The 144,179-nt window shown below is 41.9% G+C and overlaps 2 protein-coding genes across 2 annotated transcripts; one reads left to right on the top strand and one right to left on the bottom strand.

The window, feature by feature from the left end:
* Window positions 1–13,778: 13,778 nt before the first annotated feature.
* Window positions 13,779–15,152, top strand: PTF1A (pancreas associated transcription factor 1a). The gene is made up of 2 exons (XM_061181586.1): window positions 13,779–14,556; window positions 14,950–15,152. Exons 1-2 carry the CDS (start codon window positions 13,779–13,781, stop codon window positions 15,150–15,152), a joined length of 981 nt encoding a protein of 326 aa, XP_061037569.1.
* Window positions 15,153–25,133: 9,981 nt separating this feature from the next.
* On the bottom strand, window positions 25,134–140,252 carry C2H10orf67 (chromosome 2 C10orf67 homolog). Its single transcript, XM_061181585.1, has 17 exons — window positions 139,862–140,252; window positions 121,162–121,282; window positions 114,261–114,404; window positions 112,257–112,331; window positions 93,612–93,767; window positions 86,522–86,669; window positions 85,352–85,410; window positions 75,360–75,425; window positions 64,909–64,968; window positions 64,114–64,278; window positions 50,519–50,578; window positions 49,772–49,854; window positions 49,632–49,697; window positions 46,829–46,916; window positions 41,873–41,956; window positions 41,726–41,786; window positions 25,134–25,578 (listed from the first exon to the last, which is right to left on the bottom strand). Exons 1-17 carry the CDS (start codon window positions 140,023–140,025, stop codon window positions 25,487–25,489), a joined length of 1,692 nt encoding a protein of 563 aa, XP_061037568.1. The 5' UTR covers window positions 140,026–140,252; the 3' UTR covers window positions 25,134–25,486.
* Between the last annotated feature and the right edge of the window lie 3,927 nt (window positions 140,253–144,179).

Here is a 144,179-nt window from a genome sequence, read left to right as displayed (position 1 = left end):
CGTTTATATCTATATCCATATGTCTCTATCTATACATTCTAGTCGTTCTCCTTTCCATATTTATAACTCCCTTCTCTAACAGTGAAAAACCCAGTTCTCATTATTCTCAGTATATTTACTCATTCATTTACTCCTAGATCACACAGAAAGTCGTTTTAACATTGCTAACCTATACCACTGTGAACATCAAACCTACTAAATACAGTTTAGAATTTGTTTATAGTTCTTTTTACCCTGAGTCTGAAAGTATTCAGAAGTTACTTGGATCACTAATAATAATATTTTTTTAAGTAGCAGGGAAATTACAACAATAAAATGCACTATTGAACATGGAGGAGGAAAAAAAGCTTCCTCCTGGAAGTGACATGGCATTTCTACTCATCTTTTACTAACCCAAGCAAGTTACATGGCCACATCTCACCTCAAAGAAGACAGGGAAGTACAAGCTTATGACCTGCCTGGAAGAAGACAGAGGTCTGTGGCTTGTCTGTCCAGCTCCCATCACATGGGATGTCCTATGATGGAAACTTTTCAGGTTAACTCTTGTTGTAAAGCACCCAGAACGTATAATATGGTCCTTCTGCACTTTCCCTTCTTCTCTCCTCACACCTGCCCGGCTGAAGAGGAAAAGTGCCCTCTAAGCACTAGGGACCTGTAAGGTCAATGACAACATAAATCCCTCACATCACTTTAAATCAGGGCAGGGAAATGTCATAAAATGGATGATGGTTTGCAGAGCTTTGCTCCGCCCTGGGACATCTCAACACTCTTAGGAGTCTCTGCGCATTTTCCTAGCTCCATCTTGGATTTTTACAGTGGGTTTGTACTCTGCTCTGGTAGGTTCCAAGCACCTGAACAAACTACAAGGACCAGGAGCATGTGAGGAAACAGGAAGATGTTCTACCATGAGGTAAATACAGGGAAATGGGTTTTGGAGGCTGGTGATGGCTAAATAAAGGTGAGATTCTAGGTTCTTGAGGCAATCTCTGACTGTCCCCCAAATGCTTTCAAATGACTGCAATAGGCTACATTGTAAGAATTCATCCCTGTGATGGATGGCATTACCTTTCAGGGACACTAATAAAATGCCAGAGAGATGATGATCCAGTTGCTGCATGTTGCTTACACCTTAGTGGCCTCTCTCTGAGATTGATGGCCTGGAAGTAAACTGGCTTTTAACAAGGGCAAAAAGGATAATTTGGAGCACTGAGCATTCTCTGAGAACACAGGTCTTGGTGGAGCATAGATGTGGTCACCATGAGGCCACACCATGCCTGGGATGGGAACGGGGATGGAGGCAGGACCAAGAAAGGAGATGCAAAAAGGCACATTGAAATGCACTGCCCCCCGGGCTTGCTTGAGATGGAGTCTGTCGCTGGGACTCAGGTCCCTAAATCAGGGAAGATGGTGGGCTATTGCATGCCTTCTACTTTCATCAATCTATTCAGCCTCCTAGGGACATACTTCTGCCCCTCCTCTTGAGTCAGACTCACTCAAGACTCACCTAGCTCAACACTGTTCCCTTTATGAAGCTCCCGCCAACCCCTCACTCTCGTGCTGAGCCTTTAAACCTCAAAGATAGCCCTTACTACACTGGATTATAATAATCTCTCCTCTCTCTTACTACCCCAAGAATGCATTAGGCACAGAGAGTGCATCTCTGATCCCCGGCATTTAACACAGTGACTGAACATAGCTGATGCTCAAAACATCTTTCTTAAAGAGATAAATAAAGTAAGGCTTAAAACCGGGCATATTTACATTTTCTCAGTATTTCCACATTGCTTTTAACTTTGTATATAATACGAAAAGAAAAAAAGACAATTCAGCTTTAAAAAAGTGTAATCGATTGGCATTATATAGATTAGTAGTCTCCAAAGTGAACAAGATGTTCCTTCGGGCTACAGGGAAAAATTTAGAACTTCTAATATATTTTTATTCATCTTCTTAAAATTTCTTTTTGGGCATGTTTAAAAATGTATGTATGCAGTGTATTAATACACACTTATTTCTATGCAATTTTATATACATAATATACATAAATTCACCTGTAGACTGTATACTCAAAAATGGTAATGATAAGATGCATCAGACACAGCTAATCCTCCCCCCTCCTCAAACACACAGAATACTTTTCTCTCCTTATTTGATAACACCCCAAGTACTAACTGGGAGTATAGCCACCAAACGCAAGACCACATTTGTCACCTTCCCTTGTAGCTAGGTGTGGCCATGTGACAGCTCAGGCCAACTGAATATGAACAACAGTGATGTGTGCAACCTTCAGATCATGATCTTAAAAGGAAAGGAGTGTGCCCTTCCTCTTTCCTTCTTCTTGCTGGCTGGGATGCAGACATGATGGTGGGAGCTAGAGCAGCCATTTTGGACTCAAGGTTAGAAGCCATGTTTCAGAAAGATAGAGCAACAAGTTACAAGGAAGCTTGACCCTCAACCCATTTAGCCACCATATAAACTTCGGGTTGCTGGGACTTCCCTGGAGGTCCAGTGGTTAAGACTCTGCATTTCCACCGCAGGGGGCGTATGTTTGTTCCCTGGTAGGGGAACTAAGATCCCGCATGCTGAGTGGTGCAGCCAAAAAATAATAAATAAATAAATAAATAAATAAAATTTTAAACTTCGGGTTGCTTACGCTTGGACTATTACAAGAGAGACAAAAATGTTATATTATCTTTAGATATTTGTTACAGAAGCCAGAACTTTATCCAGAATAATGCAAGATGTGCAGTCAAAAAAAAAAAAACTGGAGATGATTACTTTAAAATGACTCCTTTATACAGACAATCGGGGCTCAAGGTGAAAGCTACCAATGGTAGAGAACTCTTCAGGCTTTTTTAATGCCTGTGATATCACCTCTCATTCATATCTTTTTCTTCTGTACTTTATAGACATTTAATAAAAACTTATTCAATCTTGTATACTTGAAAGTTGGTATAAGAGTAGAGCATTAATGTTCTCACCATAACAGCCACAACAAAATGGTAATTTTGTGGGGTAAAGGATGTTTTAACTAACCTTATTTTGGTAAACATTTTGCAATATATACATATATCAGATCATCACATTGAACACTTTAAACTTATATGATGTTATATGTCAGTTATATTTAATAAGCTCAGAGGGGAAAAAAGAAAAAAAAACCTTATTGATTAACCCACTGAGTATAGAGGGAAGCAGGATGAAACTAGCATTCTCTGAGTGCCTACTCTATACTTTACATACATCATTGCATTAACTTTCCACAGCAGTCCTTAAGGTAGATATTATTATTTCATCCCATGTCTATAGCCAATGAAAATAAAGCTCATCAAGTTTAAATAACTTATCCAGGAACAAACAACTGTAAGGAGTGGAGCAGATACTTGAATTTGAACTCAGATCTACGTGAGTCAAACGTCCATGCTTTTCCATCCTCTACACTTTCATATTTCAAACACTTCCTCTATCAAACTTCCAGACTCTTCCTCCTGCCTCTTCCCCTTTCTCATTTTGCTTCACATCCTTTTTACTTTACTCCCCTGCCCCCTTTCCTCTCTGCCTTCTTATCTCTTCACCTGAAGCCAAACACATGTATTTGATAATCATCTGGAACAGTATTTCTCAAACCTGACTCTGAATATATGTATGTGTTTATGTGAGTATTCACATATTTATATACACACATAGATGAATATATGTCCTTGTATATAAAGTCTCCACACTTTTCATAAAAAAACAAAGCAACAACCAATAAAAGCTTTCATGAGCCCTCACTCAGTGTCAGCTTAAATGATCATTAAAATGAAACTGCTTAAGGATAAAGAAGATGTGGTATATATACACAATGGAATATTAATCAGCCACAAAAAAATGAAATAATGCCATTTGCAGCAACATGGATGGACGTAGAGATTATCATACTAAGTGAAGTAAGCCAGACAGAGAAAGACAAATATCATGATATCGCTTACATGTGGAATCTAAAAAAAACTGATACAAATGAACTTATTTACAAAACAGAAATAGACTCACAAACATAGAAAACAAAAATATGGTTACCAAAGGGGAAAGGTGGCGGGGAGGGATAAATTACGAATTTGGGATTAACAGATACCCACTACTATATGTAAAATAGATCACCAACAAGGACCTACAGTATACAGCACAGGGAACTCTACTCAATATCTTGTAATAACCCATAATGGAAGAGAATGTCAAAAAGAATACATATATGTATATGTATAACTGAAACACTTTGCTGTACATCTAAAACTAACACAACATTGTAAATGAACTATATTTCAATAAAAATTTTTTAGAAAGGAAATTGCTGAAATATTTGCCGATATAAAGTTGGTATAAACTCTTTACGGGTGTTGTTCTTATGTAACTGCAAAACCAAACACATTAAAACTTTTCTAAATCTACAAATCAATAAGATTCAAATTAACTTTAAGGTGATACATGCTACAAATGTGTAGTAACAGCATTTGCCACTTACAAAGCTGACGTGTTGTTGGTCCCTATCCTCAGCCCACTGTGCGTCACATCCATTTCTCCGCAGGTTAAGTAAACTACTGTGATAGCTTTGTTCATCTAGCTTGTTTTGTAGTTATTTCATTTCTTGGCACGAGCAACAATATCTGTATATCTTCTTTAGGCCGAAGCAATTAAAATAGACTGGCACCACCGCAATCTTAAACACAAACGTCAACTCAGATTCAGGCTCCAAGTTCAAAGATAGGGCTAGGTTTTTGGATAGCCATCCAGGTGGACCACAATATGCTCACCCTTTGTTGTCATTGTTTTTTCAAGATTAGCATCTGAACATGGTCACAAAATTGAAAAAAAAAAGACATAATTAACTTGTGGAGCCTTCATTTAAGAAGTATGGATCCAGAAAATCGGAGGTCCACAGAAAGGAGAGGGGTCCAGTGATAGGTCGGGACCCTCACCAGGAAAATCAAACTCCTGGGTATGGAAACAGTCCCTTTGCTATGAAGAGGGAAAAGGCTATAGATACGACCCCCTGATTACAGAGGCATGGGCAGATGACAGAGCGACTGTTTCTTCTAACAAGCCTGGCTTGTTTTTCCTTGCAGGTGAGGAAAGGCGTCTGGCTTCTCTGCAGGGCTGGTGAGAATGGAGGAATGAGCGGGGAACACCAGCCCCCGCCCCGTTCCTGCACTCCAGGCCCTGGCGTGTGTCTAACTGGTGTCTCTGAGAAGGACACTGCAGAAGAGAAACAGGAGAGACGGGCCTGCGTGAACGTGCCCAGCTGAGCACTGGGGTCTTGCTCTGCCCCTTCACAGGCTTTGCTCTGGGGGCCATCCTGTGTGAATGGACCATTTTTCCATCCCCAACTCATAACCATGAGCATTAGCAAAACACCATCACCAGGCCTAATCCTAACTGCCTCCAAAAGTTGTGAGAAGAGCTGAATAGAGGTGTACTGCCTCTTCCAGTGTCAGCGGTGAATCAACCTCAGTATTTGTTGATAGATTTTTTGGATATTGGTCCACTCTAAATCCTGGAGCTCAGGTAGCGGTGGGCGAAGCCAACAAGAATGACTCCTTCCTGCTTAATAGGGCTCCCACTTGTACTGATGCTACATCCTCATCGACTCCACCCATGTTTACTGAGCACCTATGAACCCACTACTGCCAAATAAATAAATAGAATTGAACAAATAAATAAAATTGAGCAAATACTACCGTGTGCCTGACACTGGGTACGTGTTTATATTTGTTAACTCAATCCTCACAGTAACCCAACACGGCAGTATTGTTATAATTTCTTCTTGCAGGAGTAGAGGCCCAGGTAGGTTAGCTAACTTGCCCAAACGGCTGGTCAGTGGCAGAGCCACCAGAATCCAGGCAGTCAGGCTCCGGAGCCCATACTCACGACCTCTGTGCTTCCCCGCCTCTCTGAGGTGGCAGTGGAAGATGGGGTGCTACTTTCTCTGCGACAAAAATAGGCTCAAACCTCTAGCAGTGTGCAATCTGAGCGGAGTCTTGTGGTGGCAAAACCTGGGGCCTGGAGGGGTGCTGATTTCTTGGAATGTCCAAGCATGAAAACTGAATTCCAGACCTTTAGGGAACTTTTCCAAATAACTGGAGTTTCTTGACTAATAGTAGGCACTTCCCTGTTTGAACCAGCCATGGGCTGGCATAAGCTTCTTCAGGCACAGGTTAACCAGGCTGAGGAAGAGTTTTGCTCTAGGCAGGATTTTAAGGAACAAGAACAAAAATGCCACTGCAATAGCCTACATCTTCAGGACCACTGATAGGTGTGAAGGCTAAGGTATCATTGAGGCGAGGGAGAAAAAATTCCGTGGGATTCACAATCAGTGACCTGCCAAGCACGGAAGAAAGTCAGCCCACGGGCAAAACACAAAGGTGATTTCGAGAGATGAGCAAAGTACCACCTCAACTGTGAGTTCTCAGGAGTGAGCGGTGCTTAAGTGAAAATGAAATTATCTGACGGTAAAGTCCTACGACGAACCATCACGCCACTGTTCAAGCCTGTCAGTAAAGGTATAAGGAAATGGTGATGATGAGAGTCAGTCAAGTGAAAAGTGCAAGATATGAAAATAGAAATACATGGGAGGAAACAGGCCAAAATGTTAGCAGTAGTCACGTGGAGGCTGCGGAGCTGTGGACAACACAGACGATGTGGTGGCTTTAACGAGTAATTTTAAATTCCCTTTGTATTGTCAAATCCCTCTAAATTTTGTTTGCTATTGATCTCATGCAGAGAATGACACTTCATCCCATGCCATCCCATTTCAACTGCACTGTAGGCGGGACTTAGACAATTACATGAAGGCTCACTCAGGACCTGGTCCACATGCAGGGCACCCTGCGTGCCTGGTTGCCCCAGCCAGCCCTCACTGGTCCCACCTGCCAGAGGGTTCTTGCCACTTTTTGAAGATGGCACAACCTAATAATATCCAATGTTTCTGGAGGGCTTCTCCAGGGCTTATATGAAGGGATCATAAACTGCAAAAGTTTTCTTTTAAAAGAAATTCCTTATTTTTTAAAAAATCATAATTTAGGACTTCCCTGGTGGCGCACTGGTTAAGAATCTTTCTGCCAATGCAGGGGACACGGGCTCGATCCCTGGTCCGGGAAGATCCCACAAGCCGCGGAGCAACTAAGCCCATGCGCCATAACTACTGAGCCTGTGCTCTAGAGCCCGAGGGCCACAACTACTGAAGCCCGTGTGCCACAACTACTGAAGCCCGCGTGCCTAGAGCCCATGCTCTGCAACAAGAGAAGCCACCACAGTGAGAAGCCCGCGCACCGCAACGAAGAGTACCCCCCGCTGGCCGCAGCTGGAGAAAGCCCGCGCGCAGCAACAAAGACCCAACGCAGCCAAAAAAATTGTTTTTAAATAATAATAAATTTTTAAAAAGATTTTAATTTAAAAGATCATAATTTTAAAATTTTTTAAAATTCTGCATATATGTTCACATATTTCAAAAATCACAAGATCCGAAAGAGTATACAAGGAAAAATTCTTTCCATTAGCCACTCAATTTCTTCTTCAGTGAAGCTAACATCATCAGTTTCTTAAGTATCCATCGAGAGATGTTGGATGGCTGCATAAGCAAATGTGCTCACATATAGTCACTGACCTCTTTTTTAAAAACAATGCAAGTGGGAGCATACTAGCCACTCTTGCTTCTTTCTCTTTAACGATGTATCTTGGAAATCATTTCACATCGTTATATCAAAAGCATTCTCATTTTGTTATGGCAGCTGAACATTGCATTATACAAATGCACCATAATTCAATTAAGGCCCTACAGATGGTCATGAAGCCAGAAAAAACATATAGCTTTAAAGAGAAACAAACAGAAAAAAGCTCAAAGTTCCTGTTTCTATTAAATTCGGGTTTTTTCCTCTTCATTGCTCACTATGGAGGCCAAGACACAGAAGTCTGGTAATAATGACCTGCAGTGTTTACTTTACTAAAAACCAAACACCTTTTGGAATAACAAGACTGAAGGACAAAGCTCAGAAGCTTTGCTATTCATCAAAGAAAGCTTGGCATGACAGAAAATACTTATTTGGATAATTATATCAGCATTTCGGTGTTTCATCCTCCAAAGATTAATGTTTAACAACGGGAACTTCTAGAAGGAAGGAGGTGGGTGTTGGACGTTGGGATTTTCCCTGCGTTTGGTGGCAGCCACGTGCCTCCTGCCCTCATTCCCAGATGGGACATGGCCCAGCTTTTTTTTTTCAGGCTGAGTAGCTTCAGAGCAGAGAATGTCTGATGGGAAACCCTAGAAAACGATGCTGACACCCCCATCACCCTTGTGCTGGAAATCCCTTTATTTCCCCTCATGGCTCCCTGGTGCCAGCTGTGTCACTCCAGGACAGTGACTTAGCCTTTCTGAATCTTATCATTTGCAAATAATAAAAACACCTTCCCAGGTTATCTCACAGTGCTGTGTTAGCAAACGAGAGAATCCATGTAAAAATCGTATTAAATCAGCTACATCGGGCTTCCCTGGTGGCGCAGTGGTTAAGAATCTGCCTGCCAATGCAGGCGACACGGGTTCGAGCCCTGGTCTGGGAAGATCCCACATGCAGCGGGGCAACTAAGCCCATGCACCACAACTACCAATCCTGTGCTCTAGAGCCCGCATGCCTAGAGCCCGTGCTCCACAACAAGAGAAGCCACTGCAATGAGAAGCCCGCGCACTGCAATGAAGAGTAGCCCCCGCTTGCCGCAACTAGAGAAAGCCCGCGTGCAGCAATGAAGACCCAATGCAGCCAAAAATAAATAAATAAAATAAAATAAGTAAATTTATATTTTAAAAATCAGCTATGTTCAGTGTAGAGACAAAGAAGGGGCTGGAAGATCCTATGGAAGGCAAATGAGGTATGGAGTCAGCCAATCTGGTGTGTAACTCGGTCCCCTTCTCTGACGGGCCATGCCGCCCTGGGTTTATGGCCGAGACTCATCTATTCACCGGTTGAAGTAAGGAGGATGCCCTTCAGCTTTGCGGAATTATGAGAGTAAGTGATAAACATGAGTGAAAGCCCTCCAAAATGCTCATCTCCATCTTGTCTAGCCTTCGTATTATTCCTTCTACCTATCTTACAATAAATATAAGATCTCCAAATAAATATAAGAATAAATATAAGATCGTCAAACCAAATCAGGGAGCTCAAACTAGTGGAAAGGACTGTAGAAAACCAGAGAGAGGTCATCATAGCATTGGAAGAGATGGTAAGTTAATAAAGAATGAAGTAAAGAGAAGATGAAGAGAATGACAGGTAGGCGGGGCTAGTTCAAGGAAGGCTTTTGAAGTGGTGTTGAGGAGTTCGGCATTACCTAGGCCAGTTCTTTCCAGGATGGAATAAAATGTCACCTGATCAGAGTGTACTTTCTGAGTGGAAAAATCATCCATAATCTATATAGTGTGACTTTGGGGGCCAGAGAAAGTCCCATGAGCCCATATTTAGTTCTGCATCCTTTGTCTTATGCTGGGAATTGCACCATTCAGTGATTCCTTCCTCAGCACATCAGAAGGTGCTGTGGAATCTGCAGTGTGGCCAGGACTCTGGAGAGGCCAGGAAGGTGGTGTTTGGTAAACTGGGGCCAGCTTAGAACGGGGCCTGACTGACTACATTGCACATCAATGTACATACACCTTTCATGAGTGGGTGGAAGCAAGGCTAGAATCTGGTCTCAGCAGCCAGTGGAACCAGCACTGGGCTGGGGTGGACTGGGATTGATGGTAACCTGCTGTGTGACCTTAGGGAACTCACTGAACCTCTCTGGGCTTCAGAGGCCTTTTGGCATTAGCCCCATGATTCTATTTTTCAAACCCTTTCCTAAGATTGTAGGGATAAAGGGTGGGTTGATGAGGGCACTCAACTGAGAAGAAAAAGTTTTCACAGAATGGGGGAGGGAGGGGGAGGGTACAGAAAGGGGAAACAGACACAGGTGAGGACAATCCAGCCACCTGACATCACCTCTGTGCTCTTGAGTGGGGACGGGGACAGTTTGGGTCATGAAGAGTTAACATGGGCCCATTTTCAAGGTGGGAGACAGACACCAGTCACATCTGCAGGTGCCTGCTTGCAAGCACTAAGCGAGGAGCGTGGGACACTGGCAGGGAGACAACGGCACCCCGTTTCTGGGGACCTGGGGCTCCAGCAGGGAGGACATATACTGAGGGGTGTCGAACACTGTGGAGCCATATGAAGGGGGAGCAGAGGATGGAGGGCCCAGAGGCCCCACCCTTCATGGGTGTTCTCTGCCCAGAATCCATCCTGGGAAGGAGCCAGGGACCCGGGCTCCAACGCTCCAGTCATTGTTCCTAAAAGCCAGAGAAAGACTCTAGAAATGTTTGCTGGGAAAGCAATGAGCAAGTATTCAGGTCCATGCCACCCCTGGGAGGGAGAGAGAGCTGAGAGAGACAGAGAGCATGTGAGGGAAAGAGAAGGACAAACAGGCAGACGGACACAGCAAAGCTTCCTCAGTGCCCCACGGCCCTTGCCAGATGTTCCCGTGGAACCCAGAAACTTGAAGACGGCCTCAGGCTTCCGACAGCCTCAAAGGCGGCGTGGCAGGAGCCTGCTGGGCCCTGATGACAGGTGCCACTGAGCCCCTTGGAAAGACTTGAAAAAATCTCAGTGCCTCACTAGGATTTGGCCCTAAAAAGAATCAAGCACTTTGCCACTGCCTAACCTTAGGGGATGGATGTTATTTTATACTGAGGCGGGGGACAAGGTTAGGGGACGTCTCTCCTGAGGACAGAGGGTGGAGCGGAGAAGCTAGAGCTTAGCGAAGGGTGGAGGCTTTTGGCTCTGGGACCAGCCCTGTCCCTCTGCCCTGAAGTACCTGGAACCTTTTGTTTTTGTTCCTCTCCATGCTCCCCCACTGCCCTGGGGATCCAGGGCACGTGGAGGGATGGGCTGGAATGAGAGCTGGGGCCTGTAGCCTGGCAGGACAGGGCTCTGTCCCAGCCTTCTCCTCATCCGACCTGTTGCTTCCAGAGGAAGAGGGCAGCCGTCCACACTGTTGTGACCTCCAGTGACCCAGAGAAAATTTCCTTTATTAGCAGTGAAGCCTTTCTTCTTTTTAGAAGAGAAAAGAACAATCATGTCTTACTTAAGGACAGGGTGTGTATGTGTGTGTGTATGTGTGTGTGTGTGTGTGTGTAAGCATGCACGCCCGCACCAGCATCCCCGTATCAGCATCTGCACCAGCCTGCAGACAGCCAGCAATTCTCTAAGGGGAAGATAATGGTGGGGATGGGGAGGGCGAGGGCGAGGAGGGTTCTGACCGGAACATGTGACTCTCTTTTCTTTTCCTCCTACCCCAGGCTCATCCCTGCAGCCCCAGGAGCTGCCCAGAACCTTCATGCTAGCTCTGCTCAGCCTCACAGGACAGTAAGGTTTTCCGCCAGCACTGGACTTCCCCATAGCTCGCTTGGGTGCCCAAGGTAAAGTTCTGGACTCTTCCACAAACTCTTCAAGCATACAGAAGGTGATTTTCTGGGGACCCTGACTGTTAAAAATCACATTGGGTTAAAATATCCCCCAATACACACTTACTGACTCCCATTCCCCCAGCTCCTCCCCCGCCCCCGCCCCCCGCATATCCATGACGCAAACATTTTCTCAAGAGCCATCTAGAGCAGAGAAGGCCTCTTGAAGAGAGCCTGTGTAGGCTGGAATCCCAGTCTTTCCTCCACTGAATGGTTATCAATATTTTGGATAAGGGTTTGAAGTCTGGACATCTGTTACTCCTCCAAGTCCTCGGACTGATTCAAAGGCATGTTCCTACTGGGTTTTAATCTAACCAGGTGAGGGGAGGGGAGGAGGGTCTTTTAAATATAAAGAGAATTGGGTGCCCAATTCCAGCAGCTGGCTGGATCCGGGGTCTTGACCTCCTCCCCCGCAAACAGCTTCTCTCCCTTTGAGGTGAGAAAGGTCCATCTAAATACAGGAAATTGCAGCCCAGGGTTGAACACAGGGAAACCGTCCACATTTGCATCAGTTTAAGTTAATCACCTCACTAGAAAGGGCGTGAGCTAACACAGGAAAGAACTTGCTGAAAAACAGTAAGTCTTTGGGTTAAAATTCTCTGGTGTCCTTGGCCGTTCAAGGTAAGGTAATCTCTGGTCTTCTTATATATCTTTTGCCCTTAATTTTTTTGGTCTCAGAATTCAGTTAAATACAATGTAATGTCTAAAACCAAGAAGCGTGTTGAAATCGCTGTTCTAAGAGACGTGGACTTGGCTTTTGAGGGGTCTAAACACCCACTAGAAGCCTCTGGTGGGGCAAGTGTCTGAAAAAGGAAGAGGCTGACCCAGGGAGGCAGTGACTCCCGGTCTTCTGTTGAGAGAACACGCGCGGTCGGCTGCACTTCTGAACTCTCTGGAGCTTGGCTTTTAACAGAATTGCTTCGACCTTGAAAGTGTTTCTTTGTTACTTTTCAACTGAGTAATTCGTGTTGCATCGTAGTCTGTGATTGAGTGTGTTATGGGCCAGAGCACAAATGTTTTGTGTTTGGTTTAAAAAAAAATTTTTTTTTAAAGCCCGAGAAGGAAAAAAATCATTCAGGGATGGTCCTGGTTCCCAGTCAGAAAGGTGAGAGGCTCTGGTGAGAGACTCTGAAAACGGTTCCCACTCTGCCCTTTAACTTCCATGCCCTCCCTCCTGACTGCTCCAGAGCAGACGATTCAATTGACTCCTTTTGTATCCGGTTTTATTGCTCCGGACCCCTAGGGTCTCGATTTGCTTTCAGAAGAAAGGTGCCCCTCTGAGCCGCTCTCCAAGGCGGTCCCTCCAGCGTCCCCATTTCTGTCTCCGGGCGGGGAAAGGGAGGGGAGGCGAGGCGAGGCCGGCCGCGGAGCACCGGATACCGGAGTCAGGATCCCGAGCAGCGCCCCGCAGGCGCGCGCCCCTCGACCCCGAGCCGCGCCTGGAACGCCTTGCGAGCTGCATCGCTTCGCCTTCCAACCCCAGCGGCACACACGGTGCCAACTTGACCAGAGTCCTGGAAAGGTCCGGCGGCGAGACAGAGGCCGGGAATGGAACCCTCCCCGCCGGAGGCCCGCGCTCTCCCGGGATGGGGGTGGCGAAACGCACCGCCTGGACTGCCCAGGCTGCCAGCAGTTTTTGCGCCGACCCCCAAGGAGCAGCGAGCTCCGCCCGCGATCAGCTCCCGCCGTCTGGGCCGCGGACGCGCCCTTAGGAACTTTTGTGGCTGCGCGGAGGCGCCCCGCGGAAGGGCCTGGCTCTAAGCAGCGCGCGCGGGCGGGCGCCGGGGGCCGCAGGTGCCCCTGGAGCCGCGCGTCCGGCAGGTACTCGGCCGAGGAGCGGGCGGGGAGGGGCGGGAGGAGCCCCGGGCCGCGCGGGCCCCGCCTCCCCTCCGCCCCGGGAGCTCCCACCGGGCGGAAAGCCTCCCCGACCCCCTCCCCGCCGGCACCCCGCACTCGGTGATTGGCTGGCGCCGCGGGTCCCTGGCACGCGCCTGTGGATGTAGTTATAAGAATCCTCGCGTGCCAGCCCTCAGCTCCAGCCAGTCAGCACAGCCCTCCCCAGCGCAGCGCGGGCGTCGGCCAGAGCGCAGCGGCCGCGGGCTCCCCAGGGAGGCCGGGGGCAGGAAGCCGGCGGGCAGTCTTCGCCGCCTCCCGCGCCTGACCGGGAGGGTGGGGCTGCCAGACAAGCCCGAACTGCCGCAGCAAACTTCCTGAGAACACCCTCACCCCAGGCCAGCAGTCCCCCGGGCCCTCGGCGGCGCAGAGCATGGACGCGGTGCTGCTAGAGCACTTCCCCGGGGGCCTGGACGCCTTCCCGTCCCCTTACTTTGACGAGGAGGATTTCTTCACCGACCAGTCTTCTCGGGACCCTCTGGAGGACGGCGATGAGCTGCTGGCCGACGAGCAGGCCGAGGTGGAGTTCCTCAGCCACCAGCTGCACGAATACTGCTACCGCGACGGGGCGTGCCTGCTGCTGCAGCCCGCGCCCTCCGTGGCTCCGCACGCGCTCGCCCCGCCGCCCTCGGGGGGCCCCGGCGAGCCAGAGGACGGTGGCGGCGGCTACTGCTGCGAGGCGGGGGCGCCCCCCGGCGGCTTCCCCTACTCGCCCGGCTCGCCGCCCTCGTGCCTCGCCTACCCGTGCGCCGGGCCGGCCGTGCTGTCCCCCGGGGCGCGGCTGCGCGGCCTGAGCGGGGTGGCGGCGGCGGCGCGGCGGCGGCGGCGGGTGCGCTCTGAGGCCGAGTTGCAGCAGCTGCGGCAGGCGGCCAACGTGCGCGAGCGGCGGCGCATGCAGTCCATCAACGACGCCTTCGAGGGGCTGCGCTCGCACATCCCCACGCTGCCCTACGAGAAGCGCCTCTCCAAGGTGGACACGCTGCGCCTGGCCATCGGCTACATCAACTTCCTCAGCGAACTCGTGCAGGCCGACCTGCCCTTGCGCGGCGGCGGCGCGGGCGGTGGCGGGGGACCGGGCGGCGGCGGGCGCCTGGGCGGGGACAGCCCGGGCAGCCAGGTCCAGAAGGTCATCATCTGCCATCGGGGCACCCGTAAGTGCGTCCGCCTCCCAGCTGGGGGAGACGGGGACGGGCACGGGAAGGTCCCGGAGGGGCTGGGTGAACAGACCGACCAGCCGACTGACCGACAGACGGACGGACGGGCCGTGGGCACCGGCCACCTTGAGCGCGAGCTGGCGTTTCTGAGGGTTTTTTCCGCCACTTTGACCATGGCTCGGAGGGTGCGCGTCCCCGACACACTTGCATCTTCTGGGATTGCGGGGTGGAGGCGCTGGGGGCTTGAGGGGTGGAGGCAGAGGGTCGTTCTAATGGAACCTAAGACGCCTGTCTGTCCTGGCGGCCAAGAGGGGATCCTAACGGACTGGAGGGCACCGTTGGGAACAGAGTTGGACATTCACAGTCTGTTTTCTCTTCTCACCCCTTCAGGGTCCCCCTCCCCCAGCGACCCGGATTATGGCCTCCCTCCCCTCGCAGGACACTCTCTCTCTTGGACTGATGAAAAACAACTCAAAGAACAAAATATTATCCGAACAGCCAAAGTGTGGACCCCAGAGGATCCCAGAAAACTCAACAGCAAATCTTCCTTCAACAACATAGAAAACGAACCGCCCTTTGAGTTTGTGTCCTGAGAAGTCCCAGACCCGCCTGAGGATCTGATTGTGTCTCTGTGCATATTGTACATGTAAATATCTACAACGTAAATGTAATTTAAGAATCACATTTTTCTAATGGCAATCAACTGTTTGTTATTTATCTATTTATTACCCTGTCGAGTTAATGAAATAGATGATCTCTTTTAAAATATATAATTTATATAATTTATCCTGCTTTTCTAAAAATATGCAATAGTCTATGATTCCACCCAGCACCTTTGGCAGAACTCTGCGTTGTTGGAAGAACTCTGGCCAGAAAACTTCATGCTAATTTATTGCCAGATATGGTTTATTTCTAAGCAAGGTTAATAAATGCTATTTACACCTTTTTCTAAAAGTTATTTGTTTAATACATGATGGGGTGTTATTAACTTAGTTTAAAAAAAAAAAACAAACTGAACCAGAGACTCAAACGTAGCTTTTAGTTTTAGCTGAAAGGAATTGGGTTAGAGGATTAGGCCTCAGTTCTCTTGGAGGCTCTTCATCTGCATCGCCAGCGCTAAATAGGTAATATTTCGCCTGTATTTTTAGCCTACCATCCAAACACCCTATGAGGCAAAGAGGTCATAGACTATTTATTGTTCTCATTTTTCAGACGGGAAAGCTAAGGCTGGGAGACGATGTTTGACTTACCCAAGGTCACCGGCACCCTGCCTAATCATAGTGTAGAAAGTGTGTCCAGTGGCAACAGGGGGTTAGTTTCTGGGTTAGCCAAGGGAAGGGGCCTTTCTGCTTCCATGGGCTGGGGAGAAAGGCTTGGTGTTGAGCTGCCCTGTGACCCATCCCTTCTGCAGTTAACAGCCTCAGATACATGGAACTCCGATGGGGAAGACGACCATGCTGAGGCCGGAGACCCTGTCGGATGCTTCCCAGCAAAACCCAGGGTCTTTTAGGTAAGGCGAGAAGGAGGGCGCCCTCTCTGCCACTTCTGCAACTGGGTTATTTCTGAAATTCACTTGGTTTTGTCTCCAGAATCTAGTCCTCTTAAGGCAAGCAGCGTGGGGAGAAGGCGAGCCTCGGGCGGAGGGCGCAGGGTCGCCCCCTAGCGAAGGGGAGAGGCGTAAGGGCGCGGCCGGGAGAGCCCAGGAAGCTGGGTCTCGGGCTCGTCTCCGCCGCCGCTACCCAGGGCCTCCCTGGCCTTCGGGGTGCCCTCAGCTGGCGGCGGGAGTCGGGGCGCGCGGCTTTGAGCGCGAGGTCCCGCGCGCGCTCGGACGGCGCGGGCGCGGAGGGGGAGGCACCGAGCGGGGCCTTGCGCGGCCGGCGCGCACCTCCTGGCTGATCCGCAGACCCCGTGCCCCGCAGGCCCTGCGGAGGCGGGGTGTCGTTCCCCTACAGGCAGCGGCCTGGTCAGCCAAGGTACGATCGCCCCGGTACCCACGGCCCTGCCGAAGGACAATATGTCGGCAGCATGCTAATTGCTTTAACCTAGTTTCAGACCCACGGAGGGGTTCCCCGCGCGCTGCGGGTGCCATGGACGTCATCCAAAACCAATTAAAGCGAGGCCGCGAGCCCGACCCGCAGCGCGGCCTGGCCAGACGCGCGGAGATTCTGCGTCGCGAAGCTCCCAGGAGGCCCTTGGCCACGGACCCTCTCACCCTTTCCAGCCTCTGCAGCCTCTCCCGTCCCTCCCCCTAAAAGATGGAGATTTCACACTGGAGGCAGAATTTGGGGACGAGAGAAAATAATTCGATTTTGTCCTGTATTAGGGCCTCATTAAACACGAAAGTTGCTTTTGCACAAGTGCTTCTATCAGGCATGTAATCTCATTACACTCATTAGAAAGTCAAATGGTAGGCAGACTTCAACTTAATTATAAGTTATGTAAGTATTGTACCGTTTTCTTCGGCTGTGTAGACCTGCGTTTCATTTGGATTAGGGAATGTGGCAATCCGCCGTTAAAACACTACCATCATTGTGATGTGGCACCTTTTATTTTGCGTGCCACTTTTTTGTGATTCAATGCTTCAGCGACATCCTTTAGTGCGGTGCAGATGAAGCGGAAGAGCCGGGCTGAGCATGTAAAACACCAGGGTCTCTATCTTGTCACTCTTCTGTCCTGACTTGGCAAGTCCCTTTAAACACAACCTTCAAAGAGACTGACAGCTTCTTTTTATTTACTCATAATCCATTCATTCTAGTGTAGCAATTCTTAAAAAAAAAAAATGCGGCAGTAAAAGCAGAACAAACGTATCATTTCAGAGTCTCCTTTGGCAGCGGAGAGGCCAGAGCTGCGCTCTGCTCGGTGCAGGAGCGGCTCTCCCTGTGGCAGAGCCAGGCTCGAGAGCCTCTGGCCTGGGGCATCTCTAGCCAGTAAATACAGCCTGGCACTGGAAGCATCAGCGTGGGGGCAGTTTGAGTGACAGGTATTCAGCGGTCCTTCTAAGTCGACACTCTTCTTCCAACTTCAACAAAAATGCTTATGAAACTAATCCAGTAAGCCAAGCTTCTGGATGGGTGTGGAGACCCTTTGCTCAGCCCTGCTCTTCTGAACACTCGTCAGCCCCTGCCCTGAAACCTAGCCTGGGACCACGAGGAGAAAGCGTTTAAAGCCCTCCCTGGCTGCCCTTGTCCATTTAGCGTAGTAAAGAAGCTGCAAACCCAGAACGGGATGCATTTTCTGATCTCTACTGGCAAACTGGCTAAATCATTGCCCAGTGGTCCAGACTCCATTGCAAGCGCTCATGGGGGGATGGGGTACAGGAGAGGGTTTGGTAAAGCCAAGGAAGAGAGTTTGGGTGGGGGGGGCCTCCCTTCTCCCCACACCTTACCCCCTCCCACCAAGTACACATCCTCACTTCCAGCCCATCCTCCTGGTCTCCATCCCAGGTTGCTCGACCATTCTATTCTGCCTTGGTGTCAGAGTGCCTATAGCTCTAGACAATAAAAGCCCCTTCTCCCCATTCCTCTCTCTCCCCTACATTTCTGGTGGGCGTTGGGGTCAGTGTCCTCTCATTGTTGCCTTAAAAGATATTACATGTCACGAAAGGGCAGCTGTCTATTTTCAGAGACTGGGGACCAAGGCACCAAACCTCTTTGCTTTGTTTTTCATCAGGGGCTTTGTTTTTCATCAGGGGCTTTGTTTTTCATCAGGGGATTCTCACGTATGAGGTGAGGTGGGGTGGGCTGTCTCCTGAGAGGGGAGGAGAAGGGAGGCAAGAAGAGGGACCTACTTCCCCATCCTGAGCTGGGCGGCCTCTGGGATGGAGCCCCCTTGTGGAGCCTCTTCCTTCCCAGGGAGGGCACACTAAGGAGTAATGACAAGCCCTCACAAAAAGTTGAATTCTGGAGCCTATTGGTCCTGTAAGGTAGAAAAAAGTAGGTGGGAAAGAGAATGAGCTTCTCACCCCAGGCTGGGAGCAGAGCGCATAAAGAGCCTTGTTGGAACTCCTGTGAAATCGGCTGCGGGTGATTCCCAGGACTGCTCATCTGCCAGGATCAGGATTAACGCCCCTCCGTGGAGAGGGTGTGAAGCCTCTTAAATCCATAAACTCATCCCATTTCCATTAATGGGCCTTTGCGGTGGCACCGAGTACCAGCTGCGGGGTTGAACAAACACCAGTTGAGCACTCCTCTCTGGGAAGAGCCCTCGCCCTCCCTCTCTCCCTCGCCCTCCCCTCCCACTGCCTTCCAAATCCTTCTGCAGCCTGTGGGAATGGTCCTAAATAATTCCACAACCAATTGCGTTTTTGAGATCTGGAACCACTGGTAGGAAGCGATTCCCACGATGGGATGTGGGGGCTGGCCAACAGGTGTTGGGATTTGGCCCAGGGAGATGGGGAAACCCAGGGAGTGAGGGGAGGCTGCCAGAATGCAGGCTGCTCAGGGCCTCCCAGCTTTACAGGCCGTGGAAGCCGCAAACAATTGCAATGATATCTTTATTGCTAGGTTCATGTCCTGGGCTATAACATATCAATCCCTGTCGTGGTTCTCTAGGGTGCACCTGGTATTTCAAACTTGTTCTTTTTGTGCTTCTGGGTCCTGGGCTGCAGCTGCCTAAAACAAGCAAAGAGAGAGGCCCTTACAATGTCTCCAAGACGTGTTGGCATGGTTTGCCTGTCTTTAATGTACCATTAACTATTGTCTTTACACAATATGGGAACTGTAAAGCATGACATGTGTTATAATAAAACACATTTTCAATGATACACTTGGACTTGAAGCTGGGGTGCAGCAAACAAACAGGCCCAAATCTTGTTTTGTCTCCCTTGCTAAGCCTACTGGCAATTAAACCCAAGACCACTGTTTCCCCCCCTCCTGATCAGCCAATTAAATTTTATGTCTCCTAATTTTTCACATAGAAAAAAGTCTCCGTGCTGGCCCCTAAAGACATTGATTTTCTTGCTATCACCTGGCGCTCAGGCCTTAGTTCCATTTATCAAGAAGGGAAACGTCAGGCGTTACATAAAGTGACTCTGTTACCATAAGGCTCTCACCATCCTAGCCTATTGTTTTCCCTTGTTAATAACTCATTACCAGGATTTAACAAATCAACCATTACATATGTTTTGTGTCTCCATATTTTGATCCGTACGATTAAGCAGATGTTACGATTGAAAATTGAAAAGTCCAAGGCTACTCTAGTCTGAAAGAAAGAGGGCAGCCTCAAACAACGAGCTAACAATGAGATTCAGAAGATCTTCAGAAAAACATTTACCACCAATAAACAGACTCCAACCTGCTCCATTTCAACCATTGTGTGCTTTGGGGGAATAATTAAGTTTAATAGGAATAGGTCTGGAGGGTTTTCAATGCCAAGACCACAGGTGCGGGGTGGCATGATGAATGATTTGCCTGATTTTTGCCAAGCTCAAGGGCTCTTCTCTTGGACTTTCAAGCAGATAGAAAATATTGTCATTTCTTTTAATTCACAGCATTACTTTCAAGCCGAACAAAGGCCGGGGCCGGGGGGAGCCGGGGGAAGGGCTCGGCTGTAAGGAAGCGCCTTGGAGGCGGAGGTGCAGCCGAGGAGGCTGAAGCGGCGGCGGAGCGCGCTGCTGCGTTTGTGCGCAAGTGACTGTCCTGTGCCACACACAAAAGGCCTCCTTTTCCCCACCTTCTGCCGCCTTTCAGCCCTCGGGCCCACGCCGAGACGGCTCCCGGGACTCCGGGGGCCTCCTGGCCGCATCCCCAGGGCAGCTCAGCCTTTGGGAGTTCCGCCGCTGCCAAGGCAAACCTCGCCAAACTTTCCCCAAACTCGGCGGGTTGGGGAGGGACCCTGGCTGGAGGCGCGCATGCGCCCCGCCCGCTGCTCGGCGTTCCCAGGGTTCCGGAGAGCCGGGGTGGAGTCGGACCAGCATCCCCAAAGGCCCGCCTAACCCCTGCTCCCGGGGCAGTCGGGTTCGGGGGCTGTCTGTCTTCCCTCGAGGCTAGAAGTGGCTGCCCGGCGCCGGGCTCTCCGCAGTCCTGCTATCTTTGCGCATGGAAGTCTCCAAGAGGGGCTCCAGGAGGCGGCGAGCAGAGAGGGGGCTGAACGGCCTGAAGGAGGGCAGGAGATGGGACCCAAGGCTTCCTTTGGGGAGACAGGGGGTAACAACACCCCCTGGCCGGGCGGGAAGCCCTCGGTCGGCCGCCTGCAGAGGGCTCCGTGGCCCGGGGCGCAGGCTGCGGCGAGCTGGTTTTGCCTCTGGGCCGAGGCGTCAGCGCCAGCGGCGGCAGTGGCGAGGGCGCAGGTTTCTAGCCCGCTCCTGCTTTCTGGGCCCTGGGCATCTACCCTTGCTCCGCCGGGGGGGGGGGGGCGGGGGTGTCTTGGCCCTTGGGAGATCCCCGCAGCTTCACGCCAACGCTTTCCCTGGGGAGTCGGCACCAGTTCCAAACAAGCTGTTGCGCTGACATCGCTTTGGTGAGGCGCCGGCGCTTTGCTTGATGGTGGCGGGCTGTATGGAGGCCCCGAGGCCCCAGGGAAGAATTTAGGGTTCCCTGCTAGTGAGAGGCACCCCTTCCCTGCCTCTTGTGGCACGCAGTGTGCTTCACGCCTGCCTTTGTCCCGGGAAACCAAGGCATCCTGGGCACTCCTGCACTTGGCCACTCTGTGGACTTCTGTATCTCTTTGCAGTTTGGGTGGAAGGACTAGACAAAGATCTGGATTAGGGACACACCACGGGCTCCTTAAATCCTCCCTTTCCACTCCTCATTCCGCCCCCCCTGCAGCCAGATAGGAATCTTTAGTCCTCCACCCCACCCCCAAGTGCTCCTAGAGAAAACTAGTTTCTTTTGCACTCCTGTCTTAGAGGAACTGGCACCTGGGACATTCTCACCCTTAAGGTGAAGTTTCCTCAGTTATTTCTAGTTTTACGTTTTCTTTTCAGCGGTTGCACGGGATCCCCTTTAGCTCCTTTCTTGTTTGGGCCACAGGTCGTCCCCCAGACAGCTAGGTAATCACCTACCTTTAGAGTACAAACCTTTGGAATGGGATTCCTGTGAGAAGGCTAGCTAGTGGATGTTTCTAGAAGGAGTTTTATTGTGAAATCCAGTTGGGCAAGTGTTGTGAAATGGATAGCAACAGTGTGTTGGCATTTGGATTTTCAAAAGAGACGTGGACTTGAATTGGGGCGATTCTGAAAAAAATAATTATCTCCTGACCTTGGTCAGTGACATGCTAACTACAAGTAAAAGCTGTAGAAGAACCACTTCTCAGTGAAGGACTGCGGGCTGCACACACACACCCACACACACCTAACACTGGTGCAAAAATCTAAATATTGGGGTTCAACCGTTAGCATGTGTGGGAATAACAAATGTGAGACTCCTCTAAGCAACTATTTGGAAGTTTTTCTGTACTTTTGAAAACATCCTTGACGCCTCATTTCTTTGATGGCTGCTCAATAGACACCATGAGAGGCTGGCTGAGCCGTCCTTCCCCAGCCTTCCTCTTGCGTGCAGTGCTTTCATCCAGCGCTTGAATTGTGTTGTCAACGTTTAGTAGACGAAAGAGGAGGGGGCATGAGAACTGGGGGGGGGCGGGGTGTCCTTGAAAAGTCTTGGAAATCGGTATTTTTGCAGGTGTAGAATGTGCCTAATAACCATGGCTAGTGCGTGCTCCCCAATGGCGAGGGTATGACAGGGACAGCTGGCTCAGTTTTCAGCGTGAAAACACCCCCTCGGTGGACCAAACACAACGATACTGACCTTTCTGCGGGGGGAACGGAGATGTGCCTTTGACTGAACTAGACATAAAGACGTCTTGCTATGACTTTTGTTCCCCACGAAAGCAAAGAAATATTGCGTTTAATATGAGAAGTACTGTTCACAGCTTTTCTGTGCCCCTTAAGAAATATTACAGTGCTGATTTACTGGCCCTCTTCCACTGAGTTGGCCCCAAGGCCGGGGGTGGAGGGGGGGGCTACGGCGAGGCGAGGGCAGAGGAGGGGGTGGCAGAGGGAGTGCGCTAAATCGCCTGTTGCCTGTTTCCAAAGTTCTCCCTTTGCAGCAGCAAATTTATCAATCTTTTCATCTGACAATACTTTGAAATATATCATTGTCATCCAGAGTTGTTTGATAGATTATCTGCAGGCACACAGCCTTTTTCAAGGTCAAGTTGAAGATTCTTGTTTGCTGTTTAACTGGGTTGTTTAAAAACTCAGAACAATGCCTGCCTGTTAAATTTTCACTTGTTCTCATGGGGCATTCCAAAGCAAGTTTTCCTATTGACCGGATGTCAGGACATTTCATCCTCTTGAGCTTCTAAATTCAGCAACCAGGGCTTGGCAATGAAATCAACAGGAGAAGAAATGAGATTTAACCTTAGCATTTGCAGACACCAAGGAGATTGAGCCATCTTTCACATCTCCTCAAAGTGTATACTAATTTTTCTCTGCATGTCACGGGGTTGGTTATAGCCACACACATCTCTTCAACTTTCTGCCTTTATTCCAGTGGGAAGCTGCAAATACACTCCCCAAAAGTAGAAGTGCAAAGAAATTGTGGCCACTCTTGTCTTTGTCAGCGCATAACCTGTTGCTCTAAGGACATTTTATAATAAAGTCAGCCTCTAAATCGTCATGCTTTATGGACATATTTATTTATGTTTTTAATGGAGATTGGCTTCACAGTTTTCACTATATCTGTGATGATTGATTTTTTTATTCAGCCAACTTTTATTTACCTTGCGAAAATGTTCTGGACCAATGTGATAAATTACAGATATGCAAATTTCTTTGAATGGTGTTGTAAGTGTGTCTAGCTCCAGCTGAATAACGCCTTGCAAGTCAGTCTGTGCGCGCTCAGGACCCCAGGGAGCTGATCAAAGCACCCATTCTCTTTCATCCCCGGTATTCTCCTCCAAACTATTTCGATACAATATGTTTCCATGATGCACTTAATGTGCTAGGGACATAGAACTCATTACAACCTAGCTAGTTCTGCCGACCTCTTTGTTCTGAGGCAGAAAGTCAAAGAAAAAAGGAAAAGCGCTGCCAGTTGCCAGCTTTCTGAAATGCTAAAGCATGCGTCATTTTTCACCAGGTCTCGTCGTGATATCCTCAAAAGACAAACTATGAAACCGGCCTCAGCCCTTTCTGGCATTAATTACACTGCTGTCCAGCCGATCTGTTTTTCCTATTATATGCATTTCTCAGCAGGGATTTTTTTTTTTTTTGCAAGAGTAATGCAGCTGCAAGTTAAACTATGAATGCATTTTTTTATCACTATGGGAAAAATAAGTAAAAAGGCTGCAAAACATACAACTGAACTTTGTAAAGACTTCTGGTAGATAAGATCTAGGGTGGGACTTACGAGGTTTGTGCAACTTCCGTAAAACCTGAAATTGACTTAGAGCCTCAGGCATTTCCAATGTGCCCTCAGTGTTCTGTGGAGACACTCATTGTGCCATGTGAAATTCCGCTTTGGTACCCAGATAAATCTTGAAGGTGAAACTTTTCAAGGTTTCTGTGAAAATTCTGAAATGAAACAGTCTATTCTACACCCAGCCAGGAGGCTGTTTCCAAGGAATTTCTGTCCAGGATAATAGCACAGAGAATATAAATTCTATTTCATTTCCTCCGTTTCTTGTAGGGTTGATTGGTTGGTGGAAATGGCTGGCAGCCAGTTCTGGGAAAGATTCCAGACCTGACTCCGATTAACCCTCTCTGGTGAAACTCTGCTGGAAACCAACTCACCAGCAATTGCCATTAATCTACTTACTAATTAAGCCAATTCATTTCTAAAGGAGAAAAATTCCTTTCTTTAGCCAAACTGATGGGAGGAAATTTGAAAGAAGCGCCAAACTGTGTAACTGTAATTCAGCCAAGGACTGCTAAAAAAAGGTGTTGATATATAGCAGCAGATTTAAAACAAGTTTCTAGGGCAACACTCCTTTGGAGACGGTGGCATATAGTGCATAGTAGATGAAGCTCGAATAATGCTCCACCGCGCTATGCCACCCCATGTACTTGAGTTGAACACGTCTCTCTCCAATTAAATCCAGTGCCTTTTACGCACAAATAAATAGCCTCTGTAGCTTTCGTTTGCACCAGGGTATATCAGCTTTACGTGACAGCTACCACAAATATACTTCTTGAGATTTAATAAACAGCTTTAGAAATCTGCAATCCAGAGCCTACTATATTGAAACTGGGCTGCAGACTGGGCCTGACTTGTAGTCAAGGGAACAGAAAGGACCGAATTGACCACTGCGCCGGGAAGAAAGCAAACCGGTCTTTCAGGAAATGGTACCTGACATTCCGGAAAGAATAGATATGTGAATCTTCATCTTGGTCCTTACCTGGAAGCACTACTCCAAAGAGTTTCCACACTTACTAAAGAATTGTTGACAGCGTTTAAGATACGTCTGGGAGTCCCGTGCCTATGTCAGACTGGACCTCCTTAGAGGAAATTTAAAATCCCCTTCGAGGTTTCCTGGTTCGCCTTTATGGGATCAGTTGGCAGCAAATCAGTTCGACTTCGCGTTAGAGAGAGACGGAGTGGATTAGAGAGGGAATGACACAGGGTTAGTGCCTCAAACTTTTTAATTTTAATTGAAGTCCGTTCCTTCCCACCCTAAGGCGTTGGGGCACCCCGCTGAGCCCAGGAAGCGCCTGGATGGATTTGGCGGCGGCTCAGGGTCTGTGCGCCCCGCTGACCAAGCGCCAGCGAGCGGGGTTTCCTTCCGAGCTTGGAAAGGTGCGCACAGAGCGCACACTTGGCCTTCTCTTCAAGCGCGGTGCTCCAGAGCGTGTGCGACATGTGGCGAGACGGAACAGTTATGTCAGAAACGCCTTGGAGATGGTGTCCCTTGTCAGGGAGGCAGTCCTTACGCCAGGACGGGGAGGGCCCTCTTCCTGGGGTCCCGCTCTGCGCAGCCCAGTGTCCTGTGCCTACTCAGGAGCATCTGTATCGTTCACTGGGGTGTTCTGGGGCATCGACGGCTTCTCCAAAGGCTCTTCTTCCAGGGTTTCTGACAGCCTCACTAAACATGCGGAGAGATGAAGAGATGTGAAATTTGGTTTACTTCTGTACATAAACCGCTCCCCACCCATAGCTCTTTCCCTCACTTTCAGTGGCGCCTCTCAGGCCTGGCCCCGGCTGGGGGGCCTCTTCAGTAACCTCGACGAGGGGGTGAGGGCAGGTCAGTCAGGCGGCCAGATCCTCCTTGGCCTTCAAAATAGCATGTGCCCGTCAAGTTTTCCCCTGAGGTAGTTTTCCTGCTGCCCCAGACTGGAGAAATGGTCTGAGGTGCCTGTGACCAAGGCCGGTAACTGACCTTCTTCTGACTCAGGAGTTACGAGCCGTCGTAAGAGAATAAAACAAGGCAGGGGCTGTCTTGTGTTTGGGTCCTAGGATCTGACTAAGGTTTACATTTCCATTTGCGTTTTCAATCTTTCCTCCTTATGAAATAGCAAATTATGAATGAGGAGGAAAGACAATCAACTTGGCGGGGTTCTGAAGTTGGGGGGTGGGGAGGTTTGCCCTCCCTGCTCCCCCCCTCCTGCCCCAGGCTGGGCTCTCTGCTCGGTAGGGAGGGACGTTTACCTGGTGTGTAAATTGTGAGGAAAGCGTTGGGGGTCTGAGACAGCAAAGCCACAACATGGGATATGATGTTCCAGCTTTGAAGGGGAACAAAGGCCCTGAGCTAACCCCAGTGAAAGCCAGGAGCGTGGAGAAGGCAACAAAGACTTGCAGCCTGCGGTCACCGGTAGGTGTCAATGTGGACACTCACAGCCGGGGCAGTGGAAGAGGGGGACACAGAGCCAGGCTGTCATTCCAAGGCTTAACATGAACAAAGATAAAAACGCGACAAGCTCAGCTTTCAATGGTTGGGAGGTTCAAAGTGGAGTGCTAGGGAGTGTATCTGGGTCAAGTATTCTCTGAAGCAGGGCCCCTCTTTCTCTCGTCCAGTATCAGCCAGGGAAGTTCTAAGGCCCCTTTCCCAAGGTAACTTTTCTTACTAAAAGAAGGATCTTCAAAATAATGTCCGATTCTACCCACTGCCTAAGGTGAAGAAGATGGAGCTTTCAGCACTTCCGGATCCCAGAGACCCGGGTGGCTGCACATTAACTTATGAACTGGAACAGCCTACCTTAACTTTTGGGATAAAGTTCATGTACTCTTGCACGAATTTAATGAAAAGAAATAACATTTCCTTTTATGAAACTGTGCATACATGTAGATGAATCGAAGAGTAACTTAAGTTAGAAAGTATTCATCCAACAAAGAAGTTTCAGCAGTAAACCATTGAAAGAATAATGGAGACCTAGTAGAATTAAATATACCTGTGGTTTCAGATTCCCTATTAGAAATCAGCAGACAAGGCATTTACCAGCAAATGACTCCTCTAGAATCTGGGAGAGATAATTGGGAATCCTCCGCTAATGCAACTGATTAGCAAAGACCATCTTAGAGAACGAATAAGTGGAAATGAGAACAAATTATGTTTATCCTAAGAACGCGGACACATTGTGTTCCTTAAATTCTGCTACTAGAAACAAAATACAAGTTTTAAAAATTATCATATAATAAAATTCTGATTTTCTTTAGCTGAAGTAAGTCTCCTAAATAATAATTTAAAAAAAGGATGTAAATATCCTTAAAAGACTAATGACATTTCACAGGTAATGCAATTTGGAAAGAAACACTTCCATGTTTTCTTTTCCAACAATGTGCATTTTTGTAAACTGCTATAAATTGCAATTCAAAAGCACTGATCTCGCCATCCCCAATCATTTTTTATACTGATCAAATGAATGCAGATACTCCCATTTGGGAGGGGCGACATGACATTTCACTTGGCAGTTCTAAACAGGTCACAGACCTTTCACAGACCCTAAGGCAGTGGGAGGGAGCTCTTTACTAAACCGTGTAACCAAATCAAACCAATGGTTACCCCTTTTCAAAACCATTGGAATGGTTTGCACAATGCTATTCACATAGCAGCACAGAAACTGAAAGGATGGTCATCCAATGGAAATTTCTTTCCTTTTGTTTACACTTGCAGAGCTCAAAAAGTAATACTTGGAGGAAAATAATTACATTTGCTATGATAAAAGTCTTAAATACTTAACATGCATTTTGGTTGGCGTGACCCGGCATAGATATCACCATCCATTGGTACATATATATATGCACATGTATGTATGTATATGTATGTATATTTATTGGAGATGTCTCTTTGTTTGAAACCTTAGGCACAAAGACACAACATGGCTGCCCTCAAGATGACCTATTGCTTTCAAGTTGCTTGAACACATCAGAATTTCCATTGTTAAGGTTGATTAATTGAAACTGATAAGTTACCATGAATAAAGATTGTTTTTCTGTTTAATGTGGTGGGCCTGATTTGGTAAATGCCTTATTCATGTAGCTTTGCAGTGCAGCATATGGGCAAGAGTCATTCAGTATCACAAACATATACAATTTATTATGCTTGTATGGGCACAACCAAAGGCCTTTCTATTTTAATGACAAAGTTTCAATGAAAAATTCCATTTAAAGAGTCACTAGGAACATGAGGTGTGATTTTGTAATTTATTCTTAAGAGTTTCCATCTCTGAGTTTCTGTGAGTAGTTTAAAAGATATCACATTTAAATACAGTTTAAAAAAAGATGCAAACATCCAAATTACACCTTAGCGCTTGTCATTGGGAATACAGCAGAATTTATGTTAATGTTAGCAGACATAAGAAGAGAAAGCACCTTTTCATCTGATGCTACCTTGTGTGCTCTGCTAATGATAAAGTTACCTTAAACGTTTCATTGAGATGCCAGGAATAAAAGCTCACACTGCCCAGTTTACAAGAAAATGCAAAGGATGCTGGTGAATAACATGTTAACTTCCTGACATCTTTTTTCCCCCTTAATAAATGAAATCAGAAGACAATATTTAAAAATAATTTAGGGACTATCACCTGAAAATACAGTGGATTTATTAATTTTCCCACAATTTTACTACTGTTAGCTTCCTTTACTTAAAAGCTGATGTCACTTTTCAGACTACATTAAAAACTGTCATGAATATTTACCGATAAAGGTAAGTTTTAAAATTTTTTTCTAATGATGTACAGAAACGTTTTTCTCCCTTTTTCATTTTGGCTGCTCATGTAATCCCCAGAAGAATAATAACAACAACAAAAATCTACGAGAGATTTGCTAATGAACTAAAGAAATGACTGTATCAAACCATCAAAGAGATAGCTACCATATTCAGCCTTTAATGTCTTATCAAATAAATTCTCTGGTCATTCATGTCCATGAAACAGTTCAAGTTCACCCAACATTTCTCAATTAAATTAGATGGGTAATCTCAGTTCAACTCTTCGGGAGAGTAATAAACCACATTGGTCACAGTTGACCACAGCTAGTATGCGATTCATAAAGGACTGGGTGTCCATTGGAAAGCTAATCAGTGCACCATCACTTGTAAAATTCCCTCCTGCATTTTGAAGCAATAATCTGTATCTAATTTTTAAAGAAAAATTTACTCTCCTTTCACTCTTCTGAGGCCAATTTCTTTTCTGGACCTGAATAGAGATCATTGGTGAAACAGTACCAAATAGCTCTGGTATGTGTATAACAAAAACCCACCTCTTTGTAGAACATAACAAATTATGCAATGTTCACAGATGCGCTTCGCATTGTGCCTTTTGTGAGAAAATGAAGGCCCTAGTCAATTCCCCACCCCCCTCTTTATGAAAGCCTGGGCTCCCCATGCAATCTGTCCTAATCCTAGAGAAAAATCATTATACCTAATACGGAAGCTTCATAGTTATTTGAAAAGGGATTTTTCATTTGCACTTTTGGTCTTTGTAATTTATTTGCACAAGTGTGAATTTGAAGTTGCAAGCAAATTTGTTCCTATAAACAAGCAAGGAGGATTAAAATGTTAACTGCTCCTCTAGCCCACATTTGATATTTAGAGGAAACGCTGTGTTCACACAATCCCATGCTTGAATTTATAGGCTACCAAAGAAATATAGTAATTTTTCAATTACAATTTTAAAAAATTTATACACTGAAAATATTTTAAACATCGTTTCTGTATTTTGGCTTTTTATGATCTTTGTGAGGGAAGAGGCTGCTAATGGCTAATCCTGATTTTCACGAGGTAGCAGTTTCTGCAGAAATGGTGACAAATGCAGAGAGGCATTTTCAGGTTCACCTTGCCTCGTGGGACCTCTGTAAATACTGGTATTACTTTTATTGAATGTGCTAATCTTTGAGTGTCAGTCTTAGAATAGAAATTTCAAGCACTGAGAAGACTCTCTGCATCCTCAGTGCCTCGCCTAAGTCTTTGTTTATAGTAGGTGTTCACAGTTACCATATGATCCAACAATCCCACTCCTGGGCATATATCCAGACAAAATGCTACTTCAGAAAGATACATGCACCCCAGTGTTCATAGCAGCACTATTTCCAATAGCCAAGACATGGAAGCAACTTAACTGCCCATTGACAGATGAATGGATAAAGAAGCTGTGGTATATATACACAGAGGAATACTACTCAGCCATAAAAAAGAATGAAACACTGCCATTTGCAGCAACATGGATGGACCTAGAGATGATCACATTAAGTGAAGTAAGTCAGACAGAGAAAGACAAATACCATATGATATCACTTATATGTGGAATCCAAAATATGATACAAGTGAACTTATTTACAAAACAGAAACAGACTCACAGACACAGAAAACAAATTTATGGTTACCAGAGGGGAATGGGGGTGGGGAAGGGATAAATTAGGAGTTTGGGATTAGCAGATACAAACTACTATATATAAAATAGATAAACAGCAAGGTCCTACTATAAAGCACAGGGGACTATATTCAATATCCTGTAATAAATCATAATGGAAAAGAATATGAAAAAGAATATACATATGTGTAACTGAATCACTTTGCTGTATGCCAGAAACTAGCACAACGTTGTAAATCAACTGTACTTCAATTAAAAAAAGTAAAATCTAGTAGGTGCTCATAAAGTCTGTGGAATGAATGAATAAATAAATGAATGAATTAACAAAAAGAAGGTGAAACCTAGGAGGTTAAGAAGTGTGGGCCCCTCGGTATCCACGGCCTTTCCAGTTTCCTCCACATTGACCTGTCTTGGTCATGAGACTCGCTCTGACTAATGGGACAGAAGCAAATGCGGTGCCAGCAAACTTCAACAGTCCTTGTGCACTGGCGCTTGCTCTTTTTTGCTGTTCTTGAGAACCCTGACACCACCATGAAAGCAAGACTGGGTTTGCCTGATCAATGATGAGAAATATAAGATGTGGTTGCCCCTGTCAGCCCAGCAGACGGCCAGCCTAGCAGACGGCCAGCCTGAGGCCGTCGACAGCCAGCTAACTGTAGAATATGAGTGAGTCCCAGCAAGAGCAGGCACAAGACCTACCACCTAGGTGCAAGCATGTATAAAGGCACAGAAGCATGGAAGAGCATGGAAGAGTGGGGAACAGCAAGTCATTTGTTATGACTAGACTAGAGAGCTCATGTAGGGGAGAGGCAGGGATTATGCATGCTCTTATATGCTAAACTGAAGAATTTGGTTTTATCCTGAAAGCCATAGACATCTATTGAAGGATGCACAGGAATAACAAAGTGTGTAAAAGTGAATCAAAGAATAAAATCCTTAGTGACTCCAACACTTAATGCTCAGAGCGGGGACAGAACTGAGTAACCAGGAGAGACCGAGAAGGATGTTCTGAGAAGTAGGAGGAGAACAAGAGCAGGATGGTGGCTTGGAGTCAAGAGAAGATCATTTCACGAGTTAAGGGACGCTCATTAGTAACAGAATGCAAGGGGTGTGGCCCAGTGCCAGGGGACACACTGGAGGAACTGAAAACTATTTCACATGTGAAGGATTCCCTAGGGAGGAGCAGTGTCAGGGAGATGCAGAGCAGAAGGCAAGTGGAGTAATCTGGGGCTGGAGAAGGAGAGCGAGCAGGTTCCGATTTCTCTCTGGAGGGCTGACGTTAAAGGTAAGGAGGACCAGAGGGCGCTTGCTTGAAGAGGAAGGGAGGGGACGAGTAAGAAAAGAAGGCGGGGCTTCCCTGGTGGCGCAGTGGTTGAGAATCTGCCTGCCAATGCAGGGGACACGGGTTCGAGCCCTGGTCTGGGAAGATCCCACATGCCGCGGAGCAACCAAGCCCGTGAGCCACAACTACTGAGCCTGCGCGTCTGGAGCCTGTGCTCCGCAACAAGAGAGGCCGCGATCGTGAGAGGCCTGCGCATCGCGATGAAGAGTGGCCCCCGCTTGCCGCAACTAGAGAAAGCCCTCGCACAGAAACGAAGACCCAACACAGACATAAATAAATAAATAAATAAATAAATAAATTTAAAAAAAAATACTCATGCTTGGGTCCCATCCTAAGCTATAAAAAAAAAAGAAAAGAAAAGACGGCGTCGACAGGATTACAGGAGGAGAGCACTGGGATGTGGTGGGGCTCTTTAGTCAGAGGACAAATAGGGATGTTAGGTTGTTACCCAAGTTCATACAGTTATGATGTGACGCAAACGTCAGACTCAATTTTATTAAACATTTATTGATCACTTACTGAATGCCTGGGAAGTGGCAGGCACATTTATACACAAGCTTTATCACATTTGATTCCTTAAAATGACAACATACCTTGAAGTTGGAGGAAGTAGCTTTCTAATCAATCAAAGGGAGATGTCTCTGTTACTTGAGAAGTCAACGGCAGAACTCCTTACCCTATGATGTAATGCCAACTGGAAACACAAGGTCCCTGAACTCATTTGGGATGGTGGCTGTCTATCTATTGAATGTGGATGTCATGGAAATTATCAAATTGCCATCCTGCTTTTAGCTTCCTAGAGCTGCTGTAACAAAGTAATATAAACCATATAGCTTAGAACAACATGTATTTATTCTCTCACGGATCTGGAGGTTGGAAGTCTGAAATCGAAGTGTGGATAGGACCTTGCTCGCTCTCAAACTCTGGGTACAATCCTTCCTTGCCTCTTCCTAACTTCTGGTAGTGGCTGTAGATCCTTGGGGTTCCTTGGCTTACAGCTGCACCTTTCCAATCTCTGTCTCTTTCCTCACGTGGCATTCTCCCTGTGTGTCTGTGTCTCAATTTCCCTCTTCTTATAAGGACACCAGTCATATTGGATTAGGGCCCACCTCAATCCCTCATCTTAACTTGATTAAATCTGCAAAGACCCTATTTTACAAATACGGTCACATTCACAGGAACCGGGGTTAGGGTGTCAACATATCTTTTGGGAGAGGGGGGACATAATTCAACCCATAACACATCCTTTTCCAGAAACGGTAACTTATTGCCTATTTCACAGACAGAACACCGGGGGAAAGGACTTTTACTAAGGTGCAACAGAGACTTTTAAAATGTTCTTTCAAGAAATGGTAGATATTTAATACGTGCTTTTGATGTATAGGATGATAAGAAGTGGGGCCATTGTTTACAAAGGGGAAGTGTTCTTAGAACAGACTGTATACATAAGGTAGGCCTGAAATCAAATGAAGGGTCTTTGGTCTAGAAACATGAAGAAAACTGATTTGAACATATAGGAATTTTTTGGTGGGGGGAGAAGGAAGTACAATATAGCAAGTTCATGATTTATTATACTGTATGGACATGATAAATAACAATTTAAAAAGAAAAAAATCCAAAGATATACTGGGGGTCTTCCCTAGTGGCGCAGTGGTTGAGAATTTGCCTGCCAATGCAAGGAACACGGGTTCGAGCCCTGGTCTGGGAAGATCCCACATGCCGTGGAGCAACTAAGCCCGCGTGCCACAACTACTGAGCCTGTGCTCTAGAGCCCGTGCTCCACAACAAGAGAAGCCACAGCAATGAGAAGCCCGCACACCACAACAAAGAGTAGACCCTGCTCCCTGCAACTAGAGAAAGCCTGTGCGTAGCAACGAAGACCCAACACAGCCAAAAATAAATAAATAAATAAATAAAAATTTTTTTAAAACCCAAAAAACAAAGACATACTGGGATAAAATAGATAAACATTTCTCAGGTAAAGAAATGTAAAACAATGAACAAGGCTGTTATGGACTGAACTGTGTCTCCCCCAAAAGACGTTGGAGTCCTAACTGCCAGGACCTGTGAATGTGACCTTATTTGGAAATAGGGTCTTTGCAGATGATTGAGGTAAGATGAGGTTATTAGGGTGGACCCTAATCCAATATATCTTCATCCTCATAAAAAGGTGAAGTTTGGACACAGATACACACACATGGAGGGAAGACTGTGTGAAGACATGAGGAGACCACCATCTACAAGCAACGGAACACGTGAGGTTCCTGAAGCTCTGAGAGCAGCATGGACAGGTTCCCCCTCACATACCTCAGAAGGAACCAACCCTGCTGGCATCTTGATTTCAAACTTCCAGCCTCCAGAGCTGTGAAACCACAAATTTCTGTGGTTTAGCCTACCAGTTGCTGTACTTGGTTATGGCAGCCCTAGCACTCATACACAGGCTGAAACCACAGACCTGTGTAATTCCAGCTGCAGGAAGTCAGTGACAGCCAGGAATAAAGCTCCTTTTTGGTGACAGAGGCTAAATGTGCTCCATGTTGGGTGAAAGAACAAACCACTCCTCAAAGACAGAAGCATGAATGAAAGGAAATTGGGAGAAAAAAAAAAGTTTCTAACCTGGGGCTACTATGGCTTTTTAGAAAGCTCTGGGCTTAGGGAGGCTCAAAGGCAAAACTTACTTCACTCACAGGAACTGAGCCAAGCGACCTGATGGCTTAAAGGTTTCAAGACCCTATTGTCACAGCAGGACAGGCATCCCCAAACTTATACGAACTGGCTGTAGGCTGGGAGTGAGAGTGGTGGAAGTGGGTGCAGTTACCAAACTGTACTCAGGAAATACTGCATTCAGGTGGTGGGAGGGGGGAGAGAGAGAGAGAGAGAGAGGGAGGGAATGAATATGAATGAGACAGAGAAACTTGACCCTGTAAACCAAAATTCCAAAATAAATAAAGGAATGGAATGCTAGGGAAGACAACAGAAAGATAAGATATCAGGATACGAATTCACTCCAGATAAATTTAAGTTGGTGAAATAGTTTGACAAAGATTTTAAAATGTGTGTTTAGTATGCTCACAGAAATAATTGATAGTGTCCACTAAACAAATAAATTATGATGCAAAACAGGCCAGGATAAAATAAGAACTGGTGGCTCTGAAAATGAATCAATTTAAAGTCTTGGGAAATAAAAAAAGTCACTAAAATAAAACTAAAACATGGGATAAATTGGGCATAGATGAAGAGAGGATTGGAAAATTGCAAAAGGTAACATCAAGAAATCTATCCATATGCACAACAGAGAAATAAACACAAAAATTAGAAAATGTAGATTACAGGCATGAGAAGAGACTGTGAGGTGCTTCAGAAGAAAATAATGTGTAGGATGTTACCCAAGCAATATTTGAAAAGACAATGGCTGAGAAATTTCTAGAAGTAAAGAAAGATATGAATGATCCAAATTGTACTCTGAATATTGATCAACATTAAATACATTTTATAGAATGAGTACATTACAGTAAAACTACAGACCATCAAGAATAAAGACTAAACCTTAAAAGCTACATAAAGAAAACTCAAATGACCACATGGTTGACAAATCGACAACAAACTTCAAGAAGCCTGAGCAGAGGCTCAAAGGCAATGGTATAATAATGAAATATGGAGGAAAAAAAATAACTGCCAACCCAGAATATCATATCTTGCTAAACTACCCTCAAGAGGGAGATAATATTAAGACAAACAGAATTTATCATCAATAGGTCCTCACTAAACAAATTATTGAAGTAATGATACTTTTAAACATGCACATATACTAAAACATACACATACGCAATGGGTACTCAACATTTAATTCTGTGTTTTCTGAATATTTGAAATATTTCATAAAAAACAAAAAAACAGTTTCTAAATTAGTCGACGAGCCCTTCCTCAATTCATTCTTACTGATATGTAAACACAAATAATAAGATTATTTTATAGTTGTCACTCTAGCTTACATTTGTGTAGCATGTAATAGTATACAACATACTTCTTCCTATGACCTACTTTTTTTCCATGTGATCATTTCATTCAAGATAAGGAACATGCATTAAAGAATCTGAACCAGCCGGGAACAGGAAAGGCTGAGGACTGAAGCCCAGTGACACTTCTCTACACTGACATAAATATCCGCTTTTCTGATCTCAATTTATTCCCTCAAATTCCAAACTCGGGGTTCCTCCCATTGAAAGGAATATTCATATGGTATCCTTCACATGCAAAGATGTCACTCCCAGTTCACTTAAGGGTGCAACTTGATATGTCCATGAATTTGCATGAATCCATACACAATATCTTGTAACATTTTGTCATTTCTCTAACAGAACCATTCCTAAATTTAAAAATTAATACTCACTCAACACTAATTAAAACCTTTCTCAATATTTTGTTACCACCATAAAAGGCTTATATGCTTTATAATTGACTGGGCAGCAATGGGCAGCTGAGGTCTGGGATGAAATCAGTGGCCACAGGATCCAGAGAGGCTGCTGGAATCCAACTCATGGCCCAGTGACTGAATAATAACACACACCAGAAACCATCCTTGCCTCGTGCTACATGCTTTGGAGACCTCTGAGTACCAGTTTGGGGCATAATTAGGAATATGCTTAGTGGCATTTATTCAATGAAACATTGTCCACAAATACTTAAAAGCATCACTAGACTGAATTAATACAAGATAGTCCATCAGATTAATAAAGTACATTTTTAATATGTATTAGTCGTGACCTTTTTTCCTACTAAGTTGTTATGATCTTACAAATTCAGAGTACTTTGCCTGCCTACTTGTTTCAACTATTAACATTATTTTCAAAGCATGTATTATCTGTTTTCATTTTTCACATTTTTCAATTCCCTATTTGACCAATGGACAAAGCTTCAGTTGGATAGAGAACTTCAGATTAATTCTCGAATCCAGTTGGTCATCTTGGCTCTTTTCTATGCCATTGAGAATTCCCTGTATTTGGAAAGGTATGTTAAGAGACACACTGCTGATCTTCCAGGCTTTAATTTGTCATTTAATATCCTAAATCCCATGCCTCGAATAGAAAACATCTCTAGAACACAGGCATAAAGAGCAAGGAAAATTCTTAAGAAAAGGTAGCTGAGAATCAGCCCAAATCTCAAAGACACGGATGACATATATAACTTAGCAATACAACATCTGAATTACAGGTAATTGGTGACAATAAGGGAAGTAGAAAAGTTGGTGGTAGTGACATCATAAACATTAACAGACCCCTTAATACATTATATTTAGTAAATCAGGTTAGTCCTATTTTAACATTTTTAATAGCCATCAATTACATGCTAAGTGATGTTATATATTATGTATGTATGTGGTATATGTGGTAATACTGTAAAATACACATTTCAATATGAATACCTTAGTAAATTATATTAATTATAGCTGAAGTCTAGAAACAATATGTAAAACAATGCTAACACTTACGCCTAAAATGCTTTCCTTTTTATCTTTTAAATTCCAATTTCTTGTGTGATTTTTAAAATTATTTTTGTGTTTAAAACAAAACCAGGGTCAACTGAACTCCACTTTCAATTAACATTTATTTTTATAAATTGGTGGATAATACACTTAGTAAAAAAAAACACTTTTCAGGTCCAAAGTTTCAAAGGGTGAAAAAAAAGGTTTGAAAATCCTATCCAATGTATTGCGATTGTTCTACTATTCTTTAAAAGCCTTTAAAATCACTTCTTCCATGTTTCTTCCCTAAAAGTCTGAGAGAATTAACAATACAATGTAATCTAGGTTTAAATTTGAGTGTCTCCTGTGTTTCAGATATTTATGTTTGAGCTTTCTCTTACTGACAAGCCACTTAAAGGGTCACTGTTACTTTGAGGTTTTATCTATGAGATTTGTGTCTTTGGGGCTCATTAGGAACATTTTCAAAGATTACAATGTCAATAGCACCTAATTACTGGACTGTGAGAAAGGTCTTCTTAAGTACATAAAATCTGTGGCAGTGCACAGTGCACAATGGGCAGCTCAGATCCCAAATTTTATCACAGTTAAGTAGCAAACAAATTAATAATGTTACCTGGGATCTTTTGGGATAATTACTACTGTGTAAAAAAAACGGCTCTGAAATTCTGCAGATAGTATGGTACCTCATTTTTTTATTCCCTTATATTAATGAGGATTTATTTATCTCTTAAACTTTCTTTGTTGCAAGAATAACTCTCTGTTGTTCTTGCTAGAATTTTTTGGAGTAAAGCTTGCAACATAACAAAAAGTTAATTTCAATTTGCTTAGGAAAGATATATCACCTGATATAACATTGTTTTAAGTTATGTTTTATTTTGCTCTTTTCAAAATATCTACCATATGATCTGATACCAGTGACAAATTTTATATTCTTTCTTATGCGTGGTAGACAATTAGTTACTAAAGAATTAAAGGAGAGACCAGTTCTTTTAAATCACTAGCCTACTGCTGAGGACATTATAGCTCTCGTGTAGTAGATTAAAAAGCAGGTTTGCCTGACTTTATTTTGGGAACCCACGGATTATATTATCCATAGCTCAGGAGGAAAGGCAGGGATGGGGTTAGCTAGGCACTTCACCTCATTTAATCCTCATAACAAAGCTAGGAGGTGGGGTCGCCATCTCCATTTTACACAGCAGAGGGAGCTGAATGAAGTTACCCAGGGAGTGACTGGAATGAGACAGGAACCGAAGTCTGTCCACCTCCAAAGCCTTTCTGCTACATCACGTTTTCCCATTGTGTGTTGTTGAAAATGGGACCACACATTGTCATGCGTGAGTCTTGGGGCAAGTCAACATAATTGAGTGGTGACAAGCCTGGGCTCTAGGGCCACATTCTCTGGGTCTGAACCCAGCCTTATTTATAAATTAATAATCTATTTATTTGTGGTCATAAACCTGGCAGCTTACTAAACCCCTCTGAATCCAACTGTCTCCTCTAAGGCTTGAGAAAGCAAGAGTGCTGACTTCATAGGGTTTTTGTGAGAATTAGAGTTAAAACTTAAAAGGCATTTGGAATAGTACCTACACCCACTAAATGGTAGTTATCCATAATTTTCAAAAGTATCTTGTGGTATGAAAATACAACATAAGAACCTTTATCTTTGATGCAACACCAAGGATGCTGTTAACAGGGAGGATAAATATTCGTAGGGTATTTAAAATATTAATATTCTATTTACATAATTTAAAAAACAGAACTCAATACCACAGTGACTTTACAGGGTTGAATTTGGCTTCTGTCACCATATAGGTTACCCCCGTGTTATAGAAAGTAAGATTTGTCTGTAAGTCAGGTATGTACGAACTGTGTAGCTAAACACCTCTTTGAAAATGTATTTGTGAATTAGTGCTTGAAAACACTGATAACGTATTGAACTATTTCCTAGGGGCCTGAAGGGGGTTCTCCACCTTCTGAAGTACCTGAGAAGCTTGGAGTGATTTGTTTTGTGACAACAGTTTGGTCCTTTGACCATCTAGTGTGAATATTGTTCAGTCCCATAATCGTGAAAGACTGATATCTAATGAAAAAATTCATTTACTCCCCAATTAGTAAATTTGTAATTCAGTTTCCTCCTGGCATTCATGTATTGGTTTTTTTATCCATTAAAAATAGAAAATTTATTTCTAGTCAATTTTGGATTAACTGGAACCCAATTAACCAGAAACTTTTGTTAACTGGATGATTACCCCACACTGTCTTCAGAGGGGAAAACATGACATGTCAACGTTATATGAGAGGTTTTGTAGAAAGAAACGTCAGGGTTATGCCCAGAGGCTTTCAGTGTGACACTGTCACCCACACCTCTTCTGCGGTGCAGTCATATTCAGAATGATGCGCTTTGTGGCATGCTGCAAAATTATGGATCATAAAATAGCATTTACTTTCAATTTTATTAGTAAGGCAAAAAAAGGGGGCTAATGAATTTTAGGAGGGCTTTCCGTAGACAGGGTGGAAATAACTCTACACTTGGCATTTTCAGGACAGAGGAAAGGGAGTGACAGTGTTTGTTTTGACCAAAGCTGCCTTATGGCTCAGGTGGCCATCAAGGTCGGTTTGTATGACTACAAATGGACCTTTGAAAACTGGTTTGCTTGGCAGAGAAAAATCACTTTTGGATGTAAAATTCTCAACCGAATTTTTTGCTGTTAATTAAGCTCCCTAATTAAAATGTCAGGTGGAACACAGGTTCCAAATTTAACAATTTATATTTTTATGATAAATCATGAGAGTCTCTCTTCCCCTAATACCTTATGATATTTTAGAAATAACTTACTGTATGGGGTGGAATTTCCAACAACTCAACAGAGCTAGTCCCTTATTTAAATGCTGATATCTTCGGGGACTTCCCTGGCACTCCAGCACTTAGGACTCTGCACTTCCACTGCAGGGGGCCCGGGTTCTATCCCTGGTCGGGGAACTAAGATCCGCCAAGCCACGCGGTGTGGCCAAAAAAAAAAAAAAATGGTGACATCTTTAAATTGCATGCCCTAGGCTAGCAGCTGCTGCAGAGTCCAGGCTGGGTGTTACTGTCACCTAAATGCCAGTCCAGGAGGCAGCCAGCACTGTGACTGCCGAAAGATTCCTCTGCACCCAGGCAGGCACCTCTGGAAAAGATACTGCCTATACCCGTAAGCACTACAGAAAAAGCCTCTCCACTGCATGGAGGCCCAGAAGAGAGGTTCCTTTCTCAATCTAGTTTTCAAAAAGTTGATTTTAAAATTAGGGTCCAGCAGGAATAAAGATGCAGACGTAGAAAATGGACTTGAGGACATGGGGAGGGGGAAGGGTAAGCTGGGACGAAGTGAGAGAGTGGCATGGACATATATACACTACCAAATGTAAAATAGATAGCTAGTGGGAAGCAGCCACATAGCACAGGGAGATCAGCTCGGTGCTTTGTTACCACCTAGAGGGGTGGGGTAGGGAGGGTGGGAGGGAGACGCAAGAGGGAGGGGATATGGGGATATATGTATACGTATAGCTGATTCACTTTGTTATACAGCAGAAACTAACACACCATTGTAAAGCAATTATACTCCAATAAAGATGTTAAAAAAAAAAAATTAGGGTCCAGGATTTAAACTCATATCACACACTTCCTCCTTGTATAAAGATTCATTATAAAAGTCTACTTTTAAAGATTCCCAGACATGAAAAAAGAAATTACTGACACCCTTTGATTACCATCAATAATTCAAACAAATAACGTTGCATTTCGTTAATCCAACTTGTTTATTAGAGAAAAGCAAGCATGGTTGTTTCCTAAAGACTTACAGAAACATGTGGACAAAATGTACTTCCACCTCCAAAAGAGTCCAATTTGAGGCCGCACAAGGACTGATGGGAGATAAAGGATGCTATAAATAGTTGTCCTTTTCTTCTAAGTATTAAATTGGAAAAATAGGGATTTAACAGGAGCTTCAGGTTTGTTGGCAGTTTAATTTAAAAGAAACAGGGGGCTTCCCTGGTGGCGCAGTGGTTGAGAATCTGCCTGCCAATGCAGGGGACACGGGTTTGAGCCCTGGTCTGGGAAGATCCCACATGCCGCGGAGCAGCTAGGCCCGTGAGCCACAACTGCTGAGCCTGCGCGTCTGGAGCCTGTGCTCCGCAACAAGAGAGGCCATGATAGTGAGAGGCCCGCGCACCGCGATGAAGAGCGGCCCCCACTTGCCGCAACTAGAGAAAGCCCTCGCACAGAAACGAAGACCCAACACAGCCATAAATAAATAACTAAATAAAATTAAAAAAACAAAAAAAACTGTCCTCCCAGAAAACTAAAAAAAAAAAAGAAACAGGATTCCAACTGAGACAGTTCCTGGTTTTGAAGTATGACTCAATTCATTTTCAGTTAGCAGAGATCAATATTCAGAAATACATATTAACATTCTTTTATTTATCATATCTATGAATTTAATAAATTGGCTGAAAAAAGTCATGCATTCACCCAGAAACCAAACATCTCAGGACAACAAAGAAAAGCATTGTTAATCTTAATTACCCATCCTGCGTGAACCATTTCTCCAACGATAAGGATTCTTACCTCTTGGTGAGGGAGGGAGGGATATGTGATCCCTGTCTGGGTCGACATACCTGTTGTCTATCTGTAGGTAAACCAAACCGTTTCATTACTGAGGATGAATAATACTGACTGATTAAATGTTAAATAGGGAAAAAATAATCTACCTACCGAAGATGCATGATAAACACTTGCAGAAGATGTCGACGCTGTTATCAATTTCACTTTGGATTGCACAAATAAAGGTTTAACTTTCTGAAAGACACAAACGGTATGTACCGTGTTATCCAGGGGAAATAATGACCAGCTCAAATGGATGTAGAATGTTTTTCAGTCCTTAGTTAACTGAGGTATGAAAATCATGCTCCTAACTTATTTGCTCAAATATGGCTGGGGAAATCCTTTCCTTTAAACCCAAGGAATAGACCCCTTCCTAATCCAGGCTACTTTGAGAGAAAATTCAAGAAAAATGTTTTCCTTAATGTCTCTTCTGACTCTACTTCCTTTTGATTATCCCTATGCCATTTGGGATTTACTGCTTGTAACTGGTCAGGTACCACCGGGTCATCCCCAGCACCACCCAGCTCCTGGAAGCTACACAGTGATGGTCCTGATTCCCAGGAACTGAAGAGTGAAAAAACAAAAGCATCTCTTCCAGGAGTTCAGAGGCAGGAGCACACAAGCAGAATTGCCACCAACATCATATATTGCAAAGTAAATCATGACATTAAAAATGCACAGGTGAAAAGCACCAAAAGTACACCAAGCATGATTATCAAAAAGAGGTCTGAGGTCCATGGATGCACCCTGGAAATTTATGTGACGTTCTCCTTACTCAAGGCTTCTCTCTTGCTGGTTTGTATGTATGTATACACACATACATGTAAGTGTGTTTGCACGCATTTTTCTATTTCCCCACAGCCTGCTCCCACTCTGTTTTTGTTCCTCTCACCAAATAACCCATTTAAATATTTATTTGTATTTTTTATTTGAATACATTCTTGCAAAAATATGTAATTTTGTGCATGTATTTTAATTTGTGCTAGTGGTATTATGTGATATCCTATTTTGTTGATTCTAAGGCATCGCCTTCTGATAGTTTAACATCCCTAAAATTAGGAGGCATCTGACAATAGATGGAGTGTCACAGTATGATTGGCAGCACTTTTTCCCTTTTAGAGTCTTATAAAATCTTGAACCAATGTTGAGCACATCTTAGATTCAGGGTGAAAAACAGCGTATCTCGTGTGTTCCACTTCTTTCACTAAGGACTATGTACAAAGTAATTTCACTAAGTACTATGCTTTTCAGGTCCGTCCATTTTGCTACATATACATAAAATCTAGCACAGCATAGTACTACGTAGTACGCCAGGCATGTGTCGGCCCCGTTTTGCCCATCTGCTCTCCTAAGGTGGTCCAAGCCACACCATCTCTTACCAGCATCACTTCAGTAGCTTCCTAATCTGCTTCTTTCCCTGCTCCTGGCCTCCATAGCTGCCAGAGTTGTCCCTTTAAAATGTTAAGTGAGATTGTCTTACTGCTCTGCTGAAAACTCTAAAAGACTCCCAATTTTACTCAGAGTAATAGAAAAAAAATCAAAGTCCTGTTATCCCTGTAACCACATTTATTCCTGTTCTCTCTCGGTGCTCACTCTGCTCCAGCCACACTGGATGTTTCGTTGTTTCTCAAACATGCCAGGCGCACTTCTGTCTTAGAGTCTTCCGATGGTCCTTTCCCTGTGTAGAAAACTCTTCTAAATATACATATGGTTCTTTCCTCACTGCCTTCAAGTCTTTCATAAAGATGGTAAAAGAAGCCAGTGTTAAATGCATGACTGCTGAGAATTTAAGTTCCAGTGTACTCCATTGTTTCATACCGTGGGTGTAGAAGAAAATACCACCTCTCTGACAGGGCTGAAAAAGGTAAAATCCTGCTGAAGGGGTCAGAAATAGGGGCTGTGCATATCAACCTGCCTTTCAGCTGAAACGTAAAAGGGAGATTGGAGCAACACACAAGAGAATGCAGTTGATAACACTGGGTTTCAACACACCTCACCCTGTCAAGGATGAGAGAGGAGAGTAAATAAAACAGGGACTATGAAAAAACTGTAGAGTCGGTTAAACAAACAGTATCCTGAAATCAGAACCATATTCTTTAAAAAATGACCTATTATGAGATCTAGATGAAAACTTCATCAAGCTTGTTGTCTCCAACAATAGAGTATAAGAATATACGACCTCTAGAAACTACTGACAAAAGTCTCTGGAAAAGAATCGGTGGAGATAAAATGCAAACTAACATAATATTGTCAACAAAACCTATAACTTGTTTATGGATTAGACGATTCAGCACCTAAAAGGTGCCAACTGTGCCCAAACTGATCTATAGACTTAATGCACTTCTAATCAAAATCCCAATAGAATTTTTAATTTGTTTCTTATGGTTTTTTTATACTGTGAATATTGACAATCTGATTCTAAATTTTATATAGAAGTGTAAAGATCCAATAAAGCCAAGGCATTCTTGAAGAACATCAGGGCAGGAGTATTTGTTTTATCAGAAAAAGATTTATCATAAAGGTATAGATATTAAATCAGTGTCACATTGATGCGAGAATAGACAAATAGAACAGTAGGACAGAATAGACAGAAACAGACTCATACATATACGAGCCCTTACTATAATATACAACGGGTGGAATTATGTATCAGGGGAGAAGATGGACTTTTTAATAAATGGTGCTAGATCTGCTGATTATCTATATTAAAAGAAAATGAAATCAGATGTCTACCTTTCTGTACACTAATATCAATTCTAGGTGGACTAAACCTCTAAATATGAAAGGCAAAACAAGAAAAAAATTTTAAGTTTATAGAGAAGAAAATATTTTTTGTTTTTTAGGTTTTTTTAAATTATTGAAATACAGTTGACAAAATTATGTTAGTTTCAGGTGTACTACATAGTGATTTGACATTTGCATACATTAGAGAAGAATATATTTTTGATTAAAGGTTAGGTAAGGTTTTCTTAAAGACAGAAAAAAATATAAAGGCAAAAAGGAAAAGATTATTAAACTAACATTGAGATTAAGAACATTTATTTATGAAAAGATACCAAAGCCTTGTCCACAAACTGGGAGATGACATTTGCAACCCAAGCATGCTGCTTGGTACATATTTGTACTCAAATATCTGTGAATGGACAAGTGACTAGAGTATAGGGAACCAAGGGAAAATGTTAGTTTACCCAGAGTTCATTCACTCATTCACTCATCACTCTCTCCCCTCCCCTCTCTCGTCTATTTTTCTTAAATATTTGCTGTCCACTTTGATGAGTGTCTTGAGTGCATATATACGGTGTAGCTATATAGATAAGGATTCATGAGCCTGAATCCCAAATAAGCAGTGGCACACAGATGTATTCTCGACTAGATAGAGTCCATCTCCCCTCCATAGGAAGATAGATTGCATGAACATCTGAGGCAGGGCCAAGATTTTTCTCAAGAAAAAACTGGATCTATGACTATGCTTGGACTGGAATAATTTTGAGATTTTAGAAGTCTGTTTCATAAAGCCTGGACAATTCAAATTTGGACCAGAAAATTTTACCAGATAATCCTTAAAAAGCCTGCTTTTTGAGTAGCACAGCATTCTCCTGGGTCCTCCAATATTTTATTTGTCCAGCTGATTAAATATCTAAAATGAGGATTACTCCAATTAAAGTTGTAACCTTCAGTTGAGAAGAGAAAAAACCAAAAGGAGAAGAAAGAGACTATATATATTCCCATCTACGTAGACCAGTTTTGGAACATTTCAGGGGAGTCAATTATTAAAATCCTCAGCAAGGTTCATATTACTATGTAAATTTAGTTAAAAATTAGAAATAATATTATCTTGCCAATGTTCTTAAGTTCTTTGATCTCTTGCAGCAACTTGGAGTTAGAAAATTGTCTTAAAGTGAAAATCATGGAAAAAATTTTAAAAAGAAAGTGATTTTAGATTGTAAACTTCTTGAAGCAGGAAACCAAAATTTATATTTCTTGTGACTTTTTCCACAAACCTGACTTGTCCTCAGAACACTTAGCTTTGTAGCAGTTTCTCAATAGCATTTATAGTATGTTAAGTTACTGATTGTTTGCAATTTATTGATTATCTTTCTACACTGGTCATCATTTGCCTTTACAATTACAACTCCCAAGTGAAAACATTAAGTAAACAGTTTTAAAAATAGTCTATTTTATATCATATGATATCACTTATATGTGGAATCTAAAAAAATAATACAAATGAATGTATTTACAAAACAGATATAGACTCACAGACATAGAAAACAAATTTATGGTTACCAAAGGGGGAAAAGGAAAGGGATAAATTAGGAGTTTGGGATTAAACAGATACACACTAGTACATATAAAATAGATAAACAACAAGGACCTACTGTATAGCACAGGGAACTATATTCAATATCTTGTAAAAACCTATAATGGAAAAGAATCTGAAAAAGAACATATATATATTCAGTTATGTATATATATATATTTGTATGTGTATATATATGTGTGTATATATATGTGTGTGTATATATATATATAACTGAATCACTTTGCTGTACACCAGAAACTAACACAACATTGTAAATCAACTATACTTCAATTTCCAAAAAAAGTCTATTTTAGAATTGGGCTTTATCTACAGGTGACTTCTAGTGTGAAAACGAATGGCTTGGTACTAGGAACAGATTCTTCTACCTCCTTTTTCCATTTGGAAGTGACTGGATACTTGGATCTTGAGCTGTGATAGTTCCTACATTCCATCCACGCGCACAAATGGTCAGGTTGATAAATGCCTCCCGGGGGAATGAGTCCCCCTCCTCTGAAATTTTCACTTGCCTCCATTATAGCTCAACCATACTGCATGGTAACAATTTGTTTACACATCTATGTCTCACACTGGATTGAGCTCTTTGGGTTCAGACACTCTGTCTTATGCCATCAGCATTCAGCAGAGTGACTCATGTACAATCTTCAGAGCCTCTAATGTCAGGGGTTCAAAAAATGTTAACTTCAGAAAGACACGTTACAGGTATCATCAAAGAGACAAAGAGCATCTAGCCAGTATGTACTTACAACATAATTGAAGGATGTGTCAGCCAGCATTGCAAACTGACGGAACAATGTGTGCCTAGTAAACATCTCGTTCTTAAGGACGTGAAAGCTGAAATAAAAGAAGCAATGGAATTAAAATAAACAGAAATTATAGGAAAGAGCAAATCGGTATTATGTTCTTGTGATTAGAAACTAGAATGTTCAGTGTAAGAGCAAGGAGATACAAGTAAAAATTTAAAAATATTAGTATGAACTTATCACTCTTTGATTTTTAAAATTATGTATTTTCCAGCCCTGAAAAGCAAATAGGAGGGAATAGCCATACTAGATATTAACATATACCACAAAAATCATAGTATAAAAACAGTTTGGAAAGGAAAAATAAATGGAATAGAATAGGAACACTGGAACAGATTTGGGAATGTACTAGAACATAGTATGTGACCAAAGTGGCACCACAACCCAATCCGGAAACGACTAGAGTAAAGAACTAAATATGAGAGGTAAATCAAGAAGGCTTGTCTTAAAACATGGGAGAATATTTTAGTGGAGATGGAGAATGACTTTCTAAACACACCTAAGTCAAAAATTTTGATGGATAAAAATTAAGAATTTCTGTACAATAAAGGTCAGCATACACAAAGTTCATAGACTGGGAAAAGGTATTTGTAACATCTAAAATTGATAAGGAATTAAAAATAAGAATACACAAATAAATTTCACAAGCCAACAAGAAAGCAAAAGGTGAAAAGAGTTCACAAAACAGGGATGTCCTTTAGAGGGAAAACATCAGATCAAAAAAAAGCATTTGAAATTCAGTTATTACCAAATATTAGAACTCAATCCTTGTATCTCTCTCTTTTTCTCCAACACTCATTCTTAGCTGATCTCATTTAATCCATGGCTTTAAATACCATCTATACTAATGCATCCCAAATTTATGCCCCCAGCCTAAACTTTCTTCTGAACTCCAGACTCATATACTCATCACTGCCACTAGACCTCTACCCTTAAGTGACTAAAGGCACCTTAAATTTAACATATCAAAACTGATTTCCCGCCAATATGTGCTTGCTTGTTTCAGTTGAAGGCAACTCCATCTTTCCCGTTGTTTAGGTAAAATCCTTGCAGTCATCCTTGACTTCTTTCTTTCCCACCTTATCTCCAATCTTTCAATACATCCTACTTTCAAAATATATCCCCAATTTAATCATTTCTCAACAGCTCCAGGTCTCCCATCCCAGTCAAATCACCATCATGTTTTGCCTAAGAGGGGCTTGTTCTTTCTGGAGCTCTTAACTTTTCTCCCTGCTTTTCCTTTGGCTTCCCTATGGCCTTTTATCAACACAGAAGTCGTAATTCTTTTAAGACATCAGATCATTGGATCTTTCCTCAGTTCAAGACTCTCCAGTGAGGTTTTAGGGTACCAACTCATTATTCTGAATATTGATAAATAAAGGGGATCAAGCATTTATCTTGCCTTATCTTGTCTGAAACTATATTTCAGGGTACCCAGTGGGGAAAAATTTTTTTTCTTTAATAGAATTTAGCTAAGAAATGCAGAAGGAAAGATAAAATTAAGGTATCACCAATTTGCAACCCTAATGAAATCTTGGATCATGGTTTGTGATCACTGATGGATGTTAAAATTATTTGGAGAAAGGTCAATGGTGAACCTTAAAATACATGAATTAGCCTGATAACACTTGATTAAAATAATATAGCCGGACATTATGTGCCCTATGATGTGATGCATAGGAATTACATAGTTCGAGTGAAGTAGTCTTGCCTAAAATATTGAACCTGAGTCTAATCAACTCTCTGGATTTAAAGATCAGTTTGTAAGATATACAGATAGAAGAACATGTTAGATGACACCACACATACATACACACATGCACATAAACAATTAGTCAAATCCAGAATGGGGGACATTCTACATAACAAATGAGCATATTTCTCTAGCAAATCAGTGGGTTGGAAAGAACGGGGACGTAAGTGGGACCATTATAGAAAAAAAAAAAAGATTTAAAGGATATAACACCCAAATGCAGTGGTCCACCTACCGTGAATCCCGATTTAAACAAACAACTATAAAAGATTCCCTTGAGATAATCAAGGAATTTGAATATGATTTGGTCAATAAGTAGTACTAAAGGATTTATATTGCTAACTTTATTAGGTGTGGTAATAACCCAGTAGGCATGTAAAAAAGAAAATTTTCTTATCAATTAAAAACGAAGCTTCTAGTGATTTCCCATCTCAGAGCAAAACCCCAAATGTTCTACCTCACTGAGCTCTTATACCACTCGTCCCTGCTCATGTCTCTCCAGCCACCTGGCTTCCTCACTGTCCTTGAACACACAAGCAAACCCCCACCCCAGGACCTTTGCACGTGATGTTCCTTCACCTGGAAGTCTCTTCCAGGTAATCACATGGCATGCTCCCTCACTCATTCAGGTCTCTATATCTGAAGATAAATATTATCATGTGCAAATGAATGGAAATGTTTTAATAGCCCTACGGAGGAAGATGACTGTGTAGGTTCGATTAAACCAGGTATCAAGAGAGTCTGTCCATCCTGTCGATGATTTAAATTTGAAACACTGAGATCAGGAATAAAACAGAGTTTTGAATTAGTTTTTCTTTGAAGTGACTTTGACTACTCTTCTTTAGGTCAGTTATTTTGCATCTCTTGAAAGAGGTATGTGAGGGCATTTCATATTAGTTAATATATACAGAAAAATGCAAGGCACCCAATTTCCTTAAAAGACAATTAGTCACATTTTTATAAATAGAATTTGTATATATCACCACACTATACCTGTTGCTGAGAATTAAGAATTTCTTTTCCCAGTTTTTGTTGATCTGATCTGATTCCTTCTTAACCCTGTAATAAATTTATAGGTGGTTAAATATTGTATTAGCTACAAATGAACAATTATAAATTACTATTACCAGTACCTCTCCGACTTCTTTTTCTCTTTCTCTAACTTAGCCTTTAACATTTCTATTTGCTCTTCCAAACCACGTTTCTCTTCTTCAATCTTTCAATAGAAAATACATCACAAAGTTAATTATACCGTTTCCCCGTAAATCTGAAAGGTTATTTCTATTAAATAGCATGCATATTCTAACGATCATCAAAAATTTGAGGGAACAATGAGTTACATTTACTTGCAAATTCCCATAAACTGGAAGAATTTAAGATCCCATGCCTCCATTTCCTGTAAATGATTCACTTCAAAGCAGCCAGTGTGAGACAATATTACCAAGTAACCAAAATTTATCCTCATCACCCCTCCCCCTACCAGGTATCACTTTTTCTAAATCTCTTCGTCATAGCAGCAGCTGCCCCCAGTTACTCATCTTTCTATCAAAACTGTCCTCAGGAAAGGATCTGACCAACTCAATCACGTTAGAACTGTATGCCATTTCTCAGTATTGTTTCTATTTTACAAGGGGACAAAGTTTTGGCAAAGGAATGAATCTGTAACAGTGGAATTGTAGGCATGTCATGAATGAGATTTCTTTGGGTGTGGCAGGGATGTACCCTGGAATCATACTATAGAGGCAATCAGGTCCTCTGTCTCTTCATTAGACTGATTCTTGGTGTAGCTTTCAAAGTCACTGCTCCTCTCTAAGGATAGTCAGCATTGATATAAACAATATTTTAGTTAATAATAAGGGTCATATCAGTCATTATTATACCTCAGCCACTGATAGTCTCGCTTTTTCCCCATGCATCGCAGCAGGTATTGCATGTCTAACCTGGAAAGAAAATAAACCAAAGCAAGTATAACATTTCAAGTCAATGCATAAAGATGTGGTTTTTCTGCAGCTTAGAGAAAGGCAAATGAGACTAAAAATATGCCAACCCTAGTCCCATAGGGGTCTTGACTGTCTCATTTAATTTACAAGACTCAGTGTTTATACATTGCATTTGCAATTGGATAATTACATCCCATTAAAACCAACCTTCCCACTACTGTTTGTTTTTTAAATGCATTACTTTGCAATTATATATGGGTCAAATTTTACCATTACACTTTTTTTTTAAATGAAGTGGGCTGTTATTACCCAGTGAAGTCACAAGCTTAAAAAAAAACTTTTATTTTTCTCAACTATCTTTTGGATTAAATCTAATGGATCCCAGCTATAGATATAAAAACACTGCATTTCAAAATGGTTAAGTAAATCACATATTGCACTTTTTTGTTTTTTAGATTTTAATGCATTCATTTGCTCATTTATTTAATAATAAATAAATAAACTTTTATTTTAAATGATAATTAAGACGAATTTTCACTACTATACCTCTTGAATGATGCAGAGAGCAGATGGCAGTGAGAAAATATACTGAATATAAAAACCTGCTTGATTAGCTATTCTTATATTCCTATACAGAATGTAGACAGCAAAAGGTGCTTCTTATTACCACCACTACCTTCTCTAGTGGGTTCTGTGACCCAAAAGCTTTTGATCTGCTGCCCATCTTGATGGGGTGGGCTCTGCCATGCAGGGTCTGGAGCCAGGTCTGCAGAATAAAGTAAAAGGACCCCAGAGCTCCCTGGAGCAATCAGAAGTGAGGGGTGAGAAGAGCTAGAAAAGAAGAGAAGGGCCAGGCAGGACCCCAAGGCTGCAGCTGCTAGTGTGTGGTGAAGCCACAGGTGACCAGTGCCCAGGGGTGATGTCCAATATGCAATGTGAAATGGCATCTTGGTGATGCAGACTGTCCCTGTTACCTTCTTCAACCTCGTCCAACTAAAGGTGTCCTGCGAGTGAGTGGTTTTAGTAGCAATCACAGAATTGGGTTGAATTCAGTGTCTGATTCAACAAAGTGTGAGCTGGGATGACACAGAGTGCAATGGGACTCAGAAATTGACTCGTTTCAGTGGAAGAAGGAGGCCAGACATAGCAACAACCACCAGAAGATGCCATGGGTGTCTGCAGCAACAAGTGGACATACTTTTGGCTGCCACAAAGCACAGAATGTGGGTTTGAGCCAATTTTACTTATATCTGAAGGGGCAGAGAGAACCCAGCTAACATTAGCTGCCACGTAACAAAATCTGTAATTAACAGCCATAAAAGTTATAAGTTTTTGAGTGTCTACTATGTGCCAGGCACGTCACACATATTACCATTTACTTCTATATACTAACCTATTGATTTCACCATCCCTGTTACTTTAGATTTTTAGTGATAGAGAATGCACGCACATATTTTAAAAATAAACTGCAGATAGTATATGTGAACATAAAACTCTCACTTCCCAGAAGCCAAGGGTTTGGTTTGGTTTTAGTTTTTCTCATCATTATCATTATAAATAAACAGTAGCCTTTATTGTTTGGGCTCCCCACAAATAAAGATAAAGAATTTAGAGCATTCAAATTACCTTCCACCTTCTCTCTTCCCTCACATGCCTGATTTTTTATTTGCAAATGTTTAGCTCTTACTGTGGTTGCCTTTATTATGATGTCAATATATGTAAACTTCTATATGGTGATCTACGAACTCCCTGCTGATAATTCCTGATTATCCACTGGCTGATAGAATTTTCAGCACGGACTTAATCCTGAACTTGGACCCTAACCCATTGCTCTTACCTTAGTTCACTAAACTCTAACTCTTACGCCATCAGTCCCCTCAGTCCTGAGGAGCTTTCTGGTGGTCCTAAAACTACCCAGATTATTGTTCCCTTGGTTGTCTGCACACCTTCCTAGAGAAACCTACCACCTACAACCACCAGCATAGTGACTCAGTCTCCCCAAGGCCCATGTGGCAGGAAGTTAGCCAAAAACAAAGCCTGAGGCCTAGCAACACCTATTTAACAAAACAGTGAAAATCTTGGTTATCATCAGCCTTCCTTGGCTTCGAATACGTGGGGGTCACCCAAGTCATGGGAGGCATGCACTTTTGGGGCTCTCTCTACCTGTTTGTTCTCAAAGAGCACAATCCGCTTGAACTGCCTCTCTGACCAGGACATGAGGAGTACACAGTGAATTCACGGCCATTTGGTTAACAGTAGACCAAGGAAATCATGGGAGTAAGAGCCCCAAGCTTTGGAGGGCACTTGCCCATATGTTAATGGGAATAAACTAACCCAAATTTTAAAAACGAATCCACAGGAAGTTAGGAAAACAAACTGGCAAAACAAAATAAGTTTCCACTTAGAAAGACATTTATATTTATTTATTTCACTCTATCTGAAGTCATATCAGTAATTGAAAGTTTATTTAAAAAAAAAAGATTCTGGGACTTCCCTGGTGGCGCAGTGGTTAAGAATCCGCCTGCCAATTCAGGGGACACGGGTTCGATCGCTGGTCCGGGAAGATCCTACATGTCACGGAGCAACGAAGCCCGTGTACCAAAACTACTGAGCCTGTGCTCTAGAGCCTGCGAGCCACAACTACTGAAGCCTAGAGCCCGTGCTCTGCAACAAGAGAAGCCACTGCAATGAGAAGCCCACGCACCGCAACGAAGAGTAGCCCTCGATCGCCGCAACTAGAGAAAGCCCATACACAGCAACGAAGACCCAACGCAGCCAAAAATAATAAATAAATAAAATTAAATTAAAAATTTAAAAAAGAAAAAAAAAGATTCTGTGTTTAAATTTGCATACAGTTAAAATTAGTTCCAATTTTCAAGCCTCCTTTTTCCTAACGCTCATATAATGATCAACTCTGTAATGACTAGAGATAAAACCATGCTAAACCATATCTTCTGTAAAGCAAATAATTATTCAATCTCTCCCAAAGACAATACTCTGACAATGACAAAGATAGCTTCTCTTTTCATTAAGAAAAAAGCACCACATGTAGACTAGAGTGTTTGCTCTCCAGTTTGAGTTGAACTTTCAACTCCCGCTACAGCACGTTATATTCAATCCTGGCTCTGTCCACATTAAACTGTCATTTTGTTTTGCCAGCTGCTGGCGTTCCATTTTCTCTGGAATACATGTGCTGGTCTTTATGTGGCTACTTCATTGACAGGTGCAAACACTGGACTGCTAAACAGTAGATAGAGGTGAAAATGAGTGGTAATAGAAAAGGAGATAACTTCCTAAGTAGGAAAATGTAAATTAAATAATTACAAAGAGAATCGAACATTGTGACTAGACATAATTCATTATAAATATTTCTTTTTTTTTGAATTTGTATATATATTTATAGCTAAAAATCTATAAAATTAAGAAATAAGTTTTATTTAAAACAGAAATTTAAGAATTATGATTCTTAAATTTATTTCCCAGTTTAAGCACTTAAAACATGTTAAAAAAACACCCAACATTTAATAAATATAATCTAAATTTGGAATCAACAGCCAAGGTTTGTAATAACAGGAGTGCAATTATGTTTATTAACTGTCATATGATCAACCAGATTCCTTATCATATCCTCTTTCTCCTTTTCTTGTCAATCAAAGACTCATCACATTCCTTCATTTCTCCCAATTTCCACAAACATCCCTCTTCTGAAACTTGGGCCGTTCCTTCTGGGTTTAATGCCTCCTTGAGTCTCTCCTTTAAACCATCAAATATATTTCTATCAAAACAATGTTTCTAACTCATGAAGAAAGATGATCTTCTGTCCCTAAAATTTCATTAATCTTGACTTCCATATTATCATTTTTTTTCTGATTACCTTCTAAGCAAACAACTAATTGTGAATACCAGTAATGTGCCAGCGGGTGGTAGTTGGCATGGTGGTGGGTGGGGAGGGGAGAGTGATGCAACCATAGGAAGAGAGGAGAAGCAGCCTGTGTGCTTACAGTCTGGAAAGAAGAGACTTAAGAATTGAGAACACTGAGGATAGACTAGGAGGTTGTATGCAGTCAGGCACTGATCACTGTGTAAGCCAGAAGGCAAAACAGAACATCTACCTCCATATATCACTGGTGAATTTTCTTCTAACAAAATTATTAGAATTCAATTTCAAAGTTCTTTCAAAAATAGACAAGAGTCCTTATTTGATGTGCCCCAAGGGTGCCACTCCATGTCTGCCAGGGGGTTGTGAAACCTCTTGACAGATGATTGGGCTCCAAAGCCCTACAGAAACCAGGCTGATCTAGTTTATACACAAACCTCAAGCACATCTTCTCAAAGGCCCAGAGGGACATGAAAGTCTATGTGGGTTGGCCTCTTCACCTGGCTCCAGATCATCCCAGACTTCATGTTCATTGCAGGAAGTCGGGTATGTAGAAGCAGCATATACATCTTTTATCAGACTATCCAGTCTAAAAACTTTGTAATCAAAACTCTTCCATGAAGGTAAGGTCTCTATTAAAGATGATAAAGCCATTGTTTATAATAACAAAAGAATAGAAACAAAATCTTAAGAAGGCACTAGTAAATGGATAGAGATTGCTTAAGGAAATTGTGCTACTTCTGTAGAGTGAAATACTGTACGTAATTGATTATATATATATTCAGTGGCACTGAACAGCCGTGTGGCTTGCAGGATCTCAGTTCCCCAACCAGGGATTGAACCCAGGCCACAGCAGTGAAAGCCCAGAATCCTAAACACTAGGCAACCAGGGAACTCCCTACTTTCCTCTTTTGACATTTATCTTTACTGAGCAAATTTTGTATAATAAGTATGAATCTGTTTTATAAAGAATAATTAAGAGGGCTTCCCCAGTGGCGCAGTGGTTAAGAATCCGCCTGCCAATGCAGGGGACACGGGTTGGATCCCTGGTCTGGGAAGATCCCACATGCCATGGAGCAACTAAGCCCGTGAGTCTGCACTCTAGAGCCCGCAAGCCACAACTACTGAGCCCATGTGCCACAACTACTGAAGCCCATGTGCCTAGAGCCCGTGCTCTGCAACAAGAGAAGCCACCACAACGAGAAGCCCGCGCACTGCAATGGAGAGTAGCCCCCGCTCGTCACAACTAGAGAAAGTCCGTGCGCAGCAACGAAGACCCAACACAGCCAAAAATAAATAAATAAATTTAAAAAAAAATAAAGCGGCAAAAATGGTAAATACGTATTTGGCTCCCTCATAGGACGCAAATAATGTCACTCCCAAACTAACAACAAGACAAATCCAGATACACTACAAAATCACAACTTTTCTTGAACCCATCTGAGAACTGAGGTCACAACCAGGTAACTGAATTCCAAAGAGGAGCGAGCCCCTCCAAGGAGAGAGGAGACACATGCACAGCCTCAGCCACAGTAGAAGCAGCACCATGCCAGTTGCAACACAAGCAGGTAAGAAAAATGAGCTAGAATACAAAGTAGTGAGGAGCAAGTATGGGTTAGCAGAGCAGTCTGAAGTAGCTGGGAGCACGTGTTAAAAGGTGAGTTCACACTCACTCACAGCTTTTGTCTCCATCCCCCACAAGATGCTCATGCGAAAAGCTGAGGGCAGAGCAGGGCAGGAGACTTGTGGATTGTGCAGGCTTGAAGAGAGGACCAGCTGCTGCTAAGAGAAAAGCACCTTCTACCCTAAGAAGCAAAAGTCTTAAGCCTCTGGGAGAGGGAAAGCAAACTCTCTGGATAGTCAGACTCAAAGAAGGTGATCAGTGGAAAAGTGTCAGGCATCAAGCCCCATCCCCTTCTCTTAGGGCTTTGTTTCCTAGGAAGGAAAGCTTTGAACTGCTGGGGAGGGCAGCAAAGCCTCTTGCTCACAGGGCATAGGTGAAGGCATAGTATGGCAAGGGGGCAAATAAAGGAAGATTTTTCCTCTCCTGGGTGAGGCGTCAGTAATTGTACTAGGCCTTAGAGTCTGTACTCATACCAAGTGGAGGTTTCCTATTGCAGAAGAAACAGGTAACTCCTGCCCAAGGTCAACTTCAGATACAAGGTGGAGGTAGACTGCCACAGGGAGGAGGGGCAGGAATCCTGAGAGAGCCCACCTCTGAGCCACAGGCGCACAGCACTTCCCAAAGAGTAAGTTTGCTTTAGAACAACAGAGAACTCTCTCTGCCCTCACTTGTGAAGTACCAAGCAATAGCAGTCTATTACCGAGGAAGGCCTAAGAGCACAGTGAGATACTTGCTCGGTGGCACGGGTGGATAGTTCTGCTGAAAGCTAAAGGTGGGGCAGCACACAGAGAAAAGCACTCTGTTACTCTCATTCCCATTCTAAGCACACACCCACTGCAAGAATATCAAGGTTGTGGCCCACTAAAAGGAACCATAGCAACAACCAAACTCAATTCAACTTTTGGCTAGATTGGCTCTACCGCTTACAATAACAGTCTGTTACAGGAAGAGGCATGCCATTTCCAGGTGTGAACACTGTTTATTTCAGTCTCTACTATTCTACACATGATGACTGATATTCAATCGAAAATTATGAGACAGACAAAAAGGAAAAGAAGCTATTGTCAGGAGACAAAGCAATCAACAGAATCAGATTCAAAGATAACCCATGGATCATGGAACTATCAGATGAGGACTTTAACTATACTTAAAATGTTAAAGAACCTAGGAGAAAAAGTGAACAATACAGATGATAAACAATAAATAGATAATTTCAGCAGAGATTTGGAAAATGTAAAAAAAAGTCAAATGTAAACATCAGAAATTTTTTAAAAAGATGAAGAAATTAATTTCTTTGATTAATCAATACAGCTGAGGAAAACAATTAGTAAATTTGAAGGTAGGTCAAAAAAATACCCCTAACTGAAACACAAAGAGGAAAAAGTCGTTTAAAATCAATGATCGGAATATCCAAGAATTTGGGGACAATATCAAATGGTCTAACATATGTGTAATCAGAATCTCAGAAGGAGAAGGGAGAGAGAATAGGGCAAGAGACATAATTAAAGATAACGGTAAGGAGTTAATGAAAGACACCAAACCCCAAATTCAAGAAAGTCCATCAGGACAGAGAGAAAGAAAGAGAGAGGAACAACAAACACTCCAAAACACATTATAGTCTAACTGTTGAAAAGCAAAGAGAAAGAGAAACTTCTAAAGGCATTCCAAAGTAAAAGACACATTACAGACAGAGAAACAAAGTTAAAATATACAGTAGACTTTTTGTCTGAAACTATGCAAGACAAAAGATAAGGGAGTGACATCTTCAAAGTATTAAAGAAAAGAAACTGTCAACCCAGGCTTCCATACTCAGAAAAAAATCTGTCAAAAATACAGGCAAAATAACGTTTTTTTCAGACAAGCAAAAGCTGAGAGAATTTGTTGCCAGCAGATCTGCTCTATAATCACTGCAAAAGGAAGTTCTTCAGGAAGAAAGAAGATGATACCGGACAGAAACTTAGATATATAAAGAAAATAAAAGCTCCAGAAATGGTATAAATGAAGGTGTCAAATGCAAATCTTGCCGTGGCAAATTACATCCATTTTTGTTACATGAAAATATCTATATTAAATTATAATTTTCTGAAGACTATAACATGTTAGAAACTCCAAAGAACTGTACTTTTGATGGACACATTGGAAAAGATCATCCAAAGGCATTTTGAGCAAGATGAATGGACAAATATGAGTTGCACAGTGACTTTCTGGAGAACTCTTAAACACTATCTTTACTGCTGAAGACTAAGCTATTTGGTGGGAGATTTCCAGGGGTTCCTACAAATTGCAATGACTTCTTACTGATCTCTTATCAACCAGCTGCTTGGGTGCTTCAGTCTGAAATCTTTTTTTTTGTTGCTTTCCTAATAGATGTTCTCCTAGCTATTCCAGTGGTTGTATAAGAATCCAAAACTATTGAAATCTTTCTAATTTAAGTATAAAATTTACCTTTAAAATATGCTTATGCCTTATTTAATGTAAACCAGACAGAAATGTTATGAATCTTAATCAGAATCCACTTGCATATATTCAACTAGAGAGAAAGACCACCAGAATTAGTCTCTAGGACGTTCAGGCTCATGTCTATCAGTTCTGGTGGCATGAAACACAGTATGGGTTCACCATATGCTTTCAGCCATTGGATTAACTGGACTCCATAACACTTCAAGGCACTGGTTATAGGTAACTCCTTATTCTATTCTGGAGATATATGCGTTTTTTCCTGAATATATTTCCTGAATATATATATATATTCATATAGTCAACAGAAGAATGTCTCCCACATAGAAAATAGTGAAGGAGATCCTCAGGCTATATTCAAGATTTTTTAAAAGCCTAAAAATCAGTATACCCTGATTCCCTAATAAGGCTGCATAGGCTAACAAAACATAAGAACTCTTTGGATTTGGCTGGCATAAAATCAATTCAGTGAGCTATCCTTGGTTATCTAAGGTTGATCAGAAATGCAAGTTAGCAGTAATATGTAATAGGTGAATAAGGGGAAACAAATAGCTTTCCTTTAATTAGTTCAGTTTTTTGATGAATGAATGGAGACTACAACTGAGGCATTACATGAAGAAAAGTCTAAGTACCACCCTCTACAAAAATACATTCCTAAAGAAAGGGGAATTGAAATATGTTGTAATTTACATAAACTAATCCCTAGGATTTGAGGAGAAACCTGAAGAGGTAAGGGCTGGAGAAACTGACAAGTTGGAAGAGCTGGACCCAAAGAGGGTGGCTGATAGTCCAATGCCAGCATCCAGTGGGGTGTAGCTACCTCAGGTTGACAGTGGTGAACGTCGGTATTAAAGCTGTTCTATGACAGTGAGTTTGTAATAGAATTCACAGCAGAACTAGTACATGCAATGATGGCAGTTAGGATGAGTGGCAGCATGTCAAATGTTCAGCGGGTGAGACCCAAGTCCCGGCAGTGTCAGAACTCTGGCAAATGACCTGGTGTTCTCCCAGGGAGAACTGGAAAGAAACCCACAGCTGAAACCCAGGTAAATGGAATAAAGCACACCATGCAGTGAGGGGTCAGGTGGCTGCCCTGTGGGCTCCTGAATGACATTTCCTCTGTTACCACCAAGGTGATATTACATGTGGTCAGGACCTAGCATCTGCCCTATGGCTCAGAGTGTCCAGGGAAGAATAGAAATTGATACTAATCTCTTCTTTTCCTGATTTCCACAACAGTCTTAAGCCCTTAAATGAAATTATACTAAAATATCGCGAACTCTACAAGTAAAATGTTATTATTGTTCCCCAGCAAAAATAAACAAGAAGAAGACAAAGCATAAAACCTTTCAAGTGATTTTTAACAAAAACCATTTTTCATTTGTGGAACAAATGTTGGATATTATTTTCACTAAAATATTTTCAGTCCCAAATATACTGAAAGTACTTATTTATCATCAAACTACTTAGAGTAGAATAATACAGAAAGTCAATGCCACCTTTCAGTTGAATTTTAAATATGGTATTACTCAGATTTTTCAATTTTGGTCTCTGACAGCAGAATCTAAAGATGCATTCACTTTAGCGGCAAATGACAAATTTGATTTTAAAATAAAAAACAAGTAATTGTAGTGTATGATTTCAATTATCTCTACATTTTAAAGTTATTCCTATTCAGGAATTCCCTGGCGGTCCAGTGGTTAGGACTCAGTGCTTTCACTGCTGTGACCCTGGCAAGCCGCACGGCACAGCCAAAAAAAAAAAAAAAAAGCTACTCCCATTAGGAAACAAAGATCCAGTACGATAAGGAAAATTCTTTTGTGTCAACATAATCTATCAAAATACAGTAAATATCCTTTGACAGCCCCTGAAGACCATACAACCGTACACGTGTCCAGGACTGTCCTAGCTCTGTATGACTCCACCACCCTGGGCTGCCAGGTCAACAATGAGCAAAATGCTGGCTTTTTCACACAGCTCTGCAGAACTATGAACTGCCTGCTTTACCAAGCCAAGCCCAGGGGAAAAATAACGAAATAATGAAACAATGCACAGGTTATATGATTTTCTTCTCTGATGGAGTTTATTTTCAACTTCACGGGCAGCTCAATCAAATAAAAGGGATGTACAGGAGAGGAATGGGAAAGATCTTCCTTTCACCCACCTTGCCTATAATACTCTACACCCATAATAATTCCATATCCCATAGTAATAATAATTTTTAAAAAATTACTAGCTTGCAGGGTGACTATGGTCATACTTGCAAAACTATTGCAAAAGTACTTCACCTTGCAATTCTTGAATGTTTAAAGAACAACGTTCTAGAGTTTTTATTAAAGTTTTTTCTGATGTCCAAATTGCTTTGTATTGAATGAACTTTAAGAATGGGAATACGACTGACTTTGTCCCCTGTCCCATTTCCCACACGGAAGGGTCCTGATGCTTTCTGCAGATCTAAGCGCGCACCATATGTTCCATCAGCGCAGACAGGTGACCCCATGGAAGCTCAGACGTCTTCCAGGGGAGCATTTACTGGGTGCAGCCTTAATTAACTAATTACCCTGGAGCGGGGGCTGTGGGAGGGAAACCTGGGAAACCAAGTTAACCTTGTTCTGTGAAACCTCAGTATTTGAAATGTTTTACAGCTATCAAAAAATAAACTTTACACAAAAACGCTGTCCAAATACAAATTTCATGTTGTGAAATCTTTCATAAATAGAAATCACACAGCAATGTTCCTATTGTGCTTTTCAGACTGGTTGAACACTCAGTTTATCACTGTGTGTGCCGCTGGGTGAAGCACGTGTGCTGTTCCCACCGAATGACACAGATTTCAAAAAATAAGTATGATTAATTAGATAAGGTAAATGACTGATGTAAAAAGTTCCTGCAGCAAGCTCTCCATTTGGTCATTTACACGTGGTCAAGATGACAAAACCCTTTAAAGACAATTTTTAAGAAGTCCAACTACCTCAATATAATAAAATATTTAAAGGAGAGAAACAGGAAAATGATAACCAGAGTGCATATAGAGAGAGCTAATCTACAATGAAGAATACACCACATGGGGAGGTGATGGAAGGGAGTGCTCATTATAATAGGATCATTATTAACAAAAGTGTATATGAGAGTAATAACGGTGAGCTAGAAAAATATATTTCCCTTTAAAATCGAGTCAATTCCTATGAAAATGTAAACTCCAGCTTATGTCATCTCTCCCCTCCCCCAGTCCAATTTTTACTTATTGTTACACATTAACTTCCGAGTCTCCCCAGCTGACAAAATGTACTCTTAAGCTTCGGAAACATCTAGATAACAGTCATTACGGTCAGAAGGAGAGACTGTGACACTAGGAGAAAACCCTACTGAAATGACACCTTCTCAGAGACGCTGTCTGCCTTTGTCTCCCCTTCTTGGTGTCTTTCCTGTAGGGGCGGAACAGTGGTATTTCTGCCCCTTGTAGTTGGGACTTTGGAAGCTCAATTTTGATGGGTAAATTCGGGACTTTGGAGTTTCTAGTCTGCAATTCTAGGATTTAGTTAGGGCCCTGGGTTTGCTGTAGGGTAGGGGTTGCCCTGTCCCTGTCTCCAACCCCACTCTGCAATGCTCCCGCCATCATCTCAGAGCCTCAGACACAGACCCCTGGCACACACCCTGATTTCAAGGCAGCTGACAGAGGTTTATGGAACAGGACACCGCCTCGGCCGCAGGCTCCCTAAGTCCCAGGCTTGGACTATAGCCCCTTGCCCAGTAAGGCTGGGCCCCCCGCCCCAGGTCAGCAGGCAGCCCCGCATGCTCAGCCCAGGCGGGTTGCTTTTTGTTTTCTTGCTTTGTTGTGGGCCTCCTCCCCCTGCTCCCCCCGCAAATACTTCCCAGATCTGGATTCTAAAAATCTTACTTCTAGAACCCAGTCATTGGGCAGTCATGTGCCGCATTCCCCAAATGTCCTTCTCCTCCTCAGGAAATTCCAGTTGTTGATACTTCCTAACTCTCTGCAAAGTGGAAGCACTCTTAGAGGAGAATGCTTTTTCTCAAGTTCTGGGGTTTCCTTCCAAGTGGAGTGACTGCCACCAGTATTAACACCCCGGCCTCCCTCTACCTGCTGCTCTACTTCCCTCTTTCTCCTCCAAAAGGAGAGAAAGTGGTGGGTTCGAGTGGTGAGCCATCTGCCTGGTGAGTGAGCGAGAGAGGGCTATACCTTTTCCTGCCCCCGTTTGGAGCAAGGATGACACAGCGAGCATGATTCTGCTCTGTTCTCCTGCCCTGAGTGTTGGAGAGGTAGATTCCGCCCCCTGGGGGAGAAGGAGGAAGAACACGGGGACACGTAGAAACAAGACAAAAGAGTCTGGGAAACCAAAAGGTGCTAGTGGACAGACTCTTTCCAGGAAGTGCTGTACCTTGGCCATACGTGTCACCCATCAGCCTCTAAGCTTTCTAAACGTCAACGTGGAAAAGGAGCTTTGACCGGTTGCACGATTCACAGGGCCCACAAGATAGATCGATTGTTCAGAGAAATGCGACTATTCCCATAACTAAGCTCAGAAGAAAGTTCCCCCCAGGATCATTTTAAAGGGAGGTATTGGGTAATGCAGTGAGCAGTGTCTCTGTACAGTCCACACAATAAGCCAACATTGAGATGAACATCACAGACCTACTTCTTGATATGCCCTTTAATATAGACCAATGGCACCGCCGTAGGCCCAGTAGAAGCAATTCTGATTATCTGGGGGTAAGGAGATTACTAGCATATAATTCATGGATGTATGTCTCTGATAGTACGAGCTAGTCCACGGTTGATTTAGAATAGTCCATGAGCAGGGCTTCCCTGGTGGCGCAGTGGTTAAGAATCCGCCTACCAATGCAGGGGACACGGGTTCGAGCCCTGGTCCAGGAAGATCCCACATGCCGCGGAGAAACTAAGCCCGTGCGCCACAACTACTGAGCCTGCGCTCTAGAGCCCGCGAGCCACAACTACTGAGCCCACGTGCTACAACTACTGAAGCCCGTGTGCCGCAACTACTGAAGCCCACGCGCCTAGAGCCCGTGCTCCACAACAAGAGAAGCCACCACAATGAGAAGCCCACGCACCACAACGAAGAGTAGCCCCTGCTCGCCACAACTAGAGAAAGTCCGCATGCAGCAATGAAGACCCAACACAGCCAAAAATAAATAAATAAAAATTAATTAATTAAAAAAAAAAAGAATAATCCATGAGCAAATGGACTTTCCAACTGCACATCTTTCAGGGAGTCTCCAGGAAGCCTCTGATAGATACTGGGCAGTCATGAGTTAGAGATTATACACCCTAGAAAGCGCTTGGAATGTGGCTTCTCTGTGTTGCTAATTTAATAGAGATCCACAAAGCCATGGTGACTAAGCCAAATAAACCACCACGCTCAGGACAACGGTGGCATCCTCCTGGGTAAGGTAAGGGGCCTGATGAGGACGCCTCGGTGAGGGGAAGAGCAGCCAGAGCCCCCTGCCCAGATGCACGCAGAGGGAGCAGGGGGAATCGGGGGTCTGAGACGGTTTGCAGGTGAAGGTGTCCTGGGGTGTGGCCCTGTGAGTGGGTCTTACCGTAGGCTGCTCTTCCTTTGAAGCCTTCTTTGGACTCTTGACTCTTTTGGCCTTCGAAAGCAATGAAACGACGGAGGAAGAATGTGGCCTCGGAGCGCCTGCAGTCCCGGGCTGTGAGGGCCACGGGGACAATGTTGTTTCTTTCCCCTTGATGCCTCTGGGGCTCTGGCACAGAAAAAGAGCCAGCTCTGTGATTCTCACTATACACGCTTCCGATTCGCCGCCCTCTCTCCTCCTCCCTTGTCCTCCTCTCCTGAGCTAGAAGCGCAGTCCCAAAGGGCCTCCTCTTGCTCCCGGTCCCACCATCCCTGGGCCCCCAGCACCCCGGCTCCTGCCTGATTTAATTTGCAGGTGAGGCCCGATTTTCCATTCCTCCCGCTGATGCTCGTGTACTAAGAAAAACATACCAAGAGATCAGTATTTTCTGGAAGCACCTGGAAAGGTGGGGTCTTGGTGGAGTGGGCTGAGGTGGTAGCTTGAGGTGTGTATCATATTTGTACGGAGGTGGAGGTAGGCGTCGGGGGGCCAGCAGGCAGGAGCGACGGGACGGGAGTCCGAAGGGCCAGGGCACTGAGCCCGGGGGTCGGGACACCAGTGACACCTTCCACTCTCACCCACCAGTCCCTCGTCTCCCATGCACACGTCTTGCCTCACTTTTAAGTGTTTTCTCCTTCAAACTCGGATGTGGGAAAGTGAAAAGCCTCGGGATGGTGTGTATAGGTTCTTCAACCCAGATGCCCAAATAAGAAATGAACAGAATAAAAGAAAAAAAAAAAAAAGAACTTAAATGCAAACCTTGGCGACTATGGCGTCAAACTTTCTTCTCATTTCAAGGTCCTCTTTCTGTTTATTAACCTGTGAAATTAAAGACCCGTGTCATTTGTTATCATTTGCAAAGATTAAGAAAGAGAATTTTTGGTAAACTTCCCTTAAGCAATGAAAGAGTGGCATTTTAAACCATTTCACTGCCCAAACTATTATAGGAATATAAATTATAATATTGAATGTAAATTAGAAGAGAAAATAAATTTGTACCCAGAAAAAAAAGTACTTTATAATAGAGATTATAGGAAAACATGCAATTGTTTGCTTATGTGTATTTATTTTATTAACATTATTGTGTACCAGGCACTGCACTAGACTCTTAGAATAAATAATACATAAACCTTGCCATCAAGCATTTAGGTTCTAGCAGAAAATGGGTTTCTAAAATGCTTCAATTAGGGAATTCCCTGGGGGTCTAGTGGTTAGGACTCCGAGCTTCCACTGTGGGGGGCAGGGGGCGGGTTCAATCCCTGGTCGGGGAACTAAGATTCCCACAAGCCATGAGGCTGGGAAAAAAATTAATTAAATGCTTCAATTAAAAAAAAATTTTTTTTATATATACCAAAAAAGGAAGCAGTGCAAATGTTAGTTAGAAATAATAAAAATATGACCATCCGACTTGAGAAAGAGAACAATAGCTACAGTGTTGAATCTCCCTGTGTAATTGTAAGTGGCCCATGACCACCACCCTCCCAACCAGGTAACCACTATTCTGAATTTTGTGCTCGGGATTCCCTTTTATTTTCTTGATAATTTTTTGTCGCTTTTATAGACTTATCTTTTTACCCCATTGGTATCCTTAAACAATATACAAACTTAGTTTTGCTTATTTTTAAACCTTGTTTAAAAATCATAATGTATGTGTTCGTCCTCAACTTGTTTGTTCCATAGTTTCTGAGATTAACCCATGTTGATACTGGAAGTGGTTCATTCATATTGGCTGCTGTATAGTATTCAAGTGTATGAGTAGAGCATAATTTATTAATCCATTCGCTGTCAATGAACATTTGGGAAATTCTAATTTTTTTCTTTTATACATAATATGGCTTTGAATATTCCTGTACCTGTTCCCCCAGGCACATGTGCTAGGGATCTTCTATGTGACGTTATATGCCTAGGAGTGGAACTTTGGGGCATATGTTAAGAGAATGATCAGCTTCAAAAGATAACCCAAATTTGTGTTCCAAAGTTTTTGTAACAATATACATAGTCCCCAGCAGTTTATGAGAATTCTCTACTCCACATTCTCACCAACACTTGGTACTGTTATATCATTAATGAAATCAAGCACATTTTCAAACAATGTTCATTGGCCATTGAGTTTCCTCTTTTGTGAAGGGCCTAGTAAAAACTTTTGCCCATTTTTCTATTGGGTGGTTTTTTTCTTATTGACTTGAAGGAGTTATTCACGTATTCCTGAAAACAGCTTTGTGAATACAAAAATGGTGTGAATATCTTTGCCAAATTGGTGGCTAGATTTTAAACTTTCTTTGAGGGGGTCTTCTGATGAAAAGGGGCCCTTAATTTTTGTGGGGTTGAAATTTTTAACTTTCCTTTTATGCTTTATTTTGTGTCTTGTTTAGGCAATAATTTCTACTTGGAGCTCATATGATTTGTTCCCTAAGATTTTAAAAGACTGTTTTCCCTTTATATTTGAATACTTAATCCATACAAAATGGATATGTATCATGTGAGGTAAGGAGCCAGTTTCATTTTATGCAATTGTTGAATCAATTGTCAAGCATCTTTAGTGAAAATTCCACCCTATTTACATTGATCTGTGATACTGATATATACTGAGTATTTACGTATGTCTGGTTCTGCTCCTGGGTTCTCTATTTTCTCCCAATGGTCTATCCCTGGCCCAGTACCATGATGTCCTAATTATCTTAAATTTATATTAATAGCTTACAGGAGAAATCACTCCCTACTCCATCATGTCATTATTTCACTTTGTTTCCTAGCTATTCTTGACTCTTGTTCTTCCATATTAATTTTAAAATAAGCTTGTCAATTCCATGAAAAACCTTGTAGTAATTTTGGTTGGAATTTTATTGAATATAGAGATCAGTTTGGTGAGAACTATTATCTCTAAGATAATCTAGTTTGCCTATGGCGACTAAGTTATAGCTCTCCATTTATTTAGTTTTTGTAATCCCCTTAAGTTTTTTTAAAAGTCTTTATTAATCCCAGTCAATAAGGTTTTTTTTAAGTCTTTATTGAATTTGTTAATATTGCTTCTGTTTTATGTTTTAGTTTTTTGGCCGTGAGGCATGTGGGATCTTAGCTCCCCAGCCAGGGATCAAACCCGCACCCCTTGCATTGGAAGGCGAAGTCTTAACCACTGGACCGCCAGGGAAGTCCCAATAGGTTTTATAATTATTTTCCATGGAGATTTTTACAAATTTTTATGAGATTTATTTATGAGCCCTTTATAAACTTTGCTATTTAATTATAAATTTTTATAAATTATAATTTCTCCTAATTTTTGATTGAGAAATCCAATTGATTTTAGAATGTTGATCTTATATCCAGCAATCTTGTTCATTTAAATATTGTCTTTAGTGTTTTGGGAGGTTGGCTAAGTGGACAATTGCATCCTCTTTGAATAATAACAGTCTTGTTTTTTTCCATTCTACTCCTCATACCTCTTGCTGTCTTTTTTCTTATTCTACTACACTGGCCAGAATTTCCAAAATAACTAAAAAATGGTATTAGGCAACCATACCTTGTACTGATTTTAAAGAGAATGCTTCCTGTGTTTCACCAAGAAGTCTGTTTGCTGTAGGTTTTACTCTTTAGCAAGGTAAAGAACTTCCTCCTACTTCTCATGGGACAGTGGTGTGTATGTGCACATCTGTGTGTGCATAAGATTGGATGTTATTTTTTCTCAAAGAATTTGCATGCATCAACTCAGAATATCATATAATTTTTCTCCTGTAATCTGATTGTGTGGGGAATTACATTAATAGCTTTTGCCCAATCCTTTTAAAACTTTATGCATTCTTTTGAATTTTGCAGCTTGAGCCTAATATTGTTTATGAGATTCATCCATATTGTTACATGTCACTGTAAGTTATTCCACAACTAATTTAATTTACTCTATTTTAGATGGACATTTGAATTGTTTCCAATTTGGGGCTATTACCAACAATGCTGCCCTGAACATTCTTGAAAATGTCTCTCTTCTGTGAGTCATTCTAAGGTATCCTCATCTTAAACATTAGTAGAAAATTTGCCAAACAATTGTCAAAATTAGTTCTACTACCTTTTGAAAGTTATGAAAGTTCCCATTGCTTCACAACTTTGCCAACACTTAGTACTGTAAGCCTTTTATTTTTGTTTTTAAACAATCAATCTGGTGTGAGCAATACCATTTCTTCATGGTTTTACTCTGTTTCACTTATTGTTAATGAGATTGGATATATTTTTGTAGGTTCCTCATCTGAATTCCCACTTTTCAACTCTTTGCCTATGTTTCTAGTGGATAGTATGTCTTTTATTAAATTGATTTTAGGGCATATTTATATTTTGGGGGTACTCATACTTTGTCAACTCTATGACTTGTGAGATCATCACTACAGTCAAGATAATGAACATACCCACCACTCCCAAAAGTTTCCTTATGCCTCTTTGTAAGCCAATCCTGCCTCATCACCAGGCAACCATTGATCTGCTTTCTGTCACTATACATTGGTTTGCATTTACAAGAATTTAAAGTAAGTTGAACCGTACAAAGGTATTCTTTATTTTGTCTGGCTTCTTTCACTCAACATAGTATTTCTGAGATTCATCCTTGTTGCTGTGTATAAAAACGATCCATTTCTTTTTATCTCTGAGTAGTATTCCACTGGGTAGATAAGGTACAACTTATTTACCCATTCACCTATTAATAGACATCAGGGTTATTTCTGCTACGAACATTTACATACAAGTCTTTGTGTGAATATACATTTTTACTTATCTCAGATAAATAATTAGGAGTGGAATAGCCAGATCACATGATAAGTATAGATATAAATTTTAAAAAGTATTTAAATTTAAATATTTTCTAAAGTGGTTGGATATTTTACATTCTCACCAGCAGTAAATGAGAGTTCTAGGTGTTCCTCACTTTTGACAGCACTTGATGCGGTCAGATTTTGACATTTTAGTCATTTTAGTGAGTATATAGTGAGTGATAATATCTCACTGAGATTTTAATTTGTATTTCCCTAAAGATTAATGATGCTGAGCATCTGTTCATGTCATAGTTCGCCAGCCATACGTCTTCTTTAGTGAAGTGTCTGTTCAGATTGTTTGCCCATTTAAAAAATTGGGCTGTTGACCGTGTTACTGAATTGTAAGACCACTTTATGTAGTCTAGATGCAAATCTTTTGTTAGGTATGTTTTGCAAATATTTTTTTTCCAACTCTGTAGCTTGCCTTTTCAGTTTTCTTTTAACATTCTGAAGAGCAAAAGTTTTTAATTTTGATGAAATGCAGTTTACACTATTTAAAGAAATCCCTGCCAAACCTGATGTCACTAAGATCCTTTCTTGTGCCTTATTCTATTAATTTGTGGGTTTAGCTATTACATTTAGATTTATGATTCATCTCAAGTAAATTTTTATATGAGGTATGAGGCAAGGGTTGAGGATGATTTTTTGCCTATAGCTATCCAATTATTCCAGCATCACTTGTTGAAAGGATCATCCTTTCCTGCTTGAATTGCCTTGGCACCTTTGTTAGAAATCAGTTCATCATATATGACCCAAAGGGTCTACTTCTTGGCTTTCTATTCTATTCCATCAATCTATACGTTTATCCATATGCCAATATCACTTTATCTTGACTACTGTGCCTTTAAAGTAAGTGCTGAATTCAGGTTGTGTGAGTGCTTTCTCCAGCTTGTTCTTTTTCAAAATTGTTTTAACTATTCAAGGTCCATGAATTTCCATATACATTGTAGAGGAGCTTGTTGATTAAAAAAAAAAGCCTGCTGGGATTTTGATTGGGATTGTATTGTATCTATAAATCAATTTAGAGATAACTGACAGATTAATAACATGCATCTTCTGAATCACAAACACGGTATGTTTCTACATCTAATTAAGTCTTTGGTTTCTCTCAGCAGTGTTTTGTATGGTTTTGTACATATTCTGTCAAATTTATCCATAACCATTTCATATTTTTATGTTATCACAACTGGAGTTTTTTAAAATTTCAATTTTTGATTGTTCATTGTTAGTACATAGAAATGCATTATTTTGATCTTTGTAACCTTGCTAAATTCACTTATTAATTCTAGTAGTTTTTTTGTAGATTCCTTAGAATTTCCTATATAAATGATCATGGTTATCTGGGAATAAAAACAGTTCTACTTTTTCCTTTCTAATCTGGATGCCATTTATTTCTTTTTCTTGCATATTATACCGGCTAGGACCTAAAAAACAATGTCTAGTGGAAGTGATAAGAACAGAGAGTCTTGTCTCATTTTCTGATCTTAGACTTAAAACATTTAGGCTTTCACTATCAAATGTACTAATGGTTATGTTTTGTAGGTGTACATTATCAGCTTTAGAAGGTTTCCTTCTATTCCCAGTTTGCTGAGAGCTTTTATCATAAATGTATATTGGACTTTCTCAAATGCTTTTTCTACATCTATCTTCCCCCTGGCTCCAACGTTTTATATTTTTCCCACATGCAAAATACATTCATCCTCATCCAAGGCCTCAAAAAAATCTCATTCTATAACAGCATCTGCTTGAAGTCAGGATCTCATTACTTAAATCAGGTTTAGGTGCAGATGAGCCTCCTTGAATAAGTCTATCTTGATTGGAAGACCCAGGAACTAAAGAGACAAGTTATCTGACCCCACAGCCAACATACCATGGTGGGACATAGGATAACCACTAAAGACACTCCCCTTGGCTCATGGATTTATCTATTCCCACTGGAAATGTGTGATGGTTCTTAGGCACAGAAATTCAGACATGTATTTTATTAGAGTAAATGTCTGGGTTACCAAAATATCAGTTTTCTAGCTGAATGGCCAAATGCTGGCATGTTACATGTAATAGAACTGGACAGACTTGAAGCATGGCTCAGAGGGAACTCAGGCAACAAGGAAACCAGTAATGGGATCAAAGCCCACTGCAAAGATAACTCAGTGCTGTGCCCTCAGAATGAGAGGCTAGAACAACCTTTGTAACTCCTTTCTATCTCAAGTCTGGATTGTTCCTAGAAATAAGGTGCACTGGGATGAAGTAGATAGAAAATTAGTTAAGGGTAAGTGTTCAATTATGGTAGTTTTCTGATAAGGACCCTCTTTTTTGTTAGCTTCACAATCAATGAAAGTTCAGGTTACAAAATCTACATATAAAAATCAGTAGCATTTCTATACACTAACAACGAATTATCTGTGAGTGTAAAAAGGAAATGATCCCATTTACAATATCACTAAAAGCAATAAAATATTTAGGGATAAATGTAACCAGGGGGGTGAATAATCTCTACACTGAAAACTGATGAAGACACTGATGAAAGAAATCAAAGAACATACAAATAAATGGAAAGAAACTTCATGTTCATGGATTGGGAGAATTAATATTGTTAAAATGTCCATACTACTCAAAGCCATCTATAGAGTCAATATAATCCCTATCAAGATTCCAGCGGCACTTTTTACAGAAGTAGAATAAACAATCCTAAAAATTATATGGAGCCACGAAGTCCCCAAAAAACCAAAGCAATCCTGAGAAAGAAGAATAAAGCTGGAGGAATCATACTTCCTGATTTCAAACTATATTATAAACCTACAGAGTCAAAACAGTATGGTACCAGCATTAAAAACAGAGACATAGACCAATGGAACAGAATCAAGAATATGGTCAACTAATATTTGACATGGCAGCCAAGAATACTCAATGGAGAAAAGATAGTCTCTTCAATAAATGGTGCTGGGAAAATTGAACAGTCACATATAAAAGAATGAAACTAGACTCCTATCTTACACCACTCATAAAATTAACCCAGAATGGATGAGGGACTTAAATGTAAGACAGGAAACCATAAAACTAGACGAAAACATAGGGAAAAAGCTTCTTGACATGGGTCTTGACAATGATTTTTTTTTTTGGATATGACACCTAAAGCACAAGTAACAAAATAAAAAATAAACAATTTGGGCCTGCATCAAACTAAAAAACTTCTGCACAGCAAAAGAAATAATCAACAAAATGAAAAGGCAACCTACAGAATGGGAGAAAATATATGGAAATCATATATGTGATAAGGGGTTAATATCCAAAATACATAATGATCTCATACAACTCAATAGCAAAAACCCAAATAATCCAATTTAAAAATGGGCAGATGATCTGAGTAGACATTTTTCCAAAGAAGATGTTCAAATGGCCAACAGGTACATGAAAAGGTGCTCAACATCACTAATCCTCGGGAAAATACAAATCAAAACCACAATGAGAGATCACCTCCCACTTGTTAGAATGGGTTGTCACTGAAAAGACAAGAAGTAACAAGTGTTGTCAAGGATGTGGAGAAAAAGGAACCCTTGTGCACTTGTTGGTGGGAATGTAAATTGGTGCAGCCGGTATGTAAAACAATACACAGGTTTCTCAAAAAATTAAAAATGGAACTACCATATGATTCCACTTTTGGGTATTTATCCAAAGGAATCAAAACACTATCTTGAAAAGATATATGCATCCCATGTTCATTGAAGCGTTATTTACAATAGCCAAGACATGAAAGCAACCTAAAAGTCCATCAATGGATGAATGGATAAAGAAGATGTATATTTATACAATGAAATATGATCCAGCCATAAAAAAGAAGGCAATCTTGCCATTTGAGACAACATGGATGGACCTGCATTATGCTAAGTGAAATAAGTCAGACAGACAAAGACAAATACTGTATGATCTCATATATGTGGAATCTTAAAAAACAACAACAATAACAAAAAACTCATGGATACAGAGAACAGATTGGTGGTTGCCTGAGGCAGGGGGTAGAGGTGGGACCAAAACGGGTGAAGGTGGTCAAAAGGTACAAACTTCCAGTTATATGATAAGCAAGTCCTGGGGACGTAATGTACGGCACAGTGACTGTAGTTAACAACACTGTACTGTATATTTGAAAGCTGCTAAGAGACTAAATCTTAAAAGTTCCCATGATAGGAAAAAAATTATGACAGGCATTCCCTGGAGGTCCAGTGGTTAGGAATCCACGCTTTCACTGCCACAAGCTGTGCTGCACAGCCAAAAGGAAAAAGAAAAAAACTGTGTAACTTCACGTGATGATGGATATTAACTAACTAGACATATTGTGGTGATGATTTTGCAATATACGCATGTATCAAATCATTATGCTGTATACCTGAAACTAATACGATGTTATATGGCAATTATATCTCAATTTGACCAAAAAAAAAAAAAAAAAAGGATAAATGAAAGCCACCAAGCGTAGGAATCACGGAAAGATTCAAAATTATTTCATATGCTTCTCCTAAAACTAACTAAGGGTGCATCGTTCCATACTTTATTGCTTACCTATACTTACTGATCCTGCCTTTTTACTACAACTTCTTTGACTTTTTAAACTAGGCTCTTAATAGGTCAGAAAATAAACTGTATTGAAAACAGTAATAGACAAGCATGGAACAAAAACCCTTCAGGGAGCGCGTCTTTTAATTTTTACAAAGTGACTCTGGTCAACTCCACCTTCTCCCTCTCCTCCATCTGGCCACAATCACAAATCTCCATTTCTGGAAAAAAGCACTGTAGCAACAAAGAAAGCCCTAATAGCCACAAAGCCAGCCTCCCTTCCAAGTGAATAACAGAATCCCTTGGTGGGGGGAAGGGGGGTGCCAAATAGTGATCTTGTTGGGCCCAAAGTTATGCCATGGAAACCCAGTCCTAAGAAGAACCTTAAGTACACTCCTTCTACTGAAAATATGAGCCTCCAGACCAGCTCTGAACACGCTGAAGGCTCTTGTGCTGTCGTGAGGTTTGCGACGCAAGATCTTGCTGCTTGGCAACAAGCGTGGTGCTCAACTACTAAACAGCAAAATAAAACATGATTGGTTCCCCGTGGGCAATATAATAGCACCAGTTAACCGCTGACGGTTCAAATAAAGCGGCAAAGTAATTCACAAACTGTGGAGTCCGTTCCTAGCATAGGCACGAACTCACTGATGGAGTAGTTTAATTTCTTCTCTAATACTGCTAACGAACTGACAGTTTAACATCTGCTTCCCACTCTATAAAAACACTTTGTATTTTAATGACAATGTGCACATTTAGTTGTTTGTTTTCAGAAGCAACTCCTGGAGGAGGGGGAATGACAGAAGAGGAAGGGGGTGGGGCAGAAATCGACCAAGTATACTCAGTTCATGGAGATGACTTTTATACGACAGGGATTTGAAAGTAAAGAGTTCAAAATAACACATTTGTTAATACATGGTTTCTGTGGATAGCTAACCATAATTTTTTTCCTGGCCTGCATTCCCAAGTTGGTTTCATAGAAGGCTTTATTGTAGTCCCAGAGCATTGTTTTGCATTAATTTCTATGACAAGGCACCCAAAACACATGGTGCTGAGAGTAACAAAACAGAGTTAGGGAAACAGTCATGACTTGGCACAAAGTGTGACAAGCTGTAAAAAAGGGAATGTTTCAATATCTGAAGTGGTGTTGATTTCCTATGAACAACCTTTTCTCTTCTAAACAGTATCATATTCTTTTCAAGCACATTTAGAACGCAAGTCAAGCTGTGTTTTATTTTTGATTATAATAAACACAGTCAGTTTACTGTAACAAAGACATAGTAGTGGTGATCAGTTGAAAGCCAAAGTACGACACCATGAGCTGCACGGGGGGGCAGGCGGGGGGCGGGGGGGTGAAGTCGGGGAGCCGGGGGGGGGGGGGGGGGGGGCGGGTAGTCAACTGATAAAATAAAAGACCAGCCGTCTGGAAAGTTCACTTAAAAGAACATAAAAAGGCAGTGTTTTCTTATGAGACTAACACAGAATGCCAAAATATCTGGCTGGGCTCTTTTTTGTTGTCACTTATGGCAATTTGTAACTAAAAATAGTAAATCCTTCAAAATACTGGGCTCTCATATCTGTTTTTTTTAATCCCTATAATAAAATACAAAAATTTTGTACACTGCTTTAAATTGTTAATACTCTTTCTTGTATAAGACTCTTCTACATAGTAAGCATATTTATTAAAGAACTACTCAAATTGTTTTCTCCAAAACAATCATTAAAAAATGTTTATAATTATGCATGCATTTAGATTATGGATAAAGGTGAAATGAAGAGTTCACAGTAAACAGTTACAAATAAAGTTTATAAAACTTTCATGATTAAGTTCCTGGATTCAAATTTATTAAGAAATAATGTAAATCCCCTTACCATTTCTTGCACTAATGATTTTTCAAAATCAAGCTCACATATTAATTTGTCTCTGCCATTGATTAGCTGAAAGAGAGGAATATTACATTTTGATTAAAGGTAAGAAAACACTCAAGATTCCTCCTCAGTGAAATTTAGTGAAACATTTTGATTCTAAATGTGAGAAAAATGGATCCCAATATGATCAAAGCAAAAATTAAATGTCCACAGATTACCATGTAATAATGATATACTACTATATAATTATTTTTATTATATAAGCAAGCAAAACATATATAAAAATGCCAATTTATTTACAACCTTTCTCACCCCACCCCCCCAAAAATGTGACTCAATGCATAATAAAGCAAGTCCTACTCTATCAAAAAGAGCAATTTTGCTTAACTCATTATATGAACCATTTCTCTTATTTTAGGTTTTGGTGCTATATTTATATGCATATCAAGCCATATTCATAACAATTGAAAATAGCCATCAAAGCATATACTGCAGCGCCTTTGTACCAACTTGACTTGCCTCAGTATTTTATTTTATTTTTTTTTATTTTTTATAAATTTATTTTACTTTATTTATTTTTGGCTGTGTTGGGTCTTCATTGCTGCACGCGTGCTTTCTCTAGTTGCGGTGAGTGGAGGCTACTCTTCGTTGCGGTGCACGGGCTTCTCACTGTGGTGGCTTCTCTTGTTGTGGAGCACGGGGCGCATGGGCTTCAGTAGTTGCAGCACGCAGGCTCAGTAGTTGTGGCTCGCGGGCTCTTGAGCACAGGCTCAGTAGTTGTGGCGCACAGGCTTAGTTGCTCCACGGCATGTGGGATCTTCCTGGACCAGGGCTCGAACCTGTGTCCCCTGCATTGGCAGGCGGATTCTTAACCACTATGCCACCAGGGAATCCCCACCTCAGTATTTTAAATGATCATTTGCAATTTGCATGTAGTATATACACTGACAAAATTCAAACCTTGGTTTTGACATCCATTCAATTCAATTAATTCATATATTCATTAATTTAATAAACATGTATGGAACACCTTTCAGATGCCAGACATTTTGTTCGGCTGTGGAGGTAGGGAAACGAAGTTAAACAGATCCCTTCCCTGGAGCACCTACAGTATGCTAGGAGAGCATTGTGAAAAAAATGACTGTAATACATAAGAAAAAAGGTTAATAAGTCAAATCTTCAGGTAGTCGAAAAGCATAAAAATCCACATAACCTGGCAACCGTAATTATAACAAGTTCTGCTATACCTGGTGTTAATGGCACAGAAGGGCCATTTGACAAGGGTCTTGAAGGATCTGCAGAAGTTCAACAAGTTGGAGAAAGAGAAAATGGCAATAAAAACAGCAAAGTAACCACAGAGAAGCCTGGAGTAATGGAGGAACTGGAAAAAGTTTGGTGTTTGTGGACCCAGGGTGCATAGAGACAGGAACGGCAGGAAATGAAGGGAGACAGAGATTCAGGGTGATATTATGAGGGGGCTTGTTCACCTCAATTAGGAGTGAAGGGCAGACTGGTGTAAAGTGCAGAATAGGGGTTGGTTCAAATCAGAGCTCTGCTGCTTACTAGCTGTGTGGGTAAATTAATTCTATGCTTCAGGTCTTCGTTTTCTCATCTATAAAATTAGGATAATAAAACCTACTTTGGAGAGTTCTTCTGAAAAGAATTTGATACAGCAAATGTGAAAGTGCTTAGCTGCTCCCGGCACATAAAAATCACCCAGAACATTTTGAGGCAGCCTGATTTTATGCTGAAGGCAATGGGAAGCCACTGAAGGTTTTAGCACGTAAGATTAGGATACTAATAACCATAGCAGGGGTGTAGAAGCTAGATTTGAAGGGGATGAGAGTGGAGACAGGAAAATGAAGTAGGAATCTATGAAAATGATGGGGCCTCAACTAAGTCTGTGACAATGTTGTTGCAGAGAAAGGGGATGGGGGTAAATTTTGGAAGGAATGTCTACAGACCTAATGACCAACTAGATATATGGTATGAAGGAAGGAGTAGATGGGAATTCCCTGAACTCCACGCTTTCACTGCCGAGGGCCAGAGTTCAATCCCTAGTTGGGGAACTAAGATCCCACAAGCTGTGCCATGCGGCGTGGCCAGAAAAAAAAAAAAAAAAAAACGAGAAAGTAGAGAAGGACCCTAGATTTGTCACTTGGTCCTCTGGGATAGATGCCAATGTCATTCATTTAAGTGGGGAACACAGCCAAGTCCAGATTTGAGGAGTAATGAGTTCAAGATTTGACACTGAATTTGATGAACATGTAAAGCATTTTTTTTTAGCAAATATTTTTGAGAGCTAATATAAAGGTAATAAAGGATAGACACAGTTCTTGACCTCCAGGGAGCAAATAGTCCCAGGTATGCGGGGGCACAGAGGAAGCCCCTAATTACCGTAGGGGACAGAAGGGGACTGTCAAAGAAGTCTTCCCAGTGCATGTAACATGGAAATTGAGGGTGAGGACAGAGTTAATATTACAGATGCGGTGTTCAGGGAAAACATGAAGCAGGGGGAAGGTTCGGAAGTCATCTGTAACCAGATGTGCCAGTTATGGGAGAGTCTGAAGTCAGCCAGACAGAAAACAAAGACCAAGGATAAAGAGAATTCCCAAGAACAGCATTCAAGTGAAAGATGGAGGAGGAGGAACCATTGACAGATATTGCTTAGGAAGGTGTGAGGAAGTGAGCAAAACATCAGAAGCAAGCATTGCTGCAGAGGGCATCTCTGACATGGGGCACAGTCCTGCCACAGACAGTGGAAGATTCAAGAAGGAATGAGACTGAAAAGGATTGAGGGCAAGATGAACCTCATGGTGACCTTACCAACAGGAAAAACTAGCAACAGGGGTGTGAAGAAGGGGCTAGTAGATACAGATTTCTTTTAGTTGATATTTGAAGAAGAGTGAATGGTAATTACTTCAGGGGTGATCAGGGTCAAGGGACACCACCCAGAATGATGGCTTGGCTATGTCTGTAGGCCAGAGGGAAATGCTTAAAGGCATGTGAGAGAGAGAGGGAGAGAGAGAGAGGCTGATGAAGAAAGGTCCCAGAAGAAGAAGAAGGAAGCTTGTGAAAATGACTATACTACCCAAAGCAATCTACAGATTTAATTCAATACCTATCAAATTACCAATGGCATTTTTCACAGAACTAGAACAAAAAATCTTAAAATTTGTATGGAGACACAAAAGACCCCGAATAGCCAAAGCAATCTTGAGAAAAAAAATGGAGCTGGAGGAATCAGACTCTCTGACTTCAGCCTATACTACAAAGCAACAGTAATCAAGACAATATGGCACTGGCATAAAAACAGAAATATAGAACAATGGAACAGGATAGAAAGCCCAGAGATAAACCCATGCACCTATGGTCAACTAATCTATGACAAAGGAGGCAAGGATATACAATGGAGAAAAGACAGTCTCTTCAATAAGTGGTGCTGGAAAAATTGGACAGCTACATGTAAAAGAATGAAATTAGAACACTCCCTAACACCATACACAAAAATAAACTCAAAATGGATTAAAGACCTAAATGTAAGACCGGACACTATAAAACTCTTAGAGGAAAACATAGGAAGAACATTCTTTGACATAAATCACAGCAAGATCTTTTTTGACCCACCTCCTAGAGTAATGGAAATAAAAACAAAAATAAACAAATGGGACCTAATGAAACTTCAAAGCTTTCGCACAGCAAGGGAAACCATAAACAAGACGAAAAGACAACCCTCAGAATGGGAGAAAATATTTGCAAATGAATCAATGGACAAAGGATTAATCTCCAAAATATACAAACAGCTCATGCAGCTCAATATCAAAAAAACAAACAACCCAATCCAAAAATGGGCAGAAGACCTAAATAGACATTTCTCCAAAGAAGACATACAGATGGCCAAGAGGCACATGAAAAGCTGCTCAACATCACTAGTTATTAGAGAAATGCAAATCAAAACTACAATGAGGTATCACCTCACACTAGTTAGAATGGGCATCATCAGAAAATCTACAAACAATAAATGCTGGAGAGGGTGTGGAAAAGGGAACCCTCTTGCACTGCTGGTGGGAATGTAAACTGATACAGCCACTATGGAGACAGTATGGAGGTTCCTTAAAAAACAAAAAATAGAATTACCATATGACCCAGCAATCCCACTACTGGGATTGCCCTTCCTCCATATACCCAGAGAAAACCATAATTCAAAAAGACACATGCACCCCAATGTTCATTGCAGCACTATTTACAATAGCTAGGTCATGGAAGCAACCTAAATGTCCATCAACAGACAAATGGATAAAGATGTGGTACATATATACAATGGAATATTACTCAGCCATAAAAAGGAACAAAATTGGGTCATTTGTAAAGATGTGGATATACTTACAGACTGTCATACAGAGTGAAGTAAGAAAGAGAAAAACAAATATTGTATATTAATGCATATATGTGGAATCTAGAAAAATGGTACAGATGAACCAGTTTGCAAGGCAGAAATAGAGAACAGAAATAGAGAACAAACGTATGGACACCAAGGGAGGAAAAGGGGGTGGTGGGATGAATTGGGAGATTGGGTTTGACATATATACACTAATATGTATAAAACAGATAACTAATGAGAACCTGCTGTATAGCACATGGAACTCCACTTTGCTGTACAGTAGAAACTAACACAACATTGTAAAACAATTATACCCCAATAAAAAAAAAGTCAAAAAAAAAAAAAGGAGGAAGAGATGGAGTCAGGCAAATGGGTGGAAGGATGGGTCAAGGCAAAGAAGAATGTCCCCTCTTCTGATGAGAAGGAGTAAAGGTGAGGCTAGGTAAGCTAAGTGACAGGGTGAGCAAGAGAGTGGAGAGGAGAAAAAAAAAATCCAGGAGTCCACTATGTTCTCTGTGAATTAGGGAACAGCGAGGAGGAATGGAGTATGGAGTTGGGGAAAGTAGTAATGATGGAAAGAGCGGCAGTGGGTGGTTAGAAAGGGTGCTAATTACAGATACAAATGACTACCTATAAAATAGATAAACAACAAGGTCCTACTGTAGAGCAAAGGGAACTATATTCCATATCCTGTGATAAAGCATAATGCAAAAGAATATGAAAAATAATATATATATGTATATGTATAACTGAATCACTTTGCTATACACCTGAAACTAATATAACATTGTAACCAACTGTACTTCAATCAATCAATCAATAAAATAAGTTTTTTTTTTTAAGGATGCTAATTAGATCCAAGGGAAAGGATGGGTAGAGGGAGGGCATAGCACCTAAAGGCAAGGATCAGCTTGTCTCCCATGGCACAGCTCAATCCCTGAGCAGGGCTGGGGAACAGTGGGTACTGGTTGCATGAGAGCCTCAGAAGGGGAGGTGGAGGTGTAGTTGAAGATGTGAAAGGCTGAACAGCGGGTTTAGAAAAGTAAAGGAATGAGAAGTGGAAGGAAAGGAAAAGATTTTGTGTTGAGTCTTATACCTTGGTCTGAAAAGAAGTGTCATTAAGTTTCCAATGGGCATCAATTACTGGCGAACACCAAGGCCATTGGCCCCAACCCTTCCTGCCTCCGTAGATGTCTCTCAGCAATTATCTCTTCTCTCTGTTGTACTTTTACCCTCTCGTTCTTCTTTCCATCGACGTCATTTAAAAATACTCTAGTTTCGGGCTTCCCTGGTGGCGCAGTGGTTAAGAATCTGCCTGCCAATGCAGGGGACACGGGTTCGAGCCCTGGTCTGGGAAGATCCCACATGCCGCGGAGCAACTAAGCCCGTGAGCCACAACTACTGAGCCTGCACGTCTGGAGCCTGTGCTCCGCAAAGGGAGAGGCCGCGACAGTGAGAGGCCCGCGCACCGCGATGAAGAGCGGGCCCCCGCTCGCCGCAACTGGAGAAAGCCCTCACACAGAAACGAAGACCTAACACAGCCAAAAATAAATAAATAAATTAATTAATTTAAAAAAAAAAACTCTAGTTTCATCTTTTAAAAAATTCTTTCCTCAACCCCATGTCCCCCTCCAACTACTCCCCGACCTCTCCCTGGCCATCCGCCGCCAAACTTCTAGAAAGTTGCACATGCCCACTGTCTCCACGTCTGCATTCACCCCCCCTTCTCAACTGCTTCCACGTTCCAGTAAATGACCCTCATTAATTACCAGGGTCATTTTACTTGCCAAAGCTAATTGTCCAATCCTCCCTTTTTAGCCTTTTGCACACCTGGCCTCTGGGCAGCACTGGGCACGCTGAATGATTCCTTTCTTTTTGAAACTCTTGCCTGGCTTCTGTGATAGCCACTCTCTCTCCTGCTTTCCCCCTGCTCTACCGCTGTTGTCATTTTCATTTGAATGTCAGTCTTCACTTCTCTCTGCTTAATCTCTCCCGCCTTCAACCTTCTCAAAGACCACAGCTTTTATTGCCTAACCATCTCTTGAATTCATCCATCCCCTTTATCCCCGTGTCACCGCCCTCTTTCTGTTTCAAGACTTTATATTTCCCCTAGTTTACACAAGAAATCTTTTAACTGGCCTCTCTGGCTCTGGATTTTCCTCCCTCCTGTTCACCTTTTTTCTGAAACACGAATCCGAATCCGATCCTGCCCCAACGTTCAAAGCTCCCCATCCGCTCAGAAGGCAACTCAAACCCCTTGGCATGAATAACACTCCTCCACGATGTGCCCTGCTTCTCACCACCCCTGTTCCCACACCTCCTTCCGGCCAGAGCAAGTCATGTGCCCTCTCCCTTCTCTTGTTCTGGCTCGTCCACCTCCCCTTCACCCTTTCCTGCTAACGCTGACCTTGCTTCCAGGAGTCACCTCGGTGCCCTTCCTCCAGCCTTCCCCGATCCTTTACAGCCCAGGCTGGCTGTGCGACCACCTGCCCCCACGGCAAGCGACGCTGCCCTGCTTCCTGAGGCTGATCACGCCTGGGCTATAATCTCTGACGACTGTCCCCTCTCAGAAGGAAATTCATGTTTACAAATTTATAAATTCATGTATTCAGCCACAGCTGGAACACAGATTCAGCTGTCATTTGATTATTAAAATTTAAACATAAAAGCTACCGAACCCCATAATTGACAGCATTTAGCCCATGGAGACGGCAAGAGGTCAGCCTACCCAAATTCCATCCCATTTTCAACTTGTTTTTAATTGCATCCTGGACTGAAAAGGGGAACATGTGGCTTATCCAGAGGCTTCTGAGCTGTCCCTTTCCTCTCTTCCGGTTCTGTTTACTCCTCCCTCACACCCCAGACTCCCCCCTCTTCCTGCCCCAACACAAATTCTCACCACGTGGTCTCACCAGATCCCACCTCCTGCTCTAGCCATACCAAATCACAGAGTTCCACGGGTGTAGCTTACACTTTACGCATTCACACACTGTATGCAGCTCTTCCACTCTCCTACCCACCTGGAAAAATCACTTCAAGTGAAGGAGTGTGAGATAGGTGTGGAAGAATTTGTGAAGTCTTTTTCTAGAACCTTCCAGGTAAAGCCAGGCATCTCTTCTCTATGTATGTACTTCTATTACAGTCCCTATCACACTGCCCTATGGTTTTTGTCTCTCCCTCCAGACTTGATCTCCTCCACAGCAAGGCTGCGTGTGTGTGTGAGATGTGTGTATATAACATTTTTGTATCTCAGCAGTGCCTGGCACTAAAAGGCATCTGACGAACATTGCTGAATTAATTGATTTAGTGGAGGATATTGGAAACAAACCAGTAAATATCAGCTCTCATTTTATTCAACAACTCCTGATCTGCTTTCCAATTGACAAAGCACTTTGACGTACATTATCCCATTCTGTCCACACAGTAAGCCTGTGAGACTCAGGAAGGAGGATGAGGAACCAGCCCAAGTGGCCATAGTGTCAGAAATGGAACAGGAACCCAGGGTTCTAGATTTTTCCTGATCAATACCAAATTATACCTACACTCAACATCTGGGTAGAGGCCCAGTGCATAAAAAGAAAAAAAGAAAAGAAAAGAGACAGGATAAAAAAAGATGATCAAACAAACTACGGATTTGCTATATTTGTCTAGAACAGAGCTGTCGAATAAAAATATAATGTGAGTCATATATATAATTTTAAACTTTACAGTTTATAGTTGAACTTATAGCCTTGTTAAAAAGGTAGAAGAAACAGGTGAAATTAATTTTAATAATATATTTTATTTATCCCAATAGCTATTCAAAATAGTATCATTTAAATGGGTAATAATCCACATTAAAAATGATTAGTGAGATATTTCACATTTCTTACGGTACCTAAGTCTTTGAAACCCAGTGTGTATTTTTCGCTTAGAGCACATCTCAATTTGGGGGCTGAAATTTCATGGGAGATGCTTGATCTGCATTTAGATTTCATAAAATTTACAAATAAAAAGGTAGATTCACGTATTCAAGTTATTCAAAATATACATAAAAGTTTTTCAGTAATTGAAACAAATATCAGTATTTTTATACTGAAATTTAAAAATTAAAATTAAACATAATTTAAAGTTCAGTTTCTCAGTTGCACTAGACACAACTGACACAGCAGCCACCCATGGCTGGTGGCTACCACGGGGCACTGCGGCTCTAGAAAGCCGAGGCAGCATTTAATCGAAATACTTAAACCCACACAGGGTATAACCAGCCACTCAGGGGGGGATGTTTCTTTCTAACTAATGGCTTAACGGTGAGAGTTTCTGCTTTAATTTCCTTGAACTGCCCCCAGAGAAGACTAGGCTCATCCGACTCATCTTTCCCAGCGACAGTACTGACTGAGTAGTTTAAGGAACATTTACATAAACTGAGATGGTTCCCTTGCAGGTTATTAAGCGAAACTAGAAAGCTGAGATTTCTTTTTTAACCTTAGAATTTGATGCCAAGAAAGTTAAACTTGTCAGTTCTGTAGACTCTCGTTATCTCTGTAAGAATGGCATTTGCACCCTCATCACTGAAAATAGGACGAAGCACAAGAAAATGACATCATGTTGTGAAAACCTGTGATGGATTCAGTGATCACAGAAGACATCTCCCAACTCTGACCGATCATGGTATACATTTGTTTACAAAATAGCTCTTGGAAGTAACTTTATCTAAAACCTAAGGATACCCAGAACTGCAACATCAGGTTGAAATCTGAATCTAAATCACCTGAGCTCTAGATATGAGGCTAGTGTGACTGAGGAACTGAATTTTTAACTTTATCTAATTTTAATTAATTTTCATTTAAAAATTAATACTCGATTCAGTTCGCGGAAAACATTTTTGTTTATTTGGAATAATCGAGGATGTAAATCCACGTTTTCGTCTATAAATTTTATGAACTCTTAACTACATTCTCATTCTCTGAGTCACTCAAAGAGTATTTTTATTTTTAAGTGCAACGGCCCCATGCTGAGCGCTGGGAAGAGATCAGGGACCAAAAGGTAGTACTGTCTCTGGGTTGTGGGGTCTCCAGCAAGGCAGACTGACCATCACAGAAAAGGGTTTTGAGAGCTAAGAAAGCACAAAGCAGGAGCCCCTGACCTGGGTGTGGAGGGCAGGAACTGCCGTGGTCCTGCGGCATTAGATGCCCCAGGAAATCTTGATCTTCATGATATCAAAAGAATTTCCTGCTCTAAATACAGATTTCCTGGATATACAAACCCAGTTCATTCATATACAGAAAAATGAACATAAACCAACATCTGATCTGAAAATAAGGCTGCTCATTTTTAATAATATCATTTTTCCACAAGCACATCTTCGGACTCCCTGTGTCATACGATGTTTCAGTTCCTTACAGTCAACAAGGTAGATACTCAGTTATCCCAAATAAAAGAAAACATGAATTTGTTTTCAAGATGGAATCCTTTTTCATTACTAAAGAAATAATCCTGAATAACGGGAGAGATTAAATACAGAAACTGACTTTTCCCTATATCATAAGACCAGGGGGACACAGGGTTATTTCACCAGTTATGCTGATATTTCCATTGAAAAGAGTCATTCATCAATGTAAAAAAGTTACAGTACCTTTTGAATGGTTTTATGATCCTTTTCTGCCATCTCTTTCAGACTTATAATTTCATCTTCTGTAAACAAAAGGAGAGAGAGGCCAACCATGAAATTACAAGCTTATGGCCCTGTATTCAATCTGCCTGCTTCAGGGCAGGCTGTACACTGCTGGCAGGCATGGTGGACGCAAGTCCTAGCAGGACTGTGACCTTCACAACTGCCCTTGACATTCACAGCCTTCTTCCTGCTGTTCAGATGGCTGGTCAGATAGGGATTAAGAACTAAGTTCAAGATCCAAGTGTGGCTGAGGGTTGAAAGCTTTTCATCGATACTAGCAAGAGACATTTTTGCTGTTAGTCACAGCCAATACAAACGGCTTTAGCAGGTGGTACTTTATGACTCAGTAAGAACTACCAAAACCTGAAAAAGCATTACTATACCACATCAGAAGAGAAACGAAACTACACTGGTGTGGTATAATTTTACATTCAAGGAATATTGTCCTATATCTGATTTTATCAATGTTTTGCTGTAAATTTTGAATTGCCTACTCATAGCTTTTCATACTGCAGATTAAGGGCATCATTGTGTGACTAACATAAATACAAAGATAGCAGTACGTGTAAAGACTTGAAAGCAATCTAACTTGGTGATTTAAATGCAATATTTACCAATGTTTATAGATATAAAAAAGAGGGTATAAAGTCTACAAATGGAAATTTGTACTTAAAATTTGTACCAAAAATTGCAGATAATGTAGTAAGTAGTAGCATATTTTTCTGAAGGGCCAACTCTGTTTCTCCACAAAGCACACCCCAATATATATGCTTAAATATTAAAATGTTAATAAATTTTAGATAATTGATTAAGCACATGAAACAGAAATCAGCACAAGTTTCTATCTGTTTATAATATTTCTAAGTGATATAGAATACTGATTAGCACATTTTTTTCAGAGGCCAATGCTTGGCTTAAAAAACAACCACCCTGAGTTAAAAAAGGCATGGCTAAGGGAGTATGACCAATTTCTGTCTCAAGAAAAGAATGAAAATCAAAAGTGGCTAACAAACTGATGTTTTAAATGTAAGTAACCAAACAAACATATGTTTGGAAAAGACAAGCATGGCTATGAATTTTATAAAGTGCCCAATGTACAGAGTTTTCTCAAAAATGACTTTAAAATGTTACCTAATACTGAATTTTCTTTTAGATTGAGTTGGATTTCTTCTTCGAGCTCTGAAATGACTTGAAGCAGTCTCTCATGTTCCACTTTGTACTCCAAATTTTCCTTTTCCAGAGCTGTTCTTAGAGGGCTGCCGTCTTTGATAAAAGAGTCCTAAAAGATGGAGAATTCCATATTTCTAAGCAGGGAGCCAAGGACTTAAATATGCAACACAAGACAATACAGATACAGAAGAGCTATCATATAATTTTCTGAATTCTATTACACACTTATAATATGAATAGTAAAAAGGAAGGAGACTAAATAGAGCTTGCTGGGAGAAAGGCTGCAGTACATTCTGTACAAAGACCACAGCACATGGGGACAGTTTATTGACAGGAATAATGCATATCATACTGTTTGTGTGCCCTCATCATTCAGGTCAATTCATTATGGAGGCAGCTGGGGCCCCTCCACCCACACTTCCCTCTGTGTGTGTCTGAAGTGCTGTCCGCCCGTAACCAGGCAGGCTGGGGAGACCGCGGATGGGCAGCAGCCGGGGGGTGGGGGGGAGGGCAGCAGCGCCGGGGGGGGCGGGGCAAAGCGCACGGCCAAGGAGGGGGGCTTGTCGCCTTTGTGGCATTCCCCAGTGTCAGTGCTGCCAGTGTCATGAGGAGCACATCACATGTCAAAGTGGTGACGTTTTCAGGCTGGGAGCCGCATGGAGTCCATCAGGCACACGGATAGCCACACAGTTGGTTTTCTGCTTGGTGAAGGAGCCACCCAGAGGCAATTCATATTCTGAACATTAACGTGGCTTTGCATGCCTGTCACACTGGGACTGTGCAGGCGTTTAATGCTATTGAGGACTTCGGTTTAAATCTCTATGCAAACAGTGATTACCTTGTAAGAAGGTTTCAGGATAACTTACAACAAAAGACTTTAAAGTTATAGTTTTAGTAAAGCAAACTCATTTACATTTTTATTATGTGCGTCTTTTGTTTAAATCTTGCCATGTCCATTATGGGAGAAGCTTTTTCTTACGCAGTAGAAGCTTATTGGGACAGCTAGTCTTCTTTTCTTCTTCTTCTTGTTTGTTTCAAAGCTTTTGAAAACATCTGAATATGCTTGCTTATGGCTGTCTAGATTTTATTGCCGCACTTTTTTTTTGGAATTAAGATGTAATGAATTGGAGAAGCTGGTGCAGAACTTTATACTTCATGATGATAAAATATTAAACTGATTATGCAATCTCAAAATATTAAAGAGTATGCTTGAAAGTCGTATTGTTACACAAAAAGAGAGAAGCGTCTACATGCCTTCCTTCAAAATTAATATAGACACTAGAAATACTTTTGAACTTTAATCTTCAGATGAATTATAAGCTATCCTTTTTGTAGCAATGCCATGATTGCAAATACACAAGAATAAATTCTCCTCTCAAAAACAAAACCATTCCTCCCAATATAACTGGTGTCCTTTTGAAACTATACTTTTATTTAACTTTAGAGATATCTGAAAGTAAATTATTAAAAATGTTTTCCTCTGTGGTCATAACGGTTCAAAAGAAAAATAAGTGGGTACAATGTTTTATAGTACATGAATAAATCCTTGAAAAACAAGTGACTTACTAATGAAGTTAGTTATATCAGAGTTAATATTTAAAATAATGTTGTTAAATTTTGCACTAAGCCCGATTATGAATCTTCATGATTTTGAGCCACCATTCCATTTAAATTATTTAACCCCAATTCATTCTTAACTAACAAATCTAATAGCTAATAAACAACACTGTTATCTTTTTTTTTAACACTGTTTTCTTAATAAAGAATCCCAAACAAAACAACTAATACTAAACTTTCATTGGGTTATTTGTATGGAAATATGTTAATATAAATGTTTCAGACATTACATGAAATTTCTAAAAATCTTATATGTTCTGGTATAATGTTATAAGTCATAACCCTAGTTATTACTTTAAAATGTATATCTCAGAAATAACTAATTTTCTTGTCAACTGCATTATTATGAACTTTCATCAAATCTTTAACCGTGGTCATTTTTAAGTCTTTTGTCATTTACAGACAGTTCTGGTGTACTCTGATGCTTTTGTAAATATGTTCCTATAAAAGGGTTTCATCTTCAGGAAATTCATGGAAAAGACTCTGACAAGTACAGGTTTCTGGTACCTGACTGTACTGCTGAACTGAATGAATAAGCATTTTCAGAACTCTAATGAAAAACTGAGGAGCTCATAAAAGTGCTAACAAAAGATCAAGATGAAAAAAAAAATTAATTACATGGGACTGAGTGAACTGATGAGGATGAGTATAATTTTTGTGACTTTCTGGTTGAATTTAAAAAAAGAAAAAATCCCACAAGAACTCAGAGGCAAAGAATATACAAATCAATTTTCACTGCAAAGTAAAGGAGCTGTTACAGTGGAGGATTACTGGAATGAATGTCAATATTATGACATAGTATGAGTGTGTTTCATGTTTGGTAATTGCAATCATTGTTGCTTTTGTTGTGGTCATCCATGTGCAATGCTTGGTGTCAGTCTATTTATCTCTTGTAAAAATAAAATACAGTGTGTGTGAAAAAAAAAAAAAAAAAAAAAAAAGAATCCCAGTCATTAATTTCTTGTCCCACATGGTTCAACTTGAGAACATCACAGAATGTATTTATAGACTAAAAAAGCTTTCTTAAAGACAAACAACATTTGCCTTAATAGGCTTAAGCATACATTTCCTAACAGTGGCAGAAAATGAACATCCACTGTGGATTACGTGAGCACCCATTATTATAAACTAAACGAGAACTATTTGAATTAATCAGATGAAGTGTAAAATTTACTAGTGGTAGCAGCTAACACCTAAGTGGGTTTTCTAAAAATCTGGTAGAAAAGCAGGAAACAAGGAAACACCTCCAACATGAGGGGTTTTTTTCCTCCACAAATCCATGGACAGCCCCTGTTCCTGAGAGGTTAACCCTTAGCTCTGTCCCCACCATCTGTCAGCTGCGGGAACTGCAAGTAATTAACTATTCAGATTCTCACAGCAATGAGGACACTCATTAGCAAAATGAACAAAGGGATAGTTCTGGGCGGCTACGGTCATCTGTTACACTCTGAGTGGCAGGTTTTGTGGTGGTGTTCCTTCTACCATCTGCCCACACCACTAGCTTTGGCTCGCTTAAACCATGAGACTTCTTTAAAACAAACTGCATTAACAAACCGAAGTTAAGAAGGATGGAGATCATTAAAAGGTGGTTAACTAGTTAAAGCTATTAAAAGCCACATTATAGCCTAAGACAGCCCGTGTGTGATCCATAGTCACTCTGGAAATTTAAATTTATAAAGTAACTTGCCAATTTAGAGTTTTTCTATCGTGTAGTGAAAGCTAGGACTTCAAGTGGTGGCTTACATGCTACTTCTCTTGTGAGCCAAGATGTGCAGTATCACTGTTCCCAGGTTTCAGAATCCCAAACTGAGTCATGAAAGAATCGTTTCTGAAAACAGGTGTACCCTGGAGCCTTGCCACTCAAAATGTGGTCCAAGGACCAGGAGCCTCAGCATCACCTGGGAGCTTTTTGAAAATGCAGAATCTCCAGCCCCAGCCCAGAATCTGTATCTTAACAAGAGCTGCAGGTGACCCATACACACAATAACACAATAAAGGCTGAGAAGCAGTGTTTGGAGCGCCGCAGGTGCCTTCCCAGCAGTCTCCCTCCTGCCGTATTGGCGTCTCAATCCTGCAGGCTCCACGTACAGTACTTGGACATCTCAATGTGATGCTGCGGGTGGAGTGGGCTTCTGCTGCATGCCCATGCTGCATGACCGTCACGGAGAAGAGCAGGTGCTTTCCCAGTGAGTGACAACCAGGAAAGCGGCACACTGGGGCAGTGCAGCCCTGCAGAGCTGCCACTCTTGAATGACAGCTCTGTTTCAGAACCGTCAGCAACAAACAGTTACGTTCACCTATTGGTGGGGGTGGGGGATGTGGGTGTGATAGTTGCATAGCTCATCCATGCTGGGGTAAGAAAGAAAAATGAAAAATCTTTTCAAAACAACTCCAATTGCAATGAAAGCACATATGCATGTGCCTGGGCACACAGACACACAGGCACACATACCTCGACAGGCTAGTTTCTTTAGCAGTTCTCAAGTGGATTTATCAGCGTACTGCATGGCAACCTGATAACTACAGCAGTGTGCCATTAAGTCATTGCAGGTTTTTACAGAACCTGAAAAGACACTCAGCCCTTGAATGTAGTTGGTCTGGGGTAGGGAGGGGCGGGAATTCAACATTAAGGGTGTTCTGACCTGGAGAGATGAGGCTTCTGGAACTTGAAGAGATTCCTTTTTCTGATTTCCATCTTGTCATAAATATAAGTTAAACTAGCTGTTTATTAAACCTTCCCTTTCCTGTCATATTCTTAGATTTCATTCTACAACAGTCCTAGAGAGGGATTATGACAATTAACTATAAAGCGATTTATATAATTGCACTATGAGAGAGAACGAACTAGAGCGTTTCCTTACTGTTTATTCAGTTTGCTTATTTCAAGCTTTTTGCAAGTTTTTGCCATTGCTGCATTGACATTTTCTAATTGTTTCTCCAAATTCGGTTTTCCAAATCTAATTTCAGATACTTGCTGTCGCCAGTTTTTTACACCACTAGAGGGAGCAGTCGTATTAGATGAAATTTCAAATTTAAAAGGTAAATCACCTAGAACTCGAGTGGCATGGAGTTCTAGGAAAGCTAGTTCTTAGAGGATCTTTAAAAAGAAATTTTCAGACGTTTATTTTATATAACCCGTGGTCTGCTTTTGCAGTGTTCATGTCCGTCCTCCCAAATGTACACCAGCCCTGCTCTGCGTTCTCCTCAGTCAGCCTGGCGCTTTGCTGGGGTCCTAAGGAGCTGGGGAAAATGTATACACCCAGTTCATCAGAAGTCTCACTTTCCTCAAATCTTAAGGTGTTCACAGAAATACTGATGTGGTGTCCTTGGGGACAAACTACAGCGAAACAACCAAGGTCTTCAGGATGCCACCCGAGCCAGAGAACGCCTTCTTATACAAGAGCGGGGTGCTGCCTCCCACTTCCTGTGGTCTTCACCAAGCCCCGCCCACCCTCATCCTCTATACCCAGGCCGTCCAAACAGACCAGTTAACGGGCTGAGGACACTCAGAGGTGTAAACACGCCAAGCAAGACCTCGTGTTTTACTGGAAGAAGCTCAATTACCGAATTGGGATGTTCTCAACAGTGCATTTCATGGAATGTAAACCAGATGGTCATAAGGACTTGTGTATTTCCTCATAATGATAACTAGAATTTATATGCACGTTTTTCTTCAAAGAACTCACAGCATTTCACATCCACTACAACAGGTATCCTCCTCATAACTGTTGGCTAGGCAGGTATCACCTCCCATTTCACAAATGGGAAACAAATGGATCAAAATTGCCTTGCTAACTGATTCTGGACATTGTTAGCCAAGGCAGGATTAAAAGCCAAAACTGTTAGTCTTTTTTTAGCCTTTTCTATTAAATTATTTTCTCCAAAAAATAAGAGTAAATGTAGACCCAAGACAAGAAAAGTAAATGCAAAAATTGGATGTGCCTCTCCCTCCAAGGCAATCAGAACATGTAAAAAGAAATAATATTCAATTTTATTAGGTCTACGATAATAATAATACCACATTGCTTAGAAGATGCTCTGGTTTTTTTAGAATATAGAGAATTCTAATAGATTAAACAAAGCACTCCTTCCCCAGTTCGTAAATAAAGTCCTTTAGAATGGTGCAAGTTCAATTCCTTATCTTTTCTAACTTTAGGGTTTTAAGTAAGAATACTAGTGTGGGACTTAGATAAACCAAGGACTGCACTTAAAGGGCCCAGCAACCCGCAAGTGTTTCTTCCTAGTGTTAACACTTTGATGTATAACTTCTCAGGCTTTTTCCATACATATATATGCATGTGTCGATATTTATGTGTATCTATACACAGGTATTAATATACACTATATATTAATTATAATAACATACATTATAATGATATACCTATAGACCATAATACCATAATCTATTATAATAATATAATGTATATATAATATATATACATTACATAAAAGTATATATATATATATATATATATATATATATATATATAGCAACTTTAATTCTTACTCTATACAGAGGATAAAGCTCCTCCTCCTCATGCGGGCCTTTGGATTCAGCTGGACCTTGGTTCTCATGCCACGTCAGCATTTACCAGCTGCACCCGGGGTGTAAGTCTGCCTCCTTATCGGTAAACTGAGCTGTGATGTGAGGAGGTACCCCTGCCAGTTGACACTCAACAGGTTGTGATTCTCTGGCCTCCCTGCTTGCCTCTCCTACTCAAACAATCCACTTCTTGCTCTTAGAACCTAATATGAAAACCCCTCTATGGCTCTGGGTTGTGGCTGGGCAGTACAGCCGGCAGCTCAGAGCTGATCTGAGATGAAAATAAACTCGCCTCTAGGGTCCACACTTTCCAGATCCTTCACATTCACCTCCTTGACAGGCAGCTAAGCTCTCCTTTCTGCTTTATCTCGCTTTGCATTTTTTGTTCTCGTCAGTGCTTTGAGCAGTAAGGCAGCTCCTGGCTCCTACTGCAACGGGGAGAAGAGGGCGAAAACCCTCTGATAATTTTCCTTCTTGACATTTCCACTTAAGGTCATCCTGTTCCAAGTTGGTTTCTTGGAAGCCTCTGACTTGAGATTGTTTTGTGTCTTTCAAATTATCTGGACTGCAAAAAAGGGTGGGACTCTTCCGAATTAAAACAAAAATCTATTTACGTTCTCTTCTAGGGTGGGAAAATTTTTGTAGTGGGAGATAGGTTATTTTATTTCTATTACAAATAAAAATTGAGAACAATTATATTGCTCCTATTTATAATTATTATGGGTTTTCTAGACTATGGTGTCGAGCAGAAAAGGGTTGGACTGGCTTATGTTGTGGAGAGATACCCAAGATACATGCATTGTAATCCTTTTATTCCGACCCCAAGCTTTTAGACAGTTGTAACTTCATTTATATGTATTAAAATGAATTACTCTTTGCTGTGAAACTTACAACTTTTTGAGATCCAAATTCTTCATATTGGTCCAGTTCTTCTCTTAATTCCTTAATGAGTTCTTCTTTCTCCTTCAGTTTTTTTAACAAAATATTCATTTTGACAGTCCTTGCATCATGCACAGATGTCTTCTCTTCTTCCACCTCAAAGAATTGCTGGGGGAAAAAAGCAGCATTAAAAGTCAGACACTATGCTAGCACCAGCAGAAACCATTTCATGTTTTATTCAAGCTCCTGTCTTGTAAAGTTATTTTATTTTTGCAACTTGCACACAAGTTTTAGTAAATAACTATGTTTATATTGAACAATACAGTAAAGTGTCATGGTATACAGCACAGTATTATTCTATGAGACAAAGCATGAGTCTGACTGCATCAGCCATGCCAGTAATAATAATAATAATAGTAAACCTTAATAGTAAATCCACATCATGATTGTGAATGTCCTACCTCAATCTTCCTCTAGAAAGGAAGCCAGCAAAAATTTTGACTGTGTAAGAAAGGAAAAGTACTTCAGTGGTGCAACTAATTCCCTCAGTGGTTTGGAATGGAGATGTGAAAAAAAGAAGAACCATTTCTTGACAGCCTATTTTAAGCATTGAGGTGCTAACCTATTGGCAGTCATTACTCTGAAGAATTGTATCACAAAACCAAAACAAGGAAAAATGCTTTAAAAATGATGCCGTTCTTTACTGCCAACATATAAAAATCTCATTTTCAACACAGACATGCAAAAGCATTTTGTCCATTTTGGACTCTTTTGGGAATTACAGAAGAATTATTTTATTTTTATCATTTGTTTGTTACTAATACTTTTGGACACATGGACATACAGGAAATATAGTAAAACCTAACCATATCTGCTAATATATTATATTTCAAAGAGTTAGATTTACAAACTAAAATTGTTCTGTTATATGATGAACACCGGCAGACTGAGAAGAATAATAATACATCGAGGTAGCATCAAGAGTCAAGCTAAGGACATAACACTGACACAGTCTACACCACACTAATGAAAAACATCAGTAAGTGAATCTGCAGTAGGATTAAAAAGCGTGAAAATATAACAATCCATATGACAATATTAGCTTTTTAATTGGGAGATTTTAAAGAACAGCACTGAGTATGTAATCTATTCTTCACATCTACTCTGTTTATGTCTACAGTTCAAACGCTCTGCAGAGACTAAGACAGTTACCCCACTGGGGCTCTGAGTGTAAGTGACAGGGCAGCTCAAATCCAACAGGTCTGAACGGAGGTTCCCCACCTTCACTCTCCTCCTTTCTACCCCCCCCCCCCCATTTAACAGCAGCCCAAGCCAGAAACCGATTTTCTGTCATTTTAAGGACCCCCTCCCCCCTCACCTCACCAAATCCGTTCAACCCACCCCTAAACCACTCCCGAGCCCACCCTCCCCTTCCCTGTTCCCCCGCCTTCATGTTACCACCAAATCCGGGGTCCGCTCGCCCGCACGCAGCAAAGCCGGTCTACTGACACCCGGTTGCGGTGCCCTGTGTTTATTGTAAGGCGCCGAGCCGGGAGTCCGGGACAGCTAATGCTCAAAAACCCCAAACTCCCTGACGGGTTTCAGTAAAATATTTTTAAAGGCCAGGTGAGGGAAGGGAGCCCAGGATGTGTGATCAGCTCGTGCACCATTCTCTGATTGGCTGACGGTGAGGTAGCGGGGCGGTGTCGCAGGGGTTAATATTATCAGTCCTTAGGCTCCAGGAGGCCTGGGGGCTGGGTGCTCATGGTCATCAAGTGGTTAACATCTTCCATTTGGTGGAGGTTTTAGCATCTGTGAAACAACTCAGGAAATGTGCATCAGATACTGTTACCTGGGTACTTCAGAGAGGAGCTATAGCAGGGGACCTGGGGGAGGGCTCTGTCCCGGGAAGGCCCCCTAGGGTCCTGCTCAGTTACAGTCAGATCCTTGTCTTCACCTGGACTATTGTACTAGCCCTTAACTCACCTCCCTGACTCTTCTTTTGTCCTCTCCAACCAATCTCCACCCTGTGGCCAAACCGATCTTTCTAAAATGCAACTCTCCCCGTCCCCACAGGCTAAAGTCCAAATCCCTTAGCACAATGGACAAAATAGCACCCCTGTTGCTCTGCTGCTGGCTTACCTGGCCCCTGACTCGTGCCAGCCTTCTGTCCCCTTCCCCCACCAGGCTGGGCATTTAATCAGTGCTGATACTCAGCAGGCAATTTCTCAGAAGCACCGTGGGATGGCAGGTCTCCATGCACTTGGAATTTCTAGGCCACCTAATAAGCTCTTACTTGTCAATCTCCTGAATGGCATTAGAATAGGTTAGCCTGGGCCTGAAGACCAGCTCTGTCACTTAGTAGCTTTGTGAGCTTGAACAAGTTTCTTAAATCCCCTGTGTCTCAGTTTTATCATCTGTAAAATGGGACAAACAATAACACTACCTGAATTGTTGTGAGAATTAAATAAGATAATGCATGTAAACAATTTTGGACAGTGTTTACAGCACCGTCAGCTCCAGTATTATATCTTAGCGTTTATTATTGTTGTTACGGTTCGTCATCCAAACCCAGATGCCACCTGCTCTGGGAAGCCTTAGCATTCCTCCCCTGCCCACCTGCCTTCCACTGCTCTGTTCTTTCTATATCTTATAACATTCTTCTTGGGTCCATTTGTTTATTACTTGTTTTTTGCTCACTAATCTTTATGTTCTGAATAGGATGGATTTATTTGTCCTCCTAAAAAATAGCAAAACAAAGATGCTTCTGACAAGCCGGCCGAGTCATCTCCTTTATAACACAGCACAAACCACCTCTGGGAGCTCATTTAAAATCCCACCAGGAACTGGGCTGACATGCTGCACACACATGGCATTGCTGGGGCCAACCTGCCTTTAGGATGCACTCAGTCCCTCTGGACTTCAGGGCAGCAGGGGCCACAGTTCGTTGGAAGAAAAAAAGTCTCACTTTTGACATTTCATAAAGTAATCGTAAGGCCCAAACACATTGGATTCATTTCTCTTCATCTCCAGGGATGTTTTACTAGTGTTTATTGAATGAGCTGGGCTCAAGAGGAGGTAAGCAGAAAGCAGGGTTTTTTTTTCACCACCCCTTCAAATCTGATATCCTGTCTCATGTTTCAATCTCTTAGAAGAACTCTCGGGAAAGTGCCACGACTTTTTTTTTAAACTCTTGGATAGCAACAACAACACAGAAAGAAAGAAAAAGAAAGAGAGAGAGAGGAAGAAAGAAAGAAAGAAAGGAGGGAGGGAGGCAGGGAGGGAGGGAGGGAAGGAAGGAAGGAAGGAAAGAAAGAAGGAAGGAAGGAAGGAAAGAAAGAAGGAAGGAAGGGCCAAAAAAATTAAAAAAACCCAAAACTCAAACCCCCAAATTCCAATCCAGCTGACTCTTACCCATCAAAGCTCCTGACCTTTCCCAGTCCCAGCCTCCCTTACACTAGCAGCCTGCAGGGGAGGAGAGGGGTTGAGCCTGGCTTCTTTTTCTAGTGTCCAGAGATCTGGTCAAACACCAGCCTAGATGTTGCTGTGAAGGTATTTTTAATGTGAGGTTAACATTTAAATGAATAGACTTTGAGTAAAGCAGATTATCCTCCACACTGTGGGTGGGCCTCATCCAATCAACTGAAGGCCTTCAGAGAAAGACTGAGATCCCCAGAGGAAGAGGGAATTCTATCTGCAGAGCGTCTTCAGACTCGAGCTGTAACATCAGTTCTTCCCTGGGTCTCCAGCCTGCCAGCCTACTTTTCAGATTTCAGAATTGCCAGCCTCTGCGACCACAGAAGTCAATTCCTTAAATCTCCATCTCTCTCTCCCCCTCTCTCTCTCCACACACCCTACTGGTTCTCCTTCTCTGGAGAATCCTAATATCTACATCGAAAGAACATACATTCACACAACGCCTCCCACTCCAGCCCAGCACCACAGCGTTTATTACGTATGGCTCGTCTCCTTTCCATAGTACAATGCCTTCTCTGGCAGTTAAGAACTGGTGCCCATGATGCTTGATGCACTGACATCTGCTCCATCCTCCCTCCCTTCATGTAACCGATCTTCTGACCACACTGCACCCTGAGAGCTTGGCTCTGATGCAGGGCACAGGGAGGGGAAGGAGGCAGGAGTGTGTCTTTGGTCTTTTAATTCACGAGGGCAAGAAAATTTTATTTTGGACTTTAATTCTTTAATTCTTTTCTTACAAGAAAATTGAATATTTTATTTTTCCTTTGGCAGTCGAAAGTAGGGGGTTAATATTCTAATCTGGAACATAACTGTTGGTTTTTTATTATTAGAATAATTTTATGATGCTATTTGACCTCATGGGCAAAACCTCTTGACAGACAATATTGGTCAACACAGCTGGATGTAATCTGGGGTGAGAAACAGACCAGGAAGTAAATTCTCAGTATGGGATACAAAGTGACCTTGGAGTTTAATGTAAATGATGCACTCTTCTAACCCGATGCTGAGTCTTCTGGGTCACCAGCAGTCTCGGGATCCCCAGAGGAGCGGTGGTTGGTATTGGGGGGCTGCATCATGAAGGTGGGAGCAGGGCTTTCCTCCCCTTCAAGGCTCAGACCCACGCCTAGTTGATCACAGGCTAAACAGTTAAGTTTAATGTATTAAGAGAAGAAGAAAAACCCAGAGAATGTTGTTTCCTTCCACGTGGAGTGACATCCTCCATCGATTATCTGATTAAGACCTTGGAAGAAGGGACTTGGTCACATCTTGGCCATCCCCTCCCCCTTGCCCTTCTCTCTGGGGAGCAGATGCTCTGCTCTGGCAGGAAGAGACCTCCTCAGCCCACTGCTGCCCGTGATGGGAGCTAATCTGCCAAATTCGGGGGTTCAGCACTGAATAGCCTGTGTTATCAGTAAGACGGATGATCTCCATCTGCTGGCTCCCTGACTTTATTTTAACTGGTCCAGAACCTGAGTAGGGAAGACAAGTATTACTTATCAAGTCTCATAAATACTCCAGTAATATTTATCTCTCAAGTTTGCAAATCTAAGCAGGTCACGAAGGCTGCTTAGAATTCTACAATGATTCTTTGATGTCTTTGAGATAAAATAGAAATTCTGTAGGTTCCTTTTCCTGTATCCCCTCTCGCCACTTTCTCAGCCTTCTTGTCTTCCAGTCATACCAAAGGACTGGCAGTTCCCTGGCTGTGCCTTGAACCTTAAACGTCTCTATGATGTCAAGTGGGCCACCTTCCCGCCTTTCTCCCATTTTCCTTAAGCTTGCCAAAATTCGTTTGTTGGGGCCCAGTGTAGGCCGCCCTAAAGTGTGCCTCAATGGCATATTGATTATTTTGAATTAAAGTTACTTAAGAAATGGGACACTCAGACCCTCCTTTCTGTCTCCGTGAAAGCAGGAAATCAATCTCCCATAAGAAAGGTGCCCTCCCTACATCTGGAGGTGGAAGGACACCCTTATCACATCCTGCCGCACTCGAGAAGGCAAGGGGGTGATCACACAGGAGAAAGAGCAGAGTTAAGGGGAAAGATGCTTCATACAGCTTGTGTCTCAGTGAGTATGGGATGATTTATTTTGTAACTCTTTTCTTTATAGTCTTTAGTTTCTTGCCATTTCATCTAAGCAGTTTTCTCTCTCACTCTCTTTTCAACAAAAAGCCTCATTCAGGCCATTGCTCCAGGGAAGGGAATTGGTCACAATCCAAAAGCATGCATCCTGCCCTTAGCAGAAGCCCATCATGGTTTCATAAGTCAGAGTACAGAAAATTCAATCCCCTCCAAATACTGAAATGTTGGTGTTTTATTGCACAGTACTGTTATTAGGACTTATTTTAAAAAAAAATCTGAAATAAAAATCAGTTAACACCTGGACAGTATTTGCTGCATTAAAATTTGGAATCTAAAGTTAGCGCTCTTGTTAGAAAGGGATCTTCTATATCTCTACAACCCTCCAGCGGTGGAAGTCAATGACAATCAACACAGCAAGGCTTCTATTTTAAGAATAAATACTTTCCCTGTTCAGAGACTTTTTTTTTTTAAATAAGGTTTCCTTTTTTTTTAAAATATAAATTTATTTTATTTATTTATTTTTGGCTGCGTTGGGTCTTCATTGCTGCGCACGGGCTTTCTCTAGTTGTGGAGAGCGGGGGCTACTCTTTGTTGTGGTGCGCGGGCTCTAGGCGCACAGGCTTCAGTAGCTGTGGCTCGTGGGCTGTAGGGCGCAGGCTCAGTAGTTGTGGCGCACGGGCGGCATGTGGGATCTTCCCGGACCAGGGCTCGAACCCGTGTCCCCTGCATTGGTAGGCAGATTCTTAACCACTCTGCCACCAGGGAAGCCCTAAAATTGTTTTTTAAAGTCTCTGAACGGTGGGCTTCCCTGTTGGTGCAGTGGTTAAGAATCTGCCTACCAATGCAGGGGACACGGGTTCGAGCCCTGGTCCGGGAAGATCCCACATGCCGCGGAGCAGCTAAGCCCGTGCGCCACAACTACTGAGCCTGCGCCCTAGAGCCGGCAAGCCACAACTACTGAGCCCATGTGCCACAACTACTGAAGGCCACATGCCTAGAGCCCGAGCTCTGCAACAAGAGAAGCCACCAAAATGAGAAGCCCGCGCACCGCAACGAAGAGTAGCCCCCGCTGGCCGCAACTAGAGAAAAGCCCGCTTGTAGCATCGAAGACCCAATGCAGCTAAAAATAAATAAAACAAATAAAAACAATTTTACTATTTTACCATTTTAACAAACTCATTTTTAACATGACAGCCTTGAAACGGATTTGGGTAATTCTGAATTGAATCTTCATCTACATTTGAGAATGTAAAGAAGAGGACAAACCTGAAATGCTTTCCTTGAAACAAGCACTACTACTTGCTATTCATAAAAAGGTTGCAGTTCTGCAAAATGAACTAAGAGTTGTTTGCAAGATCTCTTCAAAGTTACCAAAAAAGACACGTGAGTATTTGATGGGGGAGACATCATAGGAGAATATTTGAAGTCAACTTATAACAATTTTCCATTCCAGTAGATGATGGCTTAGCCAGAGGGGAGAAGACATGAATATCAGGCTTTTCTCCAAATATCTGAGTGAGGACACTCAGAAGAGGAGTTAGTTCCATTTACCTTTCCTTCTCAACACCGATTATAGTCTCACCGAAAAGGAAGGCATTGAGATAAAAACTTAGATATTAAAATCTGCATTTTTCTGCAATCCATTTGAGTTTAGTCTTTTTTTTTTTGTCTTTTTATAGAAATATAATCAATATGATGCTACACATGAAGCATTTTGCAGAGTGCCTGGGCCATAGTAAATACGTTGCTAAGTGATAACTGATTTCATTGTCATTAATTATCTGCCTAGGGAAAAGGAGTAAGTTTCCCCAAGCACTGTTACTCACAGATCTTTAACTAATGTCCTGTCACCAATGCCACCTAAGACAAAAGAACTGGAGCCCCAGACTATGTCAGATTCAAGGAGATCAGGTCTGCGCAGAAAGATGAAGGTACAGCTTATGCAGGGCTCTCTCTCCTCCTCTGTATCCTTTTCTCAGGGTAAACATCCCTCCCCATCCCCCTCTTCTCCTCCAAAGTCCCCCCAACAGTCAGTTCCCTAAGGTCCTCTGATTGGCCCAGATTTTACTCACAGAAGAACGAATACCCACTAAGAAGGTAATGACTTCATTCATTAGCCCCCAGTTAGTAAAGGAGAGGGAGGTGATTTGATTTGAGGAAATGAAATTCTGATGGTTCTGTTTCAAGCACTCTGGGCGAGCGGATGTGCCTAAGGCTTTTGAACAATAGGACGTATTCTCCTCTTACTCTGGCACCCTAAGAGAGCTCTTCTACACAAAGAGTCCTGCAAGAACACATCAGCATCCATTCTGTACATAGTCATAGGACCTACTATGCACAGTTCTGGGCTAGTCACAAATTATTCTATGTATAAGAAAAGCCTCATCATCCAGTGTAGACAGAGAACAGAATAAAGCTGCCAAGTCTCTCTAAAATTCTCTTTAAAAGACCTGGGAGACCATCATCTAAGAAGCATCTAAGTACATGCAGTACGTAAGACACAGGAAGTGAGCGTATTCCAAACTTGAAAGCAAAATTAAACCATGTTCCATGCCAAAGGGTCTGAACTGAGAATCACCTCCACCAGGCTGCCAGCCTTCATCTGCACTTCACCTTGATGCCTCTGCAAAGACACATGTCTTAGTCTAATTCAGACTCTTCAGTTTTATAAAAGTCACAGGACCCTCTTCTCTGCCAGGAGCTACATCCATCACATGGGGTGTGAGGCTGGTTATAGGTTTTCCCAATGCATTAGTGCCAAAGAGCTGTGCCCCTACCCCAATTCTGCTCCCTCCTTAGGATACACATTTGATTCCCCACCTTGTCAAGGCGAGGAAGCGCCCGGTCCTTCCCCATTCAGGAATGAGGGGCAGAGTCTAAACCACTTGGGCCTCTGTAAAGGGACTTGATTCATCTCGGCAACGCTTTTCTGGGAGCATTTAAGAAACCAATCTCAGGAGTTAGATCACTTCTGTGTCATCCATTCTAGCCTGATTTTTCTTAATCTTCTCTGGTTCCCTGATCCCCATTTGGCTGTGTATACCTAACGTCTATCTCAAGTCCCTCTGACTTTAACCCTTTTTTGACCTACTTTTCTGGTGCAGTTTTGGCCTTCTCCCATAAATATATATTCTATTTTTACTTTATTGCCCAATGCACCAAGACTGTAGGTTAATTACATTTTTACAGTCAGCCCATCTAAAAGGACTAACTAGTCTGACCCTCCTTCTATCCAGCTGCTCCAACAAGGAATGGATTCAATAAACTATTCCAAACAAAAAGCCGTTCTTAGGTTTAATGATGAATTACAAGTAGGATTCCCTTCAAATTCAGTAGAAATGATCACTCTCTTGAGTACTATTTAATATTATTCTGCAACTTCTGTCTAGTGAAAAAAAGTGATACACATTTGAGAATTTAAGGCATATTATCATTTTCAGTTAGTAGATGTAAATATTTAGAAAATACAAATGGGACTTCCCTGGTGGCACAGTGGTTAAGACTCCGCACTCCCAATGCAGGGGGCCCAGGGTTCGATCCCTGGTCAAGGAACTGGATCCCACATGCATGTCGCGACTAAGGGTTCGCACGCCAAAACTAAGGAGCTGGTGAGCCACAACTAAGGAGCCCGCTGGCCCCAACTAAGACCCGGCGCAACCAAATAAATAAATAAATAAATAAAAATAAAAATAAAAGAAAATACAAATAAATTAAGAACTGTTAAAATGAGATCTGATAATCCCACATTTGGAAATCTATCAACAAAGTGGTTAGAAACAGTAGTTATAAAAATGAGTGGTTTCACATCAAAAACATTATGCTGAAGTAAAAGAAGTCAATTGAAAGAGCACACATTGTACAATCCCATTTATATGAAATAGTCAGAACAGGTAAATCCATAGAGACAGTAGTTTAGCAGTTGCCAGAGATTTGAAACAGGAGAGGAAAAGGGAGAGGGGAGAATAGGGAATGACTGCTCCTGGGTACAAGCTTTCTTTGGGGGGTCATGAAACTGTTTTAAAATTAGCTTAGGGTGGGAATTCCCTATCAGTCCAGTGGTTAGGACTCGACGCTTTCACTGCCAGGGCCCAGGTTTGATCCCTGGTCAGGGAACTAAGATCCTAGAAGCCATGCGGCCAAAAAAAAAAAAAAATCAATTAGGGTGATGGCGGCACAACTCTGTAAATATACTATAAGCCATTGAACTGTACACTTTAAATGAGTGAATTTTATGCTGCGTAAATTATATCTCAATAAAGCTGCTAAAAATCAACTGTTTCCAAGTATATCAAAATACTCAAAATATGACAAAAATTATCTCATCTTCTAAAAACATAAAATATTTAGGAATTATTTAGTTGTATGAAAAAGATATACAACCCACATAAATAAAATTATAAAACTCTATTGAGATACATGAAATAAGACATAAGTGAATCAAGAAATATTCTTGGATAGGAAGACTGACTATTGTAAATGATACAAATTTCTTCCAAAATTCATGAATAAATTTCCAAACAGTTCCATTTTAATAAAAATGCCAAGGGAGGCCGTTTTGGAATGGAAGTAAACACAATTATTTTTAAATTTATCTGGAAAAATAAGAGAGCAAAGACATTTTCGAGAAAGAGAACTAATGAAAAAAGACCCAAACTTACCAGATATTAACATATTATAATGCTAAAAACATTAAATACCAAAAAAGCAATGGAGAGCTATAACACTGCATAGATAATCTTATATAGCCACAAAATAGCAGAGATAACCTTGAGATAAACCTTACTGTTGGCGTATGATGAGTGTTAATTAAACAAGGAGGCCATCAGACTGAGGTGGCTCTAATACCTTAGCAGCCTACGTAAGCAAACCTAAACCTGAACCTGTAAATGCCTCAAGGTTAAGAAATCAATACCTAAGGACAACCAGTCACAAACAGCCAATGAGGCTTTTCCATAGAAGGCAAACACTTAAGCTACAGCCAATAACCTCCTTGCTTTGCTTCTACCTTTTCTCTATAAAAGTTTTTCCCCTGACTCCTGTGTTGGAGTGCTCCTAACCACTTCTGATTTAGTGCTGCCTCACTCGAATCAATTTTCGCTCAAATAAACTTAAAAAAAAAAAAAATTTGTTCTTTTTACTCATCCCTCCCCCCTTTTATTGAAATATAATTGACATACAATATTATATTAGTTTCAGGTGTACAACATAGTGGTTCAATATTTGTGTACATTACCAAATGATCGCCACAGTAAGTCTAAGTTACCATCTGTCACCATACAGAATTATTACAATTTTATTGACTATATTACTTATTTTGTACATTACATCCCCATGACTTATTTATTTTTGCTCAAATAAACTCTTAAAAATGTAACATGCCTCAGTTTATCATTTAACATGAGGGAAACATCATAAATCAATGAAAAAGGAAAAGATATTCAACAAATGATGTTGGGAAAATTAATTTGAAAGCTAGTGACAGTCTCCCAAACTTTTATTCCTCCAGTATCTCTAAGGGATTTTTTTTTTTCTTTTTTTTGGCTGTATTGGGTCTTCATTGCAGTGTGCGGGCTTCTCGTGGTGGCTTCTCTTGTTGTGGCGCTCAGGCTTCAGTAGTTGTGGCACACAGGCTCTAGAGCGCAGGCTCAGTAGTTGTGGCGCACAAGCTTAGTTGCTCCGTGGCATGTGGGACCTTCCCGGACCAGGACTCGAACCCGTGTCTCCTGCACTGGCAGGCAGATTCTTAACCACTGCGCCACCAGGGAAGCCCTCTCTAAGGGTTTTATATGCTCCTAAATCCCTCTGTGTCTGAGGGACCTAGAGTAGTGTGTTTTCTTATCTGAATCAGAGCTGATACATTTCCAAGACCAAAGGAAGCTAAATAAAGTGTAATTTTTATCAAAATTTTTTCTTTTATCTGAAAATAAGGTACTATAATATCACACAAGAAATTGTTTTAATAGTTAAATAGATTTAAAACCTTGCTCCATAGCTGAAAAAGCACTTGTACCTGTATCCTGAACTGGTCTCCAGAGGGCAGCAGAGAGTCATTAACACTTAACCAAAAGTTACCTCTTAACCAGAAGTGTGTACTTTGGTTGTTTTTTCAACTCTTCTGTTCTTTCTTATGAGTAAGCCTTAACAAACTGGGTGGCCAAGATTTGGAAGGCTGTCTGAGGTCATGGATCAAAGTGATGCCAACAAGCCAAAGCAAAGATTCAAAGAATCACTTTTATATCTTTAAAATAATTCTTTAATTAGATAAACCAATGAACCACAATTAATACACTGTTGGCTAAGCATATTTAACCAGCACATGTTTATGAAACACTGATGCATATAAAGCATTTAATCCTTTCAGGGCTTTCTATTCCTAGACATACAAAAAGTTTATAGAAAGAGTGATAGTCACTTATTCTGTCATATTTTTTGAGCATTTGATACACACTAAAAGTTTATCAGTGACCCAGAAATTGTTGAAGACACAAAGGGTTATAAAAGCATGTTTCAAAAAAAAAAAAATCATGTTATTCTGACTTACTCTGTAAACAACAAAAATTCTGGATAGATAGGTGAAATGCTTCTATAAGCTGACAAAGTAAGGAATAGTTCGGCCAAAATTAAGTGAATGCAGACATCCAGAGACGTATGCAGGACACTGAAGCTGGCCTGTACTCCAGGGCATTGCGAAACCAGGTAAATTTGAACTTTGGTTTTCACCTCTTAAAAGGGCAGAGAGAAAAGGCATCACATAGTTCTTCCTCAAAGTGGTGATTCTAAATAATAGGAGACCACCCCATTAAGGTTCAGACACCAAAGGGCCATCTCTTCAGCGTGAGAAGGAACTAGAAGTAACCACCTTGAGCCCTGTACCTCCTCCCATCCCAGTAAAAGTGAAATTGCCTCCTGTCTGGAAACTTGGCTCAAAGTGTAGAGGTGGAGAAAAGTCACTTCTGAGTTTTATAAGCATGAGATGGCCCACATTCATACATCTGGGTGGTCTAAAATGCCTCAAGCTGAGAATTAGGTGAAAGCGGTCACAGACCCAGGAGTCTCGCAGAAGCAAACAGAAATCTTCTCTACAGAGACTCACCTCTATTCCAGGCCTCAAAGAGTTTCTGCAGAAATACGAGTTCACAGTCAAAAATCATGAAACCCGAAAGTAAAGGACATATCATGAGCGACAGCCAGTACTTATTAGACCGTCAAAGATGGAAGACATGGAAATTATGAAACATGGAAGATCAATCAAGTACACTGAAATATATTTATAGAAATAACAGGACAAGTTATGGGCAAAGAGCCAGAGCCATTAAAAAATAACCAAACAAACCAAACATAGAACTCCTAGTCATAAAAAACATTATAAGTGATATTTTAAAACTCAAGGAAAGTGGATAAAATAGTAATAAAAATATGCAGTGGGGTTTAAAAATATAGGATTAAAAGATACGAGAGTAATGAGATATATATTAAGCCTTTATTCCAACAAATTTTTGAGTTTAAAGGAAATAAAGGCCCTAGACAAATATTTCACTGTATCTGACTCGAAAGGAATACAAAACCCAAATAGTCTCATAATCAGTAAGGAAACTGGGAGTTCAAAATATGTCAATCAATCAATCAACTCCTCTAGGCCCACGTGGCTTCCCTGGCAGTTCTAAATATTTAAGGAAGAAAAAGTTCTAATTTTACACAAATGCTCCTAGGAAACAAAACGCGGATAACATTTCCCAGCTCATTTTGTGAAGCTACCATAATCCTGATTCCCAAACCCAAAAAGAATAGTATAAAAAAGGAAAAGTATAGCTCACCACGCTGATGTTCACAGGTTTAAAATATCCTAAGCAAAAGATTAACACACTAAGTTCAGGAACAAATTTTAAAAAGAAACAAACAAAAAAACACATCATGACCAAGTTGGGCTTATACAAAGAAAGTAAGGTTGATTTCACATTTTTAAAAAGCAGCTAATTAATTTCACCACACTAATAGATTAAGGGGAAAAAAATCATATGGCCTCTCAATAGATGCATAAAACCCCACATTTTACAAAATCAAAATTCATTCATGATTTTTTCAAAAGTCTCTTTGCAAAAGAAATAGCCTGATAGTATCTACAGCAAGTATTATGTGTAATGTTGAAATACTGTATTCAGTATTAATATAAAATAAGGATGCTTGCTGTCATCACTTTTACTTAACAATTTGCTAGATGCCCCAACAGTGCAGCTGGCAGAGATGAATGAATGAATGAAGAAATGGTGTAAAATTGTAGGACAGCAAAATTTGCCATCCCCAAATGTGTCTCTTTGGCATGAGGATTAATTGGGCTGATTATTTTTAAGAAACAGAAAACTCAGAAAGTTTTTCTTGTTACCTCCCCCTTAGCTGCCTAAAGAATTTAGATAAAGGGCCTGTCTCCAGAATGGAGCTATCACCAGAGATATCTGTAAAGAATATGGACTAAGGTGTGCTGGGAGAAACTTGGCAGGGCCTATAGATCAGGGTCCACTCTGTATCCCATTGTCTCTGCAGGACCCAGCAAACATTTGTTTACCAAACATTTGCTTTTCCATCTCTATTTCCTTCCTCCCCCTTGAGGTCCCAAACCATACCCCCAACATTCTCTTTTGTCTCTAGCTGCAGATGGTATTTAAGGTGAGGGTTTCAGCCATTTTGGCAAGTTACTCAGTTTTCCTGGGTCTCTCCCATGTGTACATGTTATTAAACTTTTGTTTTCTCTTGTTAATCTGTCTCATGTCAACTGAATTCTTAAAGCAGCCAGAAGAACCTAGAATGGTAGAAGAAAATATCTTCCTCCCTGACATAGATTTATTTTAAAATGTATGTGGAAGAACAAAGAAAGAGCCATGAATATTCAAGCCATCCTGAAGAAAAGAAAATGAGACAACTTATCTTACCAAACACCTACAATTAAGTATTGATGTAAGCAGACGGGGTAGGGGGTCCTGGGAGAAAGAGAACCAGGCATGGTTTAAGCCATTTTGTGATCTAAGCCTGGCCACAATGCTTGCCCAGTAATTAAGGATCTAAAGGGAAGTGAGGGAAATGCAGGAACAAAGGAAGAGCAGTCAAGAAACAATAGTTCAGCGATAAAAGAGAGTCCTAGTTCCTCCTCAAGGGAGGTACATAACAATCTGACACCTGTCTTCGAGTTCTGCAGGAACTAAGGCCCCCCACCCAGGTGGAGGACAGAACGATGACGTTGACCCTCTTGACTTCAATCAACTAAAGCCAGGACTCTGTCAACCTTTGCCCCAATTCTATGCTGAATTCTCCTCTGCCCAGGTCCCTTTATGAATATGCAGGAACCCTTAGTTTAAACATCCCCAATTTTGCTGTTTGGGGAGATATTGCTTTGCGAGAGATCACCAGTGTTCCCCTTACTTGCTACAAGTAATAAGTCCTTCCTTCTCCCAATCTTCTGCTTGGTTGTGTCTTTTGGCTCAACACCCACCAAGAGGCGAACCCAGTTTTGGGGTAACAATAATTTTAGTGGGATTTCCCACAAGGATAGATAATCTAACGAATGGAACAGAACAAAATACCCCAAATCTGACCTACACACATACATGGAGTTCTGACATGACACATTATCTTCTGTCATTAACTTGAGAACCTGGGGGATCATTATGGGGAAAAAAATTAATCCCTCCTTCACATCAATACTAAAAATCAATCCCAGTGGATTAAAGACCTGTATGTAAAAGACAATAATATAAAAATCTTAGAAGACTTTAAGATATAGCAGCATTTTTAAAACAAAACACAGAATGTGGAAACCATGAGGAAAAGATAGGAGTTTGACTACATTAGTGTAAAAAAAACTTTGGTTTATCAAAAAACACTGTAAAAAGAGTGAACAGGGGACTTCCCTGGTGGCACAGTGGTTAAGAATCCGCCTGCCAATGCAGGGGACACGGGTTCGAGCCCTGGACCGGGAAGATCCCACATGCCGCGGAGTAACTAAGCCCGTGCACCACAACTACTGAGCCCACACGCAGCAACTACTGAAGCCCGTGTGCTCTAGGGCCCGTGCTCCGCAACAAGAGAAGCCACAACTAGAGAAAGCCTGTGTGCAGCAACCAAGACCCAATGCAGCCAAAAAATTAAAACATTTTTTAAAAAGAGTGAACAAAAAACCAAGAGAAGACACGTGCAACACATAAAACAAACAAAAGATGAGTATCCAAAATACGTTTTTTAAAATACTCTTATTAACCAAAAAGAAAACAAATAACACAATAAACAATGAATTTGAACAGGCACGTCACAGAATATGAAAACTGAATGGCCGATACACATATTTTTAAAAGGGTTAACCGTATTAATAATCAAGGGAAACACAAATCAGACACAATGAAATAGTTTCATGTCCATGAGATCAACAAACATTTAAACATCTGACAATATCAAGTCTCGACAAAGAAGAATAACAAATATTTTCATATTATGATCAGTTTGGAAGGCTCTTGGCCTTAGATAATAAATATGAAAATCCACATACTCTCTATTCCACTCTTACAAACATACTTTAAAAGCATTCTCGCACATGTGTACCTGAGACAGTACAAGAATGTTCAGAACAGAACTGTAAGAGCAAATGGCAATTTCATATGCCTCAACATAATAAAAATTGATAAGGATTACAGGTATCTTAAGGGCACTCTACTACTATATCTGAAATCTGTGGTCAGTGGACAGAAAACTATAAGCCTAAACACTAACACAGGATAATAAAGGGCCAGAAAAAGACAGCAACACCAAGGAGTGTCATGAATTTGTGTAAGAGCTTATTTGTTTCACAAACATTTAGACTGCACTTATCATGAGCCCAACACTATTGTAAGTGTTTCACAAGGATCAGTTCATTTCATCCTCAAAACAGGCCTATGAGCTGGGTACTAATATGATCCTCATCGGACAGATGAAGAAACTGAGGCAGAGAGGGTGAGTATTTTGCCCAAGGTCACATGCAATTAAGTGGCAGAGCCAGGATTCGAACGCAAGTAGTTTGACTCCCAAGTCCTTGTATTAAAACATACACTATGCTAACTCCGAACCATGATGCTATATTGTGCTGGCAGAACCACTAGGGAAGTAATTTATCCAACAAATGCAATTAAATCGCTTACTGACGTGAGCGTAAGGATACTGTTCCAGTTATCTAATAACACAGCTCCCCAAACTTAGTGGCGTAAAACAACTATTTATCAGGCTCACTCACTAAGGAATTAGGACAGGAATAGCAGGATGGCATGCTCTTGCCCCATAGTGCCAGGACCCCAGATGGCAAGACTAAATGCCTGGGGGCTGGATGACTTGAAGGCTGGGCTCAGTTGGGCCAATGGCCCCAGTACCCACATGCAGACTCTCCAAATGGCTTGGGCTCCTAACAGTATGGCAGCTGGATTCGGAGGGCAAGAATCCAGAGAGCAAACATCCCGAGAGCATAGGATGTAGTTGCAAGGCTTCTTTTGTCCCTGCCTTCGAAGTCGTGCAGCGTCACATTCTGTCTTTATGACCAAGTCACGGAGGCCCCTCAGATCCAGGGACGGGGAATTAGGCTCCACCTCTGGGTGGGGGAGAAGCAAGGTAACCTTGCGGAAGAGCAGGTGAGTGGGAGACAGTGTCAGGTTCACCTTTGGAAATACAACTTGGCCCAGAGTCACAGAGACTGTTGACAGGGCAATAGGTTCTGGGATGTTTTTAGTCACAGGTAACTGAACAGGCAATTAACAGTGGCTTAAATTCTAAGGGGGTTTTTGTCTCATGACATAGAAGGGCCAGAGGCAGAGCAAGTCCAGAGTTAGTTAGTTGCTCGGTGATGTCATCAAGGACCCCAGTGCTTTCTGTTTTTCTAGTCTGCTACCCTTAGCACATCCTAAGTATCCCACTCCTTGCTTTTAGGTTGGTTGCAGCAATTCCAAGCATCAGGAGACATAATAATGTCAAACAAAGAAAAAGAGGGGTATATTTTCCCTTGAGTCTCTTTCAATTAAAAAAAAAAAAGAATAGGGACTTCTCCGGTGGTCCAGTGATTAAGACTCCGAGCTTCCACTGCAGGGGGCAGGGGTTCAATCCCTGGTGGGGGAAGTAAGATCCCACATGCTGCAAGGCACAGCCAAAAGAAGAATAACCTCCTTTCTAAACCTCACAGTCAACTTACCTTCAGGTCACATGGGACCTGACCTGGCCCTTGTTCATGCCATAGCTGGGAAAGAAGCTGAGAAAGGATCTAGCATTTTGGCTTCATAGTAAGAAGTGCTTCTGCTAATAAAACAAAAGGAAGGGGAAGAATGACAGTGGAGCCACCAGTATCTGCCACAAGTTCAGGCAACCTCCATTCATTTAGCAATTATTAGCTGATTGGTAATTGTGTACCAGGCACAGCGCTAAGAGGCAGGGCACGGCGGTGCGTAAGACAAGCATCACTACCCTTATAAGGCTTACAGTCCAGCACAAAACAGAGACACGTAACAAGCAATCACATAATTCAATCAAAGGTGTTCAGTACTATGAAAAAGAGGTATGCAATCAAAGCACGATTTGCTGTAAACAAAGTAATATTTCTTTATGGAAATATATTGCAATGAAAGACAAGATTATAGTTATAAATACTAAAAGAATCACAAGGTCCTCGCTAAGATGAAAAAATAATCATTGGAAATGATGAAGAGAAGGAAGCATGGTGTCTGGCAGATAGATCGCATCCCCATCATTAGAAAAGTTACTCTCTTGAGGATCTGAGACCATTCCCTGGGATTTACTGCAGACCTGATGAAGCTTCTCTTGAGACTCCCTGACCTCCTCCTATCGAACTGCATGCTCACCAAACAAACTCTGGAATACTGCATCGCTTGCCCAGGTGGACGAGATACCAGACTGGAATTTTTCAGTTTCTGAAAAGTTCTATCTGTCACCATAAAGTGTTATTTTGGTCAGTTTAAAGTAAGCATGAACAGTCTTAGGCCTTCAAGGCTAAAAACGCTGACTGGGAACCCACGGTGAGCCCCACCCTGGGCACTCACAAGATATCAAGCCGGTTTCACCCACGATGGCACTCAAAACTCACCTGGTACATTCCTTTGATAGTAGCTATGGCATCGGCCAGCTGCTGATTGTAGCATTTTCTTAAGGTATCCTCATTCTGCAAATGAAAAATAAATACAACAAGCACCACAATGTATTTCCAAATGCAACTCTCACACCTACAAGGGAGGGGCTCAGTACAAAACCATCATTCAAATCATATGCTCTCTCAAAAACTTCACTTTATAATCATTTCACCTATGCTTACAGCTAATACAACACATTCCATTTTCCCTTACACTGAACCAAAAGCAATAAAGAGCTCATATGGATAAAATAAATACAGATGACGTGAACATTTTCTCTCATCTTCCATATCATAGTCTTTTTAATGTCTTAGAACTGCTTATAAAATAGTGAAATCAGGGGATGGGATAAGTTGGGAGATTGGGATTGACATATATACACTACTATGTATAAAATAGATAACTAATGAGAACCTAATGTATAGCACAGGGACCTCTACTCAGTGCTCTGTGGTGACCTAAATGGGAAGGAAATCTTTTTAAAAGAGTGGATATATGTATATGTATAACTGATTCACTTTGTTGCACAGCAGAAACTAATACAACATTATAAAGCAACTATACTCCAATAAGAATTAATTAAAAAATAAAATAAAATAGTGAAATCTATTTGGAGTTCACATCCTCTTCTGGTCCTGGTATTTTTGGATGAATTATGCTCGTGGAAAGAAATCTAGAGCCACTAATCCACAAACTAGAGTCATTTTCTGATTAATCAAATTATTTGATCCTGTCTGTTATGGATAACAATGAAAGATAGTACATTAAAAAAATACTCTTGTATGGAATCTAAAAAAAAAAAAAAAAAGAGTTCTGAAGAACCTAGGGGCAGGACAGGAATAAAGACGCAGACGTAGAGAATGGACTTGAGGACACGGGGAGGGGGAAGGGTAAGCTGGGACGAAGGGAGAGAGTGGCATGGACATGTATACACTACCAAACGTAAAATAGATAGCTAGTGGGAAGCAGCTGCATAGCACAGGGAGATCAGCTCGGCGCTTTGTGACCACCTAGAGGGGTGGGATAGAGAGAGTGGGAAGGAGACACAAGACGGAGGAGGTATGGAGATATATGTATACGTATAGCTGATTCACTGTTATACAGCAGCAACTAACACAACAATGTAAAGCAATTATACTCCAATAAAGATGTTAAAAAAAAATACTCTTGATTCTGATATCAATTTTGATTCTAGCATGGAGTGTAAACCACCAATGGGCTTTAGAGTCAGAAAGAATTGGATTTCAATGTCACTGTGCCACTTACTATCTGTCTGACTTTAAGCAAGTGACTTAACCTTGGTGGCTCAGTTTCCTTATCTGCAGAGCAGGGATAACAGGATTTCCACTTAGGGATTGTTGAGGGACTTAAAGAGGAAATGCATTAAAAGGTACTTTGAATGGTGGGGTCAACAACACGTGGGTGTTTTGTTTTATAGCAGAAAAATAACACTGATGCCTGTTCTTAATGACAGATAAATATGCTAACCTGATCAAAGATTTTAGGAAATTCCTCAGAGCAGCAGAGTTTTCATGTCTTTGGCTCCTACGGAGCCATTAAAACACAAGTCATATAAAACTGTAGTTAAGGGCTGCAATTCAAGCATTAAACTGTCTGGCCTGGAACCTAAACCCTGATGGTTTTTTAACTGGTGACCTTGAGCAAGTGAATTAACCTTTCTGTGCCTCGGTTTCCTCATCTGTAAAAGGGGTATAATAATTGTACCTACTTCGTCAGGTTAGTCATGAGCCTTAAATGAGTTCATACACAGGGTACTCACAAAAGTTTCTGCACATAGTAAAGCTATAGGTACCATACAGCTTTATGTAGTCATCACATGAGACACAACACATACAAATTAAATTGCCCTCATAAGTTGCTAAGCTAAAAACTGTAGTACCTACACATCTAAACACAAAATTAATCCACATACGAAACAGAGGAAATGAGAGAACTTCTACCTGTTGGTAACGTTTTTCGATTGTCAGGATCCTGTCGTGTAGAGAAGTGAAGAGTCTGCAAGATTCCTCTTTAAGACGGTCCTCAAACTTCAGTTGAATCAATTGTTTGAGGAACCCAAAATCCACCTGAAGAGATTTAATAATCTAAAAATGGAAAAACATGTTATTGTAGAGAGTAAGGGCCCTCTGTGTAAAGATTCCAGCACCTGGCCTGGTCTGGGCAGATCACTTGGGCACCTGGTCAGGGGCTTGTCCTGAATTGAAGATTACCTCTCCAAAGTCGTGTACACTGGGGATTCCAGTTAATCTGCTAAACTAATACATGCAGATGGGCGAAGGGAGAGGGGGTTCCCAGCAGTTTCCTCCCATACAGAGTAAGTTATCCTTTGCCATGAACCAAAAAACGATTGAAAAAATAATTTTCAATATGATTTTCAGATCAGGAAAAATGGGCAAGAATCAACATTTGTTGTGAATTTACTAGCCAAGTACTTAAATATATAACCAATGTGTTGACTAAGAACTGGTATCATCCAAACGCAATATATTTTTGTCTCCCACTGTCTATTTAAAATGTATTCACTAGGACTTCCCTGGTGGTCCAACGGTTAAGAATCTGCCTTACAATGCAGGGGACGTGAGTTCGATCCCTGGTCGGGGAACTAAGATCCCACATGCCGCGGGGCAGCTAGGCCCGTGCGCCACAACTACAGAGCCCATGCACTCTGGAGCCCGAGCCACAACTAGAGAGAAGCCCACGTGCCGCAACTAAGACCCAATGCAGCCAAAATTAAATAAATAAATATTTAATTCAAAAAATAGAATAAAAAATAAAATGTATTCACTAGGTAATCTTCCCTCGCCCTGAATGGAAACTGTAAGCAATTCCTGCTCATTCTTGGGAACAGAAAGTCCCATCATCACTCAAAACACAGCCCGAAAGTAGCATTTAGAATGTGACACTTCCAACTTCATTCATAGGTAAGGCTGCTCCCTGCACTCCAGGCCAAGGGCAGTAGCTGGCAGCTGCAGGGCTTTAAGGAAAAGAGTGGGGTTCACTCTTGAGCTCTCTCTCCTCTCCCCTCCTCCCCCCCGCACCCCAGCTGCTTCTCCACCGCAGACAAGGCAGAAGGGATAAAGGGACACGGCTGTTCCTACCTGGCGGGGGGCTTCACCCTGGTCTGGTAGGACAGGAGAACGACCCTTCTTCCCTCGGGCACCCACACAGCTTCTCTAGAGGTTCCCGCTGCAGGGACCCTCTCTCCTGCGGATGCACAGGGACCCTCTCTCCTGCAGATGCACAGGGACCCTCTCCCCTGCGGATGCACAGGGACCCTCTCCCCTGCGGATGCACAGGGACCCTCTCCCCTGCGGATGCACAGGGACCCTCTCCCCTGCGGATGCACAGGGACCCTCTCCGGGACCCTCTCCCCTGCGGATGCACAGGGACCCTCTCCCCTGCGGATGCACAGGGACCCTCTCCCCTGCGGATGCACAGGGGCCCTCTCCCCTGCGGATGCACAGGGGCCCTCTCCCCTGCGGATGCACAGGGGCCCTCTCTCCTGCGGATGCACAGGGGCCCTCTCCCCTGCGGATGCACAGGGGCCCTCTCCCCTGCGGATGCACAGGGGCCCTCTCTCCTGCGGATGCACAGGGACCCTCTCTCCTGCGGATGCACAGGGACCCTCTCTCCTGCGGATGCACAGGGGCAAGCAGCTGCTTCTCTACCCCGGGTGGTCACTGCTACTCCGCCCTCAGGCCCTATGCATCTAGAGTTTTACTCTTCTCCCTTCTGTCGGGGGCCCTCTGTCCTTCTCAATCCGTCAACTGGAGAGGACCCAGAATGACCCCCAGCTGGCGCTCTCTCTCTTTTCCTCAGAGGCCACATGTGGTCCACAAGAAACAATCACACAACCCTCACCCCAGCAGCTCTGGCAGTGCAGACTGATCCCAGCTCAGCCCCTTCTTGCCCCAGCCCACGCTGGCTTCCTTGCACGTGAATCGGCACCGGTCCTCTGAGTCTTCCAATAGCAGCAAACATATTTCAAGTTCCACAGAAGCCTGCCTTACCGGCTTTGAGCTGAGGAAGAGCCCTTCTGCTAGCCCTCCCCCAGAAAGAGCATGGCAATAGTGTTTCCTAAAGAAACTGCTTCAGCAATTTTTCCCCTTCACCTCCTGATCTCCGTTTTTATTATCCTTGGTCTGATTAAAGAGCTAAGAGTCATTGATCTGATGTGTAACAGTCTCTTCGTAAATTCTGCAAATGGGATCTCACACTCACTTTGGAATTTGATACCTGGCTACCAGCATCCTGGGAAGAAGCTCGACTTTAGCATCCTGATACTATGTGGAAGGTTTTATTTTGCAGGTGAGGATATCAAGACTTTGAGAGGTTAAGTGACTAACTAGTCCAACATTACGTGGCCAGTAAGCGGAAGGTCCAGATTGGAACAGAGTTGTGACTGACTCATACTCCTTCTTTACACCATGCTGTCAACTTATGAAGGTTACTATTTTGAGAAATAAGAAAAAAAATTATAGAGCAAGTGAAAGCTTAAAGAATTCCTTAAATTCCAGGGACAAGATGAAATGACTTTGCCTTTAGAAGATCCAGCCCTATATGGATGGCTTGTTCTGAAGAAGGGAGGGACAGGAATCCTGGTATGGTCAAATAAACTCCTACTGGCCTAAGACTCCCATGGATCACAATTTACAAGAGACATACCTAAGATACAATGACACAGAACTGAGGTCAGTGTAGAAATAAGAAAGTTTTACCAGGCAAACAATGTCCCAAAGAATGTTAATATAGGTATATTAATATTGAACAAAATGGACAATATGTGTATGTGTGCATATATGTATATATGCACACATGTACATATGTGTGTGTGGAGATATATATATATATACACACACTCAACAAATACAGGTTATTTTTAATTTCCCATTTCCATGGCATAATAATGAAGACTGACCTCACACAAAGCCTCAGGACAAGTCGCAACAAAGACCAAATAATTCACCACACAAAGACTATCCGCTAACAACAAAGCACTGAAGTTAAATCTCAACAACATAACAGTAAGTAAAGAGCACGCTTGGAGATCTAACCAACTTCTTATTAAACAATGGGCTAAGAAAATAAACGGGAAATTGGAGCAGTTAAATCTAAATACTAATAAAAATACTACATCTCAAAATTTGTGGGATGACGTTAAAGAAGTAATTAGTAGGGCTATATTGTCTTAAATATTGTCATTTATACTGTCTTTAAATGCTTATGAAAGGAAAGAAGGGAGCCTCAAAATGAATGACCTGTAGGCATGGATAGCTAAGAGCCCCGTGTCCATTACACAGGTCCTTCCTTACTGAGAGAAGCATGAGTTTGTCGGGGCAGTAATGTGCCTTGCCAACATACTCACTCCTTCAGAACCCTTTGCAGTTAAAGGAGTCATGTGATGTAGTTAAGGCCAATGATAAATACGCTGGGGTTTCCGATGGAAAGTTTTTGCTTTTTTAGTAGAGCTACCATCACTCCATTCCACTTCTCCCCTATTCTCCTTCCTCTGTGAAATGCAGATGGAGGCTGGAAAAGGAGCAGCCATCTTGTTACTGTGAAGTCAGAAATATGGTAGCAAAATCCATGCACTAATGATGGACCTGTGAAAAGACAAAATGAATCTGATACACAGATGACATCAGGGAGCTACTGCCCTAACTTGTAACTCCAGATATTCTAACCCAAGACTTCCTTTTAAGTCAATATTGTTGCACTGTCTGTACATAGAGCTATATGACATCCCAACTAATACCCAGATCCAATTCAAGGAATTAGAAAAAGAAAAACAGAGTAAACCCAAAGATAGTAGGAGGAATTAAATAATAAAGATAAGAGGGACTTCGCTGGTGGCGCAGTGGATAAGACTCTGAGCTCCCAATGCAGGGGGCCCGGGTTCGATCCCTGGTCAGGGAACTAGGTCCCACATGCATGCCACAACTAAAAGTTCGCATGCCACTACTAAGAAGCCCACATGCTGCAACTAAGGAGCTGGAGAGCTGCAGCTAAGAAGCCAGCCTGCCGCAACTAAGACCCAATGCAACCAAATAAAATAAATAAACAAATATTTTAAAAACACATAAATAAATAAATAATAAGGATAAGAAAAGAAATTTATGAACTAGAAAATAAAGATATGATAGAAAGGATTAATAAATCCAGAAGTTGGGTCTCTGAAAAAAATTAATGAAATAGATAACACTGTCAGGATTCATTAAGAAAAAAGAGAGGAGGTATGAAGACCATATTAAGAATTTTAAAAGAAATATAACTACGGATACAATAAAGACCTAAAAACAATATGCAAAGACAATAATCAACACCATAACCAACAATTTGAATATTTTGTAGAAAAATATAACATCAAACCGACCCAAGAAGATTTAAGAAAACCTTAATATAACCATAACAGAACAACAACAGCAGTAAAAATAAGCACAAACAGTTTTACATGCAAGTTTACACTGAAGAAATAGATACTTCCAATCTCAAGCCAGTAATTCCAGAGAATAGACTAGGGAACACTTCCCAACTCACTTTATGACAATACTATGACCTTGCTACCAAGACTGAACAACAACAGCATAAGGAGAAAAGAAAATTATAAGACAACCTCACTTACGAACATAGATGGAAAACAATCCTTAGTAAAATAACAGCAAATAATGCAATGTAAAAGGAAATATTATAGTCCAGTTGGGTTTGTTCCAGGTTTACCATCAAAAAGTCGAATTTCTTCACATCATCAGATAAAGGAGAAAAACCATATGACTGTATGACCATCTCAACAGATCCATGAAAAGCATTCAAATCCAGCCATTCATGATTTTTTTAAAAAAAATGTCTCTCACTAATTTGAAATAAAGAAACATCCTTAATCTGATTTAAGCATATTGCATCCGATCTTGGTTCAGCTATATTAAAAAATCCAAATAAAAGAAGCATAAAAGAGAGGTAAGTTTACTTCTCTTTCACTAGGTGGTGAAAATGACCCAAGATCCTTCTATCTCCTTAGTCTCCTGTATACCTCAAAATCATGGTGTAACTGGTAGCATCCATGGTCTAGGCACCGAAGTAAAAAGAGGAAGGCAAGAAAGAAAGAGAGCAAGGAAATAGGGACGGGATGAGGAAGAAGTAAAGTGGCAGACAATGCATCGGAACTGTGCCTTAAAGGTGGCCCAAAGCGGCCACCCAATATTTCCACCTAAATTCTACTGACCAGAACTTACTCATTTAGACGCTAGTTGCAAAGGAATAAAGTTATAACATTTTTCTGAAGGCATAAAAGAAGACAATAAATTGGGACGTATGTGGGAAAAGAGACATCCTCAAAAGTGGGAGTGTAAATTGGTATAATTTCTATGCAGGGCAACTTGGCAACATCCTTCACAATGACTAATGCGTGCATCCTCTGACTCAGACATTTCACTTTTAAGAATTTACATCCCAGTTTTACTGGCATGTGAGTATGTACAGAATTATTCATTGCAGTAAAAGATTTGAAACGACCAAAATGATGTCCATCAGTAGGAGGATAGCTAAATAAATGATGCCAGTTTGTGATACAATGTACTTGTAAAATAGATGAAGAAGTTCTTTATGTACCAACGTACATAAATGATTTCCAAGTTATGTTGTTAAGTGAAAAACAGAAGCAAAGCAACCTAAAGTATTTGTAGTAGTATGCCACCCTATGTCACAGTTTTATTGATTAGGACTTTTAATAATAACTCTTGATATCTAATGTGTATGAAATGTTCTGTTTCTTTACAATCAAAAAAGCCCCAAAGCTTTGCTGTACAAAGAAATAAACACAACATTGTACATCAATTATACTTCAATAAAATTTAAAAAAAAATTTTTTTTAAGCCCCAAAGGAAATATGATAGAATATGGAGACTTGAAAAAGCTGTATGGTAGTATAGGGGAGCAAAATCTGCCACCTCAAATTGTGTCTCTTTGGCATGAGGATTTATTTAGGCTGATTATTTTTAAGGCCCCAAAGACTCAGGAAGAACCTTTGACCTTTCCCATAACTTCCTAGAAGAATGTAGATAAGAGGACCTGTTCCAGGAAGGGAGCTAGCACCATAGATAACTATAGTATAATATGCACTAGCTGTGTAGACCGGGAGGAAACTAGCAAAGTCAGTTAAAATTCGTCTCTGTGTCCCACTGTCTCTGCATGGCCCAGCAAACATTTGTTTACCAAATATTTGCTTTTCCATCTTCATGTGAATTGTCTTCCTCTCCTACGAAGTCCCAAACCACTATCCTCAACATCCTCTTTTGTCTTTAGCTGAAGGTCAGAGCTTTGGCTATTTTGGCAAGTTACTCAGTTTTCCTGGGTCTCTCCCACATATATGTCATTAAATTTTTGTTGGATTTTCTCCAGTTAATCTGTCTCATGTCAATTTAATTCTTAGACCAGCCAGAAGAACCTAGAGGGACAGAGGAAAATTTCTTCCTCCCTGACCATGGGTGACACAGTTATTCACTACTGTATATTACTCTTGACATTTTTCTATATGCCAAAAATATTTTGTAATTTTTTAAAATATCCTAAATAGAAAATGTTCACAGATGTCAAAAGAATTCCAGAGAGAGTAAGAAAACATTTCACTAAACAAGTTAACATATATAAGCATGACATAAATATGACACAAATAGAAGTAGTAGTTTATACTAATAATTTAAAAAAACACAACTGTCATCCAACTCAGTGTGTAAAAGATACTAATATTTTAAAAATGCTAATCATTTCAGTTCTGTCAAGGAAAGACATAAAGGCAAATAGTGCCCACAAATTATCTCAGAAGTTTCAAAATAAATCCAGATTTACCTGCACTAGCTTTTGTGTAGATGAACTCAACTCTTTTAATGGCAAAATCTCACTGGAATCCGTTTGAGTAGCATGGTCTGTGCTGAAAAAGCCAACCTTCAAATCATCTGAAATGTTAAATCTGAAAAAGAAATAAAAGGGAGGAAGGAGAGATTAACTGTGGTTTATATAATAGATATTTCCTTAAAAATATATTTAGTGAGCATATTTCGTGCAAATCATATTTTACAGATTCAAAGGATTGGTGAAGTGAGGAAACCACTGAATTATCTTCTCATGACTAGGGGTTTTCCCCAGGACTCTGCTGGATTATCAGATTCCCTGGACACTAGCACATTGCTCCACTGATACTCATCTTATTTCCATTTTCTGAGACATGACCAGTTTATGAGCCTACTTTTAATATCTTATTTGCATTTTATGTGTGCTTCTGCTTGAAGCCATTATAAATTATGCACGGGCATAGCAAGCAAAATTACTTTTAGATAGAGGTTCTCAAAGTGTGGTCTGAGGAACCCCTGGAGGTTCCAGGACACTCTTTCAGGGAATCCACAGGTCAAAATTATTTTCATAACAATATTAAGATTCTATTTGCCTTTTCCATTATCATTCTCTCACAAGTGTTCAGTGGAGTTTTCCAGAGGCTACAAGTTATGTGACTGGATGACAGATTGAATGCAGAAGCCGACAGGAGAATTCAGCTATGTTTCATTAAGCCAGGCATTGAGAAGATTTGCAAAAATGTAAAACAATGACACTATTCTCATTAAAGTTTTTGTTTTGAACAATAGAGTTCGTTTTTCTTTAAAATACATTATTTATACTAACACAGAATTGGTTTATCATTATTTTAAATGTCTCTCCTTTAAAATTTCTAATATGGTAACTCTGAATAGATATAACATAAACTAAAGCTCTTTGAGGGACCCTATAATTTTTAAGACTGTAAAGAGGTCCTGAAACCAAAAAATTTGAGAACTTCTTCTTTAAGATAATCACACCACTGTACTGTATTTGATTTTAAACAGAATTCCCCAAAAAATCTAAGTAGAAGCAAGTATCTGTAATGTCCTCCTACAGACTTTTAACAACAGGCATCTCAAACTGTAACAAGAAGGCCAGTTTTCTGGATGTACTCTCTCTGTCAATTTGACTAAACTTACCACAACTATTGGTTTCTAAAATGTCAGGTAAAAAAAGAGAGCCGTGAAAGCTCAAGTAGAATTCCCAGACTTTTCAGTGCAGGCTCTGTAGACAGAGTATCTGTGTTTCTACCCCTCACTTGTCTGCTGACCAGGTGGAGCAGACCGTGATGGGGGGCACCCCATGGCAAGCCCTCTCTTTTTACCGCTGGCAGAGCCTCAGATTTATCTCCCATGGAACTCAGGGGAGGGTGATCCTATTCCCTGTATCAAGGGTAACCCTCGTCTGGTCTCAGCCCTCCACAGTGATCCCATTCTTCTGGTCAGATATTTTAGGGGTGGGCGTGGGACTCGGTTCTGGCGAGTGTGATGGGAGAAAAGATCTGTCGGGGCTTGTGGGAAAGCTTTTTACACAGAAGCACCAGGGAGAGGCTTCCTCTATGACTCTGGACATTGCCACGTGTGGAAATGAGGCCAGGAACTGGCACAGTCATCTGGTGACCACAAGAGGGGCCAGCCAGAGGGCAAAGCCAGTGCACAGATGACGAGCTTTTAAAAAGATGGAACTAATTTCGACTGCTGACTTTGTTTAGCCATTGACTCAACTCTGAAACCCATCACACTTCTGGTCTTCCTGGAATGTCATATAATAAATCAACAATTTGTGAGAGTTTCTGTCAACCGTAGCTGAAAGCATCCTAACTGATATTCGATGTGACATTATGTAAATTACTTACCCTTTCTGTGCCTTAGTTTCCTCTTATGCAAAATAAATAGTGCCTATTTCATAGAGTTATTGTCAGGATAGTGAGTTGAGAAGTACTTTGAATGGTGTATGTCACACGGTAAGCCTTCACGAAATGTTACCCATTTTTGGTACTGTGACAGTGGTTATTGCTATCACCACTATGTTTTGAAAATATCACAGTTTTTAAAATCATATGTAGAGAAAACTATAGAAGCATAGCAATATTCAACCAAGAAAGGCTAAATTTAAATTTTTTTAGATTTTGATATTCACTACACTGTAATGATTTTCAACTAATCCCACTAAATTTTCAACTAACCTTCCACACACCCATCAATATTATACTGATGACAGACCTAGTCAGCAGCATTATTCAATGCACAGGGAGCATCTGTAATGCTGTACCTCTCAATTTCAATTAAAATTTCTAGTGTTTTCCCACAAAAAATTGTATTTTAGATTTGGCCTACTTCATTTTAGGAGGCTATTTTTTTCTCACTAACACAGTACCTTTGGGAGAGGCAATCTCCGTTGGCCCAAGCGTCCCTGCATGTTCTTTCTGGGCATGTCAAGAATACAAAGACCCTGATCACTCTTTCCTTGGGCCATTCCTGAGTTGTGTTTGCAGTGAGCAACCTTGAAGGATGAGGTAATGTCTTTCCCCTGCCAAGAAGCAGGCTTGCTACTCCTTACTGTAAAAGTGGTGAACCCCCCAAGCTCAGGGATCCTCTCCTTTAATACAACTCACTAATGTGTATAGGCATCCATGGTAGGTCTTTCGTGACACCCTCATGGAACTTAGGGGGCATGGGGAATCAATGCAAATAAACATGAATCACTAATACTGCTTTTGCCATGATGAACTCCTTTGTCTCTGACCCAGGAGTCATGTCTTCTGCCAACAGCCATAAAACAGTAACAAGCAAACATATTAGCTTGTAAGGAGGGTAAGATCTCACACACTGCAGAGTCCTTGACAAGTACCTGACCCATAAAATCCTCTTGATAAATGCTTGTTGTATTCAATTCCTTAAAAACAAAAACAAAAAAACTAAGATATAGCAATCAACTGAAAAGATCACCAATATTTAAGGCCTTGTCTATCTAAAATCTATAACCATTTTTGAAAATAATTTGTGAAAACCACTACTAAATTATAATCACTATGTTAAAATTAAATATGTACAATATTGTACTGAACTATAGAAATGGATGAATCATATGATTGATTATGATAAAAAAATTTTAATGTACTTTTTAAAGCAATTTATAACAAATAGGAGAAACCAACTTTTAAGTGGTGACGACATAAAATTTCAGGGAAAATGTTCTTGGTACTTCTCAAAGATGACAAATATTGATGACAAACTGTCCGTGTGGTGAATTTTTTTCTAGAATATGTGTTTTAGAAATTTTGACGAAATTCTTTTATGATACATTTGGGAATCTTTTAAAACATGAAATAAAAATAAAATCCTTATACTCCTGAACAAACATCCCACAAAATATAGATAATAAACATTTCCTAAAATGACTGCGTCTCCAAATCTTTTGTCATTTTCATCTATCATTCCCATTGTTCCTAGAGGTATCTTACTAAAACTCAGGTTGTACCACTACCCCACTATGGAGGACTTTGATAGCCTTCCCCTGCTTAAGAAAATTAAACTCAATCTTCTTATTCTGACCTCCAAAATATGCAGGCAAACTACTTTTCGGAGCTTCATGCGTTTAACAAAGAATAATTGAGTAACTACTATTTGCCAGGCACTATTTTTGGCACCAAGGATAACAGCAGTGGACAAGGCAAAGTTTTTGTTCTCGTGGAACTTACATTCTAATGGGAGAGACAACCAGTAAACAAGTAAATGAAAACATGTTACATATTCTGAGGTAGTGGTAAGCCTCATCTCTCATTAAGTATACCCCATGTACCATACTCACCTGTCACACATCTTCCTGTTAAAAGTTCACAAAATACATCTGTACCTCGGCAGTACCTCAGCCTAGGACAAAGTTTCCCTACAGTTCTACCTTTCAAAACCATACGTAGTCACTTCCTTTTCCATCTTCCTTTTCCTTCCCTTCCCTTCCCAGAGGACAGGAATCAACATGGTGGCCAATGAGATGGGTCAATTGTTCAATGATGAAAAAGGTTGGGAGCCATGCAGAGGAGAAGGCCAACAGTTCCAGTAGCCAAGGATGGAGGGCAGTTGGGAGAACAGGGGCAGCAGCACAGAGGCAGCAGGCAGAGGAGACAGCCCGCACGGTTGGGAGATTGGATACACTGAACAAACGTGTAAATGTACTGAAGATGATAGAAGTCAAGTTCTTTAGTCCCCAAAATGATATTTACAAACTTAAAAAAAGAGTAGGCTAGAATATACCTTGAGACAATGTAATGGAATTGGAAGTTCTGGCATGAGGGCATGGTTTTATAATTATGTACGTAGATAGATAAAAAGTTATAGGTACATATATGTGCATATGAATGTGTGCATATATCATACATACGTACATGTATTTATATACCTTTGTTTCTCATTCTGTCCAATATGAGAGCCTAGAAGCAATGACACCCCAGTAATAATGAGCACACTGAACACTCAGATGTTGGTTTTTAAATACCATTCTGCACTAAAAGGAACCAGGGCTTCTTGGAAAAATGGCTGGTTCCAAAGCTGGGATAACAAAAGTATAAAATGAGCCTGGAACATCTTGTTATTCCAGAAAGCGAGGAAATACTCAAAAAATGATGGGGACACCTGAGAATGACACAGAAACTAGATTGAAGAGATTCCCACTGGCCATATCTGGGACAATTTGAGCATCAAAATAAATGATGAGGGACTTCCCTGGTGGTGCAGTGGTTAGGAATCTGCCTGCCAATGCAGGGGACACGGGTTCGAGCCCTGGTCCGGGAAGATCCCACATGCCTCGAAGCAACTAAGCCCATGTGCCACAACTACTGAGCCTGCACTCTAGAGCCTGCAAGCCACAACTACTGAGCCCACATGCCACAACTACAGAAGCCCACATGCCTAGAGCCCGTGCTCTGCAACAAGAGAAGCCACCACAATGAGAAGCCCGCACACCGCAACGAAGAGTAGCCACCACTCGCCGCAACTACAGAAAGCCTGCGCACAGCAATGAAGACCCAATGCAGCCGAAAATAAATAAATAAAATAAATAATTTAAATAAATAAATGATTAAAGTATCAGCTTACAACCTATTGAATGAAATATGAATCCAGCAGTCCACACTGACATAAATGAATGAATAAACAGATAAATGAGAATGGGAAGCTCTAGTAAATGTATTAGAAAAGAATGATGAAAACAGAATCACCATTTGGCAACCACCATAGAGGTGACTGATTAAGGTGGGAGTTATCAATGGCAGCTAGGGCTAAGCTTAGCTTAAAGGCTAAGGCTGGTCAGTGGAAGTTTGATTAGGAAAAGCATATTTTGTTGAAAAATTAAGAACAGGACTACTAGGACTTCCCTGGCGGTCCAGTGGTTAAGACTCCGTTTCTCCAGCATTCCTGCCAAGAATGCATGACCTGAGTCTGGTTATAAGGAAACAGAAGATGGACCCAGGTAGAGCTGGTCATGCTACAGAATGTCTGTACTTTTTAAAAAAGTGTCAAGGACATGAACAACAGGGAGAGGCTGAGGAACTCTTCCTGCTGAACATGTCTGAGGGGACAGGATAGCTAAAGACAACACACACTCCTAGATAGGATGCTGGACCAGAAAGGAAAGAAAGAGTCATTGCTGGTACACTTGGCACAGCTTGAAAGGGGCTTGTTATAGGGCTGTGCAATGTCAATCTGCTGATTTGAGAGCTGTGTTGGTCATGTAGGAAAGTATCCCTTTTAGGAAAACACACTTGAATGCTTAGGAGTGATGGGAACCATGGCTATAGCTTGCTCTCAAAAGGTTCTAAAAAGACTGATAATAATGAATATCTGAGTGTTTGTATGTGTGTGTGAATGTGTACAGGGGGAGAGGAGGAGGAGGAGGAGGAGAGAGAAAACAAATATGGTAAAATGTTAAGAATTGAAGAATCTAGGTGAAGGGGATATGGGAGTTCTTAGTTCTGTTCTGACAACTTTTCTGTAGATTTGAAATTATTTCAAAATAAACTATTTTTTAAAAGTCATGTGCACCCTTCAAGCAAGCTCAAATTTTACCAATTTCACCCAGTAAGAACTGTCAGTATTTTAGGCCTTAATGAACAATGAAATGTGAATTTGGAAGCAACATATACCACATTTGTGTGTGCTACTTCAACCCGTTTTCCAAGTCACAAGTAAGGAGCCTACTTTTATTGGAGCCTAGAGTAAGAGAAATCTAGATTGCAGTACAAGCTGCTCTTCCACTTGGATGTCACAAACAAGCAGATACAATGGGACTCTCAAGAGTGTCTGGAACAACCAGGTAGGATCTGGTTGACCCTTTGGCAAGCACCCATCACAAAATCGCACCATAGACCTCTAGGATTTTGAAGTAAATCTTATGCCCTCTTGTGTAGATGACTATCATCCTTTTGAGAAAAGAGCCTCTAGCTTGCTACTGAGCCTTGGAAGTGACTGAATGCCTAACCATGAGTCACCAGGTGACCTTATAGCCTGGGTTTCCCAGGACAAACTGGGTTTTGTCTGAACCGCCAAACCATGAAGTTGTGCAAGAGCAGCTTCAATCTCTCATCAGGTGGGAGTGGCATATAAGACACCAGACTCAGGTAGAAGGGAAGCAATTTATAGGAGTAAGTGGCCCTGTGCCTCTTCCCCCTCAATCCACAGCTATGGCCTCATGGGACGTTCTGGATGATGGGCTGAGGAAGAAAAAACTCAAGCCTGGTTAACGATGGAGCTGCCACCAGAAGGTAGATACCTGCCGTCTTACAGCCTCACTCGGAGGTGACCCTGAAAAATAGTCATGAAGAAAAGTCCTCCCACTGAACAGAACCTGAAGTAGTACATTTGGTTTACTACTTTTTCTGGATGAGAAATGGCCAGAACCACACATCTGTATTAATTTATGGGTAGTTGCTAAAGGCTTAACTGGATGGTCAGGAACTTGGAAGGAACAAGATTGAGAGACTGGTGACAAGCAAGTCTAAGGGAGAGTTCCATGGATGAGGCTTTAAGAATGGGCAAGGGCTGTAAAAATTTTGTGCCCCATGTGAATGCTCACCAATGATCCACTGTAGAAAAAGTGCTCAGTAATCAGGTAGGCAACAAGACACACCCTGTGGATATCAGTCAGTTTCCACAGCCACCCCAGTTCTCGCTCAATCGCCCTTCAACAAAATGGCCATGGTGGCAGGGATGGAGTTAAAAAAAATGGACTTCTCCTTACCAAGGCTGGCCTGACTGCTGCAAGCCCTGAGGGCCTAATCAGCCCACGTAGGGAGCCCCTAATATGGCACTGAGCCCCTAATATGGCAATATTTACTAGTGAGGATAGCCAGCCACCTGGTGGCAGGTTGATAACATTGAACCTCTCCCATCATCCTCATTGGGATAGACATATACTGGATATGGATTTGCATTCCCTGACCATGACGCATCTACCAGAACTGAGGCAGGAGATAGATGGGCCCCAGGCTGAGCAGCTGGGGTTTGTCCCCTGTGGACAGATACTCCAAGTTGAAGAGGAGGAGGAGCTGAGCCCTGCCCAGATAAGAGACCACATATTTCTCATTCTTGAGGTCAAGGCGACCCTCCTGACTATACAAGAGCAGAAAGGCTCCTTGGAGGTCAAAAGGGAGTGACGTCAACCTACCCACAGGCCTCTTCACTAGAATCCATCTTGGCTAAGAGATGCGCGCACGCAGGGGAGGACCCTGAGATAAAACAAATACGGACTCAGAACCAGGCAAAGCAAGTTGATTGGCCAAAGGAAACCCAGAAGAAATGCCCAATATAAGTGATTCAAACTACCACGAGGGCACGACTCTCTCTCTCTGAGGCCGCCTATGCGTCTATCCACACGTACTCTTTTTCCTCCTAATAAACACTTTGTTTCACTACTTCCCATTTCTTTGTGGAAATTCACTTTCTGCAAAGCCGTACAGGCCAGGGCCTTGTCACTGGCCACTGTTCCCTGGTGGTCTAGTGGCTAGGATTTGGTGCTCTCACTGCCGAGGCCTGACTTCAATCTTTGGCCGGGAACCAAAATCCTGCTTCATGCCACTGCAGGCCGGGGCCACCTGAGATCAGAACCATCATCCATTGATTCACAGAAGGCCTTATCCACCATCATGACATTGGGCATGGCATCACTTCTAATCAAGGTACTCTATTTCACAGCAAAAGAAGTACAGCAATGGACTCATGACCACGGAATTGACTCGTCTTATAAGCAGATAAGGCAGGAGGGTTCATGAAGAAAGAGAGCCAGGCATGGCTTTCTTGACATAAGAGAAGCCATTTTTGGCCTAAGCCATTTTGTGATCTAAGCCTGCCCACAATGCTTGCCCTTGAACAGGTCTCCATAATTAATTACCTTACCGGAAGTGAGGGAAATGCAGGAACAAAGGAAATGCAGTCAAGAAACAATAGGTCAGTGATAAAACAGGGTCCTAGTTCCTCCTCAAGAGATATACATAATAATATATCTTTGAGTTCTGCAGGAACTAAGGCCCCCACCCAGGTGGAGGATGGAATGATGACGTTGACCCTCCTGACTTCAATCAACTAAAGCTTGGACTCTGTCAACTTCTGCCCCAATTCTATGCTGAATTCTCCTCTACTCAAGTCCCTTCATGAATATGCATGTACCCTTAGCTTAAAACTTCCCCAATCTTGCTGTTTGGGGAGAAATTGCTTTGGGAAAGATCCCTGGTGTCCTCCTTACTTGCTGCAAGTAATAAATCATTCCTTCTCCCAATCTTTGGCTTGGTTGTGTCTTTTGGCTCAACACCCACCAAGAGGTGAACCCAGTTTTGGGGTAACAGTCTTATCACATATCCCATACCCAGTAGAGCTGACCTAGTGGAAAGGTAGAATGGCTTATTGAAGACTCAGTCATGACAGTTGAGAGACAAATCCACGAAAGGATGTGGTTCTGTCTTATAGGATGTAGTACATGCTTTTAAAGGGGAGCAGAATTTGCCACCCCAAAATATGCCTCTTTGACATAAGGATTATCTTGAGCTAGTTATTTTTAAGAACCTACAGGACTTCCTTGGTGGCGCAGTTGTTAAGACTCCTCCTGCCAATGCAGGGGACATGGGTTCGAGCCCTGGTCCGGGAAGATCCCACAAGCCGCAAAGCAACTAAGCCTGTGTGCCACAACTACTGAGCCTGCGCTCTAGAGCCTGTGAGCCACAACTACTGAGCCCACGTGCCACAACTACTGAAGCCCGGCGCCTAGAGCCCATGCTCCGCAACGAGAAGTCACTGCAATGAGAAGCCCGGGCACCACAGCAAAGAGTAGCCCCCGCTCACCACAACTAGAGAAAGCCCGTGTGCAGCAACGAGGACCCAATGCAGCCAAAAATAAATAAATAAATAAATAAATTTATAAAATAAATAAATAAAATAAAATGGTAAAATATTAAAAAAAAAAAGAAAAGAAACTACAGACACAGGAGAAGCTCTGAAAACAGAATAAATGTTACCCTTTTGTAAGAGGCATTTGCATTTGTAAGGAAAATCTCTGTTGTAAGCTTGTCTTCCTGGCTGTACCGGGAAGAGGAGAATGACTAAATCTCTAGAAACTCTTATCAATGTAGAAGGCATGGACTTAAAGCTGCATAACAACCATCCCCTTGTTTACCACGCTTTTCCTCGGAACCTCCCATAACTGGCTCCATCCTCACCCTCAACATCTTCTTTTGTGTTTAGCTGGAGATGATATTTAAGGTGGTGGCATGGGCCATTTCAGGGAGTTATTCAGTTTTCCTGGGTATCTCCCTTGTATACAGGAGGTATACATGTTATTAAACTTCTGTTGGTGGTATTTTTTTTTCTCCAGTTAATCTGTCTTTTTTTACAGGGTGGGGTGCGGGGGGAGTCTCAGCCAACAACATAGAAAGGGTAGAAGGAAAATTGTTAGGGGAACCACTGACTGAAACCGCCCACCCTGGCCAGACAAGATAGTAGCCACTTGCATGAGTTATCTTGACAACAGGAGGTTCTGGTAAGGAACGTGGAACTAACAAGCTACCACCATCCGGAAGAATTCGGGAAAGGTCAAAAGGAGAGAGGAGATGCAAGCCCATATGTCCTACCAACCTCCCAGAATCCTTCTCGCTGGAATCCATCTTGGCTGAGCGATAAGCGCACCACCAGGAAGGACCCTGAGTCAGAATGACTGGCCAGAGACAACCCGGAAACTAACCCCATTACCATAGAACCCGAGACTGCAAACCACATGGCAGAGCAGTTCTCCTGGGTTCCCTCACCCTGCTGCTCTCCACCCAGGCACCCCTTCCCAATAAAGTCTCTTGCTTTGCCAACATGTGTGTCTCCTCGGACAATTCATTTCTGAGTGTTAGACAAGAGCCCACTCTTGGGCCCTGGAAGGGGTCCCCCTTCCTGCAACAAAATTATTTTTCTTCCTCTACACTTTGAATCAGTACAAGACGCCATCTCTCCCACAGCCACAGGTCCAGGAATTGAGGGGTAAAAGTGGAAGAGGATCCTCTCACTCTTACACCTAATAATCCACCCCTAAAATCACTGCTTTCCTGTCCCAGCAACTTCATGATCTGCTGGCTTGGAGGTCTTAGTTCCCAAGGGGAGAATGCTTCTACCAGGAAGCACAACAATGTCTCCACTGAATTAGATGAGAGTGAATTGAACTGGTACCTGGCCACACTGCGTGATCCTTACACCACTAAACCAAAGGCAGAGAAAGGGGGCACTCTACTGGTTGAAGTGATTAATTCAGATTATCAAGAGGAAAACAGGTTGTTGGTACACAATGGAGTCAAGAACTATGTCTGGAACCCAGGAGTTTCTCTGGAGTAACTCTCAGCATTTCCATGTCCAACGGCAAATATTAATGGAAAAATACAGCAACTCCCCAAAAACAGACAGGACTTTTGAGGACTCAGGACCTTCAAGAATGACGATATGGATCTCCCAGCTATGTATAGAACCTTGGCTTGCCTGTATCTTTCACCAAGTTCCTTGGCCACTAAACAAGCCATGCCCATGTGAAACGGAGAAGGACCCTATGGTACTTGCCCCACCCCATGTCCTCAGGCTGCATTTTGTCTGTGGAAAAACTTTAGCCAAAGAATAAGTTTAATCAGAGAAGTGAGAAAATGCAGAAACAAAGGAAGACAGTCAAAGGAGACCAAATAATAATAGTTTAGTCATTAAGCAAAGTCAAGGACCTTTAGTTCCTCCTTAAGGGCTATAGGTAATATTCTGAGCCATATCCCGTGAGCTGTCTTATAGATACTGAAACCTTCACCAGGTGGAAGAAGTTAACTACGTGATGACCAGGCTGTAGCCATGACGTAAGCTGCCACAATTCCAAGAATTGGCCTCAAAGAAATGGAAACAAACCGACCCTGGAACTGAAGATTAACTGTACCTAAAACAATCGAGATGACACAGGTCAGACCACCGATGACCAATTTCAAGATGACTGTCAGAGCTGACTGTGCTGTTTCTGCATGTAGCCGCCTCGCTCTGTCTATAAAGGCTCTTGCCTCCTGATTGTCGGAGTTGGATGGGAGTCGGCCTTTGAACAGGCGTCCGCCCTCCCCGCCTCCAGTTGCGGGCCTCCGAAATAAAGCAACCTTTCCTTTCCTACCGACACTTGTCTCTCGACAATTGGCTTTCCAGCGGCGAGCAGCCGGACCTTGGTAACACATGGACCAGCTCTTGTTACCAGGAAGAGCTAAATCAGACTCCATGTTGGATCTGTTTCTTTTATTTTAACCTTTGCTTCCCGTTGCTTTTGTTCACTAAAAGGATACTCTCTATACATAATGGCCTGCCTTGGGGAACCCTGCCCCTCTGCCTGAATGTTAAACAAAAGTGCCTTTGTTCAGGGAAACATCCTGACCCTGTCCACTTGTGAATGGCTGCAAGAAAGAAGAAATTAACACATCCCCTCCCTGAGGCTGGCCATTCCAGGAGATATTTGCAAGACTTATGGCCTTTTTACTTTACATCCTCACTCCCTCCCCCTCTCTGTTCCATCAAAGAAACTGGTATCCAAACCCCGATAAGATGGGTTTTTTTGGAGATATTAGTCTCCCATCTTTTCCGTCTGCCAGCTTTCCGAATAAAGTCATGTTCCTTGCCTCAACACCTTGTCTCCCGATTTACCTGCCTGTGGTACGGCGAGCAGAGCAAGCTTGGACTCGCTAACACTCTGGTCAGCACCCTCTGGCAGGTGTCTCTACCACCAGCCGCATCCTCTCCCAAGAGGTCTTAATCTCAGCATTTGGTGTGGTGGGAGCCTGCTTAATCTTAGTCCCTTCTGCGTTTACGCCTCCTCTGCCCTTGGGGTCACAGCTGCATTTGCATTCGCTACGACAATGCTGCTGAGGGTCTTTTATCACCTTTACCACCTTTTACTAGTTAAAAATCCTCTTTAATATTTAATAAGAAACGGGAAATGTTTGTTCCCTGTTCAAATACTGGTGAGGTTTCTGCCTCCTGTTTGGACTCTGAGTGCTACATCAATACAATAAATACAAACAACCACCTAAACTTAACCTGCTTCTTTATATTCTGCAACGCCTCCCATTTAACAGAACTCAGTGACTCACCCTTCCAGCCTGGAAATGCAATCCTTTACCCTTTCCAGCACCAAACGGCTCCTTTTTACTACTCAGCTGCATTTTTCAATAAGCTTGGCCATGTATGTTCTTTCCTTCCTTCCCACTTTAAGCAAAAGATCTGTGGTAGGTGGTAAATTATGAATGTGAGTAGGTTTTATGATAAATATATAATGTTACATGTCAATTATATCTCAAAGCTAGAAAAAAAAAATAGAGGTGCAAAAAAAAAAAAAACCCACCCCAAATACATATATCTTCAGGATATGATTTAGAAACTTGGAATAATGTTTTCAGCTATTCCGTCTGATGTCATAATATTATAGTAATACAGTATGATATTTTAAAACCAGGTTCAAGAATTTTATAGATACCTCCTCCAGGGTGTCTAGAAATAATATTAGTGCCTATTTACTGTGTTAAAGAGAAAACCACAGGCTCAAAATGGCATTACTCGTTCTAAAGCCCGTGATACCAAATCTAGACTTAATACTTGACTTAATTGCAGTTTCAACCTTCCCCAGAAATGTAACCCTAATCAACCAGTCTGGAATTTTCTGGTCAGCACCAAGAAGATAATCTGTCATGGGGGGGTGGGGGGCTCTCCATTCCGCCCCCAGAGGAAGAAGAGGCAATCTGCATGATAAAACCCCTGCCTTTCCCTTTCCCCAAAAAGATAAGCCCTAGCCTAAAAGCAATGCTTTCTTCTCTTTCACTAATAGCTCTTTTTCCTATAGAAACCTCCCATTTTGTACAGCCCCCTTGGAGCACCCTTCTAATTGCTAGACAGAATGCTGCCCAATTCATGAATCACCTAATTAAACCAATTAGATCATCAAATCTACTGGGTTGAATTTTGTTATTTAACAACTTGAATGCGGACTTCCCTGGTGGTCCAGTGGTTAAGAATCCGCCTGCCAATGCAGGGGACACGGGTTCCAGCCCTGGTCCCGGAAGATCCCCCACATGCTGCAGAGCAACTAAGCCTGCGAGCCACAACTACTGAGCCCGCGTGCTGCAACTACTGAAGCTGCACGCCTAGAGCCCGTGCTCCGCAACAAGAGAAGCCACCACAACGAGAAGCCCGAGCACCGCAACGAAGAGTAGCCCCCGCTCGACGCAACTAGAGAAAAGCCCACGCGCAGCAACGAAGAGCCAACGCAGCCAAAAAAACCCCAAAACAATTGAACGCTTAACTTGTCCTGTGTGCTTAGTCAAGATATACGTCTTAATACACACACACTTTCTTCTCAGGTTATTTACCTTTCTTGTTCTTAAGATATGGAAGCTGAGGCTCAAAGGTTGTAAGTACAGTAAGTCCCCTAATACGAACCTTCAAGTTGCGAAGGTTAATCTAAAAATCACAAGCCTGGGAATTCCCTGGTGGTCCACTGGTTAGGACCCCACGCTCTCACTGCTGAGGGTGCTGGTTCAATCCCCGGTTGGGGAACTATGATCCTGCGAGCCACATGGCATGGCCAAAAAAAATCCAAAAAACAAAAAACCACAAGCCTGAAGTGACAGAGTCTTACCCTCCATCTCTGGTGAGAACAGGCCTATGGCTCTACTATCCCTAACTGGTCCTAACTTTTTGAATGACTGATTTAGAAAGTTCTGGCTCATTCAGAATCTAAGTGAAACATGAAAGTTCATTCTTCAGCTTCCCATCAAATTCCAAATGTCTCTAATTTTAGATAACAACCCCTCTGCCTAGAATGGAAACCAACATCACAACAAACTAAGTGGTTCCTACACAGTCCTTATTTACAGGTTTAACAATTTGATTTCTGAATAATAGCTTAGTTGTTATGCATAAAATACTGTCTTGGAAAAATAGCAATTACAGGGTTTTTTTCAAATAAATTAGATCCAAAATTAACATGTTAACTTACAGAAAATAGGTCCATGAATATTTATTAATAGAATGCAACGACACATCTCACTAAATCCTAGAATAATCTATCCTAACAAATGCTCATTAATGAATTAGTCAAAGAAAGTGGCATTAAGTGCACCAAACTTTCACTATGGTGTACTGCTCAATTTTAACTAAGGAAAATGTTGCTTCCACCTTTTTCCTCTTCAAAGAGCACACAACTTTGATGTGCCCCAAGGCTCACACACTTCTTTTCACTCACTGCCTGGGTGATCTGACCAAGTTTCCCAGCTCTAGATGCATCTTTGTGCCAATTACCCCCACAATGGTACAGCCATCCTGGGCCTCTCTTCTGAACTTTAGGCTTTAAAGGTAGCAGAATATGGCACCCCGAAATATGCCCCTTTAGCATAAGGATTATTTTGGTACATGGTACAGCCATCCTGGGCCTCTCTTCTGAACTTTAGGCTTTAAAGGTAGCAGAATATGGCACCCCGAAATATGCCCCTTTAGCATAAGGATTATTTTGAGCTAATTATTTTTGAGAAACTGCAGACACAGGTGAAGCCCTGGAAACAGAGTAGAAGTTACCCCTTTGTAAGAGAAATTTACATTTATAAAGGAACTCTCCATTTGTGTCTTCCTCTCCTACCAGGAAAATGACTCTAACTCACAAAAGAATCTTACTAAAGGAGAAGACACCCCTTTAAATCTGCATAACAGACCTTACCCTTTTTTACTGGACTTCTTGGTAACCTCCCATAACTGGCCTCCCTCCACCCTACATCTTTCTTTTGTCTTCAGCTGAAGATGGTATTTAAAGCGGTGGCTTGGGCCATCTTGGAGTTTTACTCATTTTTCCTGGGTAACTCCTAGGTATACATGAGACATGCATGTTAATAAACTTGTTTGTTTTCCTCTTGTTAATCTTTTATAACCGGGGCTGTCTCAGCCAAGAACTCAGAAGAGTACAGGGTAAATTACTGTTCCTTCTCTAAAGACTCACATAACCAACTACCAACTTAACAGCCTAGATGGATGGCTAAGAGTTACATCTGAGATATTATGTCCAAAAGTAAGCTTATGATATTCCCCCCAAAGCTATTCGTGTCCTATTCTTCTCCATCCCAGTTCATGGCAACTCTATCCTCCCAGTTAGCCAGCTCCCACTCTGTGCCTATCAGTCCTACCTTCAACATAGATCTAGAACCTGACTAGTCTCACCACCTCCAACTCCTGCTACCACCACGGTCATTTTTCACCAAGCATATTGTCCTAGCCCCTTAACTGGTTTCACTGTTTCTACCCATGTCCTCACTATAGTCTGATATCAAAACAATTGCCAGAGTAATTCCGTTGAAAGATAAACCAGATTATGTCATTCCTCTCCTCCAATCCCCTCCTGTCTTCCCATCTGTGACAGTGTGATTTATAATAAAAATATACATATTTTGGTCTTCATCCATGCTTCCTGCCTCACAACAGCCCAAACCCTTGGAATTTCCTAAGCGACAAGCACCATGAGAGAATCTTTTGTTATACTGATAATATTTGGTCTTCTGTCCTCAGTTTCTGAAACAGTGGAAAAAGGTGAACGGGGTGTCTTTGGCTATTCGTGAGAAGCCCCTTTCAACCACACCTGATTTTATGTGAATGAGGTGACTTTTGAAAAGCCCCTAAGGATGGGGGTGGTTGCCAGGGGAACCAACCATGATGAGAGGGTTAGAACTTTCCATCCCAACCCCCAATTCCACCTCTGGAGAGGGCTGGAGGCTGAATCAATCACAAAAAGTCAATGATTCGATCAATTCTGCCCATGCAATGAAGCCTTCATAAACATCCCTGAATTACAGGGTTCAGAGAGCTTCCAGGTTGGTGAACAAGAATGAACTCATGTGCCAGGAGGGTGGTGCACCCCAAACTCCACAGGGACAGAAGCTCTTGTGCTCCAGACCCTTCCAGACCTCGCCCTATGTATCTCTTCCTCTGGCTCTTCATTCATATCCTTTAATATTCTTTGTAATAAACCAGTAACCGAGTAGGTAAACTGGATTCTTGAGTCCTGTGAGCCACTCTAGCAAATCAACTGAACTTGAGGAACCTCTGAGTTATAGCTGGTTGTCAGAAGCACAGGTGACAACCTGGACTTGCAATTGGCCTCTAAAGAGGGAGGACAGGGGCAGTCCTGTGGGACTGAGCCCTTAACCTATGGAATCTGACACTATCTCCAGTTCAACTACAGGACACAAGAACAAAATAGTGGTTACCAGTAGGGAGAGGGAAAGAGGGAGGGGCAACACAGGGGTAGGGGATTAAGAGGTACAAAGTATTAAGTAAGCTACAGGATATAATGTACAACACGGGGAATATAGCCAATATTTTATAATAACTGTAAGAAGAGTATAACATTTAAAAATTGTGAATCACTATATTGTACACCTGTAACTTACATAATATTGTACAGCAACTATACTTCAATTAAAAATAAATAAATAAGCAAACTACAGGACACACCCAGTCAGTGTCTGCTGAGAATTGGAGAATTGCTTGGCGGTGTTGAAAAAACACATCTGACCACCTCATTCAAGGTCAATGCTGAAGTCCTTACAAGGATCTAGGTCCCAGGCCATCCGGCACCATCCCCTTACCTCTGACCTCATCTCCACTGCTCTCTCCTCTCCCCCTGCTCCAGACGCACCAGCCTCCTGATGACACCCACGCCCACTCTCCTCTGCTTCCTGTCTTGCCTGGAACACTTTGTTCCCTGAGAGGGTTCCCCCTCCAGCCTGCAGGTCTTCCCCCCAAAGTCATCTCCAAGAAGCCTTCCTTGACCACAGTATCTAAAATTACAACCTCCTTCCCCACTCCACACACTATTTCTTCGGCTCTGTTTCCCCCTTAGCACTCACCACCACTTAACTTATTTATTATAGAGTCTGCTTGTTTATCGCTGGTTTCCTGACTAGAACTAAACTTCACAAAGGATGGGCTTATGTTGGTTTGTGGACCGCTGCTTCCTCACGGGCTGATTCTTCCCTCATTCCGGGACTGCAGTCAGTACTGAGCCTCTCCCGCTCACACCAGACACCTGAGCACCAGCACAGTCCCCCCCGGCACTGCAGGTGAAGAGAAACTCACACGGGCATCAGTGGTTCCTTTGTTCACGCAGCAAGCACTAACTGAGCCCCTGGCACTGTCAGTCTGGCCGCTGAGCACCGCCAGTGCGTTTTGCTGGAGAAGCTCCCCACCACGGAATGCTGCGGAACACAGGGCAGGAAGTCATTCCTCTCAGTCAACCACTAGAACAGGTGAGACACTTTGCCCACCGAGCTTACCGTCCGCTGCTGCCAATATGTGTTTTCACAACCACCAATCAACCAGGTTCGGATCCCTTTTAACAAACGCACCCACTTAATACAGTTGAGCGGGGGCAGCTGGTCTGGCGGCACCATTTCACTGCGTCGGCCCCCACCACTGGGCTCTAGTCCCTTCTTTCCACTCGGGAGCGGCCTCAGTGGGCGGGGCTTGCCTCTCAGCCAGCCCACGGGGCACCACGAGGCCCTTGTCTTAGGGCCTCCACAGCAGCTAACCTAGCGCAGGCCACTTACGGATTTCAAAAGGTTTTTAGAAAGAAAAGTACCTTTTTTTTTTTTTTTTTCCCCGAGAAACATCAGCTCTACATTATCCAAATAAAACTGGAGCAGAGGGGTCAAAGAAGGATTGAGATGGAAAAACTATAGAGAAGGGTCAATAACAGATAGTTATATTGGCAAACACTTCTGTGGTACTATGTACGCTATATGTATGGCATTCTTCCAAACACCTTACTTAGATTAACTCACTGGATGTTCGCTATGAACTATTAAGGAGGCACTATGCGTCACCATCACCATCGCGGCTGCTTCCCCGATGAGATAACAGGCACAGAGAAGTTAGCTAACTCGCCCAACTCTTGGACCCTGTAGCGTGTCATTAGGATTCGAACCCAGGCAGTCTGGCTCCAGAGTTCGTGCTTAGTGTACAGTAGTACATTTTAGAAATCAAAACAGCAGCCCTGTGGCCTGGAGCCAGGAGCCCGGGGAGCGGTGGAGCGCGGGAAGGGTCGCGGGGCGCCGGGTTGACCTGCGGGAGGGGCAGGCAGCGCGGGCCGGAGCGCCGCAGCTCGCGCCGGTCACCTGGGGCTGAACTGGAATTGTTCAATAGTGGACTCGAGGTTCTCGATGATCTTCCAGCACTCCTCGGTCTCGGGCGCGTCGGCACAGCTCTCCATGGGAGCCGCGGAGGTGGCAGCTGGGCCGGGCGCCTCCCGCCGAGTCCAGGACCCGGCGTTCGTTGCCATGGCGACTCCCGGGGAACCGGCAGAGCGCCGGAATCCTGTGGGCGCGGGCGCCGCGGGCGGCCTGGAGACTGCCCGGGAGTCGACTCGCTGCCGCTTCCACTGCCCGCCTGGCTCACAGCTTCCTTCTCTCGGTGCGCACGGGCCAGGCCGCCGCTGACATGTCCCCAGGAGAGCCGGACTCCTGTAGATAACCCTGCGGCAGCCCACCACGCCCCGAACTCTCCGCGCCTTCTCCTGTGCTAAAGCTCTGAGCTCAGCCTCCTGCGAGGCCCGCGCACTAGGGGGCGTGGATGCCTGAGCTGTTTTCCTACGTCAACACCCCTCGCCTCGCGACGTTAGACGGAAGCTCGACGGCCCTCGCTTTCCTGACCTTCCTTCCTATGCTAAGGGTCAGCTTCCGGGAGGATGAAAAATAGTGCACCCATCTAATAACGATGCCCTTTGCATAACGAGCCTTGGGCTCTCAGAGCAATCCCATAATAAGAGGGAAGCAGGCAGCCTGATGAATTGCCTATACCTGCCAGTTGGCCACAAACGTAAGTGTTCGTGGACAAAAAATTTTTTTGCAGAGATTAATCAGGCTTACATTCCTATTTAATATAAAAGGTAGAACTAACGCATCGTTTTAAGCTATACCGTGTTGTGTGGAATTCATTTTTACTGCTTCTACAATAATAGGTTCCTTATAGTGAAACTGTTGCTAATCCTTTATTTTAAATTATGTACCACTCATTGACAATGATAGCAAACATCTATTCTGATATCATCAATATGTCATTGCCTGGTTTTAGAACTAAGTAATTTCAATTTAGAACTAAGCATTTCAATCTGTTGTCTACAGGAAAACAAAATATTTTCTTCTCTCTCATAATAATTATGTAAAAAGAAGTTAGTTTGGTATTGGATGCTCAAAATACAAAGAATAAATCACTGTAGCATTATCACTACTCTTATATTTAAAGACAAAGATGAAAAGTCCCAAATGCCAAACAAAATTCATAACCAGTGTCAACACAGTCTTCCGTGAAGATTCATTTTTTCCTTCGGGAAGTTGAAGAAAGGAGAAAAAGAGCTACTTTTACTCTATGGTGGTTTTTATTTTCAAAATCTAACTTCTAAGTCTACGTAGGAAAATTTTGCTATATAATGAAAAGAGTATTTTAAAAATATATATATGTAAGCGTAATATATGTATAAATTAAATTGTCTTAAGTGAATTTTTATTTTACCACAATGCATATGAAATTTTTTAAATGAGTAAAATTCCAAGTTAAAAAGCCTGATCCATTTTGAACCAGACCAAGATAGTGAAAAGACTGACAAGCTGTTGGCTGTTTCACTAATGCAATGCTAAATGAATATTTTGAAACTGAGGAGGGAGATCTCACAGTAGATTTCATGAGTCATTGGTCAGCTCTGTGCAGTGTTTGTTGACCTATAGGGATTGCATAGTTACACCATCCCACAAAATCATGTACTGAACAAAACCTCTTTGTTTGCCCATGCTATATAGCATATCAAGGAGCTTCAGATTTCAGTGTCTAGGAGACCAAGTTATGATGATGATTGTTTTTTGAAACTATGAACTACATAACACTTATCAGTTAACTACATTTATCTCTCAGGTGTTCTGCCTTATAAAATTGTTCATTTCAGATCATATTCCCGCCTCCAATACTGTCACTGTCAGAGAATTTATTATACTAAATGCAGGCCTTTTGTATCACATGTTGAGTTCATTGATGGTTGTTAATGGAAAGCTTGTGAGCTCTGGATTAAACATTAGAAAAAAAATGGTAGCTCTGAAACTTGTTTTAGTACATTGGGCAAGGTTTTTGTTTTTGTTTTAACATCTCTGAGCCTCTCTTTTCTCACCAGTATAAACTAGATAATCAACCTGTCTCGGGGTGGTTGGAAATAATCCATAAAGCAGGAAAAGCAGGCAGCACATAAAACACACTGCAAGGCGAATGCTAACCAGGCCTTCAAAGAGTGTGTTCCTTCCTTCTAAACCACAGCCGAGGAATGCACTATTTAAAGTTTTCCTTTTTAAAAAAGTTGAATATTTCATAAGCGAAAATAATTTTTACTTGCTAAATTAACAAGACTAAGGCCCCAATTTAAAATTTTCAAGTGCTTCTCTGAAACATGTATAAATATAATGTGTCCTTATATGAAAATATCACCTACCAATTATTAAAAGTGTGAACATCTCAGATGAAATAGCATGAGGATTTGATTGCGTCAAGTGCTGGCTCTAAACATAGTAATTTATATATTGCAGTTGGATATTATCAGTTCTAGAGTCTAGTAAAAGTAAAAGCCAAGAGGGTTTCAGTGTAGGTTTGTAATTTAAATTCTTTCTAGAGCGTCATCCTGCGTAAAGTGCTTATTTTTCTTTTATCATCAGCTGTAATCTAAGATTATGTGGTACAGGCTCTGTTATGTAAACTTGTTTTATGTCGTGCTTCATCCAGAACCAAAGTTCTTAAATAAAGAGTTGTAACAGGAAATAGCAAGGCCCTTAGCCAGGACAATATTATGCTACTAAATCCTTCATGGAAAAACTCCTGAGACTAGATCATTTTAATGTCTTAAATTTTGCTGCCATCAGATAACATGTCCACTCTTATAAAAATCCATCAGTAAGTGTTTGTTGTCTGGCTAAAGCTGAAAACCAAGATGAGAAGCATGATAGGGAGTTTGGATGGGAGTAACTTTGATATGGAACTTAGATCTTACTGCCAAATGCCCTTGACTGCTGTAGTAAAGGGTATCCTCTATTTAAAGCTAAGTTTAGAAGGGAAATCAATAACAATGTGAAAAAATGGTAGAGTTTAGCCATCTGCAGAAGTGAGTCTATCTGAGATGGGGATTCCCTGGCAGTCCAGTGGTTAGGACTCCCCGCTTCCACTGCAGGGGGCACGGGTTCCATCCTTGGTCGAGGAACTAAGATTCCCCCAAGCCAGATGGCGCGGGCAAAAAAAAAAAAAAAAAAGTGAGTCCAGGGGCTTCCCTGGTGGCTCAGTGGTTAAGAATCCGCCTGCCAGTGCAGGGGACACAGGTTCAAGCCCTGGTCCGGGAAGATCCCACATGCCGTGGAGCAACTAAGCCCGTGCGCCACAACTACTGAGCCTGTGCTCTAGAGCCTGCGAGCCACAACTACTGAGCCCATGCGCCACAACTACTGAAGCCCGGGCGCCTAGAGCCCGTGCTCCGCAGCAACAGAAGCCACCGCAATGAGAAGCCCGCGCACCGCAACAAAGACCCAACGCAGTCAAAAATAAATTAATTAAATAAATTAAAAAAAAAAAAAAAGAAGTGAGTCCATTTGAGAGAAGATTTATGAACCTGGGGCTGATGGGAATTTGGGAAATCTCCAAGTCTGGTCATGTGACCAGAGTGGATCTTCATGCCTGGGACATAGGACATCTGTAACATGTCCACTGTAATATATAGTGAGATGGTTCAGGAAAGGTAGAAGTCTGAATGGAGAGTAATAAAAAGGCAGTTACTGTATTTCATGCAATCTATCCAAAGGTGTTAAAAATGTGAATCTTAGAATCAGTGAAAGAAGGTATAGTAAGAATTTATCAGACAGAAATCTGTTCAGGGCGCTCCATTTCAACACATCATAGAGGGATCTAGTCTCATGAGATGTGGAACACTCATCAGGCTTTTCCATAACTTGGATAAAGTACCCGCATAGTACCATCTAGTTCTCTGTTCTTTCTCCAGTGTCACGAGGCAGCTTGCCAATAACTAATCCAGACTCACAGGTACATAGATTTCCAAGAAAGACTTGGGGTAAACAGCAAAAGTGTGATTTTGGTTAGTGTGAGTATTCCTCTGTAGCCTGACCTAACGAACTGATAAAATACAGGATTTAGACCCGCCTTCACGAGGGCTAGACTCAGAGGCAAGGCTTTCCCCACAACAAACCTGCAAGTCAGCCTTTGCCTGGGCAGTCAGCCCAGCTCATTAACATCCTGTAACTGCAGTTTTAGGCATCCGTCATTGTCCTTCAGCTTCAAACCCTATCTTGGAAAAGTGGTAGAAAAAAAATACAAATTTAGCGATTTTGAGAACTAGCAGAGAACAGGGGCATAGGAGAATACAGTAACATGAAACCCAGGTTGTTATTGTTACAATAT

This window comes from Eubalaena glacialis, chromosome 2 (genome assembly GCF_028564815.1).
Source record: "Eubalaena glacialis isolate mEubGla1 chromosome 2, mEubGla1.1.hap2.+ XY, whole genome shotgun sequence".
NCBI classification, from domain to species: Eukaryota; Metazoa; Chordata; class Mammalia; order Artiodactyla; family Balaenidae; genus Eubalaena; species Eubalaena glacialis.
Note: the sequence above shows the minus strand (reverse complement) of the source record. Positions and strands in the feature narration are given on the sequence as shown.

Excerpts from the sequence above, each read along its gene's own strand:
- C2H10orf67 (XM_061181585.1), bottom strand. The coding sequence starts at position 140,025 with ATGGCAACGAACGCCGGGTCCTGGACTCGGCGGGAGGCGCCCGGCCCA. Across the intron at positions 85,411-86,521 it reads AAAAGAAAATTCAGTATTAG|AAGATGAAATTATAAGTCTG; the intron begins GTAACATTTTAA and ends TTTTGTTTACAG. Across the intron at positions 41,957-46,828 it reads ACACATCCTTCAATTATGTT|AAAGTTAAACCTTTATTTGT; the intron begins GTAAGTACATAC and ends TGTGTCTTTCAG.
- PTF1A (XM_061181586.1), top strand. The coding sequence starts at position 13,779 with ATGGACGCGGTGCTGCTAGAGCACTTCCCCGGGGGCCTGGACGCCTTC. Across the intron at positions 14,557-14,949 it reads CATCTGCCATCGGGGCACCC|GGTCCCCCTCCCCCAGCGAC; the intron begins GTAAGTGCGTCC and ends TCACCCCTTCAG.